Here is a 144,179-nt window from a genome sequence, read left to right as displayed (position 1 = left end):
TAATGGCTTCCTTTACTCACCTTGCCAGGAAGCCTCAGGGCTTCCAAAAGGCTCATATGTGTCTGTGATACATTATCTGGAGAAGCCATAGAGATGCCAAATTGAATAAAGACTTGTGGATTTTTACAATAAGTAAATGAAATATTGTAAGGATGCCAGTCAGCATCTCGTGGGTGGGGGAAGGGAGCCAGGAGCCCAAAGGCATTCTGTGGTTGGACCTTGCTCTCAGCACAAGGGCTGGTGACTGGTGCTGTCACTTGACTCTATAACATTTCCCTCCCTCTGAGACTTATCTGGTCCCTCTTGGTGGCACAAACTTGATTCAGAGTCCAGGGTACAGCACGCGGCCTTCCCACACAGGCTGAAGCTGCTGTACAAATCTACACGCTCCAAGTGACTTGGCAGATGTTCCCTTCATTCAGTTTCCTTCTTGGACAGAACAAGAGAGGTCCCTATCTGCTGCAATTGAGTATTTTTTATGGAAATACAATTAAAAGATGCATTTATGGAAAACACAGTATTGGAACTTCGTAACACTAACATTCTTTTTGTTCTCCCCTTCATAAAATGAGACTTCAAAGCCACATTATGTCATATTGTGGATGAAAAGGGGCTGTGTTCAGAAAGGGAATTTCGTTATTAACATCACCGTGGTTAGCCCGAGTGCCAAGATTAACAAACCAGCCTAACCCTCTGGCAATTCATTGTCATTTAATATATATTTAGAGCCCACCCTGTGTGAAGAAATGGAGAGAACACACACGTGGCCCCTTCCCAATCAGACTTTACAGCCCGAAAGGGCAAGGCCCACATCTGGCATATCCTTTCCATAAAAATATTAAAATGCCACACAGGCATGGACCAATCATTTTAGGGACCTATAAACCTTAATGTTTGATAGGTGTAAGTTCTCTGTCTCTTTTTATTCCACCCTGAAACATTTTATGGCAATTTCAAAAGAAATAACAGTATTCTTTCCCTTTCTCGGGCTTTCAGTTTTCTACTCCTCCTCAAAAGCCTCTCAACATAACAGGCCCTCTGCTAGGCACAGGAAGAGAGCTGAGAAATGTATGGAACATGCTCTCAAAATTCTTGGCCTGCAAGGGGAGACGGGGATATGGGCAGAGGCGGGGGCAGATACGGATATAATGGGGGTGTTTATGACCTAGGTCATGAAGGATGCAGCTCGGAACTTTGGACACAGTAGATAAACAGAGTGTTGTATATGGAGGGTGGAAGAGCAGAGGGAAGATTTGACAGTGAACTTTGGAAGCCGAGGAGAAAAATGGTCGATTTTGTCACTCAGAGTGATAAGTTGGAAGGTTGGGTGTGGGATGAATGAGAAGAGAGATCAGGGATCGAAGCCGCAGGAATGGCCAAGTGGAGATGGGGAAGGATGAATTCTAAGGCAGCAGGTAACTGAGTCTTTCCAAGCAGTATCCAGGCAGATCTTCAACCTCCATGTGCTCTCTTCCCTCACACTGGTCAACCTGAGAACATACCTGCGGTGGTGGACTGGTTCTCCTTCCACGATCACCCTTTTCCACTTCATGAAAGCAAGGCATCCATCTCACTACCCAGAATTTTACCATGGTGTAATGTCCCAGGGTGAAGAGACTTGGGGTGGAGAGGACGAAGATAGAAACAGTGGGACAATTCAAAATATAAACATCTATCTCATTGGGAAATACATTTCTAATTTTTTTATACTTTTTATATGTCTTTTTATATAAATTTACACTTATTAATTACCAAAACTTATAATAAGTTTCTGCTAGTTTGGTCCATTTTAAACTACTATGGATGGCAGAAATAACTCTAACCAGCATTTTAAAATCACGTGTAGACTTATGATCACATGGAATTTTTAAAAAATGTTTTAATTTTCAGTGTATACATACTTTGTAAAAAATAAGTATAATGGAGTTATCAATAACAGACTTTCAAGTATAAAAATATATTACATTAGGATAAAATTCTTGGAGGAGGTAAAACGGAAATACAAATTTAAAGAGAAAAAGGAATGATATAAAAATCTCCAATTATTAAAGAAGATACAGTTCATATATATGTGTAAGCTGGGCCTGCTGAAGCCCCCACATATATACACATTTGCTTATGGTAGAATTCCCTCCTTGTAGTTTACCGTTCTATAAATTTTGGCAAATGATTTCACCATCACAATCAAAATGCAGAATAGCTACATCACCCCAAAATTTCTCATATACTGCCTCTTTGTAGCCAGCCTATCCTTCCCCCAACCAATGGTTGATACAGTGTTAGAGTTATCTTTTCCTAAATATCATATAAATGGAATCGTACAACCCTTGGGTTCTGATTTTAACCATTTTATTGTGCTCATCAAGAGTTAATTCCTTTTTATTGCTCAGCAGTGTTCCATTGTATGGAGGGATCACAATTTGTTTATGCATTCACCGATTTGAGTTATTTCCAGGAGGGTTTTTTGTTTGTTTTTGTTTTAGCCATTGTAAATAAAGCTCCTATAAACGTTTGCATATAGGCCTCTGTATGAACTTAGGTTTTCATCTCACTTGGGTAAATACCTAGATATGGGATTGCCGAGTCATGTATCAAATACATGTTTAACTTTAAAAGAAACTGCCAGACTGTTGTACAATTTTACATGGTCGTACAATTTTATATTCCCACCAACAGTATATAAGAGTTCCAGTTGCTTCATATCCTCACTAGCACTTGATAATGTCAGATTTTTCTTAAATTTTAGCCATTCTAATGGGTGTTTAATGGTATCACACTGTAGTTTTAATTTACATTTTCTTAATGGCGTTTAGCATCTTTTCATGTGCTTATTTGCCATCCACATATCTATTTTTAATGAAGTGTCCAAATATTTTATCAAAATTTTGTGGGATTTTTTTTGTTATTATTGGGTTCTGAGAGATATATCTTTTGCCAGCTATATGATTTAGAAATATTTCTCACAGTCAGTGGCTTGTCTTTTCATCCTTTTTATAGTGTCTTTCATATAGTAAAAATTTTTAATTTTTTTATGATAAGATCTAATTTACCAATTTTTTTCTTTCTTGCATTGTGCTTTTGGTATCATATCTAAAATCACTTTACTAACCCAAGGTTACAAAGATTTTCTCCTATGTTTTGTCTTAGAAGTTTTGTAGTTTTAGATTTTAAATTTAGGTCTATGATATTTTTGAGTTAATTGTGTAAAATTTGATGTACGAGCTGAATTTCAAATTTTTTCACATAGTCATCCATTTATATCAACACCATTTATTGAAACATTTTTTAAAAAATGAATAGTGCTGAGTGTCAATCACTAGTATTTAGGTTTTATTGGCTACATTTTAAAGAGTAATAATGAGTAATAACATGCTTTTCAAATGTCAGTTTTCATAATGTGCTGGATTAGATCCTTTGAAAGTATTTGAAATTACAATGAAACATTTCAGAGGGAAGGTTGATAAGATGTAGGGGTTACATAGTTTTTCAAAATTATTTTTGGGGCAATTTGAGAAAAAATGTCTGGAGACCACTCAGATATCAACAGAAGAAACAAACAGAAAGGGAAGGATTTATTGAGGGATGTCGCAACTCTGAAGGCTAATAGTTTGACACTAGCAGAGAAAAGAGTTAGAGAAGCAAAAAAATGACAACTTTATTTCTAATTTGGGGGACACTGTTTGGGTGGCATTGTCACCAGCCAAGTTCAGAAATACCTGAGGAAGAGCAGACTGGAGTAGGAGAAAGGACATAAACTCAGTGTGAGACGTGTCGTATTTGTTGTATTTGCTTGTGGATAAAGCAAGAAGTAGGTATTTATGAAGTTTAAGTTCGTTTTGTTTTGTTTGGACTTGGGTGGAGATTTCCCTTTTAATTTTCTCTCTTCCTCCTCTCAGGTAACTCTGTGTTGGATTATTTCTTCATATACAACTTGATGTATGACTCAGGCTAGTAGTAAAGTTGGTGTAGTATGATGGAAAAGCCAAGACTTGGGAAACATGCAGCCTTGGAGTGTGAATCCCACCTCTGCTGCCATTGTCTGCGTGACCTTGGGCAAGGTACCTTCTCTGAACCTCTCGTTCTTCGGGGGTAAAATGTTGATAATATCAGCTTGAAACAGGATATTAAATGTGATGTTTTGTCTCTTGGAATTGCAATCAAGGACAAAGAATAACAAGTATCCACACTCACAGTCTAAGAGGTACTGATAAATCCAGATTTGTTTGTTTGTTTATGCCAAGTGAGTTACTAGGTCTGACAGAGGGACTATATGAATGCTAGAGCATAATTTTTTTAAAGTTATAAAACAAATAAAATACAAGATTACACACATGCAAATACAAGATTACCCACAAATGTACAACCGACACCCTGGGACTGAGAGAGAGAAGAGCTGGGGAGTGTGCCCAGGGCGATGCCTTGCAGAGAGCAGTCCACCCGATTCCCATATTCCTATTGACATGTGTGGTCCTTCTACCATGGCCCTCGGCTGCCACCAGCCCTTCACATGGCCCCATGGGCATCTCCTCTCATGTCCAGGGACTTCCGGCCTCCATTTGTCGGATCCATGCAAGTTACTCTGCACCCCCCTTACCTGTAGGCTCTCGCTTTCTGCCTTCTATGCTCTAACCAGAGGGCCACCGAAACTTTTGGATGTGCTTTCCTAGCATTTTGAGGGATGAAGCTGGGCCTGCTGAAGCCCCCACAAACCTCCCCTAGGTCTATTGGCCTCACAGAACACACACTAGACATGGACTTGCTCCCCAAGGCTGCGCTCTGGGAATCCAGTCACACAATCACCTTGCTCTGGGACCACCAAACCCAGTGGCGATATTATGTTTTCCTCCCCAGATGTGGCCCAGGAAATACAAGGATAGGCTCGGGCTCAGAGTCCTCCCTCCCCTTCAAGCACCACCACAGGCACAGTCCACTGGAACTCTTACTTCCTTTCTCTTTTCAACAACTTTTTTCCCCCAGCCTAGTGTATCTTTATCCAGTGGGGGTGGGGGGAGGGGTACTTGGTGTGGCTGATCGTTTCAAGCTCCTAAAATACCTGAACCCGAGGCTTTTGAGATTAAATGCTCAGACTTTACTGTCTTTGTTCTCCAACTCCCTTCTGACACTCCTTCCCAGCATGAGGGACAATGCCAGGCTCTGGTCGCAGCCCAACTAGCAATGACATAGTGGCGGAAAGAGGTGGGGACCCCAGTTAATACTTCACATCCTCTCACTACATTTGTTTTATATGATGTATGCTTTAGGTGTGATCTGCAGTATTCCAGTTTTCATTAAGACCCGACTGGCCCACGGTCTGATTGCAGCTGGCCCTGAGTCATTTTCCAGCTGTGGGTCTCCGAGCACATTAGGCTGGCTCGGGAGACCACGGGCATAGGCCACAAACCCCTGGTCTGAGGCAAGCTGCTCGAATCCCACTGGGAGGCCTTACTGCACAGCAGGGGAGCAGGAACAGGGAGTGAGAGCAAGAGGAGGCTGGTCTCCCATGCCCTGTCCGCATCAGGGCGGAAACCCTGCCAGGATCAACAGCGTGGCTCCTGGCAAAGCCTCTTCCAGGCTCCCTCAACACTGTGGTCACCAAAGGTCTGTTTTCTCTGAGATGTGGATTTTGAAAATGACCTCCTGAGGTCTGGCACGCAACTCGTTCTTAGAGGAAAGAGGACAGGGAGGTGACGCCTCTCTCCAAGGGGGTTATGAAAGCGGAGCAGGCTGTTGCCGCGTGGGAATGGTGTTCCAACAGCATGAGCACAGACTCAGCGTTCGCCTCCAGAAGACGACACTGCAGCCCAGGATGTGAAATCAAATCAGAGAAATGCACTCCCCGAAAGGACCTGGAGACCGCTGAATCCAAACGTTTCGTTTCATAGAGCAGGAAGCCAAAGCAGAACGCTGGTAAATGTTCAGCCACCGTGATGCCTCCCCTTCTGTTCAGTCATTTTCTCTGTGCGTTCTACCTTTTGCTGAGCTTTAAAAGACATCACGGGCAAGGTTTGCCTTGTTTTAGAAGATCAGTAAGCCACTGACCCTCACAACTCACTGGTCTCAGGTCTGGACTAGCCTGGGTAGCTTCGTGCAGTCATCCTTGGACAGTGAGGTCAAGTGTGAGTCTGAGGGCTACACCAGCCGCAGGTCAAATGGCCCATCACCCCAGCCGGGGTAGATTTGAAGTGCTTGGTACCTCAGCCAATAGTTGCCACCTGAACCAGGATGCTGGGAAGGACCTGACCAGATTTTGTGTCCCAACAGTGAGTTTCATGGTGGATAAAGACAATCCGGTTAGAGTCTCTCTTGGAAAGGTTTGCATGTGGGTCCTACTAAGGAGCAGAACTGCCAAGTGGCGGAAGCGGGAGGCCGAGGCCTCAGAGTGGGGGTGTATATGCAATGGCCACCTGTAGAAATGAGAGCAGAAGCACCCTGGTCCCACTGGGACAGAGGTGAGTGAAAACGGTGCAGCTCCCCAAGAGGTCTCACTGTGGGGTGACATAAGCCATTCCCGACGTCCTTCCTACCACATGTAGCTGAAAGGGCCCGAGCGTCTCTGTCCCTCACAACTTGAAGTAGTAACATGATTGTAATTGATATTTCCTATGGCACTGTTTGTTTGTTTTGTTTTGTTTTACTATTTATTTTAGTGGTGATACTTCTAAAAGATGCACATATTTTCCTAATTTCTAAAATGCCAGGTCCACGGTTCAGAAGTCAGTGCCTTTCTTCAAGCCGCTTGGCGCATCCTGATGTCCTCTGCCTGAGCCGCGCAATGTCAGCGCCTCACTCCGCTCTTGCCTCTGCTGAGAGAGGATCTCTCGACTCTCCTTCCTTCTTTCCTTTCCTGTTCTTGATCTGTCTTCTCTCATGGCCTCCTTTTCTAAAGAGAAAGCTGACGTTTACAGATACTTTTGACCAATTAGGAAGTGTCTCACACTTGGTGCATTTAGATCCATTCAGGAGGGCTCCAGCCAGGCCCTATGTTTTTGTTTTGCTTTTTTTTTTTTTGGTGGGGGTGGCAGGGGGATGGACGATGCTCTCTGTATTTATTTATTTTTATTACATTTATTGGGGGGGACATTGGTTAGTAAAATTATGTAAGTTTCAAGTATATAATTCTATGATATATCATCTGTATATTGCATTGTGTGTTCACCACCCAAAGTCAAGTCTCCTTCTGTCACCATATATTTGAACTCCTTTGCCCTTTCCTTCCTCCTCCTTCCCTTCTTCCCCTCTGGTAACCACTACACTGTTTTCTGTGTCTATGAATTTTTGTTTATTTGTCTTATTTGTTCATTGCTTTTAGTTTTATATCCCACATATGAGCAAAATCATATGGTTCTTAGCCTTTTCTGACTTATTTTGCTTAGCATGATGATCTCAAAATCCATCCACGTTGTCACAAATCAGGCCTCATGTTTTGCACGCATTGCCCTGGCCATCCTTTGCTGTGCCCCTCTCCATGGAGTGGAAAGTCTGCAGGGTTAAGGGAACGTGATGACCTAGAACCCTCACCCCAACTCACACGTGGTCCTCAGAATGTCCCACTGGCCCTGGACAGTTTCTAGAAGAAGCGTTAGCTTCTTCTCTGGGTCCTTTCTCCAAACGGCACTTCAAAAGCCCTGGCAGGGTGTGGGGGTCGGGGGGAGGGCAAGGGGCAGCTGTTTGTGAGGAGACTGGACAGAACATGGAAATGTGCGGACTGGGGTGTCCACACACATGCATGTACGGTCTCGGGCAGCCAGGAGTTAGCTTCCCCTCAGTGTTGATGTGCTGGCACAGAACCTTGATTGCTCTGAGAATCCAGACTCCTTTCAGGCCGTTAAGCAGCTATATTTGTCAACTTAGAATGATATAACATATTTTATTCGATAGTTTCTAGCTTGATTTATAATGTTAAAATGAGAAAATAGATTACAAGGCTTTCATTTGTACTCTTGACCCTGACCTCGTAAACATGAGGGGTGGGCCTGGACTCTTAAATCAGGCGAGGAGTTCATATTCACCCAGATTTGTCCCCTTTTCCATAAAGACTCACAAACTGTCCTGAAACAAATTAAAGGAGATACGGAATGTTTAATTGACCTTGACTTCACATCAAAAGGCGTGAGCAAACCCCAACTGGGAACCAGACTGGCAGATTTTTTTCTGCCTCTTCTGTTTTTCCAAATTAAGTTCTCAAAGTCAAGATATTCCAAGGGCAACTTTTAAAGGGCTTTTTTATACCTTGCTCATTGTGCTTATCTGAGGTGGAACTAACTCTACAAGTACTTACTCAGGGAATTCTTTACCGTGGTGTTGACATTTCAAAAGGCTTTGGTTGGTTCTAACAAGTTTCTTTGACTTCACAAAGGAGGCACAAGCATTCTGTACTGCAGAGGCTCTGGGAGCATCTCCTTGTCCTGGCCCGTGACCTCCCAGTGGAGGAAGGGAGCATACACGGTTCTCACGCCATGCATCATTGTGGACTGCATAAATCAGCGGTTTGCCAATAAGAAAAGTTACTGCCTGATGCCACTGTGGGAAAAGCGTTTCCTTGAAATAAACTCGTATTTAAGGGTAGAACGGTCAGGGAAGATTTTTTATATATTTATGAGATGGCAGTTTGTGAAAACTTATTTTTGCGCCACATAGCTCTTTTGACATGGCAATAATGTTATTAAAAGAGAAGCACTCAGACTTTTCAGTCCATTATGCCACAATCTGATTCTTTTGGGTAGCATACAGAAGCTTCTAAAATTAAAAATATATATATTTTCCTCTAACCCCGCAGGCTTCTTTATTCCCCATCTTTTTAAAGTAAGATGAGGCCACATGAGGCCAGTTTATTACAGTTAAATACTTCTCTCTATATATATTTTTGCCCATTTTTTTCAGAAAGAAAATTAAAACACCCATACATATTCCCTCTTCCTGAAATGTATATATCTCATATCTAAATTTTGAAGGTTCATTCTGGAAACAATAAACTTTATCTTGACTGGCTTTAGACAAGTGAGAGAAATTATTTTTGTAGTTCAGGGAAGCCAGTAAAAAGTCAACCTTAAAGCTGAATTCTAGCCAGTCTGGTGACTAACTGTAAAACCTCAGGAAAAGTCCTTAAACTTTCTGAGAATCAGTGACATCATCTGTAAAATGGGAGTCATGACACCTATCTTATAGATTTTTCTGAGAATTACATAATAGCAGACATGTAAAATATTTGGCACATTTACCCTGGCTCATAGCAACCACTCAATAAGTGGTGAATATATTTGTAATATTATTGCCATTGCTTTTTTAACTATCAGTTTCTGAAATTTGCTCTTGTGGAAGTATATCAATTCTGCAATTTGTCTGCCATTTCTTCCAAACAAATATCCACAGTACTTTTTTCAAAACTGATAATTCAATAAATTTTTGTCGGCTCTTGACTACCTCCTTTGATGAGTATTTTAGGAGGTCAGAGCAAATGACTTGGGGGTAGCATAAATTCCTACCCTACACCTGTCATAACTTGCTATATAAAAGTATAACTTTAATACTGAGAAAAGTATAAAAATATCATTAAAAGTTGAGAGAAACTCTTTAGCTTCTAGTGGAATACAGTATGTACGGTTCTAACACAACTGAAACATTTAACACCAGCTACTAACACCTGTGCGCTCTCCCCCAAAATAAGGGCAATATCGCCACCTACTGTTTCCATTTACAATCGCCGAAGAGAAATTGCTTTCTCTTAACATGTTATAAGTGTAGGTGAGAAAACTTTTCTCTTCTACCTTATAAAACTGATACTTCAGTTTCTATTCCAGCTTCCAGAGGTTTACTGTTTGGAAAACTCTTGTTGAGGTCTAAAGGTGGCTTGAGATTGAGTATGGGTCTTGGCTAAATTTAGTCAAATTTCTTCTCCTCCAGAATTTTGTATTTGTGTATCTGTCTTTAACCTTTCACCCTCAATTCAGTTATACTTAAAACTGACCTAATGAGTAGGATTTTGTGTGTGGTTTAGTATTTTCGCCTTGCAAATTGGACAGGCAGGGGGCACAGGGAGGTGGAAGTAGTCTGAGAAATATTGAGAAGCCAATCTTTGTGGTTGCTGCTCAAAAAAGTAGTTACCCTGGCTTGACAGAGCTGCATAAGACTCTGAAAGAGTGAATCAATTAGCTAGGTCAGCCCCGCTGTGCCCCCACACCAGATCTTCAACCTGTCCTCACCATACAGACAGTTGTCAGCAGTGTCATCTCCTGAATGTAATTTTTTCCCCTTGCCTCTACCATGATTTATTACTGCACACCAACAAATGACCAATACAAAGCTTTTTTGTTAACTGTAAAGTGATTTTGGAGACAGTTGGTCTGAAAGGCGCTTTGCAAAAGCAAGCCCTAGGTAGTACGTAAAGTTGGAGAAGAGGTATCCTTTCTGCATTCGGGTACATACTTGTCTGGCTTTTTATTTTTCCATCACCTCACTCGGCACTGGGAAACATCTTTCATCCTGGAATGGCCCTTTTCCACACTCGCTGTTAATTCAGTCTCTGGCAAACTCTTCCAGCCCCTGGGTGTGTTCCTCTGATACTAAGTAAGACTGTAAGACTCCTGTGTAATAATCTGGGAAGTGACAGTTCGTTCTGTACAGACAATAAAATAATATAAGATGCCTTTACCTCATGCGGGCATAAACTGTACACCCCCCTCACGGAGAACAAGGGCCCTTTTTTACATCCTAGACAGGAAGCGAAATGACGTAGAGCTTAGATGTGGGATGTTTCACATCTTTGGAAGTGTGTTTATCTCCACCACGGAAGATGCCAACTCCTTTCAGGGTCATTTTCCTCCTGGAATCAGAATCAAAGTGGACAGAGCCCATGACACTCTCGAGGTGGAGGCAGCTTGGTTTACTTGAGAGCAGCCCAAGGGACTTTCCAAAACGAAAGTTATTGGAGAAAGCAGGAAGGGGAACGTTTGGAAAAAATGCTGTTAACACCTGGTCCACTCATTTTTTCCTCCCCCTCTTCTGCTCATAATCACTCAAAGGCACCAAGAAGTTTAGGAACAGATAGGTGACCTCGACTTTTATAGAGTCCCCCAGGACATGAAACCAGGCTCACTGCAGCTCCTCTGTTTCTTGTTCAGTGGTCATTGTAAAGTTAAATTAGGGGAAATTGTTTTATTTTTTTTCCTTTTGACCCCATTCACCTATTTCTCCCATCTCCCACCCGATTCCTCTGGCAGCTACCAATCCGTTCTCTACATCTATGAGCTTGTTTTATTTCTGTTTGTTTCTTTGTTTGTTTTTTAGATCCACATATAAGAGAGATTATATAGTATTTGTCTTTATCCATTCATCTATTAATGGGCAGTTAGATTGTTTCCATATCCTGGCTATTGAAAATAATGCAACAGTGAACATGTGGGTACAGGTACCTTTTCAATATAGTGTTTTCATTTTCTTCAGATAAATACCCAGAAGTGAAATTGCCAGATCCTGTGGTAGTTCTATTTTCAACTTTTTGAGGAAACTACATATGTTTTTCCATAGTGGCTGCATCAGTTTACGATTCCACTATCAGTACACCAGGGTTCCCTTTTTTCTACATCCTCACTAATACTTATTTCTTGTCTTTTTGATAATAGCCATTCTAACAATTGTGAGGTAAAGAAAAACATTTTAAAGAAAAATAATCAAGCATTATGCCACCAATATTTTCTTCTTTGCATGTTTCCTTGCAGTTTTCTGTTCTATCAGTTATAGAGAGGTGTATGAAAATCTACTATGATTTTGGATTTGTCTCTTCTCCTGGGAGGTCTGTCAATTTTTACTTTATATATCACGAAAATATGTTATTAAATGCCCGCGAATTTTAAATTATTTTATCTCTCTTGAAACTGAGCATTTTGTCATTTAAAAACAACCCGCTTTATTTTTCAGTAATGCTTTGCGCCTGAAAATTTCTTTTGTCTGATGGTAATGTAGCCGCACTGATCATCTATTCTTTGGACCTTACCAGGTGTACTCTCTTCCACCCTTTTACTTTTAACCATTGTTTATCTTTATGGTTTAGGTCTGTTTCCTGTTAAACGACATATGGTTGGAGGTTTTGTGTATCTAAGCAGGCATTCTTTTTTCTCTTAATGGTAGGATGCGATTCATTTAGATTTAGCATAATTGCATCTTTATGTTTTCTATTTGTTCCTGCTCTTCTATGAAGAGGTTTTTTTTTTTTTTAATCTATTCTTGACTTTCTGGGAATTGCTTGAGTATTTTCTATACTGTTTTTCACTCTTTTAATTTGGAAACGACACAAATTTTTATTTAAATTGTTTATTTAAACTGTCTTATTTAAAAAAAAAAAGAAAGAAAGAACAAAAACAAGATACTGCTTTATTTGGTCAACACTTACTAAGATTTATCCATACAGTAGCCATTTCTTTTCTCTTAATTTATTTTTATGTCCATTATTTCTCGATTCACTTTATTTCTACCTCAAATACAATGTTTGAAATTTTCTCTCGTGAGGATTGCTGATGGAAAACTCAATTTTTATTTGTCTACAAATGTCTTTATTTCACCCTTGTCCTTAAAAGATATTTTGCTGTGTATAGAATATTAGATTAGCACTTATTTTTTCTTAACACATTAAAGATGTTCTATTATCTTCTAAATTTTTTATTATCTTCTGAATTTTATTGCTGCTTTTGAGAAGCTGGCTGTCAAGCTTCTCAAGGGAATCAATATTTCTTTCAAGGTAATCAATATTTTTCTTTCAAGGTAATCAATATTTTTCTTGCAGCTTTTAATTTTTAAAAACAATTTTTCCAGCTTTATTGAGACAATCGACAGAGCACATTATGTAAGTTTAATGTTTACGATGCGATCATTTGATATACATATATAGTGAAATAATTGCCGTAGGGTTAGTTAACACATCCATCACCTTATATAATTACCTTTTTTCTTGTTGTTGTTGTTATTGGTATGAGAACATTTAAGATCTACTCTCTTACCAGCTTTCAAGTGCATAATACAGCATTGTTAACTATGGTAACCCTGCTGTACATTAGATCCCCAGAACTCATTCATCTTGTAACTGGAAATTTGTACTTTTTGATACATATCTCATTTCTACACCCCCAGCTCCTGGTAACTGCCATTCTAGTCTCTGTTTCTATGAGTTTGACTTTTTTAGATTTCACACATAAATGACACCATACAGTATTTGTCTTCCTCTGTCTGACTAATTTCTCTTAGCATAATACCCCCAAGGTCCATCCATGTTGTTGCAAATGTTGCCGCCTTTAAAATCTTTTTTTTTTTACTTTGATTTTCTACAGCCTTACTATTAAATACTTATGAGTGAATTTCTTTTTATTTATCCTCCTCCTTATTTTTGAGCATTCTAAAATTTGTGTTCTAACCTCAGACATTGCCTTTGTCTCATGTCATTCTTTCTCCTATCTGAGAATGCCTAACAAATGTATTTTGACCTTTTCACTCTATCCTCCATCTCTCATATCTTTTTCATATTTTCCATTTCTTCATCTCTCTGTTCTCCATTCTGAATAACTTTTTCTGACCTACATTCTAGTCTTCTAATCCTCTCTTTAGCTATGTTGAATCTGTTGTTGCATCTGACTATCTAATTTTTAAAATGTTAAGTATTTTTAAGTCAAGAAGTCTTGTTTAGTTAAAAAAAAAACTCTGTTTTTAAAAGCTTTCTATTCTCATAGATATTTTCTAGATTGCCTTTTCTTTTCTTTAATAAAGTAAGCAAAAGTTTTCATATTCTGTTTCTGAAAATTCCAGTATGTGGCTTGCGTGTCTGTTCTTCTTTTGTTTCTGTAAGTACCTGCTTATGGTGAGAGTATTAGTCAGAGTTCTCCATAGAAACAACCTCTCTCTCTCTCTCTCTCTCTCTCTCTCTCTCTCTTCTCATTTCCCTACTCTTCCCTCCTTCCCCTCCCCAAAAGATTTATTATAGTAATTGGCTCATGCAGTTATGGAGGCCACAAACTCCTACAATTTGCTAAATGCAAGCTGGAGAACCAGGAAAGACAATTGTGTAATTAATTCAGTCCCAGTCCAAAGACTGAGAATCAGGAACTTCACTGTATGAGGGCAGAAGATAGACTTCCTAGCTCAAGAAGAGAGAGCAAAAATTTAACTTTCCTTCGCCTTTTTTTGTTCTATCTGGGCCCTCAAGGAGTCAGATGATGTTTGCCCACGTAAGTGGTTTAAATGCTAATCTCTTCCAGAAATATCCTCACAGACACACTCAGAAATATTTTATCAGCTATCTAGGCATCCTTTATTAGTTCTGTCAAGTTGACATATGAAAGTAACCATCACAATGAGTCCAGTTGATTTTTTTTACTTTCTTGGGAAATTATGAGAATTCAATGAAGCATGGCATAAAGCACATACCTTCAAGGAAGATCAGTGTTGCTTCTTCCCGGTATCTCAGGGCATTTCTGTTCTGGGGTAATTATCAATTAAGCCCATAGATAAAGTTTTTTGGACCACAAAGATGAAGTAAGCCTTGGTTGCAAACCCTTATAGAGATGAGCTTTTGGTTATTGGTTGCTTTTTGTTTATTCGTTTGTTTGTTTTCCTTTACTCTACTCAGCATGTTCCTCCAGAGTCAGTTTGGACAGGTTAACTTCCAGATCACCCTCACGTGACAGTGTGAACCTCTGAGGTCTCAGCATTTTCTGAGATCTTCTGCTAGACTCCTACTTTGCATGTGCCATGAACTTATTCTGTTGTCCCATGTGCCCTTACTGGTCCTGAGAACTGAAGCTCATGTTGCAGAGATACGGAAAATACTTTCTGGGCACTGTGCCTTCAAGGGTCTACTTAGCTTTCTCAGTTTCCACCTTTACTTAGTTATTGGCCCAATAACTCCTTACTGTTCAGCACTTAGATGCTTTTTTAAAAAAATATTTTTTGTATGCTTACTGCTATTTCTTTTAATTTATTTAAATTAGTGTCAAGTATACAGTACATTGGTTAGACATCTATATAATTCATAAAATGATCCCCCTAATTGCTCTCTCCTTCCCCTGACGCTCCACCTAGCCGTCATATTAATGGTAACTGCATTCCTTCTGCTGTGCTCCCCATTCCTGTGACCAACTATCAACTACTAATTTGTACTTCTTTAACCCTTCACCCCATTCTCACAGTCCCCCAAACCCCCTCCCCTCTGGCCATCAGCAGACTGTCCTCTATATTTGTGTCTGGTTTTGATTAATTTATCCTTTTTGTTCCTTAGATTCCACATAAAAGTGAAATCATATGGCATTTATCTTTCTCTGTCTGACTTATTTCACTCAGCGTAATAACCTCTAGGTCATCCATGTTGTTGCAAATGGTAGGATTTCATTTTTTTTTAATGGCCGAATAATATTCCATTGTATATATGAACCATAACTTCTTTATCCAGTCGTCTGTTGATGGGCATTTAGGTTGCTTCCATATCTTGGCTATTGTAAATTGTGCTGCCATGAATATTGGGGTGCATAGATCTTTACGAATTATTGTTTTGGTTTTCTTTGGATAAATACCCAGAAGTGCAATTGCTGGGTAGATCCATTTTTAATTTTCTGAGAAACCTCCACGCTATTTTCCATAGCAGCTGTACAAATTTGCAATCCCATCAACAGTGTATGAGGGTTCTCTTTTCTCCACATCCTCGCCAATACTTTTTACATTTTTTCTTCTATTTTTACTTTTTTTCCCCGCTAGAAAACACCCAGCCCACCTTATTGTTTGAAATGGGGACTCATTTCAGTCTGAATCTATAGTTAAGTCATAGTAAATGTAAATTTTGTAGTGCAACTTTCTCTGCCTAACAATAGATTCTAAACATTGCACTTATTTTCACTAGCAGGAAAAATCAGTTATGAATATAGCACATTCATGGGCACTTCCCTGTCTCCGCCAGTTAAGAATTCCCACTTTGTCAATTCAGTTCCAGAGCCTTTAATTTGCAGAGTTGAGACAATGGATGAGGAGGTAGAATAAAAGGCTTTGGAACATGCTTGAGTGATTTATTTTGGAACAGGCTCAAAGTACTGGAAATAGAAAAATTAAATAAATCCAGAACCTGAGAAAGGAATGAAACGATAGTGTGTAGGACTGTTTTTGGAGTCATGTTAAAAACATGGAGGAAAGAGGAAATAGAGGTTTCCCAGGTGGTTAACCTGCCTGTAAAATAGTAAGTATAAGAGATACAGAAAGATAATCCCAAGAGCTTTTATTGTGCTTTCGGAATGGAGGAGCTTTTATCAGTTTGAGAGATTTAGATTAGAAGATCGAATTTCTAATAATTTGTTAGATTTCAGAGTGATATTTCTTTGAATGAGTTCCTCTATGGAGACTGTGTTTACAAAACTGCCTAGCTCTATTCTGATTACACCATATGCCTTATAAATGCTTATTTTTAACAACTGCAGAATGTTGTGTAAAATTTAAACAGCATGAACTATCTAATCATTCCAAAATTTATTGAACATTTAAGTTGTCTCTGATTGTTGTTAAAACACTAGACTGAATATCTTTTCATTTTAAAATATTTTAGCATGCACCTACCTTTGTCAAATCTTAACAGCGTTGGTCATATTGCTTCAGATCTTTTATTTTTAAGAGAAATAAAATGTAAAGATATGGTAGAAAGCCCATTCTTGATAAAATACTCCCAGCTGCCTCTAAGAGGTAATCAGTAATGTGCATTTGGCATCATTACTGGCCGACTTTACATTTTTTCTATAGATGTATGTATCAGAAACAATCTGTATTATTATTCAGCATTTAATTTTTATTCTTAAATGTCATATGGTACTGCATGAACATTTTTTTCTTGCTGACATCATATTTTTAAAATTTAGTCATACTGATATATGTAACTCTGATTATTTTAACTGATATTTATTTTGCCTATGATTTCAAGATATTTGTCATGGGAAAGTTTTCAGGTAACCAAGTCTGTAATATTACCATCACTAGAAGTCTTCATCACCTTCACATACAGTTTTTAACTTTTTTTGACTTAGATCCTTTAGAAAAAAAACCAGGAGCCAACATTACAAGATAAACACTTTTATGTGGAGGGCCACCATTTACATTATGAAGTTGTGCTCACTCCAGTCCTATTGGTAGGTATTAATATTTTCATATTGCTTCTCAAGACATTTGTAAAAATAAATCAGGTTCACTTCAAATATATTAGCATATTTGATTATCACGTTAAGTTGTTTTCTAATTTAGTACTGGTAAATGTCACCGCAAATATCCTAATTTCCTTTAGTTTGTAGTTCTTTGAATTTGCACTGGATAAATATTTCCATTTGCTTTCTTGAATAAACTAGCATTTAAAATATTTTGAGGGATCTTTATACTGGCTCAGCCTTTTGTGATCGCTCAAAAAAATGGCCATTTCTACTTGCGATGAACATTTTTCAGTGGCCAGATAAACACTTAATCAGGACACAGGCCTCAGCTAGAGCAGCCAAGAAGTTCTTCCTGAACTTCAAAAGCAAAAATAGAGAGATAGACATTTAAGTGGAAAGCACCACAAAACTACCCTGCATTGTCACTAGTGTGGAGGTAAAGTAAACAGAACTACACGTGCAGTAAGAGTTATTGCTGGTCTGAATCATTTTAACAAAATTCATTGAGAACCATTTATGTGCAGAGAACAGTCCTAAGGTAATGGAGACGTAAAGATCTTACGCTCTTTAGTATGTGTCAGGAGAAAGGGGAGGGTTACCTGAGTAAAATAAAGACAGAAACTTCTTTCTGGTTCTTTCCCAGCCCTGTAGGACAGAAGGAAGACACAAAGGGAAAGGTAGAAAGGTATAGCACAAGACCAAGTATTTTCTCTCTAGAGGCTGGCTGCCTTCCCTGGCCCTGGTGGAGGAGGGAGCTCCCCATTGGTGGCAACTGGGTTCCAAATTGTCCTAGATCTTTGAACCCAGAACAGCAATAGGGCTGTTTTCCACAGAACTCCCATCCAGATGGGAGCAGGCTATGAAAACATTCCAGTGTGGGGCCTTTCCAGGAGCTTTGTACCCACTCAATTGGATGTCACTGAGACATGGGATGGTTTTGGTAAGGTTTGTATACTATATCTGCCAGCTCATGGACTGAGTGTAGGTATCTTTTCTGCTCACCTTTCTGCTCTGAACTTCTGGTCCTCCTCAGTAAAAGATCCTCTGAATGTCAGCTTGGTCTTCAACTTGGATTTAACATTTTTATCTATGCCTTCTCTGCCATCATCACAGATGGCTTATAGTGATGAATATACATGTGCACATATTTCTAAATATTACCAAATTTTCTTTTTTATAATCTTCACAATTATAAATAGGATTTCTAGTTCTCAAATAGACATGGAGTCATTAAAAATGTTGCTAGTTGTAATAGGGGAGGATTCTAATGAGTGAGGCACTTCCTAACACCTTCCTACTATAAATTCTTATAAAATAGCTTACAACCCTCCACCTCCATCACTGCCACTTCTCCTTTGGGTAAGCCACAAGAAGACTGCCATTCCAGTGGTGAACCGTACCCTTAACAGGAGATTTGACGACCAGACAGAGGTAATATGGGCACCACCTACTTGCTCTCCATCACAGTTCCCCATGCACATATGAATAAGAATTAAGATATATTTATCTTCTGAGTGGAGCTGACTATTTGAATTTGACTCAAGCGTAAAATGAAGAATTCTGTAACCATTCTTCCTTTTCAGTTAATAGATACTATTAATGCATATAATTATGTTTGTCATAGCCCTGCTAGGGTGTGAGAACATGATTGAAACAGTTTTTAATGAAAAAAAAAAAAAAAAAAACCCGACCTACAGCGGAGAGCAATTACAAAGAAATTTTTCAATACTCTAGCCAAGTAATGGACCTCCCTCACTGGCCTTAACTCCAATCTTTACTTGTATGCCAAGTACAGCACACACTCGACTGAATTTCCTTTGCTTCAACTTTCATTATAATTATGTTTATTAAAAAATGCAGTGCCAAATTGGCCTCCTTAGCTCTTGGCCTTGCAGTTTAAAGAGTTTGTATAGTTCCTAAGATAGTGTAAATTATCTGCCGCAAATATTCCAAACCATCTTTTGGGGGAGGGGATGTGGTTTCATTTTCCATACTCTTTAGAATTAAGACTTTTTGAAATAAGATTCTGCAGTCGATAAGCAATACTTTTTCTTTGGGGTAGGCACTAGAATTTAATTTCTCAAATTTCAACTTAGCCGTGACTCGTTCTCTGAGACCCTGCTCCTATGTTCTTATCTGGGGCAATTGTTTCCCTGCCCTCTACTTGCTTCCCAGCAGGCACATCAGGACAGTAAACCTGTCAGGCCAGGTAAGCTTCTCAGGACGACACTGCATGAAAGGCTCTGGACAAGGGGTCCGAAGACCTGGGTTCTAGTACCAGATATGCCACTTACTAAGCTCAGGCCTGGGTTAGTTATTTAGCCCCTCAAGCCTCTGTTTCTTGACCTTTAAAATAAAGATAAAAATACCCACTTTGCGCAACTCCCAAGGTGAGTGGAAATAAATAAAATCATGTGAAAGCTCTTTGTAAACACTGTTAAATATGTTTCTATATCCCAACCTTTGAGGAAGCCAGTTATGGAATAGTCTAGAGAAGGATATTGGTTAGCATTCTTTCAGTTTCAAGTATCAAAAATACCATTCAAGCAGTATTAAGGTTAACAAAAATATACTGGCTACATACACAAAAAGTGAATTGTATTTCTATACATTTGCAATGAACTATCTGAAAATAAAATTAAGAAAATAATCCCATTCACAATAGCATCATCAAGAATAAATTTAACAAAAGAAGTGTAAAACTTTGTATTTTTAAAAATTTTTTTAAACTTATTGGGATGACATTGGTTAATAAGGTTATATAAGTTTCAAGTGTACAGCTCTGTAATATATTATCTGTGTATTGTATATTGTGTGTTCACCACTGAAAGTGACCTCTTTCTATCACCATGTATTTGACCCCCTTTACCCTCTTCTACTTCTGCTCCACCCCCTTTCTCTCTGGTAACCACTATAGTGTTGTCTGTGTCTATGAGGTTTTTGTTTGTTCATTTGTTGCTTCATGTTTATATCCCACATAGGAGTAAAATTGTATGATTCTTTTTCCATCTGACTTATTTTGCTTAGCATGATATTCTCGAGATCCATCCATGTTGTCACAAATGGCAGTATTTCATCTTTTCTTATGACTGAGTAGTATTCCATTGTATAGATGTACTACATCGTCTTTATCCAACCATCCATTAAAGGGCACTTAGGTTTCCACCTGTTGGTCGCCGTGAATAATGTTGCAATGAACATAGAGGTACATGTGTCTTTTATGAGTAAATGTTTTCAAATTTTAGTCATATGGTAGCTCTAGTCTTATTTTATTTTTTTTGAGGAACCTCATACTCTTTTCCATAGTCGCTGTACCAACTTACATTTCTACCAGCAGTGTATGAGGATTCCTTTTACTCTACAACCTCTCCAACACTTGTTATAATTAGTGTAAAACTTATACTCTGAAAACAGCAACATGTCATTAAAATAAAGAGGATCTAAAAAAAAAAAGAAAAACATCTCATGTACATGGACTGGAAAACTTAACACTGTTAAGATGGCAATATTCCCCGAACTGATCTACAAATCAACACGATCTCTATTAGAATCTCAGCTGACTTTTTTGTAGAAAATGACAAACCGATTCCAAAATTTACATGGAATTATAAGTGACCCAAAATAGCCAAAACAATCTTGAAAAAGAAGACTAAACTAGGAGGGCTCACACTTCCCGATACCAAAACTTACTATGAAGTAAGAGTGATCAAGACAGCATGGTACTGATACAAGGGGAGACACACAGATCAATGGAATAAAATTGAGAGTCCAGAAATAAACCCATGTGTTTATGGTCAACTGAGTTTTAGTGGGGGAAAGGATAGTCTTTTCAACAAATAGTTCTGAGACAACTGGATGACCACATGCAAAGGAATAAAATGGATACTTACCTCATACAGTGTACAAAAATTAACTCAAAATGGATCAAAGACCTAAATATAAAAGCTAAAACTATAAAACTATGAGAGGAAATCATAGGGATAAATCTTCAGGATCTCAGAGTTAGCAATAGATTCTTAGATTTGACATCAAAAGTACAGCAACAAAATAAAAAACTGGTAAATTTGGCTTTATTAAACTTAAGAATTCATACAGATGAGCCATACAGATATTAGGTTATTGGATGTAAAACATTAGGAACTTTCTCTGGACTGTGACATCTTTAAAGAGAAGGAACTGAGCAGGAAACTCTCCCAGGTCTCATTAGTGCAAACTTTGGAGTCGGTGAGGTTGCAGTTTGAATCCTGGCTACAATGCTTTTGAGATCTTGGGCCTCTGAAAACCTGTTTCTTCTTCTGTAAAACAGGGACAATTCCTACTTAAGTTGGAGCAGTCTAAGATTCAATAATAGTGTAAAGCACCTGGCACCTAATGAGTATTCAACTCACCCAGGTCTTTTCCCTTTCCTTTCACTGTTTGCATTGCAAGAGAAGCCTTGGGGCATCCTAGATTAGCTCTTCCCCCAATTTGTTTCCCAGGAAGGGCTGGGTTACTCAGAATTGAACATCATTAAATTCCTGTGCCGGAATCCAAGTTAGCCTGAAAAAAGCTGGAAACTTTTTCTTCTCTGAGAGACACAAAAATGTGCTAAAAAGAAAATAAGAGCATCTCTTCTGTCTGGTCCTGAGGGCAAGACCCGGGCCTTCTTCCGTGCTCAAAAGAGAACACAAGTATTCAAGTCACAGACGTTACTAACGCCCGCAGCCACACGGGGGAGCCCGTCAGCGAAAACAAATTCTGCTGCTTCACGTCCAGCCGGAGGTCGCTACCAGGAGATGGCAGGTTCTGCGCAGACAGCGAAACCTGCGCTGACTGACACCCCCGGCCGCCCCGCCCCGCTTGCCAAAAGGGCGGGCACGGCTGGCCACCATCCCCCCCCCTCCCCCGCGCCCAATGGAGTCCTCACTCCGCCTTTGGGCATCTAATATAACTGAAGTCAAAATAAGGGGGAAAAAATAGATGTGTTTTTAAAAGAAAATATTTGCAAGTCACATTTTTTTCCTTCAAAACACCACCCCCTCCAAATAAATAAACAAAATGGTGAAACTGGAGAAATGGCAAACAGAAGATCGTCAGGAATGAGCGAAGTCAGAACTACAGTTATACTAACTGAGAGGAGACAAGAAAGAAAGAGAAGAAGGAAGTGTGACATAAGAAATTTCCAAACCTGTAGAGAATTTTTGTGAGGTTATTTCAGCCAAATTGATGACAATTCCTGGAAAGCAAAATCTCAACAAATTGAGAAAATGCTCCTGAGAATGGCAGCTTTGAAGCTTATTTTATACATTAGAATCAGAGGAGGAGACTTAAGGAAGGTTACATGAAATCCATTGGTGGCAGATTAAAAGGTGGAAAAAGCAAAGCAGGGAAATCTCTGGGACTGGATAAAAAGTAAAACGAAGACACGTGCTTGTTTTACATTGGTGGGTACAATATAGATGATTAATATTTACAGCTCGTAGAGATGATATGCCTGGAACAATGCAAGCATGAGGGGTTTGTGGTCTCGTGCTCTGGTGCTGTGGGCTGTGCCCTCAGGGGTCTGAAAAAGGGTTTACTCTGACATTTCAAAGGTATGTTATCTTAGATGCCAAAAGACAATAGACAGTCTCACTTCAGGTAAAGATTGACCTTTATCAAGGAAGCTACAGGCCTAGGATGTGACTACCAGCCATGACCTGCTTTTAGGAATTTTTATGTTTACACTGTTCTATGTGGTTCAGTGTCTGAGTTTGTAAGGTCTGCCATGCAAGCCTCCTATGAGCTTGTCAGGTTTAGCATGTGGCCCCTTTTCCATCCACACTTCCCCTTTTGGTCATAAATCAATCCAAAGGATGCATTAATGACCAACCTCTTGGTTGGATAATGTGATCCCACTGTGCTAAGAAAGGTCATTCCCTGGAAGTCTTAATATCATCATTTGTCTTGCTGAAATGGTGGACCACAGGGGATGGGGCAAGACCGTAAGCTTGGATAGAAGTCAAGGCCAAGTTTTTTTCAAAAAGTAAAGGCAGGTGCCTGGGAGACAGGTGTTATGGGCCTTTATTAAGAAAAAAACACTGGATCATTTATAACCTACAAGCTATCATGAGCCAAGTTTTGCTGTAAGTCTCTCTTTTTTCTATCTTCCATCTAGTATAACATTCACTTATAGTTTGAGAGCACACTATACGTCTCTTTGATTTTCACAATCTTACCATGAGATGAGTTTTCCTATTTACTATCGTTGTTGTTGTTAATTATTTTAATATGGCGCATCTACTTCCCATTGGAAGCACTCAAGTGTCATTCATTATCAATTCCTGCTAGTTGTACGATTGGGAACCATAAGATTTAATCAGGTCCAAAGCTGTAAGAACACAATGGTGTAAATTACAGTTACTATCACAAAAAAATATTTCAAGGCCAGGAAGACAGTAAGAGTTTCATAAATAAATTTCCTGTGCCTCAGCAGCCATTACAAAGCATCGTTTTTTTGTTTTTTGTTTTTTTTAATAGCCACTTCAGCTTCCATCTGGATTAATATAGTTAGGAGTCCTTGGTGGTTTAGGGGTAGGCATGTTTCCATAACTGGGTTCTAGCAATGTTACATAAAATTTCTTTCTCAATATTCTTTCGTCCACTAATCTACAACTTTTCTTGTCCTTCTTAGTTTTCTCTTTTACTCATTCAGAAATAACCAACTTATTATGACAAACTACTTCCTTTTACTTCTCTTGAAAACACACACATCCATTCCTTCCTTCTGCAATAACATTCCTTCCAAATTTCAAAAGAGAAACCATAAAAAAAGTATTTTTGATAATACAAACGTTTCCTTATGCACCTTCAGCAATTAACAGCTGAGCTATATAAGACCAAGGTTTGAGAAAAGCCCAAGAACAAGTATAACTATTATTATGACTAATATCTTTAGCAGACATGTAAAGAGAATCAAACAAATGTTTCTTTTTTTTTTAAGTATATATCAATTATGTAAGTATACGGATCTTCCCGAAGTCTTGGGATAGCTGTCTGCCTCTGATATCCATGGCTTCTCATCCTTGAGGAGTCTTTGATGTCTGCTGTAGGTGGAGGTGAGTGTCAGAGACAGGGGCAGATACCCATTTGTGGTTAGGCACCCCTTTTTTAAAAAAAATGAGAAAAGTGAATCCTCGAGTTAATACCTTTAAGTCTAGCTGCACATGGATTAAATAGTAATAAGTGATAAGACTTCTTCCAACAAGGTTGGAGAAAGTCTTTAATTGATACCTTTTCCAATGGACAAAATCTCCTAGTTGTAAGTTGTGGTCTTTGTAATCTTTGTCTTCCGGGAGCACATGGTGAAATGAATCAGTTCCTAATTTATCAACTTCTTTAAGCTGGTTAATAAGTCCTTGATAATAATGCTGAATGCCTTCTTTTAGTAAGGTTGGTTCATATGTCCCTTCATCCGGATGCATAGGGTGATCAATGACTATTTAATTAGAAGAAAGGCTATATTTGCCAAAAAGAGTAGATCTCAGGTTAAGGTGCACTCTAAGTAAAGCGTTTGGCTAAGGGAGATTAAAAGCTTTGGAAAATTTACCAAGTTGAGTTTTAACTGTACCGTTTTCACGTTCCACCAGTTCAAAGAACTAGGGGTGATAAGCACGATGGAAATGCTGTAGAAGAGGCCAAAAGTTACAGATGGACTGCATTAGTTAAGCAGTGAAATAAGTCCCTCAGCCACTATGTAACTCAGAGGGAATTCACCAACTGGGAATTTTTTTTCCCAATAATAATTTACCTATCGCTAAGGTTGTTGCTCTCCTCCAAGGGAATGCCTCAATTCAGCAAGAAAACATACAAACCATGACTAAGATATATTTGTATCCTTGAGATGGTGGCATTTGGATAAAACCCAATTGCCATACCTCAAATGGACCTAAAGGAAGTGGGAAATGTCCCTGGGATCCGTGGAGTGGTTTTCCAGGGTTATATTTTTGGACAGATAGAACATCTGCTACACACTTTATGAGCCTCGGTGGGAAAAGGTTTCCAGTAATATCGTTCACTCCATGAAATCACTTTTTTAGGACCTCAATGTGTTAGTTCATGGACATGTTGGAGTATAGCTAATTGAGCCCCTATAGGGAAGATTGGTTTCTGACTGGGTCCAAACCATATCTGTTTGTCTGGGTCAAAGTTTCCTCATTTTTATTGCCATGTCCTCTTCTTTTGAAGCTTTCCTTTGGAACTGTAAATGGAAGTCTTTTATTGAGTTAACAGGGAGAAGAAATAGTCTCAAGTCTGGATAGGTTGGCTGCTTATTGCTGCTTGTCTAGCTGCAGCGTCAGCTAAATTATTTCCATTTGCTTCCACGGTGGCAGCTTTAGAATGTCCTGGAATTTGGTAATTGCCAATGGTCTCAGTTGCAGTCTGACATCTAATGATTCTGCAACCTGTTTTCCATCCTTTATGGCCCGCCCCCGAGGAAGCCAGGAAGCCTCGCTGCTTCCACAACATCGAAAGTTGTAAACTACACCAAAGGCATAGCAACTGTCAGTGCAAATATTGCCTGGTTGTTGGCCATGGACAAGCTCCAGTTGGGTCAACTAATTCAACTTGTTGGGTAGATCTTATTCAGGTAAATAAGAACCTTACATTATGTTCACCATGGAAGTTATTGCTTATCCAATTCAGTTATGTCCCTGTTCATCTTGTAGATAAGATCCATCTGTAAATCAGATTAAGTCAGCGTTATCAACAAGAGTTTCCTGTAAACCATTCCTGGGAAAAGAAGGTGGTCAGTAAGTAAAGCATGATCATGGATGTCCAGATGACAAAGGAAAGGGTATAGCAGGGCAATTGAAGAAGAAGGAGAGGTGGGGTGTTGGCACTGGGCAGCTTCAGAAGCCTTCCTTGGTTCAGAGACAGTCTCTAAAATTCCCTGGAGAGAAGAAAGTCTCTCTGAGCTATACTTCAGAGGCTTCTATTTGCCAGTTGAAGTAAGCCTCTCATTCATTCAGTTTGATTTTAGGGTGGACTTTTTTCTATGTACACGAAACATTAATTTACGTGTCAGAAGGACTCCATTTTGGCCACTGTAAATTGATATCCCTTCTAGTTAAATCTTCCCATTCTTGTAAGCACTTGCAGTTAAAGGCTTCCTATGAATTGTACATCTGCAGGAGTATCGATGGGGACTGGGGATCTGCCAGCCTTGGAGGTATGATCTCCCATGTTAATTTTAGTTTTCCTTTGAGATCTGCAGAGTATGAACAAATTTCTAGGAATATTGTGTGGCAGGTTGAAGTGTGCTGCTTGTGGGTTAAGCTCCAAGGAGCTATCGCCTCCCAATTTTTTCCAACCCACTTAAGTGTCTCAGTTTCTCTTCCTGGCTGCCTAATACAATGGAGAGGACTTGGAGCTCTAGGTCACCAGCTTTTATGTGTGAGTCCCTGGACGAGTCAATTATTTAATTACGACTGTGTTGGAATTCCCTAGGGGCCATGTTTATCTCTGACACCTCCACATAGATCCTTAGTCACCCAAGAATATCTGAAATTCAAGCTGGAGGGAGTAAATTCCTCTTATCTTCTGAAATGAACAAGTTCAGCTCTTGTTTATCTAGCAAAAGGTTTTGTTCAGACTCTTAGAAAGCAATTCCAATGAAAAGCCAACATTAAAAAAAAAAAACACAGGCACTCATTTTTTTTTCTTCTGTCCCTTAGTTATCTCGACCCTTATCCTTAGCCTGAGTTATCTCAACCCTTAAACTTTAGTGCCTCCTCGAATCTTTATTTTTTAAGAACAAGTTAAATAAAGTCAGGGCCTCCTACCTTAAAACAAGGAGGTGAGTCCAGAACTCCAAGAAAAACTCACCAAGTTCACCCGACACAAAGCAGGATCCCGTGGGACACAGCAGGTCCCTGCTGGTAACTGGCACTGGATCCATGTCTGCAGGGTGGTTCTGGGTGAGCTTCTTTGGAATCGTGCTGACTGCACCAAGTAAATGTTGACCTAAGAAATGTCCAAACTTGTAGAGAATTTTTATAAGTTTACTTGAGCCAAACTGACAATTGCTGGAAAGCAAAATCTCAAGAGAATTGAGAAAATGATCCTGAGGATGGCAGTTTTGAAGCTTATTTTATGCATTTGAATCAGAGGAGCCATAAGGAGGGTTACATGAAGTCCACTGGTGGTAGACTAAGGGGGTGGCAAAAAGCAAAGTAAGGAAATCTCTGGAACTGAATCAAAAGTTAAACAAAGAGACACATCTTTACATCGGCGGGTACGGGATAGATAACAATTAACGTTCACAGCACATAGAGATGATATGCCTGGAACACTGCAAGCATGAGGGGTCTGTGCTCTGTGCTCTGGTGAGGTGGATTATGCCCTGAGGGATCTGGAAAAAAGGGTTTACTCTGACATTTCAAAGGTATGTTATCTTAGATGCCAAAAGACAACAGACAGGCTCACTTCAGGTAAAGATTGATCTTTGTCAAGGAAGCTACAGGCCTAGGATGTGACTACCAGCCATGACCTACTTTTACTTAGGAATTGTTATGTTCAGACTGTTCTATATGGTTACTTTTGGTCTCTGAGTTTGTAAGGCCTGCCATGCAGATCTCCCTTGAACTTGTCAGGTTTAGTATTTGGCCTCTTTTCTTGTCCATAGAAGGAAGAAAGGAAACCATGAAGGCTCCTTCTGTTGGTTTGCACCTGAGTTGGGAGTGACACGGTTAAGCAGGAATCCCCAGCTTCATTTAGGACCCTGAGATTATGTCACCTATCTCAGAAAAGAACCTCTCAAAAAGACTGCAGGTTTAACAATAAATAAGGATTTGCTACCACGTGTGTACTCTTTGACACAAAGTTTCCTCTAAACAGCAGATGCCCATGGGACCAAATTGGTCAATAATCCTCGAAGCACAAATCCACCAAAAAGCGTTTAAAGGGCAGTTACAATATAAACCGGTGCCTGAACTTGACCGAGCAGGCGGCTAATCTTAAGCAAATACTTAGACTCTCAGCTAAACACTGGCTCCCCTACGTGACTTGAGCATTTTACATACACCCAGCCCCACCGCCTCTCTGCCTCTCCCCAGGGCTGCCCCCGCTGCACTGTCCACCTAACTTTCTACTAGGGCCTGGTTTGGTGGCTCACGTAGCCTCATAGTGGCCTTTCAAGGATGTCTTAAAGGAAGGCTTCCCCGCCTCAGGTCCCCTCCTGGTTTTCTCCCTCATTTATCCCCACCCCCACCCATAGTGACCTTCCCCCAGATTCCGGGCCTCCAGCCCCACCCTCCACCCCACCTTCTTTCCCATTCCCCTCCTCCAGGTATCATCCCTGCTCCACCCCTTCCCAGTTTCTGTCTCCTCGCTCCTGTCCCCTCAGTTCCCTTCCTGAGTCCATCTCCTCTGTTCTCTCCTCACCTCCCTCTCCCACCTCTGAGCTCAGAGGCACTGGGCTCAGAAAGGGACCCAAGGCCACACCCACCTCCCCCAAGGCTCAGCCTCCTGTAAGCCAGGCCTGGTTCAGCTGGGCTTCAGTGTTGGGACAGTGAAGGTTCCCCTTGAAGCCTGGGCTCTTGGCATGTGCGTTCTTTCCAGAGGACAGCTTCCCAGTCTCAGGGCTTCCTGGGCTTCTGTCACCTGGCAGCACGCCATGCCTAATTCGTCTCTGAGGTCAAAGTGTCCTGGGCAAGTTCATCACTTAAACTCTGGAAGCTGCTTTTCTATTATGTAAAATGAGGATAATAACAGAAATTGCCTTCTTGGGGATTTGGGGATTAAGTGAAATAATACCTGGAAATAGTTGCTAGCTGTTAACTGTGAGTTCCTTCATGTCAGGCACCCAATCCCCTGCATTTCTTTGCATCTTTAGCTCATGAACTTTGTAGATACAAAAGGTATCCATGTGTAACTCTCAAGTCCCATTATAGTCAATAGTCCTGACCTATTCCTCCAGCAAGTGTGTTTTTCTAGAGATTTTTTTTTTTTTAAATCTGCTTCACTGTTCTCGGATTTTGGCATTGCTTTGCAATTACTTATTTACAACAGGGGTCTGTGAATTCTTCAAGGAAGGGGACAGTGTCACATTCCTTTTTTTCCCCTGACACCTGGCATAGTACTTGGGATGTGATAGTGCCATATATGTCTGCAACATTAATTAAATCCTATGTTGAAATAGCCTAGCTGTTCACAACTAAGATAAGCTGCTGGAGACACGAAAGTGATTAAGTCAGTTACCCAGTCTAACTGGGAAATCAAATAACAATGGGATGGTTCAAGAGAAGTGAGAGGGCTGCAGAAGGAATTTGGCAACAGGAGGTCAGAGAAGTTTCACAGAGAAGGTGACTTTTGAGCTGTGTCATAAAGAAAGAGCAGGACTTTATCAGTTGGGAAAAGTCATGAGTAATATTTATATAGCATGTTCTCATTCATAAAGTATGTATAAAGAGTGTGGGTTTGAGAGGCATTTTGGTCCTCAGTCACTTGACAAGGTATTGATAGTCAACACTCAATTGGCCTTTTCACAATAATAAAACAAATGTATTTAGTCTTTAAATCTTTCAACCCTCCCACTTAGTTTCAGAAATGTACTGATGTTATAGTATCATTGAAGAAAAAGTAGAGGTAGGAGTAGAGCGCCGTCAGCAGCAGAGTCAGGCCTGAGACACGGCTCTGTGCCTCTGGAAGGCCACGTCAGGAGGGCCCTTCAGATTTTTATAGTCAACTTCTTAACTTCTCTGAGCCAACACGGTCTTCTGTAGTAAGCAGAAAATAATATTCCTTTCACTGAACTATATTGGTGACTTTCTTCCTCATCACTTTTTTAAAAGTTCAAGGGAGAGCTCTTGTTTATCTGCTATTCCAGTACAACAAGTTCACCCAACAGAACGTGTCAGCTCTCTGTGCAACCTGAGCTCAGTGTGCAGCTTTCTGCCAGAGCTGATTTCGTGCCATGGTTTTAGAAATAGAAGAGTCATTTCGATGTTTTAAAACAGTTAAGCCTGTTGGAGATATGAGCATGACTTTTATCTGCAGACTGCTGTTTGCAAGAGAGTGGTATCTTTTGGAAACTAATGGATATATTTCCATAGATTGATATCTTTTAGTGTGTTTTCTGGGATTATGAGAAAAAAATATATTCTATGTGATTTAGGTCATTTCTAACGAGGGAAAAAATTGAAACATAGAGCATTGTTTCTCTGCATTTATTTCTTCAGCCGTGACACCTGAGAAAATTAATGGAAGTAATAAATAAATGTAGAACTGTGTCTTTTGTAGGGAACACAAAAAAATTAAATCAAGGAATTAGAAAAATGTAAAAAAAGGAAGATATTAAATATATAAATTTTGAAACTTTAAAAGCATGCTATACCTATTTGCTAAAAAATTTTAATGCATAGGAATTAACATTTAATGAAAGATGATTATAATTGACACAGCAAGAAATAGAAAACTTAAGTAAGCAGTAACCATGAAAGGAACTGAATATGATTTAAGTACTACCTTCAAAGAAGGCTCTAGTCCCAGTGATTTTGTTGGTAAATTATTTCCGTGGTTCAATAGCTAGTCGTCATGTGGGGATCCAGACCCTGTATCTTACCTTTAACTTGTATTCTAAACAGATTTTTTTTTTTTGATTCTCCCACATGCACGCCTTTGCCCAAACCTGCTCAACTTCCTGCTTTATCAATTTCAGCATCTACCCTTGGCCCAAGCCAGAACCCTTAACGTCATTCTCATCTCATCTCCCACTCTCTCCTATCCACACTGTATCTTACTGTCTTTTTTTCCCCAAACTTTTATGGAGAAATAATTGATATATTTCTGTATAAGTTTAAAGTATACAGTATGATGGTTTGATTTACATATATTGTGAAATGATGACCACAATAGGTTCAGCTCACACCCATCTTCTCATATAGATACAATAAAAAGAAAAGAAAAAAGGTAAAACATTTCTCCTTGTGATGAGAACTCTTGAGATTAATTCTCTTAACAACTTTCCCATGTACCATATATCAATGTTAGCTATAATCATCATGTTCTAAATTACATCCCTAGTCTTCATTTACCTTATAACTGGAAGCTCGTGCCTTTTGACTATCTTTCTCCAATTTTTCCTCCCACCACCATTTGCCTTTGGTAACCACAAGTCTGATCTCTCTTTCTGAGTTTTTTTTTAAACTCCACATATAATGAGATCAGAGAGTGTTTGTCTTTCTCTGACTTATTTCACTTAGCATAATGCCTTCAAGGTCCATCTGTGTTGTTGCAAATGGTAGGATTTTTTATGGCTGAATAATATTCACAAGTTTAACTTGTAAAAATTAAGTTGTGAGTGGTGTATACATACCACATACCACAACTTCTTTATTCATTCATTTATCAATGAACACTTAAATTGTTTCTATGTCTTGGCTGTTGTAAATAATGCTGCTACAAACATGGGGGTGCAGATATCTTTTCGAGTTAGTGTTTTCATTTCCTTTGGATATATTCCCAGAAATGAAATTTGTTTGATCATATGGTAGTTCTACTTTTACTTTTTTGAGGATATCCATACTATTTTCCCATTCTAGCTGTACCAATTTACAATCCCAGCAACAATACACAAAGGTTTACTTTTTTCCACATTCATGCCGGCATTTATCGGATCTCTCATCTTTTGACGATGGCCATTCTCAGGCATGAGGTATTATCTCAATTGCGGTTTTAATTTGCATTTCCCTGATGACTAGTGATGTCAAGCATCTTTTCATGTACCTGCTACCTATTTATATATCTTCTATGGAGAAATGTCTATTCTGGTCCTTTGCCCATTTTTTAATTGGGTTATTTGGTTTTTTACTCTTGAGTTGTATGAGTTCTTTATATATTTTGGGATATTAACCCTTTATCAGGTATATGGCATGCAAATATTTTCTCATTCTGAAGTTTGTCTTTTTACTTTGTTTTTGTTGTTGTTGGTTTTTTTTTTTTTGCTGCGCAAAAGCTTTTTAGTTTGATATAGTCCTACTTGTTTTTTTTTGTTGTTGTTGCTTCTGCTTTAGATATCATATCAAAAAAATTGTTTCCAAGACTGATGTGAAAAAGCTGTATTCCTGTTTTCTTCTAGGAGTTTCATGATTTCTGGCCTTATTTAAGTCTTTAATCCATTTTGATTTAATTTTTGTGAATGGTATAAATTACCGACTTTTTTATTCTTTCTCAATGTTTTCTGAATCTAAACTCTCATTTCTTCTTTCTGCTTTTTACTTGGTTCAATCCCTCCTTCCATCCCCTGTCACCTCTTCTTTAACTGTTTAAGGACCTGCTATCTGGTACTGATGCCAGTGCCTACTGCTCCCTCTCACTTTAGTCTGGGTACTAATGAATGTCTTTCCCCCAAAGAAGCTGATCCTGCACTATACATCTTAAATCTTTTGTCAGGTTACCACTGCCTGGGCATGGTATTCAGTGGTAACAGAGTGAGCTACTGAGAATTTAATGAAACGTAATTAAAAAAAATTAACCAGATTGTTTTCAATTGCTTTCGAAAAAGTATACTTTACCTGTTTTGGTGAGGGAAGACTGCTATTGCATTTCTACATGCATTTCTGAATAGTCATTGCATTTCTAGGCACTGTAGGAAAAGCAGACACTTCCATGACTGAGATCCCACTGGCTGAACCCTTCTGCGTTTTCCCGTGAGTCATGAAAACCCATTGACAAGGGAAGGGGAAGGAAAATAAAGGCCGGTTCTTGTCCTAGGGTTGGGGAGAGGCTGCCCCCTGGTGTGGGAGGGGTTTGGGATGGGCGTGAGTTCCAGAGAGGAAAGGACAAGAGGAAAAAGGACAAGAGAGGTGCTGCAAATGGAACTGCTACGGGCAAAGGAATCAGGAGTGCTCTACTTAACTCTCTCTGAATGCAGACTCTGAGTTGGGGATGGCCGTGCAGCTGCTGGGCTGGGGTTGGGTATGAGGAGAAGGATGAATACGAATAAACGTTTAGCTGCAGATATTTCAGGGCCTAGTAAAGATGTAGGTAGCCCAAGTTTGGCCTGCAGAGCTGTGCACCCTTGAATCAACTGCTGGAACCTGGGCAACCCAGCATCTGGAGCAGCAGCTGGCCATGGGGAACTGAAGACGTGAGGCACCTTCTCTAATTTCCTGGGCCACATAACCCCAGACTCCAAGGCAAACCCAAGGGAGAGGGATGGCTTTTGACAAATAATGAGGCTACTCTTGATGCCAACATATCACTTTTTTTTTTTATGATAGTTATTAACTACTGGGATTGAATATGGTTTTTTTCAGAAGCCATTGAGCAGACTACATGCAGACAGCCTAGCTGAAGAGTTAAGTCAAGCCTAGAGAAGCAAACCAGAGAGAAGGACAGGTAGGAAAAGAGCCATAATGACACCCTGCTTACGCTGACCTGAGTTCCTGAACTGACTTGTCTTCCCAGACTTCCCTTTTCTGTTAGGCTACTTAAGGTTCTATTCAGGCCACTGATGAAGATCTAATATAAATGGAAAACACTGAGGAATTGGAGAGGTCATTATTTGAATTCACAGCTGGTGTGAGAGGAGATGGTAATATGTGTACTCTGTAGAAGAAACTCATAGATAAGAAATAGGTAAAGGAGAAAACAAAGAAGGGAGGGTTATACTGAGAAGCAACATTTGTGAAGGGGAGGGATTTCACTCAGAACAGAATTGTTGGGCAGGAACAAAGTATGGTTAAACAAACCCTCCAGGTGATTCTGATGCACAGTAAAGTTTGAAAACCACTGTTCTAGTTAGTGTTTCAACACATAATACACCTGTGCTTCCTTACCATCAACTTTCTAAAAATAACCCGTGTTAAATTTATGTCAACAATGCTAAACTCAGGTGTGTATATGGTAAACAAAAGATTATCTTTGCTGATGGAAAAGCCAGAGGAATAGATTACTTGAAGGTCATGGGTTTATACCTCTGAGATTGGTACCATGTAGCTAATAGATGCTGATTATGATCAACAGATTTAAAAATTCAGACAGAGGCCGCCAAGTAAGTGTTGTTAAAGTTCCCCTCCCGTGTTCACCACGTATAAGTCAGCGTCTCTCAGAGCCCAAACAGCTGCCGAAGCGCATGGGAGGTTTGAGCTTTGAAACAACTGACGAGAGTCTGAGGAACCATTTTGAGCACTGGGGAACACCCGCGGACTGTATGGTAATGACAGATCCGAACACCAAGTGCTCCAGAGGCTTTGTGTTTGTTATCTATGCCACTGTGGAGGACGTGGGTGCAGCCATGAATGCAAGGCCGCACAAGGCAGATGGAAGAGTTGTGGAACCCAAGAGGGCTGTATCAAGAGGAGATTCTCAAAGACCTGGTGCCCATTTAACCGTGAAAAAGATTTTTATTGATAGGATTAAAGAAGACACTGAAGAGATTATTTTGAAGAGTATGGGAAGACTGAAGTGATTGAAACCATGACTGACTGAGGCAGTGGCAAGGACTCTGCTTTTGTAACCTTTGATGACGATGACTCTGTAGACAAGATTGTCATTCAGAAACACCGTACTGTGCATGGCCACAACTGTGAAGTAAGGAAAGCCCTATCTAAGCAAGAGATGGCTAGTGCGTCATCCAGCAGAAGAGGTCGAAGTGGTTCTGGAAACTTCGGTGGTGGTCGTGGAAGTGGTTTTGGTGGGAATGACAACTTTAGTCATGGAGGAAACTTCAGTGGTTGAGGTGGCTTTGGTGGCAGGCATGATGGTGGAGGATATGATGGCAGTGGTGACGGCTAGAATGGATTTGCTAATGATGAAAGCAATTTTGGAGGTGGCAGAAGCTACGATGATTTGGCAGTTACTAGAATCAATCTTCAAATTTTGGACCCATGAAAGGAGGATACTTTGGAGGCAGAAGCTCTGGCCCCTAGAGTGGTGGAGGCCAATACTTTGCCAAACCACGAAACCAAGGTGGCTATGGCAGTTCCAGCAGCAGCAGCAGTAGGGACGGCAGTGGCTGAAGGTTTTAATGACTGCCAGGAAACAAAGCTTAGCAGAAGAGGAGAGCCAGAACAGTGACAGGGAAGCTACAGGTTACAACAGATTTGTGAACTCAGCCAAGCACAGTAGTGGCAGAGCCTAGCTACTACATAGAAGACATGTTTTAGGCAATACTCATTCATGTGTATGGGCAAAAAACTTGGACTGTATTTGTGACTAGTTGTATAACAGGTTATTTCTGTTCTGTGGACAGTGTAAAGCATTTCAACAAAGGGTTTTAGTGGTGGTTTTTTTTTTTTTTTTTTGCACCTATGCTGTTGATTGCTAAATGTAATATTCTGAACATGACACTGAATAAATGTCTTTTAAAAAAATTCAGAAAGAAAAAAACTGACTTCCATTCTTCGTAATTCAGTTTTCCACAAGGAAGTACAACTGTACTTTTAGCCATCAATAGGCATCAATAGGCAAATCTTTCACAATCTATGAACCTCTTTTCTTGGAGCATAACTTTCCATCCTACTGCCACCCCGCCTTCCCAAATTGTCTTTGTCATCTTTTACATTTCTTAACTAATAACATTTCTTAGAAAGTTAAAGGAGAGTTTTCATGGAGTAAGCAAAAATGTAGGCTTAAAATAAAAATAATCTGTGGCTTCTCGGTCATTCAAATAAACTCCTATATCTCCTTGCTTTTCAAATTGTGACTACCTCTTTTAAAAATGGCTTAATTGGGGCTTAATTTTATTTAGCATATAAAAGACCAAGCATAATCATATCTTACAGTAGTCCCATATGCCTTTATGTGTACCATATGCAAATCAAAAATACTGACATCTTAATTTTAAAACTTTTTCTTAACATGTTATTAGAGATATAAGAGCTGGATATAAAATTACTCAGCAAACTGCTTCCCTTCTTTAGACTGGACAAGTTAACACTTTCAAGACAAAATCTCCAGTTTTCTACCCTAAAGACTTCAGCAATATTCTAATGAAATTCTAACAAGTACTGAGTCAGGGTCCTCTGTTTTTGCATGTTCATGGATCACTGATCCTATTCTATGGATCAAAAAAGTAAGTTTATTTTAATTTGTAACAGGTGGGCAGAATATCTTGGTAATTTGCATTCATTTCCTATAAGAGTGGAACAAAATTTGGAAATGAGTTCCTGATCTGTAAGGACAGCAGCCACAAGGCTGCAACAGCAGGAGGTGACAAATTCAGGGACCTTCACGTTTTCCTTAAAACAGTAGTTTCTAACTCTTACCTTTTCTAACAAAATTCAATGGCAGATTCAAGGGAGAAAAATGGGCTGAAGTTCTTAATACTACCATTTAAAAGCCTATCTGAAATGCCTATCACACATGTAAAACACATAAAGGGCAATGAGACATAGATCTTTAGGTATTGTAGTAGGTTACAAAAAAAAAGTATGTCAAATTGGTTAATCCAGCAACACATTTCGTGTATCTGTAATGTGAACTAGCTAAACTAAACAGTACTTCTAATGAGTATATCCTAGGACTTGTGCCATATTTACTCAGAGTTAAACTACCAACTATTTGCTCTGTCCCTACAAACATCCTGTTGCTACATAAACAGAAAAACAGAAGCGTATCAAATACCTTTTTTTATCTTTCTTCTAGGTGAATGGATAAAAAAAACCTGCTGGTTCAAAGATGAATTACATTCCTGTTTTGAAAACTGTTGCTCTGATATGCCACATTCACAGTTGCCTTTGAATTCTCTTTTAACTCTCCAAAGCAGTGAATAAACTTGCCTGAATAATATCTTATTGGAGAATAAGCAAGAAGCAAAGATCATACAATGGACACACACATTTGGTTTTTGATCTATTAAGGCAGACATTAATATGTATTTTCTACTGTATAGAGTTTAGAAATGACCAATCTAGCTCAGTTCCTCTAAGTTGTGGATCAGGTAGCAGTAAATGTGTAACAGAGCTATCCCGGGGGATGAAAGACCTGGGCTCTAGGCCAACATCCTTCCTTGATTTACCACATGACCTTGGGAAACTCTCTACATTGCTCCAAGCTTTTTCAAGAGTTAAAATAGGGATAAATAGCTGCCCTCCATCTATAACACACCTACTGTAATGTTCAAATGAGAAAGTGAAAATGCTTTGTAAAATTGTAAATAAGCTTAGCCAAAAATCTTAGGAAGAACTGAATCACATTGTCTTTAGGGACTATGAACCCATTTAATCCTCTACTTTCCTCATTCCTAAATGTCTGACTTGGCCCCAAAGGTAAATAAAAAAGCTCAGGGGTGTGAGGGCTGGGAGAAAGTGGTGAAGGGTTAAAGAAGTAAAAATTAGTAGTTGATAGGTGGTCACAGGGATGGGGAGCACGGCATAGGAAATGCAGTCAGCAGTAATGTAATGGCTCTGTGTAGAGCCAGAGGGAAGATAGAGTAATCGGGGATTGTTTCATAAACTATATAAATGTCTAACCAATGGACTGTATACTTGAAACTAAAAAACAAAACAAAATAGTCATTACTTTAAAAAATCAAAATGAGCTGCATCTTATATGGCTCAATCACACTATCAGTATTAACAGTGATTATAACAAAAGCTTAGGGATAGTGAACAATTTCAAACAACTTTGCCAAGTCATGAATATTAAGGTGAAAGCCATTTAAAAAACTCAGATACCAATAATAATTATATAAATGAAGTTAAATTACAAAGTTGACATGGATTTGTAAAACAGATAAAATATAAGAGTAGACATTAAATAGTTTTAATGAATCCACTTCCTTTATTGCAGTAACCTCTGTACAAAGCAGCAACTGCAATACTCAATGTTAAAACATTAGAAAAGCATTTGTGTGACAGTTATAGTACAGTATTATCAAAATATTACATTTTCAAACTTGGTAAACATCCACCAGCTCAAATCTTTAAATTATTTCCATAGTCTTTAAAAATACATAATATCAGAAAGCATATAAAAAGAATGTAAAAGAAAACCTAAAACAAATGAAATAATATAACAAATAAATATTTGATTTAATTCACCATTTAATAATCAGCTTAACACCATTCTCTCTAAACCCACTGAATTTTTACCTATAGGAGTAATGAACTGTCAAATGCCATTGCATAATTATTTGTTTCCAAGTTATCACCAATGATTAGAAATGAAAAACAAAAATTGGCATTAAAATAATCAAATTCAGCATAAATAAAATAAAGTAGAATAGCTTCAACACTAGATAGCATCTCTAAGAATTGTTGAACTTTATTAGAGCACTACAATAACCTTGAAAATTTTGATCTGGTGTCTAATGTTAATTAAAAGTAATGCGTTTTTTTTTTTTAAAGTGAAAAGCTTCTTACATTATTTCACAGACAATATTACCCTCCCCCCATTATGCATATTTAGATATATTTTATGTACTTTATACACATGTATGTATGATGCATGACATTTGGTTCCTGCAGTAGAGATCACAATGTTTTCCTGAATGGGAAAAACTTAAAAAAAGAAAAATAAGTGTACCTGTGCACATTTCAATATAGCAGCACTCAGTTCATGCCCTATTATTCATTTATAATGTTCAAACATGATATTGTTTACTGAATAATATGACATTTCTACTGTCTTTACCCCAAAACACTACAAAACCTGCAATAAATGGAACAATGCTATGAGTTACAACATAAGAAAAAAATTATGGAAAAAATGATTACTCCATTTTCTTAATGTTCTGAATTCAAAATTATTATCAGATCTCCATTTTTATATTAATTTAGTTCCTACTCATGCAGCAAAATACTGCACTATTGACAACAGTAATTTTATAGATTTCTATCAAGATTCATGAAAACCTGCATAAGTTTTTCACCACTGAAACTTATGCTAGTGAACCCATTGAACAGTACTTTAGATGAGAATTTCTCCATTTTCTAACTGAATGATAACTGTGTGAAGTTACATGCCCTTCAAATGAACACCTCTGTTCTCTACGAAATCTGTGTTTCAATCTGATTTTGAACTTATGTTTACTAAAGAAAAAGATTTTTAATCTAATGAATGTTGATCACTTAAAACGCAAAAAACCAGCAAAACATAAATGTCGTTATATATACATATGTGCGTCTGTGTATGCATATACATACATACACACATACAGATATGTAGATATATATCCCTTGAAATGTTTTTAGGAAATCCTTCCTTGAATAAAAAATGAAAATTTCACATTAATAACTGTATATAAAGCTTTTAGTAACAGTACATATGCACTGTCAAATTTATACTAGTAGACTACGATGTCAAAACAGACATTTCAAAAGCACAAACTGGCAGTTTTTCTTAACACAAAAGTTTTAAAGTATTAAGAATGGATTAAATTTAAATGTTCAGAATAATCTGTTCAAACCTGAGTATATTAATTAAGACTAAGTGTACTTGACAATTGAATGAATTAAACCTAAAAACATTTCACTGAGAAACCAGTGGTCCATTTAACCATTTGAGACATTATTTTAATGATTTATAAAGGATGGCATAGTGAAACTCCATGTGGTATTTACTGAAATAGTCTATGAAATGGCATAGCTTTGTCTAATTTTCCTTCAGAAAAAAATTTCTAGCATTTCTTAAAAGTCCCTCAGATTTGAGAAAAATGCAAAATTAGGACAGATCTCTCTTCTAATAAATACAAATGATCTTGAGGACTTTTGTCTAAAGAATTACAATATATGATATTTCAGCATGGTATATAGAAGTACTGGATAAATCTTCAAACTTCCCTAAGGTTTCAAGAGATAATAATCAAATAAAGATACAAATAAGAGCCACTTAGAAGTTAACAAAAAAGGGGTTTATTGGGCCTTTTTTTCCCTAGATCTACATTTAAACATACTCATACAAACCTAAACTTGGGGTCACTTTTTGGTTCCCATTTTTTTTTTTTTTGCATTTTTCATTAACTTGCCCTAATTCTCACCTTTAATTTCTAAACGTATACCTTTACAAAAATAGTAAAAAACATACAGTACTCAACACTAATTGGTCAATGGAAAAAGAAAAGTAGTGTCCATTTTAAGATGGAAGAGACTAGAAATAAAAATAGCTGAAGGCAAAGTTTGACATTCTATAAATTTATAAAAAAGGATATATGGATGAAATTTGGTTATTTTCAGAAGGCACCTCAAGGCTAAAGGCTTTTTGTACTCCTTTCATCAATCAAAAAACAACACGTTTTTATTGCTATTCAAGTAGCAAAGGAAAACTTTACTCTCATGAGCTTCAGTCCAATAACAAGGAATCATCATTCGTTAAGATTGAGATATGTTTCTGACTAATGCTGAAGTCTCCATACACACACATCAATGGGACAACTTCTCTGTGTGCTTTCAAATTAATAAAATAGTGAAAGAAAAGTCACAGTTTGCTATCGTGATGTTAATGTGTCATTGAAGATTTCAGTTACTTCACTAGGCACTGAAGTACCATCTGAAGGGCTGTCCACTGTGTAGAACATTTAGGAATAGAAGGTAAGGACACTCTGATGATTCCCACGAACCAGGAGGATAGGTGGTAGGTCCTTAGACAGAACTTCTAACCATGCCATGTAGAGAGCACTAGACACAGCACCTTTTCGTGCAACTGGGAGACTCCTGGTGTCAAAAAGAGAAAGGAAATTAAGCTATTCATTTGAGTTGAGAAGAATAGAATGTAATAAAAATTATAAATTAAGTCACAATAATAGTAACTAAAAATTACTATAGTTGCAAAATATTTTTAAGTGCAGGGAAATTCTGCATATAGTATGGCAACTACTATACTGCCATAATACTATTCCAATTTTTTAAGTTTGAACAAAATATTTAAAAATTTTTCTTCATAAGAATAGCAAATAAATTTCTATAAACCATAACACACTTGGTACTTAACATTAACCCCCAAATTTCTCCTTCTTCAGTAAGTACAAAATTCTTTTATGGGGATGTAAAGTATAGCATAGGCAATATAGTTAATAATATTGTAATAACTAAGGGATCACCTCGTCAATATAAATGTTAAACACTGTGCTGTACATCTGAAACTAGTATAAACTATTGAATGTCAACTCTAATTGAAAAATAAAAATTAAAACAAATAAAGGAACTTAAGGTTCTTAATGTATTTTTATAAAACATATATATATATACCAACATATCTCAGTTTGGTGAGAAATGTTATTATAAATCAAGAAATTTGAGTTATTTGAAATATTTAGTAGCAACTATTAAACAGGAAAAAAATTTGTTTTAGAAGAAAAGGATGCTTCCATCTGAATTTAGAAAGTGGAAACTATACATGGATAAAGAAAACTCAAACAACTCTACATGTTAATTTTTATCTTCTCAACTCTCTGGGCTTTCATTTCTATTTATAGATAATGGCAGTAGGCACCAATTGCTCTAGAGAGTGTTTCCAGATTTCTATGTTTAGCATCTTCCATTACAGATATTTGATCATCAGCAGCAAAACTTAAAATTTTCTAGTGTATTAAATAGTTGTTATTAATCACAATAACAATCTTTCGGTGTTATTTTATTTCATCATTTGGCAGGTTTCTGAAGACCAGAGCTTTCCTTACCTATTTAAGGACTTACGCTCCGGGACTGAGAAAATTTGGGTTCAGTATCAAGCTAACATGGTTTTGTGGAGGAAAAGCCAGAGCTAACATTAGCATCTACATTCAACATAAGGACAGTGAATCTGTATGTAAAGTCTGTGTGTGGGAACTTGGGGTGGATTCAGTCAGGAACCGCTAGTAACTTTTTGGGGTTATTTCCATGAAGAACCTGCTTGGGGTTCAAATTTTGACTTCGGGCTCTCATACCCCACATGTTTGATGGCTATGCTAAAAAATTTTTAAAAGGTGGGAAAAAGGATAAATTCCAGAATGAACTGTTATGATAATTACCTAAATGCATCCTAATTGCATTATTATAAAATAAATACCCAAGAAAATCTTATGTATTACTTACATGACAATGATATTAGCTGTGCTTGAATGTTCTTTTAATAACTCATTTAACCTGATCTGCCGGTATGTCTGAAACGAAGCAGGACAAAGTCATTCCTAGACCATCTGAAAATCTAGTATGGTTTATAAAACTAGAAGTAGACAAAGAGAAACCAATTTTGGTGTAACAAAAATTTGTTCTCTAATTTTAAAAAAATTAATTTTTTACACTGTCCATGTATAAATGCAACATAAAGTAGATTTAATTCACAGAACTGGTCCCCCCATAACAAATTGCAGTTCTTGATACTTATTTATGTGTTAAGTATTTAAAAAATCACATGGAAGATTAATGAAAAGGAACCAGAAGAGAAAGAATACCTTGGTCTTATAAAGTTCAAGTTCATTATCTGTTATTCGCCATGGTTCATCTTCTTTCATTTTATCTGCAATATCTTGTTCTTTATCATCTTCATGAAGTCTGTATGGCTCAATCATTTCATCAAAAGCTACAATACTTAAAAAAATGGAAAGGATACTGACAATTATCTTTATTTTGAATTACTTAACATTAAGATCTTAAATGCTAAGTTATAACTTGAAGAGTTAGTGTTTTCCATTGACTGTGCTCCCCTCTACACTCTTAACTACTCTGATCAGTATCTACCCCTGCTCCTATGACCACCCGCCTCGACCTAAGTACATTTTCACCACAGAAGCCAAAATGATCCCTTTGAGCAGTATGTCAAATCATGTCGCTCCTTTACTCAAAACACTCAAAGGCTTTCCCCATTCAAGTACCACTAAATAAAAGTAGTATAAGAAAAGGTACTAGAACATTTCAAAGAGAAGAAAGGGCAGATAGTAAACATTTAAGATGCAGAATAATGAATGTGGGCATAAACAATGGAAATTTAAAAAACCATGTGTAATTTCTGTGGAATCAATTATTTTCAGAAATTACTTATAAACAGTAGTAATTGAATTCTCTGAAAATTGAGGCTCTCTAGAACTTACTTCAATATCTGTTATAGGCATGCCAATTATCAGTGCTAGATTTAAAAAGCTGACTTCACATGTAACTAACAGAAGGCAAAACCCCCAGATAATTAAGTTGAATGATCTGTTATTGAAGTGTCTGGGTAGGTTATCTATAAAAGGATCAGAAATATATACAAAGTAACTTATTCAATAACTTACTTTTCTTTCTTTGGTTTAGTATTAATATCTCCTAGGACCATGATATCGGAGAAGTCTATCCGGAACTTGCTAAGTAAAGTAGCCATCCTAGAACAAAAATGAATAGCACTGAGACACATGAAAGCCATAAATACATATTTTAATTCTATTTAGGGTTGAATCCATATATCTAAAATGCATGATTTATAGGAAAATTCTATCAGGTGCTAAACAAAGTCCATCTAAATTAATTCACACTGTACATTTGCAAAACAGATTTCTAAATTCCCTGAGCAGAGACTTTTGTTATAGTCTTTTACTTTCTCTGAATCTCTCCTTAGTATCTAATAATGAATGGACAGAGAGTGACATTAACAATGAAATTTGAATGGCAACTAGTTTTTTTTTTAAATTAATTTTAGTCAAATTGTAGTTAAGTATATGGATTTCAGTAAAAACTTGTAAATAATTATTTGTTTAATTATTTTTGGATTAGTCTTCAGCCACGAAGAGTGAATATCTCAAGGCCCAAACTGAAGCTATGACTGATGGTATAGATTAAGTTCACAGTCTTTTTTGAGGGGGTAGGGAAGACTTGGATAGGCATGGAATAAAAGCTCCAACAAACCTCTGATTTTTCAGTAAATAAACACTTTTTGGAGGCATAGTTAGCAATAAAATCTTGTGGCTAGAAAAGTTGAACATATAAACAGAAAAAGGAATGAACAAAACAGGATTTTATTTTTAATGAGTTTTCTAAATTGAGATACTAGAAAACAGACAAGCAACAGATTTAACTTTTAAATTATTTCTACTATTTCTTGCATAATTCACTGTTTGAAATGAATAAACATCTAGCTGAATTCTGGTATAAATCTACTAAGTCCTGCTATGTGTTACAGGGCTCACAAAACTCAAATCTGAGAATAAAATACAAGCCCCAGAATGTGATGAGTGGTATCATGATTCAGGAAGGAAATATAACAACTAGTGGTGAGTGGGGAGGGGGGTGATGGGAAAGTGTTATGAAGAAGGTGACAACTGTCTTGGGCTTTAAAGAATGTAGTATATTGACAGAAAAGGGAGGCAAGCAAGGAGTTTTTTACAGTAGAGAAATGAGAGTATGCAAAGGAGTAAAAGTCTGAAAGCACATGCATGTTTAGGGCAGGTAGAGAAATGTAAACTGAAGTATAAAGCATATTTGGGGGAACAGAAGATAATAGAAATTGAACAGGAGGACATGTAAAGGGCCTTGTCATGTTTTGGCATAGACTTTCTACGGTATGTTACAGAGATGTTAAAAGTATTTTTGGCAGAGGAATCATATTATCAAGCTCTGCTTTCTAAACATGAAATTAGAAGAAACGTGCACCATATATGCCGAAAAGGTCAGAGACTAGGCATAAGGTATTCAGAGAAGCACTGAAACCAGAACTAGAATTGTGACAATACAAACAGAAATAAGAGAATGAATGAAAATGGCATCCTGCATTTCTGTTGTCCAGAACTCTACAAAATGTATCCCATATGTGAATATGTAATCTTTGTGTACTTTCTCCCCAAATTTAAAAAAAAGCTGCTTAACACTTTAATACCATAAGTATTTAATAAAGACTTTCTAAAATGTCAATATATTAAAAAATGTTATATATCGATAAAACTAAGTATAACTTAAACATAGACTAGATTAAAGAGAATGGGGTTTTATTTGTTTAACTAGAATTTTCAGCTTCAGTATAGAACAGAGCAACATGACTGACATTTTATGGATTGCCTAATTTTTATCTTATCGAATGTATATTGTATAGTAAAGTACCATTAATTAAATGCCCTTCAATTTAAAATAGACTTACGCTCTCCGGTCATGGTCTATTCTATTTATTTTTCCACCAATGAATACTCTGATCTTACAATCTTTCCACTTTTTCTTGGTCGTCAGAAGATAAGGTATCAATAAAGTCAAACCTGAATCATAAAAATATAACAAATCATTTACTTAATGCTAACTTCTCAATCAAGAACTTTTAATTTAGTCTCTAAAAACATGTTTACTACAACTCAATAGAAAACAGAATTTTTCTTTCTGGCCTTCCTTGATTTAGTCACGGTGCCATAAGGCAGGGCTGAACTAGGTGGGCGATCTAGTGGAGTCAGGACCCATGTGAGGAAGGGAGCGAAATGGGACAGTGGCCTGGCAGAGTTGGATTATTCACATACAGGAGTGGTGAGAAATGAGAATATTCATTGATGCTAATGAGAGCCAGTTTTCTCACTGAAATCAGAAACATAAAAAGAGAGAAGCTGGACTGAACTCTGCAGTGTTGGACTGGAACTGGTTTTCAATCTATATGCACATATACAAACATATATATGTGCATTTTCTAGATCTGCCCACTGAGAGGGCCTGGGGGCAGTGAAACCCTAGTAACAATGAGCATATCTTAATACCCTGATCTTTGTTTCTCAATACCACTCTCCATTAAAGGAATCAGGGCTCCTTGGATAATGAATGATTCGATAGCTGGTGTAAGTACAAAACCGAGCCTGGAACATCTTATTGTACCAGAAAATAAAGAATGATTGAGACATGACAAATGGACATAAAAGTTAGACAAAACAGGAAATCCAGGACAATTTGAATATCAAAACAAATCATGAGACTGACAAATCATACCCCACTGAATAGAATAGGAATCCATGAGTCCACTCAGAAATAATGAGAAAGCTCTTCCTTATAGTAAAATTCCAACTAATAAATGAGGAAGAAATGATAGAATTGGAAAGTCATCTTTTGGCAACCACTAACACACCACCACAACAATAATAAATTCAGGCAGAAATATCAATGGATGCCAAAGATGGTGGCAAAAGTTGCAGTAACAATGGTATATTTACATGGTCTCAAAGTAACACTCCATTCCCCAAATTATAATTATATAATTATAAAAGGGAGAAATAGTAACTCTTCAGTGTATAAACCTGGTGAAAACCACCTTACGCAAAAGTCAAAGGTAATTTTACCAATGATGAGACAAATCAACATCATGTGCCATCTGATGAGATATAGACAGAAGAGCATAGCATCACTTCTGTGATATTTCTACCCAAAATACATAACTTAAAATTAATTATGATGAAACATCAAATGACACTCCAAATTTTAAGTGACATTCTACAAAATGGTCTGTAATATTAAAAGAAAATGTTAAGGTCGTGGAGCTCAAGGAAGGACCTATCAACTCCCAAAGTGAGAGACGATGAAGAGATATGACAACTAAGTGCAACACCTGTTTCTGAAATTAATCCCGTTGCTTTGAGAATGCTGGCAAAACTGGAATGGGGTCTACTGGTGAAGAAAGAGTATACTCCAATTCTTAGTACTATTCTCACAACTCCAATAAGTTTAAAACTGTTAAAGAAAATACATTAACAGCCTTACCTCCATCATCAAAAAGCCACCAGACATCAATAGTATTCTTTCCTTGCTTTTTCTGAAACTGTGTACTAGCTTCAAGAAGCTTTTGGTCAGCTACATTTAAAGGCACAGCAGGGCCTTTGGATTCTAAAGGATTAAGCAGAAAAATAAGATGTAAGAAAACTAAATATTAAAGTCCCTTGTGCTGAATTCCTACAGTTTCCTTTAATATACTTAAATGTTTATAATGTAGATAGTTGTATATGGCATCCATCATAAGCTTTCAATTGTTTATGATTGAAACATACTTTTAAAAAGATTACAGATAAATACATCTTTACAACAGCTAAACTCATCCAAATTATCCTGCCTTACTTCCGATATTTTGAAGCATTCTGAATGAAAGAGAATCATAAGTACCAATCAAGAAAATTATAATTGACTACTGGATTTTGATTTCTGAAAGGCCGTTTTGGGTTAACTGGACAAATTAAATTTATGCCTATTCTACGAATATCTTTTGTAATCTAGTTTCTCAATAATATAAAGCTCAAAAAAATTTTTTAAATAAAATGTTGTTATCTGTAATATGATAGACAGAAGGAAGTGGAAGACATACCAATGCATTCTTACAATTATCACAATGAAACCTCTAAGGAAAAACACCCTCATCTTGACCTAAGTTTTGTCCTCTCAATATAGAACACCCAATTCTAAAGCTATATAACCACCACATCTTTCTCTCAATCATAGAAAGATGGTGAGAACTCCCTGGAAGGACACCTGTATGCTACAAGTCTATATCAAGACAGCTCCCTTTTATATTCTCTAGAATTAGCGGGGCGGGGCGGGGGTGGGACGGGGAGAGAATCAGCACAGCTCTGTGAGCAAGCGAATGACTATTATGAAACTCCTACATCAAATTTTAATAAGCAGAAATCCACAGGAGGAAATCTGATCACTTTTACAGAATGTCTATCATTCACTTTTCATGCTGCCATGATGTATGCAAACATGACAAATGATTTTGCATGATGAAATATTATGGCTACCAAACCACACTGCTCCATAACTCTCACCTCTATCTCCTTCTCATAAAATTCATGTATGTTGACATGACTGTATCTCCCAAACGCAGCAGGACTGTGAGAAATATTGTAATTTTTGAAATGAAAAATATATTAGTATCAAAATTAAGGACTTGGCTGGGTACAACTGATGGTAAAGAATGTAAGTGACACTGTAAATAAACCTATTTCAGTGTCTCTAATTATCATCTAAACCATGCAGTTTAAAGTAAAAAATTAATACTGACTTTCAGGGTGTGAATATTTCAAAAATGCTATGATAACATAAAATAATTTGTCTTTGATGTATATCACCTTTTCCTGGAATGATTTAACTCTTTAGTTGGACTAATGATAATTTTTCTAATCTGCATTTAATAAATAAGTGTAACATCACCTCACCATGAAAATAAAAACTAAGGTAAAAAAAGAAAATAATAAGGTCGGATTTAAAGAGTTAACAGTATGAAAAAAAGGATTAAAATAAAATGATGAAAAATGCCTGCCTTTTTTCAACAGTGGTTGAGTTGGAGTCTTGCCATCCTCTTCCTCATCTAGATTATGTTTAAAAAACAAAATATAAGTTAATTGCCTTTATATTATTAAATAATTAAAATATAATGTAAACGGCACATTTATAAACAAAACAACGACATGAAAAAACAGTCTGTGAATGATCATCAAGACTGAAGATAGATGTTTTCTAGAGAGGGTGTAGGATTTTAAAAAGCAAATATATTTTAGACCCCTCCAACTGAGCTACTGATCAACATTCATCCCCAAATTTTATTCCCGTACAACTGACCAAAACTTCAGTGCAATTTTAAAACTTTTTTTATATTTGAAGTCAGTTGAAAAGATGTTGAATTATGGCTTATAGAGTAGAAATATGACATGAAAAAACTGACATTGCAGATAATATGCAAATTTTAAACATGCCACTGCATCACTGTGCAAATGACTGAAAAGTAACTTTAGAAACATTTAATGGATATTTGGTATTTTTAAAAATTAATCACCACTTGCAATATTAAGAAATTTGACTAGACAGAGCCTTTTTGGTTTATATAAAATGCCAGGTTATACAGGAGTGATTTTTTTCAAATATGTAAATCTATATATGTGTATATGCATATATGTATGCATATACTGGTCCGTTTACATTTAAATATCTATAAATATTTTCCTGGGGTTAACAGTTTTCCTAACCTCAGTTTTTTTCTTAATATAAGCTTATATGATATTTTGCTTAAGGCATATAAAACTCCCAACTTGGACAGGAAAGGGTATACCGCAGTGGGCTCCAGAGTCAGACTTCCAGCGTTCCAATATTACCACTAACTCTTTTTCTGGCTGTGTGACTAACGACTCACTTTCCTCGGTTATAAAAAGGATGAACAATACCTACCTCTTAAGATTGTTATATTGCAAGTATTAATGCACTTAGTTCAGTGCTTAACACGAAGTATTCAAAGGGTGCTCTTTCTGTTCCCTTGTATACAACTGTATGCCTTAATAATCAAGACAGATATACCAAATATCTATGACTATATAACTACACCAGAATATTTGTAATTCCTAAGACTTTTAAAATTGTCTAAACTTTTCTACAGTTTCTATGCTAATTTTGAAAATAATTGGCTAAATAGAAAATAAACACAAAATAAAATTACTGCTGCTTTTAAATGCTAATTTCTTATGCCTGTTACGGGACAAGAAACATTTTGATTATTACAGTTAATTTTTTAGTATTAAATACTATTGTTCCTAAAAGTTTGATATTATCTGTCTTTGATAATAAAAACATTTAGAAATATAACTATGGACATTTTGTATTCATTTCAAAGCTCAGAAAAGTTGAGGAAATATAGACACTTAAAATGATTTAAACTAAGTTGAAAGTATTTACATTTTATAACAAAAAGATAAATAGAAATGTACTGACCCAGTTTTCTACTTTATAAAAATAATGACATTATGAGATTGTGACACACATTAGTGAGCTAATGTATGGATAACATCTACAATGTAGGAGGCACAAAGTAGATGCTTGGTAAATATTACTTCTCTTCCCCTCCCCCATCATAGTTTTATCTGTTAACTCCTAACAGATTTTATAAAGAAAATATTTGTTTTAGGCGAGAAAAAAAGACAAGAATAAAAGTAAGAGGAAATGAAAGAATGTATACCATAAACTAAAAATAAATGCAGGAACATAAGAAGAGTTATCAGACTTAGTTTATAGAGTTTTGACACAAAACAAAAAAAAATTATAATTAAGCCAGCAAAGAACTGAAAGGGAAAATGGGTCTCAACTAAGTTCTCAACTACCATTACTCTAGGCGAACAAGGTAAATAAATAAAGGAGGAAAGAAATAAAAAGAAACATTACTGCTTCTAAATAATATATAAGAGATCAATTTTTACAGAGACAGGATTTGTCCAAGGTTATCAATTTCAGAAAAAGAATTGTAATTATTCACAGGAGTCAAAAGTATGATATGGTTTGATGATTCACAGTGCAGATTTTTTCTTATTGCGTCAGCTGGGAATAGGACAGATAGATGGAGATACTAGACTGAACAGAGGTAGGAGAGTGAGGGCGGGAGAGTAAGATTTGGAAGTCATCCCTCTTTCCTTTTTATAAATGTGACATATAGATTTGTGGATGAATTTATCTGAAAGTCTCATAAGATCTGGACACCTTTTTCTGGCTTGAAGCACATGAGCCACCAGGGGTATTATGTTTGTAATTATGGCCTAATAGTTCAGCAATCAAATACAAGGAGCTTGTTTCTTCAGAGAGACTAAATTGGGAAATAAAATTGCACTTGATTTTTTCTTACATTGTTTTACCTAAACAACTTCAGACTCAGCAAATGCAAAAAATTTCTGAATATCTCAGCACATAAACAAAACCCCTGGTATTTAAATATCTTGACTTCAACCAAAAAATTATGTAAATTAATTATGTAAACTTCATTCCTTTCAAAGTTATCATATGCTATACGCACACAAACATCGCTCTAAAATTATCATGTTTCTTTCCAAGTTCAGATTTAACCTAAGCTTCAAATTAAAATGTTTTATTTAAAGCAAATATACGTTAAAAACATACACGAGCACATAATTAATTGGTGTGGTTTCTGTTCTATGACCCAGTTAAATAAGTAATCATTTTGCGCCAGTTTTGAAAGCTATAAATTTTACCTGAGCTATTAAAAATGAAAAGTCAAGTTTGAGAACAGGTTACTTTATTAGCTGTGTTATGTAATAAAAGCCATTTCTCTTCAAATTAAAACATTACCTCAATAAAATTTGTTTGAATAAAATTACCTTTATGGGTAACAGTTTTTTCACCAGATGGTTTGGAAGTATCTAAATCCGATTTCTTACTATATTCTATACTTAGTACCACATCCTTGACACCAGGAGATTTCTCTTGTGATGACAATAATTCTTCTGTAGATATGAAAATATTCAAATATTATCTAAATCTTATTTTAATCATTAAAGAAAGCATCATGGCATAATATCAATTAAATGATAATTTTAAGCAAAGTTTATTATGAAATAAGTTTACAATAAATGATTCCTTATATAGACAAATGTGACAATCTGTTCATTTCAATATCTTGAGCCACAGCTAAGTGTGACATTTGAATTAGGTGCTGGGCAATCAGTAATGAGTGAGATTCGTGGAACACAAGAATGTGGTAGGCAAGGAATAATGTATGATACGTGAATCAACTCTATTCTCAAAGTCATTTACACATATAAAAAATGTAAAATGTGAAAATTTTTCATATACATGTAAGATGACAGACAACACTGAAGGCTTGGGAGCAAAAAGTAAAGGAATTAAGTACAAATTGGCAGTTATAAAATAGTCACGGAAATGTAAAGTACAGCATTGGGAATACAGTCAATGATATTGTAATTATTATGTATGGTATCAGGGGTGTACTAACTTATCAGGGGGATTACTTCATATATAAGTGATATAAATGTCTAATCACTATGCTGCAGACCTGAAACTAATATAACATTGAATGTCAACTGTAATTGAAAAAATTTTTGAAATTCTTTAAAAAAAAAAAAACCTATGTGAGCCTAGATGCCAACAGTATGCGAAAAGGTTCACAGGCTGTATTTTCTTTTTAATCTTCGCAATGACCCTATGAAGTAATTATATTTTTAACAGATGAGGAAACTGAGGGTTGGAAGTCAGCAAATTTGCCTAGCCTCAAACTACGAAGAGAAAAAGCTGGGATTTTTAACGCAGCTCTGACTCCAAAGCCTGTACTCTTAATCCCTGTCTAAACCAAACCCCTGTCTCCAAATCCTAATGATGAATAACAAGGATTTCAAAACAATTTTCATAATGATTATAAACACATGAAAATATTTTCTCCAAGTTCCAATCACATTCAAATCTCAGTATATTATAGAACTACATAATTTATTAGCCAAATGGATATTTTTGAGTGAAAGGGAACACTACTAATAATTACACAGAGTTAAAAGGAACCCTAAACCTAAATCGCTGTTAGAGCAAGAGAGAATTAAAATAGTATTTTGTAAGGCCTACTCCAGAGTAAGAAAACGCATTTTCAGCAAGCCATACTTTTGTGTTACACGGATAAAGACCTCAAAGCACTCCTTTCAGAACTGCATAATACCCTTAAAATGGTGGGGGAGTGGGAGGATTAAAACAGTTTAAGTATATAAACAAGTGACAAAAGTTCATTATCTGCCTCAGCTATTTAGGCTTAGCTAATTTTGATCATTTGGTGAATTAATTGATAAAGGTAAAATGCATGCAGAATTTCTTAAGCTTATAATATTTTTAAATATTTTTATTTTTGAATTATAGTAGACTTACTCTGCCATCTTGACTGGAACAAGCTTTTATAATTTTTAAATTACCAGGAAATCATTAGAGGGTATGAAATTTTCCATAGTTTATTTATAAAGTTTGCAAAAGTAGTAGGTATACTTTAACTGGTTTTAATCTTTACTTTTAAAAAATTGGTTTTTTAAGTACTTTGAAAATTATATAGTTGGAGAAGAGATTAGTGGGTATTGGGTTAATGATGGGGGATAAGGGAAGAGTATAGTGAAGGCTAAAAAGGGGTAGCATAAGAGAGATCTCTGTAGTGATGGAACAGTTCCGTATCTTGACTATGGTGCTGATTACATGAATCAATATATATGATAAATGGCATGTGCATTCATGCACGCAGAAGGGTACCTAAAACTAGTGAAATATGAATAGGTATATAAATTGTCCCAACGTCAATTTCCTGATTTTGATATAGCTATAGATATGCAAGATATTATAACTGGAGGAAACCGAATAAAGGGTAAACAGGATCTCACTGTACTATTTTTGCAACTTCTTGTGAATCTATAATTATAAAATAAAAAGTCAAAATAAAAGTAAAAAAAATGACTTACAGGATCTTTTCTGGAGACCAAGTAAATGATATTACAAAGTTTAATTTTTCATTATTAATATGCTTCTATATACAAAGCATGACTTTCATAAACAAGAAAATATCTAATGATTTAGCACACATTTAAAATTTTTCTGGTATTTTATTTATCATGTCTTTTCACAAAGTTGGTCAATGTACAATCATATTTAATGTTTATTTCACTTAAAATTTATTTAAATTGAATTTTATTCTCTCCATTAATGATCACTACCCATTATTTAGGTTGGTACAAAGAAAAAACACAAACTTTGCTGGAGCCAAACAGATCTGATCTTAAACTGACATACAATAAGTACATAACACATAATAAATGATAAATATTAAAATTATTGAAGAACTGGTAAGAATTATATATTTTTCTAACAAAGTAATTAATTTATATTTTTAAAATAAAAAACTTATTTCAACCAAAATTTACCTTGTCCTTGAAGATGAGATATATCCAGACCCTCTTTTAGGCGGATAACCACTACTCCATATTGTATGTCAAAGGCATCACTAAAATAGGGAGGAAAAAAAAAAATCACAAAAATTGGCCTCTTCTTCTGGAAAATAAAGGCAATAGTAGATATGATCTTCAAAATTACTTTCAACCTGAAATATCTGATTCTTTAATATGCTTTAAAAATTCCAATGCGATCCATATACTGTTAGTTTCAAATCCTACACCATTCCCTTTCCCTGTTTCTATAATACCTCTAAACTTACATGTAGATCTTTATAGTAATGATGTTCTACCTACAGCAGCTGTTTAAAGCAGTAATTGTATTTTTATCTTATCAGAAACAAATTATGGAAAAACAACTTTCAGGAATTCTACCATACTTATTTTAAACTTATACCCTTAAAACCAAGAGAAATACTTAAAGACAAAAAAGATAGATTTTACTGAGAATGAAAGCAGATTTTAGAGTATGATCGTTTCTGAAAGGAGAAAGTATATTTTTAAGTTATTTACAATTTTTTACAAAACTTAAAAAATAGTCCTAAGATTTTGTATGCATTTGCAAACATGTGTTCATATGTCCTTTTAATTTTTTAAACAAAAATGGAAGCATCTCATATATATGTTAAAACCTCAAGGATAACTAAAAAACTAGATTTAAATTCTGGAAACTTTGTTAAGACCATAAATTCTGTACATCTAAGTTCTTCTCAAATCTACTGAAAGAATTAGAAACTGCAAAACTTCAGGTTTTTCCCCAATGTGGCAACTAGTTTAAGGTAGGATGAAATCATGCTTACAAAAAGGTAACAAGCCCAAAACCAAGAGGAGTCAAAGCAATATGATGGACCAGGAAAACTTTAATTTTACTAGAAGCATTTAAAAATTACTTGGGAAATTTTATTGATTATATACTTTACTGATTAGAAATTTAAAAAAATAAAAATAAAAGTAAAGTATGAAATCTAGTTACTTCCTCAAAGATGTTTCAAGGCAGCTATGAAAACAAAACTATCATATCTGATATAGGCAAATAATTATGTCCTTTCAAATACAGATACAACAGGAGTTCCAGTAAAGGAAATAAATAATAACACGAACAGAGTAAAATCAGAAAGACAAAGTTACAAAAGAATAAAAAGAACGCACGAGACAAACCATAAAAGGAAAGTTAAAGTGATGTAAATCAAAACTAAGCTGTCTGATAAAGATCATTGGAAATACCACTGAAAGTGAATAGTATACTCAGAACTTATACTTCAAGGGGGTAGAAAAGCAAAACATATAAGTATATCTTTTTTAAAAAATGTAAATAACTTAATGGATGAACCAAATGATTAACTGCAAAATTAATTTGAGAGGGGCACAACGTAACCTCTGAGGTTGATATCAGTAAAGCCTTACTCAGCAGGTATTATTATAATGACATAACTTAACAGGTGATGGGTCTGACAACACATGGGAATTCTGCTCAGCAACAGCTGTAGGGATGAGAAAAAGCTTCCTAACTTAAATGGGAAGCCAGAGAGAGAGAGAGAGAGAGAGAGAGAGAGAGAGAGTGTGTGTGTGTGTGTGTGTGTGTTCACATGTATAAAGAACAGTCAAAATTTTTAATTGATCATCAACTTAAAATCCAGATAACCCACGTGATTATTTTCATTATTATGTTTCTATTAGAAGAGATTACATGAGAAACAGGCTTCAAAAGTCAGTATAAACTTTCAAAATTAAAATTTTCTGAACCACATTACTGAATTATAAGGGTACTTACTGGAATAAGTTTATATACATATCCACTTCCCTCATATCTGCTTGCAACCAGTCTTTCTTAAATCCAAGGACAAGTGTGTTTGGTTTCATACGCCCAAGACCAGCAGCCTAAAACACAGGAAAAATACAACTGTAAAGATATACTATTCAACAAAATGTTTTTTAAATGATACTCCAAAATGGACACTCCAAATGGACAACGTCTAAACATTTTAAAACTATGCACCTTTACTGCCCAAACTTCTTGAGAATCCAGTACACTCACATTTATAAATTATATATACTACATTAATCATATGTTACTTATGATTAAACATATACAAAAATAAAAGATAAAATGAAACACGAAAGGTTTTAAATGTACATTTTAATACTTTAATGACATCAAAATTTTCATATTTTTAGTAAAAGATGATGGAATATACTTAATCTTTCAAAAAAATTATAATTATACAGTGGTATTCTCAGTTATATATTTTGATAACAGCCATTAAAACCCAGAAGCAAAAGTCCAAATGGAAGACATGCCTCGTTGGTTATAGTTCTGAATCACTTCAACACTAAATTTTGAATTCTTTCTACCAATTATGGAAAAGTTTCTGTTGAAATTTGGCTAATTTCCTTTCTGAATTGTCCTGTCAATCAGTTTTTCTTGCAACCTCATGAAGAGTTGCAATTCAATATGCTTAGCAAATACGCCCAAAAGCCAATGAATCACTTCTTTTATAAGATTTTAAAACACTTTAAATTCTATTCCCAAACTTGTGTACACATGTAAGTTTTTTTGTGCGTCATAAAAGAAAACATTTTGCCATTTTAACCATTTTTAAATGTGCAATTCATTGGCATTCATTACTCACGATATACAGTCAACCCTACTACCTATTTCTAAAACTTTCTCATCACTCCAAACAGAAATTCTGTAACCATTAAGTAATCACTACCCATGCTCACCTCCCTCCAGGCCCTGGTAACATCAAATCAAGTTCTATCTCTATGAACTTCCTTATCCTAGATATTTTCTTTAAGTGTAAATATCAGTGTATGTATAGTACCTGGACTGGACCACTACCAGCATCATTACATGGAAACTTGTTAGAAACGCAGATTCTCGAGCCTCAACCCAGACCCACTGAATCATTCTAGAGGTGGGGCCCAGCAGTCTGTGTTTTAACAAGTCTACCAGGTGATTCTGATGCACAATGAAGTTTAAGAACCACTGACTTAAGGAAACATTTTCTTTCATAACATTTATTAAATACATAAAGGAGTTATCAAAATGTTCCTGTAAATTGTACAAAAGCAAATAAGATTTACCCGCTAGCAACAACCTCTACTTGAAATATTTAAATATTTCACATGCAAAAGTGAATAAAAAATAAAGTAAAAAATAATCATGTATCTACCACTTAGCTTAAGAAAATAAACATAAAAACTCTCTTTGAAGTTTTGGATTCCGCTATTTAGGCACACATATGTATATATTTTAAATTTACATATTTAAAAAATTTTTAATATCTTCATGTTGCTTATATTCTTTTCTTAACTATTTTTCTTTAACACTTTTTGATGTTTATCCCCATTGATATGGACGGCTCCATTCACCACTACACAGAATTCTACTGCATGATTATACCACAATTTTCAATTCTGTGATTGATTGAAGTTTCCCCCATTTCTTTTTCACTATGGCCAATGAAGTAGGTATGAAGTTTCAGGCAGCCTTTCCACATGTGTAAAAGTTTCTCTATGGTATGTGGAATGTCCTAGGATATTCAAATTTGCAGGACATTGCCAGGTTGCTGTCCAATCTACATTACCAGGCAGTTCAAAGATTTCTAATTGCTCTATGCCATTTTTAACACTTGGTATTGGCAGGCTTAATTTTGGTCAACTTGATAGGTTTGGAATAAAACTATACTGTGGCTTTAATCTTTACTTCTGTCATTTAGGTTTCTACTTCTCGTTTCTTTCCCTCCTCACACCCCTTATTGATTTTTAGTATTTTCTTTCTATATTCTGAACCATATTCTTTTGCTGGTAATGCTATTTTCTTTTGTTCTGTGGCTTCCTTTTTCATTTTCATGTTTTCTTTAGAAGCACAAAGTGTTAAATTTTACCTAAAAAATAAGTGATCTCTTCTTCATAGTTCGATTTTTTTGTGTCTCATTAAAAAAAAATACTTTTCTAGTCCACGGTCATGAAATTATTCTATATTTTCTTCTAAAGGTTTAAAAAATTTACCTTTCACATTTAGGTGTTTAATCCAACTGGAAGCAGTTTTTGCGTAGTCTTTGTCAGGATCTGCTATATTATTTTTTTCATGTGGATAACTAATCATCCCAGCATCTTTCAATGCTACTACCTCTGTTCTATGTTAAATATCCTATAAAAGTGGCTCTATTTCTTCTCTCTGTTTTATTCTATTAATGATCTATTACTAATGTAATATCACAATGTCATAATACTATAGTTTTATGATAAGGCTTTATGATTAGGTTTTATATCTGGCAAAACAACACACTCTCACTTATTATTTTCCTGAGGATTGCCTAGAATATTCTTAACCCTGTTTGTCAAGTTTTAAGAAACACAAAACAAAGAGGGCTCAGATGACATCACTCAGAGCCTCCCACCTCTATTTTAACAAAGTAGGTCCACAATTAACACAGAGAATGGGCTTTTTTTGAAGAAAGGAGTTCCTATAAAAATCTGTTGGCAAACACTGTATCAACCTATATTTTTTTTTCTTCCCACAACCTTTAAGGCTGAGGAAACTGAGTTTCAGAGAAGCTAATTAACTTTCTCAGTCCAAAATCCAAAATATGGAAGTGGCAGTGCTAGCATTTAAACCTAGGACTGATCCCAAATCACACATTCTGGCTACTATGTCGTACACAAAACTGAAAGAGAAGTCTAAGTTTAGAACAAGTAAATACACAGTGAGAAACACAATAAATAGCTAGAATTAAAAAAAACTAAATAAGGACTGCCATTACTTAACACTCCTCAAAAAAAAAAAAAAATTAGTGCAGTGTAACAGGAAGTTGAATGGGAAACAGAAAAGAGAAGCAGGCTAATTTATAAAAAGGTTCTTCATTGTTAGCCAACAGTACATTATTTCTATAGTCCCTTTAACTCTCAAATTATACAAACATTAGCAGTCCACTTTAATAAAGATATTTAAAAAGATTTACTATTTGTATTATGAAGAATGAAACCTAGAATAAAAAAGTTTTTAAAAGCTTACGAAAAAGTAAAATGTTGTCATTTGAAAGGCATAACAAATTCACCTGCATCAAATACTGTGCACCTTCTCTCAAGTCATCTGCATGTACTGGAGCATAAAAAGCTTTCATTTTGTTTTTAATAAGCCATCGCTGATATTTAGCTTGATCAATGGACATCTCTTTCATGGCTTGTCTTCGAGGGCCCTGTAAGGTAAAAATATTAATAACAAGTTTAATTAAAAAGTAATCTAGTCCACATCTATAAAAATCTTCCTAGTATATTGGCTTAAACAAGGTGCCTAAACATTGAGAGTTGAGGAGAGAAGCATAACAATAGCATTTCATTTTCACTTTCATGAGTGAATTCTTTGCAAGTCATAAGATTATGAAAAGATAGAGCCGATATAATAGTGAAGGCACAGAGGATGCTGGTAGAAGGCAGAGGAAGAAACAGACTGAAAAATAAGTTTTTGGCACTAAGTAAATGAGAGGAAGTAGAAATTATTGAAAATAGAGAAGAGACTATGCAGAGAAAAATAAGAACTTTCTGTTTTTCTGCAGAAAGTTTCTCAGCTTGTTTTGTTTTTCCCAAATGTGTTATCAATTTTCAGTAACCTAGAAATATCACTGAAAATCAAAGTGAGCTATATAATATAAATATATTTTTTCTTCATATTTCTGTTAAATGATGAAATACAGGAAGGAAATGACTTTTTTAACTTGCAATTCTATTTGATCCTTGCAAGCAATATGTAAAATGTGTTGCATATGAATGTATAAGGCAAAAATCTAAAAATAAGTTTGAGTACATCCTAATTACACATGAATATGTAAAAGAAAAATACAATTTATCTTTCCTAGTAGGAAAATTGCCCCGTTTGTAATTTCTTGTGCACAAGACCCCAACTTGAAGACAAATTAGAAAACTCCACAGATTCCAAGTGGGATCAGATTCTTACTAAGTCCTCCTACCATCCTATGCATGCACGCATGTGCGCACGCACACACACGCACACTTCTTTGACTTTGCCACTATTCAAGCAGAAGAGCAACTCTAGCAGAGGCTGGGATGTGGAGCATAAAACGCATTTCTAGAACCAAAACAAGATGAACACGAGAGATTTGGGAGAAAAGCTAAACTGACAAATAAATCCTCCAATTTTTTATTTAGAATAGGTGATTCATCATCTAGTGACTGTTTTCAATTGCCAAGATGCCAGAAAACTACTTTTGGACAAAAGTTTAACACTATTTTTAATAATTTGCTCATGATTAAAACAGAAATGAATGGATAATTAAAAGTATTTGAATTTGAAAATTCAGCATTCACTGTGCTCTTCTTACATACCCAATACTAGATATTTACCACTATTTTTTACCTCCTCCAACCTCTTTTTTTTTTTTGTTAAGTAAATGTTCCTAGTGTTTTTAGGACTTTATGAAAAATATCAGTAAGGAAAAACACATACTGAATTTAGGCTCCTTAGTTATCAAGAAGTTATTTTGCTTAGTCAAATCATTCTATAAGGGCAATATAGTTGTCTAAAATCTACTCATAGTAATTAAGAAAAATAATTAAGGTTTCAAATTCTAATATCTTTTTAGAAATAAGGTTTTAGCAGCAAAAATATTTTGAAAAAAATAACTACCTTCAAAAAAACCCGAACAAACCCAACAGATGTTTATTTTGTCAAATTATTTCAGCTCTAGAAAGCCCCCCACATTATAAATTATATTTACAGAGTGAAAAATGTTTTAACATAGAAAACAAAACACTTACCATATGTACATGACCACAGATCATCAAGCCAACATTTTTTGTAAAATCATGAACAAGATGAAGTAAAGCTGGACGTGAGTTTGGAGCACCTGTCATAACAAGACACTGCGGCCTAATTTATGATTAAAAAGAAAAACAAAATTAGAGTTTTGGTTTTTGGTAACATGAACATGATTTTAAATTGTTTCTCTAAGAATACATTATTACCCTAGAATCTCATTTATGTAATTGTCCTCAAGACACAGGCCATAAAATTCTGATAAAAGATGACTTTTAACCAGGGTTTCTTGATACACATGAAATGCAGAAACAGAAGGTTGTTTAACAAACATTACACTAAATGTCCTTCTAAAATAAAGAGATTGTACATCAAGATTCTGGTAGGTATTACAGAAAAAAATGACCATGCTAATTAAAAATTATCTAAAAACTTCATTGTCTAAAGGTAATAAATATTTCATTTCTTTCACAGAGTTTACAAAACTTCCTGAGAGTATGGCATTGCCTTCATGTACAAAAACAGGTCACTGTCCTTCTTAGCTTGATGTAATCATAATTACTTCTACTTTGTACTCCTAGCCCTCTCTATTCTAGCTTAATTTTATTAACTGTCATCATGAGTAAAAACCACCTATGATGAAGAAAAGGCTTCTATTTGAGCTGAAAGTTTTAATTCTAATTAATTATGATGAGAGCCAAAATTGAATTAAAATGTCTTTGCAAACACAAAACAGTGACATGACTTTCATGTTAATTTTCCTTGACTAGAAATGGAAATCAATCCTGTTTGATGACAAAATGTTCAGGTATCCATTTTATAAATTCAAACAGATTAGCAACTGTTCTTTAAAACAAGAATTTATATAATTAAAATAACAAAAAGAGAATAGTCTAAAAATTCTGCCTTAACCACTAAATTAATTGTTAGAGTAGTCCCTAATTACAGTCATAAAGTAAGCATGAAAACCTGAATAAAGACTGAAAAATATACTAATATTCAGAATTTTAGCAAGCTATCTGAAAAACCTATTCTGTCTGGGTGAACTGCTGTGGAACAATCAAACATGAATTACCCTCTGTGGCCCAGACTGCTAATATAGTCCAGTCTCCCTGTCTGAGCTTTAGCGGGTTACATGGCTCCCCAGCTAAAGATTACATTTCCTAGCCTCCCTAGCAGTTAAAATGGCCCTGTGACTGATTTACAGCACAGATGGTATTCCTATTTCCAGGTCATGTCCTTTAAAAAGGAAGCTGGCCACCCTCCATACTTTCCCTTTCCTATAAGCTAGACCATGGGTGTTATAATGACTTTGACCACATGGACAAAAACACCTCCTAGGGAATGGCAGACTGAGAAAATACAAGGAATGTGAGACCTGAATGACCAAGTGCAGCAAATCTGCCTCCCTGCCATGAACTATCCATCCACCTCTGGAATATCACATAACACCAATGTACATCTTGTTTGGACACTGTATTTTTTCAGCTTTTTGCTATGGTAACTTAACCTATGACCTACTGTGGGAAATTAATTTGTAGTCCCTATCTTTACTAAATAGTAAACATAGCACAACATATATTTGATATATTTTTATCATAACAAAAACAGTACAGTGCAAAATATATTACGAATGACTGAGTAACAATGAGAGTATGAACATCTGCCTTCATTTTAACTCCTTCTTCAAAAACATCCATGATGCAATAGAATCTTTTAAGGCACAAAACCACAAAAATATGGCAAACAGGAGATAATGCAATAGCACTGAAATAATGAAAGCTAGAAAACAGATGGAAGAATAATAAAGAATTTTACAAATCAGTAAAAGGCTAAATCTTAAATAACCATTAGAGATAGTTGTGAAACTACCTGATTTTACACCTTAAAAAAAAAAAAAAATCACCAAAATCCCTAGGAGTTAGAGGCAGTAGATGTCTCTGGAAGCAGCAGGGGCAATGTGTTAAAGAAACTAAAATAAGGACCGACTTAAAGTTTGCATATAAGCAACGAGATAAACCCAAATTATTTCCGTCACCATGATGAGCAGCTGTCTCTGTCCCTCTCCAACTCTGTTAGGCCAAGGCTTACTTGCTACAGAGGGCCTCTGGTCTGGGGTACACCAGAAACAGCTGAGGGCAGAAATAGCTACTTTAAATTGGGAAATCAGAACAGTTATACTCTGTACCGTGAGATCTCTGGAGATCTCTAAGCTCCTTTCCCATTTGGCTCTCAAACTACAGTAGCCAGGAATTTATCAACAAGCAGAAGATTAAAAGAGTCTTTTCTGGGAAATCTAGTCAAATCAAAAAAAGAGAGCCTTTAAGATGACTTAACTTTCTCAAAGAACCAGCAAAGCCACATTAATCTACATTAAGGGCTTCACAGACAAGCCCCACCCACCAGCGCAGAGCTTCCCTGGCGAAGGATCACAGATAACCTAAGACAAGGCTAAATACAAGAACCTGAATTAAAGAAACAGGAAACAGTGAGAAAGACACTTCAAGGAAATAGAAACTACAAAGTGAAGGAAACAAAATCTTTCAGCAAGTTGGGTGAAGGCTGAGATAGTGGTAAAGTTAAATAAGAAAAAAAATTTTTATTGGATCCAGAGAAAACAAAAAAGCTGTACAGGAAAAAGCAATCATAATTTACCACATGGCTTAGTTCTGAATCATGTTTGAAAAGTCATAAAAATATAAATACCAAGTATGATCTAAACAAAATGATGGTGTAAAAATATTCTAGGAGGATGAGATAAAGGGAAGGGTGCACGTGTGTGGTGAGTGCATGTGGATACAAGACATCAACAGATAATGCCTAAAATTAAAAATTAAAAAGTCCAATAAGATAGGCAAGTTGAGAATATGAAGTAGATACTGAACAAAACAGCTAAGAGGTGAAAGTGGCTGCCTGTGGTATGACAGAAATAGGAATATGAGAAGTGGGGCACATACTGATTTTCATGACAAACCTATTTTTCTTCTTTAAAGTATGTTCGTGTATAATTCTGATGAAAATTTTGAAAGCCATACACAAAGCAATATACAGATGATGTATTATAGAACTGTACACTTGAAACCTATATATTAACCAATGTCATCCAAATAAATTTAATAAAATAAAAAAATAAAAGGTAATAATACTGCACCCAGAAAAAAAAGCCATATTGGAATAAAATCTATTTTTATTTATTTATTAAAAACATATTTTAAAAAATATTCTCATTACTATAATAAGCCAACGCAACAGGTGTTTGTTATTGACAAATTAACTTTGACTCTTGGATATACTCTTAGTTCTGGAATACAACTTTTTACGTAAAGGAATAATTTCTATTTTCTGCCATACTTGGCATCAACAATCTAAAATGCACTGAAATTAAAGTTTTCCTCCCAGAGCTCTCATGCCTTTTTCTTTTTCTATTTTCTCTCTACTCCAAAGCTGAAGATCTCAAGGAACTTTTCATTTTAGAAAAAAAAGAGGAGGGAGATCCAAATGAGTAACGAGAAAAATACACACAGACTTTTCTTACTGGGAGAAATTTGGTACAGCAATTCTTTTCTGGTGCTTATTCGCTCTTAAATTAAGAAATAGTTTTTAAATTGATTACTGATTAAACTATTATAAGATAAAATATGAAATCATTTATTGAGAAAAATGGTAATAAAGAGTCTTTAAGGCATTGCTTTTTTATTATTAAGACTGGTTTCCAGTTAGCCAATGCTGAGAAAGAAGAGACTAACATGAAAATATTTAGTGCCTTAATAAAGTTATGGATTTCATACTTAGTAGTTATATAACTTCAGTGGTCACAAAGGGAAAAAATGGTTCACTTTATGATACCTGCCATTTAAAAGTCTTCAAATGAGAGACCTCTAAAACTTGCATAACATTTTTCTAAGGCAGAAGATAATTTATCTCTTTCTAAAATTTAGAACTAAGAAACCTCAACCTTGCTTTTGAATAAATTGCCCAAGTCCAACCAAACAAAAAATGCTCTATGCTTTTAGAGAACTTTTCAAGAAATATCAGCATATAAAAACGTTACTGAACGATAAGTGATTTTGTCACCCAAGACAAAATGTCTTTATATTACCTTACCGCTTACCTGAAGTTTTTCACATGGTCTTCCACTCCAGAAAGACGAATCGAATGCTGCAGTGCATTCAGGTAAGTCAGGGCTTGTGTAGACGATCCCCAGTTCACATCTGTGGGAGGACAGTGTTCATGCAGCATAACACCAGTATTAGCAACCAAGCATTAACCAATTTGAGACACATGGAGAAGTAAACAATGCTTTCACATTTAAAGTCAATTGCTAAAATAAACTAACACAGTTGGAACTTTTAATAGTTCAAGTCCACAACATGACTTTAAGACAATGCTAATATGAACTATAATTGCATTTAAAGAAAAAGTACAATTTAGAAAGACTAAGATGACAGGGCTGCAGACATGCTGTGCATGCAATTCAAGAGTATTTCATAAATAAAGAAAACATTATTGTTTATATAGTCAAAAGTTTAAAGGGAAAGTGGCAGATCTCTAATTGTTAAGAAGTACTATTTACAGTACTTAACAGTTTTCTTGAACAAGCAAATTTTATTTCTTATTGAATAAACAGTCTGGATGCCAAATGATGATTTTAGACATTTGTTACTTTAGAGACTTAATAGGCACGTTAGAGAAATAATTGCTTCTAAGATGGTTAAAATAATACCTTCTTTGTTCATTTCATTTCTAAAGTCACCTTTCTATTACAAAACCTCATTGTGTCATATCATAATTACAAAATGTTTCCTCACTGTTTAAAACAAGTACATTGCAAGTACTCTTGTAATTTCTTCCTAATCTATTCTATTGGACCAAAATTTTTCAAACCTGTATCACTGGATCTTTCTTCTGTGTTACAGGTTATCATACTGAATATTGGACCAATCGTAATATAACTTAGCATCATCTTCTTATGTGACGATATACAAATACTTATCAATAAGACACATTCCAGATAATCTTTGACTATTTCCCAGTTAAAATACGTTTGTTCAATGTTTTTTGCTATATAGTAAGCTAGTAGGAAGATATTTTATCTTCTAGTATTTTCTGAATTCCATGGTATATATGACAGTAGGTACTAACACAATAGTAGTTAATATATATATATGCTCATTAGGGTAATAGCTACTACAGTACTAACAAATCTAATTCTTTCCAAGAATAATTTTAAAATATATAGAGTACAATAGAATGTTAATTATGTGAATTTATTATTTTTCTACAAATAGGATTAGTTCAGTTTAATCTATAGGTAAGAATGAAATTCCATAGACTAAAAAGTCTTGTAGTAATTGTTTCATTAAAACTACATGTATTTGGAAATGAAATACTTTTTAAGTATCAAAAGATAATGCTTAGATATGAAAAGTAACAAAGAACTTCTAGATGTTTCTAGCTTGAAATACTAAATAGAAAAGATTACTGACCTGGTTTTTTGTAGGTAACATAAATATACAGCCCAAGGACTATCACATATGTTAGCAACGCAGCCCACCAGTTAATGACAAACATCACTATGCAACAAAGAATTGCTCCAATAAGTGATATCCACATGTTGTAGTATTTGAATGCAGGACGCCATCCTAACAATAACAAATAAAATAGATAAATAAAAGTCACTCACATGTCTCACCTGCTTTAGACAATGATACATACATATGCACAACTTTGTGGCTGCTATACCGAAAAGAGCTTTAAATATTAAGTATGTGGCTAATATATAACAGTAAAGTCATAGACCATTATTGATCATGATTTAATTTCATAATTCTTGATGGCCAGGAAGAGAGCACATCGATTTACTTCCACATTATTCTATCTTACAAGTTTTGTATTCAATAAACTCTTTACCAAAAAGTATAAATCAACCTACCCTAGTGAATGCAAAAAACTAAAAAAAAATTTAATAGTTTTCAAACTGAGTCCTTGACAGTGTGGCTTTATTTTCTGATTTTTAGCATGAGACATATCCATCTTCTAATGAATACACAAAATAGTTCAAACAACATATTCTTGAGAATTGTTAAAAATTCATCTCTTACTAAAAAAAAAGAGTTGATTATAGAAACATATATAAACAATAAAGTTTATATATTTTAACTAAACTTTTAATTTTGAGATAATTGCAAATTCGCACTAAGTTGTAAGAAATAATAGAGAGATTTTGGTTACCCTTTACCTATTTCTTCCAATAACACCTACCATACTACATAAAACAATACTACTATAAAACAATACTACAATATCACAACTAAGATATTGATATTAATACAGTCAAAGAGTCCAACACAAGGGTCCCTTGAGTTGCCCTTTTATAGCTACACTTACACTTACTATATTCTTGAAGTAAAAACTAGAACTATGATGTTTGTGTCCTAAGTTCCTATACTTTATCCTGTTCTGTTCTGAGAGACTTTTAGATTCTTAAAAGGAATAGCACTTTCATTCCTTCACTTCCTTCCTTGCTGTCCAACTGCTGTCATGGTTTTTAACAGAAAGCCCATAACCAAAAGTATATGGGGTATTTTTCAGTTGATAAAGACCCCTTACATTAGAACTCCACAGAATTAACTGTGTTAAAAATATTTCTGAACAGGTTAACCATATCATAATGTTCTTATTTCTGAAATAGATATCAGCTAAATAAACAATAAAAACAAAAAAGCAAAATAATTCATAGTGTCAGTCAAAATTTGAGAGTTATGCTATCTTAAATGCTTTGAAAACAAGAAACAATTTTACAAGTAAAGTTCATGACAGAGATCTTCAAAGACTTTCTTTATTTGACTCAACTGTAAGAGCAGACTGAGCATTGAGCTAATCTCACACATAACATCTTTAAAATGTGTTAAAGTTTTATCTTCTCTAAGATCATATACTGTTACATTTATAAAACTTTTAAAACGTAAAATCACCTGGAGATTTTGCAAGTGATGCATGGAATACTGAAAAATTGATCAATGCATAGGATGCAAGGAAGAAGTTAGAGATGATTGGAGCAATAACATTCAGTTCAGCTGCAAAAAAAAAAAAAAAACAAAAACAGGAGGCATATTATTAACAGAATAGACATTTTTTTACTTTATAAAATCATAAATTATTTCTCATCTTTACATAATGGCATAATGAATACTTTTATATCCACCATATAGATTTAATAAATACATTTTGCCATATGTACTTTACTTTTCATAAATCAAATCTTATGAACACAGTTGAAACCCCCTTTCTACCGCTCCCACAGTTGGTATATTCTCTTCCCAATGATATTGTATAGTTTTACTACATATACATATAGTCCATAACCATTATGTAGTACTGTTTTGGGTGTTTTAATTAAAAGTTACATAAATAGTATCATATCATATGTATTATTCTGCAATTTTATTTTTTAGATTTTTTATATTTGAGATTCATCCATATTGATATATTAAAGACAAGTTTATTCATTTTTTTTTTACTGGTGAATATTATTATTCTGCAGTTTGATTCTTCCATTGATAGGTATTCAGGTTGCTTCCATTTTTCACTATTATAATTACTCTAAAAAGATTCACTTACATGGGCATATATGCAAGTTTCCGTAGGGTACATATCCCTAAACAGAATTGCTAGGTTGAAGGAAACTTTACTAAATATTGTCAACTTGTTCTCAAAAAGAAGCTATGCCAAAATACATTATGTGAGAGTTAGTTTTCACACCTGGTGGCATCATCGGACTTTTAATAAAAGTGGAGTGTCTTCTTTAACAGTGTAAGACCCACTAGCTCACTTGTGATCAGAGGCAAAAGTGCCAAAAATTAGATCAGTGGAGACTCTACCTTCGGGGAGAAATTGGAAGGAATCCTTTTCTTTATGCTAATATTGTATTTGTTTTAGGGACAAGAACCTAGGAATTCTTTCCAGCCCTAATGAAGACTTAGTAATGGTAATAATTTTAGCAAATATGTATTGAATGCTATTATTTGCAGTTTTTAAACACTTTCATTTGATCAGAAAGAAACTAACTTAGTATACTAGGCAAAGCAACATTTTATTTCTAATTTATTCAATATTTAGAGCTAATATTATAAATGTACCAAAATCTATGTTAGCACACCATTTATATGACTAACCAATTAAGATGAATCCAAGTGCAATTAAGAATGTTAAGATGTAGCCACGAAGAGGTTCATTATTTTTCCCATAACCTTTAGCAAACATCTGGAAAGCTGGGTAGATGTTGTCCTTACACAGAGCCTAATGAAGAAATGTAAACGATAAAATGAAATACATTGAAATTAGGCATACAGATTTGCTTATAGTTAACAACAGGTTAATCAGGAATGGGACCCACATTTCTAATTCTTTCCCCTGTCTCATATGGCTTCACCTACAAAGTGTAAGGGAGATTCAAACACTTCGAGAATCAGAACGGTAGTTGGTTTAGAATACCAGAAGTTTTTATCCACCTTACCCCACCCCCATGTTGAAATTCTTTTTATGAAGAAAGAATCAGAAAAGCCAGCATACGAAGGGAAGAAATTTGGAAGCTTGATAAGTATGACAGAGGTTATGTCCTACTTTATACCAAGTCCAAATCCTAAACTTAAAGCAGATAAAAATCCTAATTGTAGAACTTAGTCATTTTTCTTGAAACAATACTAAAAGTTGTTTTAAGAAATATATTCCACGCCTTTTCTGTACTAACTGGCTACAACTACAACATTAAGAACAAAGCTACAGAATCAATATTTCATTTATTTGATTCAGTAATAAAAAATATTTCCTATCCAGTATCAGCTACTTGTTAAATGCTCATTAAAGAGAGATGATAATATTTGTCTTATTCATCATTACACGCTGAGTAATTAACACCATGCGTGGTACATATTAGGTATTCAAATATTTGTAAAATAAAACATTTAGGTTAGCATAATGCTAATAGAAAGAAGATGCTTTAATTCTTCTGACAGGGTCTTGGACCACACACCTTATCTTTAGTAAGAAATTATAAAAATTTATACTAACAGAATATGTCAAAAAACCAAAAACTCATTGCTACTTCCAGAAAGACAATTCAAAGACTACATACTGACAATATGTAAATGCACAGATGTTTACATAAACATATTCACATTCATATGCATAAAATTAAATATACCAGTCTTGATATGTATGTGTATATATATATATATATATATATATGGGGTTGACAGAAGAAAACAATTTAAAAATATTAACAATCCTAAATTAAAATATATTACCTAACTCCTCCTTTAATAAAGCTTGTAATATGAAAATACTTACCTGAAATATTTTGGGAGCACTCACAAGGGATGCCAATGCAGAAGAAAGCGTGGCTGAAAAGATACCTGCAGAAATTAATGGTGCAAATCCCGACACCATGCTCATTACCTTAAAAAAAAAAAGTAATAAATATGAAAAAATAAGTCTTAGGAACAATTAAAAAAAAGAACACTATCCTATATATCATTACTATTCTAATGAAGGAGACTAATACTAGGGAAATTTTAACAATAATAAAAAATAGTAATAATTATTACGTGCCTTCCAAATTTCTGAAACAGATTTACTATTAACTCTTACCTTTAAAAAATCTTTTTATTTTGTAAATTTTCAAAGACACACAATGGCAGAGAAAAGAGGATACTGAACTGCCAAGTAAACATCATTCAGTTTCAACAATGACCAACTCAAGGCCAATCCCAACATTATTTTGAATCAAACTACAGATATCATTTTATGCACAAATGTTTCAGTATTTACCTCTAATGGGTAAGAACTTTTAAAAATTGTACTACAGAGTCATAGTCACAGCTTAAAAACTGAATAATTCTTTAACAGCCCAAATAGCCAAGTAGCGTTTGAATTTCCCAAACTGTCCCACTTTTGTTTTAAATAGTTTGTTCAAGTCAAGATCCACAAAAAGATTATACTTTACTTTTGGTTGATGTGTCTCTTAAAGGTCCTTTTCAGTCTACAGGTTCACCTTTTCCTTTACATTTTATTATTTTTATTTCTCCTTAAAAATACCCACTCTAGATTTTACTGACTGCATCTCCACTGTGCTATTTAATCTGTTCCTCTCACCTCTGCATTGCCAGTCAACTGGTAGGTAGGACTAGACAGTTAACTGCATTAAATAAAGTACAAGTTTCCTGGTAAGCACATTTCAAGGTGATGCAATAAACTTTCATCAGAAAGGTTGCTTCTTTTGGGGATGTTAAGATAGTAGATTGGTATTGTGATTATACTGGGGGTGGGGGAGTGTTGTTCATTTTCTTTAAAGAGTACTTACTTTTTAGAGCTAAATGTGGAAATATTTCTAGCTGAAAAATTAAAGTCTAGGATTTGCTTCTAAATAATATAGGAAGTGGGGGTTATAAATAAAATGAGATTAATCATGCACTGATAACTGATTAAGCTGGAAAATGTGTATATATTGGGTACATTATATTGCTTTCCATATCTTTGTACATGTTCAAATATTTCCTTATGATGAAGTTTTAAAAAAATGGATTGATTACCTAGATAATGAGAAGATAATTAGATACATCCAAATTGAGGAGTATAATACAAAATAACTTGCCTTAACTCTTCAAATGTCAACATTCTGAAAGATGAAAATAGGCAGACTGGGAACTCTTCTAGATAAAAGGATTTTAAAATACCATGATAACTAACTGCCATGTGTGATCCTAGACTGAATCTTAGATGTGGGAAAAATAGCTATAAGGACATTACTAGGACAAGCACAAAAATGTGAATACGGAATATATATTTAGATAACAGCATTTCACCAACATTAAATTGCTTGAGTGGGATAACCGTACTGTGCTTGTGCAGAATATTTTAAATACTTCAAACTCTCATGTTGTGATGTCTACAATTTATTCTTTTATTTTTGAGGAGAAAAATAATATAATTACATAGAAAGATGAGCAAATGGGGCAAAATATAAATAACTAGTCAATGTAAGTGAAGGGTAGGTACACAGGTATTCACTGCACTGTTCTTTCTGCATCTTTGAAATGTGTCAAAATACTAAATTGAGGTGGAAAAGCTGTTGATGGATTCAGATACTGTCACCTTAATCCATCCATTATAAATTTCACTGGTAGTGAATGATGATCATTCACTAGAGTCATTACTTCATTAGCAGAGATTTACCTTTCACTTTTATTGACCAAGAGCATGTCAATTGAGACCAAGGAGGTAAGGAAATGAGGCCTTAAACTATTTATGACTATCATATACTTGACTATAATTTAATACTTTAAATCGGATGTAAAATTACCTGGCCTAATAGGAGTATATAAACCACCTTATTTCATTTAAATGTCTCTCCCTGTATCTTTCACAAGACTTACGGTTAAAAATGAAAAATACATTTAAGTGTTTTACAAACATTAGCATGACTTCTCTGAGAATCTCAGGGAGAAAAAACTTGAAATCATGATTTTCTATTCAGCCCTTTAATAACAATTTCATAGTTACATATATGCCATGCATTTTTCAGGATCACTATTTTCCACAATTACTAGTACTAGATTATCTAGCATTGCCAACCCTATTTTTAGGAAATAAGATCGTAAAGGATATAGAAGGTGGAGCAAGATAAAAATGAGCAGACTTCATTTCTGCTGTGTACACTTTGAGGAAAAAATTACATTGTCTCTCCTCCATAAGCTCTAAATTGAGGTACATAATACACCCTGTTTAGTATCTGGAAACATTATTTGTCAAGTTTCTTGTTTTCTAGTTACATATTTACCCAATAACCTTTGCATTTCCCACCATTTTATGGTAAAATATAAGTAGCAAGGATAATGATAATAATATAAGTAACAGTAATATCAGTGTTGTCTACAATATATAGTGGAAACAAAGAAAAGAAAAAGATGGTTTTGTCTCTAAAAAAAAGGAAAAAAGACAAAAATCTAATAAAAAGTGAAAACAAGGCCAACTAAAATGATTGGTGAAATTTTGTGTGTGGGGTACATGTGTTGATAAGGTTCAAGAAAATCTTCAGAGCAAATAGATTTGGACATATAAGGAGAAAAAGGAGGTGTATTCCAAGCAGAGTGAAACAACAGATATAGAACAGAGTAGGGTCAGTGTGTGTCATGTGTACTTACACAAACACACCATGACTGGAGTCCAGTCCGAATAGAAGGCAGTGGGACATAAGTTTGGGTATGAAAGGCTTTGACTGACAGAGCAAAGATGCTCACATTTTGTTTATCAAGCAATGCCTAGTCAAAGGTTTCAGAGGACATTAAAATATAAAACTAGAATAAGAAACATAACACTCTATGTATATTATATACATAAATATAATGTATAAACTTAAAAATTTAAGACAAATAAGGTAGACCAAATCCCTTTTCCTCCTGAAATATGAAAAGTCAATTATATGCAAAACAGCAGTATAAAGTGTGGCTTTGTATAGGCTTCATGATGGAGACTCCAACTTACAGGCTCCTCAGTTATAGCCTCCATACTTCATTCTCCAAATAACAATTTATATTTTCACAAGATTTCCCCACCCCCACACTATGTATCACGTTAAAAAGATTTTTAAAAAATGTATTTACTTAAATTAGAAAAGCAGCTTTATGTATACCAAACTCCTCTTTGCTTGAACGAGTCCATACTAGACTTGGTAAAGACAACTCACTTTTCTATTTGAAGGCAACAATGCAGAAATCTGATTGGTATTTTCAGTCCCTGGGCAGAGACCAGCATTTGTGCCTTTCATACACAATATCAATGTCAGAATTGGCCCGAATCATTAGCTGGACATGAATACTTTCTTTCATTCTTACGATTTTGCCTAGTCTTGTGACTAGAAAAAACAAACTCCTATTACATAATTGGGTTCAATATTTAGAACCACTGAAAGTGTAGTCAATTGCTTGAAAACTACAACAGAAAATTAGAATAATGCCATTAAAATTTAAGTTACAAAATTTTATTATAAAATTTATGTATTCCACATTAAATTTATAGTGTTCTGAAACATATCAAATTCCCAACTATTCTGTTTATTGCTTTTACACAATACTGGAAAAACACTAGGAAGCAACATTTTAATTTTTTACATTTAATTAGTAGAACCATCTAATCTATAGATTTGCCACAGAATATTTTGTTTTAATCTGAATCTATACCTTTGTGTCTCTTCCTTCTAGCATCCTAGGACTTATCAAGCAATTTTCAAAATTATCCTCCCAATTTTAGTAATTCCTTCTCCCCTTATAAAATCTTTGCACAGTTTCTAAAAACACATAAAGTTTATAAAAATTTCATTTCACTTTTAGTACCTTATAGGACTGATATTCTCCAAATACTTGAGATTATCTTTACATAGTTCATATTTTAAAAGTTCACAAACTTTCAAGCATCCATTAAGGATTTAATTCTGTTGTTAAACGGTGGTTTAGGATGACCATATGGGCCATATCTAATAAAATAACACTATTGATACTGATCAATACTTTTCAAAAGGGTATTTATATATATATATATATATATATAGCAATTATGGAGACACCTCTAATTAGAAAACTGAACTCATTTTAATTAGTATGGATCTAAATTGTTCACAATAAAAATGAAAGACTTAGGTGTACAGAACTTGTATTATGAAACCTATACAATGCTGATGAAAGAAAAAAGCTCAAAGGGAACAGAAAAACATACTGTGTTCATGGATTGGAATACTCAACATAGTAATGGTCAATTCTCCCCAAACTGACATACAAGTTTAAGGCAGTTCCTATCAAAATCCCAGCAAGATTTTTTATAGATAAACATAAGATTAGTCTAAAATTTATATGGAAAAACTAAAACAGCTAAAACATTTTTGAAAAAGGATAAAATGGGAAAAAAATCAATCTACGTGACTTAAGACTTATGTAATTACAGAAATCGAGACGGTATGGTATTGGTGGAGGCATAGATACAAAGATCAATGAAACAGAGAATTCAGAAATAGACCCCACAAATATGACCATGTATAAGATGCTTCTGATGCTTCTTTGCTTTCTGAAACAGTATACTACATATATTATACTCTATTATAAAAAGTGTTACCCTTGGAGGCCCTTTCGCTCTTAAATGGCTTCAGATTTTACCCTTTCATCTTTTTCTGTTTGCTCAATTAATTATCTACAGTCTTTTAAAAAAGACATCTAGGTATAAAGTAACAACAGTCCTCCTTTCTAAGTTATTGCTGTAATCTGAATGGTCCGATTTGATAGCAGTCTGACCTCTAGACAAATACAGAATGTCTGTTATAATATAAATTTGATGCTCACCTGGAAGTTGTTCATTAGGCCATAGGAACAAGGATTACTTTTACAATAAGAAAAGTCAAAGTTTAATTTGCAGGCTGCAGAAGTACAGTTTGTTAGCTCTGTTACAATAGTGTCATTAACGTTCCCCGTGGCATCCCGAACAACACATGAACCTAAAGCACAAATGACAATAAGAACAAAAAATATAGCTAATATTTATATTCATTTCAAAATTACATATACCAATAAAGAAATTATGGGACTGACTGTACATACTTGCTTATAATAACATACACTGCATTTACAGTTAAGATAGCTTTACAGGGAACAGAATTTGGAAAGCATCATGGTCCCCAGTATTGGTCCCCAATATTTAAGTAGTAAAATGGAACCTTATAAGGAGTAGTATTTATACATATATACTTAACAACCTTGTAAATATAAGTTGTGAAAAATGTATATTTACAAAACTATTTCCTGGCCTCTTTGGTTAAGATGTCTTTTTAACCAAACATGAAAACATTGTGTTGAAAGAGTTCCAAGTGGCAGAAATGTTTTCTATACTCCAAATATTTTATATTTGAAACCTGTCAAAAATCAGACTTCAAGTAATATCTTCTGTGAAGGAAACCAATTTGAACATTAATGAAATATAATTCTACTTACACCTTTGTCTCAGATAAGTCCACCCTGATAATAAGAAAATATATGGTATCTGAGATTTGCTTAAAAATGACTTATGGGGCAGAGTGAATAGGTATAGATGAAACAGGATTAACCATGTACTGATAATTCTTGAAAATTTTTTTAAAGCTGGGTGAAAGTTGTTAGGCTCATCAGAAAATGCTCTCTACTTTTGTGCAAAACCAAAAACTTGTATAATAAAATTTTGAAAGTTTTCTTGAAAGCACTTCATTATTTGAAATAACTTATGATGTACAAGTAATAGTAATTAACCATTCCTTAGACTGTATTCATGTATTTTTACTTTTGAAGCACTTTAACACTATTGTCTCACCATATAGGAGGTAAAAATTATAGCTGTGACATCAAAAACTGAATACATGGAAAATTAAATTTGATAAGGAGAATATTTTAATTACTAGATCAACTACCTATAGTTCTTTATTCTTAAAATTTCTTCATCTAACTTTCAGAGCAGTGTTTGCAAAACCATGTTTCCTTAAAGGTATTTCTGAAAGCATTGGAGTGTGAAGGGAGAACTGAGCCGTGTTGAGCCCTAAAGCAGTTATGCTTTTATGTGTTTCAAAATATATTTGGGAGAAAAAGGTTCCATTGCTTCGAACTAGTTATACAACCACTGGTGTATTGACCATCTTTACTGGTTCAGCTATTGAATACCCAAGGAGAAAGGGCTACTCCTATTGCCGCAAGGGCTCATGCAGACAGAATAAAACGAGTATGAGGACCAGCAGTGTTATAGGGTCAGATAAAAAAACAGAAAAAGTTTATTTGCTCTTACAGATTATTGTCCAATCTGAAACATGATCAGTTACATCATTCTTTAAATTGAAACTAAATTTTCTTTAGTTAGCTTATGTATGATAAATACGAGCATGCTAGGAGTTTTAAGGGAACATAAAAATATTTTGCTAAGATTATATATAAATGAATTTCAAATATTTATGTATAGATTGTAAAGCTAAATGAAATTCAATTCCTTTTTTGTATTTTAATTTAGCCCATCATGACAGTATTATTAGCATTTCTAACTCTATGTTTAGTGAAATTTCAAAATTAAATTGATGCAAATTAGCAGCAGAGTCTATAAAAAAAAGTTCCATTATTATTTCCCAACAAATCGTTGAATATATAGCAAAAATAAAATTTTCTCACTGAAATACAATGGAAACCTTATACTCTGTAGTCTATGAATTTGGAGTTTGTGATTCTTTAGGTTGGCATTAAACTAAGATTTATTCTTATAGTATGCTCAAGATATTTAACTGTAAAACCTGACTTTTAGAGTTCAGACATTAAGACAATGATTAAATTTCAAAAATATATGTATTCTGGTTAAAGTACATAGTTTTATGAAAATGTACTAAATTTGAGACAATTTATCTACTACTTGTAAATTATATGCAAATTAATAGTTATTAAATTTCTTCTGGACTAGAATGTTTCAGGTAAAGAACCTACTATTATAAATAGCCTTTTAAGACTTTATTTTAAAAAAACAAACCAATATTCACTTTGCCATGAAAACAATTCTTTAAAGCAAATATGAGTTATCTTTGGTATTGAAATCTCTAAGCTTCAATTCCTTCATCTATAAAACAGGGATTTAGAGACTAGTTGACCATTTAAGACCTTTTAAGTTCTAAAATGCTATGAGCCCATGAGTATAATAAAATGGTTTAAAACCATTTTCATTCAATTTAGTAAGACTTTAGAGAAAGATTTTTCATTCAATGTAGTATGTCTTATTCATCAAAATCAGTTTTTATGGTAAAAAATGCCAGATACTGCTTAATGGCCTTGAAATAATCTTCAAATAATGAAATTACATAAAAATATTAAATAACCACCATAAACAAAGCATTTACTTTTACCTATAAAGTTTTCTATAAATATACTCAGTGAAATTTAAGAGTTTGCAGATAAGATTTCACATAAGTTTCCTATTTACTTTAATAAAAATCCTAGAGGAGTCATAGAGCATTTGGTGGTTTAGATCAGGGGTTCCCAACTCCTGGGCTGCATACTGGTACCAATCCACGGCCTGTTAGGAACCAAGCTGCACAGCAGGAGGTGAGTGGCAGATGAGCCAGTGAAGTTTCATGTGTGTTTGCAGCTGCTCCCTAGCGCTAGCATCAGTGCCTCAGCTCTACCTCAGATCATCATACATTAGATTCTCATAGGAGCACCGGTTCCTGGTTCCAAAAAGGTTGGAGGCTGTTGGCTTAGATGTCGATAAATCATTACTAGTTTACTTAAAACTTTTTTTTTAATTAAAATATGCAACTCCATGTTTTTTATTAAAATATTTCTGAATTTAAAAGTCAGAAATATGTCATGAAATAAGTATTTATAGTATGTACATCAAAAAATTTCTGAAACACATAAAGAAATGTTAGGTTCTTTACCTACAGATACTGCAATTCCCATGTAAACCACCGTAGTAATTAAAATGGCTAAGAGTGTTCCTTTGGGTATGGCTGACTGAGGATCCTAGAAGACAAAAAGATATTTTTTAAGGTCTATCTTCAAAAGTAAACATATGCATACCATTTTAAATATATAATCAATACAATACTTTTAAATATATAATCAATACAGTACTTACTGCAAGATCACCTGAGATATTTGCTCCAGCCAGAATACCAGTTGCAGCAGGAAAAAAGATAGCAAATACAGAAAAAAAGGTCTCTTCCTCTCGAAAATCTGGTCCAAAGTTCTCATTAAATATTTCAGCTGTAGAGAACGAAATGTTTTTTGGCAATTAGTGAATAGCAGATTAGACTATAATAATTTAGGTCAAGAGTAAATGCTATGTATGATCTCTGACTTTTCTTGAAGTAACTGGTAAACTTTTAAAAACTTTCTAATTCAAGTATTAGTATCTCTCTTTTTTTGTAAGGGAACAAACAGTTTACAAACAAAAATGATTTGACCTGGTCATGCCTTACTATTTTGTAGACCTTAATAATTAAGTCAAGCACCTCTAATTTGATTGTTGTCACTAGACAAAATGTAAAGCAAAGCGTGGATTAAGCCCTTCAATCTCAGAAGTCAAAAGAAATGAGAAAAGAAAATAAAAGGAATATTATGCTAAATGAACAATTTTTTCCTTCCATCGAACTTCTATATTATATATACAGCTTTCTCTATTTCATAGAGGTGACCTTTTTGATTTTTGAGGTCATTCATCAGGTTTCCAGATAATTTTAGCTAAGATAAATTAGGTAAAGGCCCTTTTCACTTCAACAATAATGAACGCTTCAACTAGTCCTACTGTTTCCATCTATTCTTACAGGTCCTGACACTAAAACAACGAATTAACTGTCATTTATCCAACCATCCTTCCTTCCTTCATTCTATCCATTAATCTTTCTTTCTTTCTTTTTTTCTTTCCTTCCTTCCCTTCCTCCCTCCTTCCCTCCCTCCCTTCTTCCCTTCCTTCTTTCCTTCCTTCCTTCCTGAAAAGGGGGTGAAAATATACAAAATTTTAAATATATAAAATATAAAATTTTATATTTTATCCTAAACATAATAGAAAGCCAACATAGGCTTAGATACATGCAAATAAAATGATGTGATTAAGGCTTTTGTGGATGCTGTGTGGGCAATGGACTAAGGCATCAACATCTGAAACAGGGAGACCTTAAAAAGTTACTTCAGTGCTTCAGTCTAGTGAGGGGAGAATAATGTACTGATTAGAGAAAGATTAGAAAGTAAGGGGGCAGGTAGAAAACACTGAGATCCTGGTTTCATCCACATACTGAAATAGGAAAGTCTGAGAAGGATTAGGTAGGACATATATCTATATATGGAGTTTAAAGGAGAGATCCAGGAATAGAAACATGTCAGTCTCTTGATAGCAACTGGAACCATGAGTATACATCACCAAAAGAAAGAATATAGTTAGACTCTGTGCAACTTTGACATTTAGAGGATAAAAGAAGAGAAGGGGTAATAGGACACTAAAACGTAGAGTAATAGACATAGTGATCATTGTGACATCAAATAAAACAAGAAAAATACTTCAAGGAGAATGGGACAACTAAGTATATGTCTGCTGCGCAATAGATCTAGCACCATGGGTCATGACTTTGACAGACAGAAGCCAGAGAAGGGTTAAAAATGAATGAAATCAAACTATTTGATGGGGAATAGGCTCTGTACAGTCTCAAATTACTTATTAATTACAAAGAAGAAAATGACAACCTCACAATAAAGAAACCTCTTAGGTACCACTTTGACCAAGTCATCAAAGTTAAAACCATCAGTGATGGGAAAATCTGACATCATGTGAAGTCTCCTAATGTGATGACGCACTGAGGAGGAAACATCATCCAGGTGGTGTTCCTGGCAAAAATGAATAACCTGTGGACTCCCATAGCTCTTTATTATACCTCTCTTTTGGCACTTTACCATGTTTTATTATCAATTTAGTTACGTATGTATCTACCCAACTAGAATATAAGCCTTACCAAGATAAGGACTATGTTGTGTTAATCTTTACATTAACCAAAGTGTCTATACAGAGTCTGCTCATGAGAATTCAGTAAAAAGGTTGTTTGAATGACCAAAAGATAAAAAAAAAAAAAATTAATGAATAACCTAAATCTATGTAAATAAATCAGGCAAACTCAACTGTCAGGACTTGTTCTTGAAAAATGTCAATATCATGAAAAACAAAAAAAAAGCCTACAGAGCTGTTTCAGATTCAGGGAGATTGAAGATTATGTAAAGGCCATTTTTTAAAAAAAGGAGAATGAAGAAATATGATGACTGAATATAACACATGATCATGAATGGGTCCCTGGAATGGGAATAAAAAAGTTGCTATAAAATTTTTTATAGGGACAACTGGAAAAATTTGTATATGAACCATATGTGCCAAAGTTAAACTTCCTGAATTGTCCTTTTCTGTAGCAGATATCTGCTTAAGTTTAAAGATAAGAAGTCATGATTTCTGCAAGTACTTTCAAAAGGTTTAGCAATCGTAGTCATAATAATTAGATATATATGGAGTGATAAAATGAATGCAGCGGAAAAAAAAGACAATAAAAAAGTGATCATTGTTGGTGAATCTATTGTGAAAAGTTTAAGAAATTTATTGTATAAATTTTTCAAATTCTCTATAAGTTTGAAATTACTTTGAAATAACAATAAATGAGAGGTATAGATTTGAGAAATTTGTCTATGAAAGGGAATTGGGAAATGAGATGGTAGCTCAAGGAGAATAAAAGAGACAGCATTTTCAGGATGGGACTTACTAGAACAAGTTCATGAACTTATATATGTGAGAGTTTTGATGCAGGAAAGAAAGTCGATTATTATAGGATAAATGGCTTTGATAAAGTAAAAGAAAGGTGATCTAGAACACAGCAGAAGCATTGGTCTTTGATGAAAGACACATCTCATACCAAAAAGAAAAAAGGAAAGAGGAAAAAATGAATACCCTCTATTAGGTAGTCATTTGACCTGACAAGTTTATCAATATTAGCCTGTTTACTACTGACACTGCTTTAGTATAAAGAATAAGAAGAGAGCCAAGCAATATCAACCACCAAAAAAGAGAAGTCACATTCCAAAGTATATTTAGATTTATTTACCTCAGATTGAGATAAACTCAGATGTACTGCTTAAATACAACATAAATTACTACACTAGCTAACTATGTAATACTTTAAGTTGCCAAGGATCTGAAAAAAAAAGCAAAATAAAAAATGTAGCCTAGAAGATGTATTTGTAGATATTTTTAAATCAATTAAAGTATAAACAAAAAATATTTAATTATCAGAAATATTTTTAGAAGTATCATCCACTATAATTTTTAATACTTCTTTTAGAAATAAAAGTGACAAAAACAAATGTTCAAAAACACATATTAAAAAACTGAAGTAAAAAATCGTTCATAATAGAAGAAATATCACAAATATAATTTATGAGAGCACAAAATACAGAAAATTATCTACCTAACCGATGCCACTTTCACTTCTGGCATGCCTAGCAGACACCACTTCTCCCAGTCCAGGAATTCAGGAATTTAAAGCCCAGTTTAGAAGTACACATGAGCACTAGTAGACAGAACAGACATCACACTATCAACCCAGGACCAGTAGGCAGAAATAATAGGTGGGTGTCAGTTAAGGTAAGTGCCTTAAAACAATTTGTATCAGAAAACTGCCCAGCCAACTAAGTCAGGGTCTGGTACAGGCCAAATCAGTACTACTCACAAATGACCCAAGAACTGTGTGCTGTCAACCTGCCAGACAGCGGAAAGATCAAGGGGTTTATACCAGAATGTAAGTCAACTAGGTCTATAGGCTCTACAGTTTAGTTCAACTTTCTTTTTTCCCCATGTATGATTTTCTGAAGGAAGAAGTACACTGATTTACATTCTATATCTTTATGAGTACTCCAGGCTAACCAACTAAGGAGAAGTAAAGCTAGGACTTTTCTTCTAGAGCTTCAAAGCAAGGAGTTTTTATCAACTGAAACAAACCTGTTACCCTAAGTGCTAAGCCTCTCTGATGCTAATGCAACTATTTTTTCCCACTTTCATTTTATTTTGTGGAGATAGGTTCAAGGTTCAGAGTTGCTCAATTAAGCAGGGAGAAGATGGAAAGTGAGGGTTCAGGGAGGGTGGGGAAGATACAGAGAGATCCTTTAGGAAATAATAAATAAGTCAATTTCACCGGTAGTGACAATTAGATGCAGAATGAAAAGGGTCACAGAAGATGAAAACTGTAGAAAAGTCTCACACAATTAATGCAAACCATAGAAAAACTTAACCTGCAATCACAAAGAAACTAATATTTCTAGTTATTTTCACAGTTTCACAGTCTCAGGTACTTTTAGACTTGTGCTGAAATACAACTAAAACAATGAAAAAGCCACATCCAACAAGTTACCTTTCAGTTATAAATTCCCAAAATTAGTAGAGAACTAAAGTACCTTTCCTCAGTAGCACTGATTTATTTTTTACATTCTATTACCTTTTGTTGTTAATAATGAAAAATGAAAGACATAAATAAGTGATTTTTTATTCCAATTGTAACACACATAAAGACAAAACTAAATTGAATTGTCAATTAGGGCAAGTCACTACACCAAACTCAATTACATTATAAAATATCTAAAATGTACTAAATTTATATACTAATAGAATTGTATTATATAATATACACATTTAAAAATATTCTATCTTTTTTACTTACACTTATAACTAAAGAAACCTTTGGGCTTCTTGCTCTCCAATGGGATAAATGTTCCTATGACGAAATCAGCAATAGCAAGTAGCAGAATCACCAAAAGAACAATCTGAGCCTGGAATTTTAAACATTAAAAATCAAAATCAAATCTCATATCTATACATTGATTCAGTTTCACTAGAATATAACTTCCATGGGGGAAGGGATTTCAGTCTTGTTTCCTCAGTACTTCAAACAACGTCAAGCACAAAGTAGGTGTAGAATAAATTTATTAAATGACCAATCTTTAAAGAACTATCCTAAAATGCTCAACGCATTGAGAAAAAAATGAGTAACAAAAGTAGGATCATGCCATATATTTCTCAAATGAATTAACGACATGCATCCCCACAAATCATAAAGCACTATAAATTCAAAACACTATAGGCTTTTCATTCTATATATCATTCTTTCCTTTCTCCTCCACTGCATAGTACAATCTTGACATGGAGAACATATTTGCAACGATCACAAGTTTTATACCAAGTCCAAACACAATGCTGAATGTGTGTCAGCTACAGGGAAATAAAAGAAAAAGTACAGAAAGAAGACAACACCCAGGACGGGGATTCAAGTAGCAATGGGACTGAGAGACAAGAACAATCTATGAGAACTACCACTTCTCCTCTTCCACCCTTTTTTCATTTTGTTTTGTTTTATTGGAACACAACGACATGTAATAATATATCAGTTGCAGGTATACAACATAATGATTTGATATTTGATTATAAGGTGAAATGATCACCACAATAAGTCTAGTCAACATCCATTACCATACAGTTATAAATTTTTTTCTGTAATGATAAATTTTAAGATTCGCTCTTTTAACAATTTTCAAATATACAATGCAGTATTATTAACTATTGGCACTATGCTGTACATTACATCCCATGATTTATTTATAACTGGACGTTTGTACCTTTTGACTACACCTTCACCCATTCTGCCCACCCCCTGCCTTTCCTCCTCTACTCTTAACTTGCCAATAAAATTGGGCAGATACTCATGAAAAACTGTCATTTGTGGAAATAAGAACAAATTATATCTAATCGTGTCCAGGTAGTATGAAATTCTATTCTTTTCAGTAAAGCAGATTTATTAAATGTTTAAGTAAATGATTTAATTTTATACTAACGAGTTAAATAACAACCATAGAAAAATAATTCTTTCATACTTTCCTAATTTTTGATCTGGTAAATATTATCATAGCTCACATATAGCAGAAATCTGTGATTTTATACAATCTACAGAAATAAACACGAAGAAACCCTAGAAGGGACTTTGAGCTGCTCAAAAGCATCTTTGTGGGTATGCATTACTCAGGAAACAGGAGCTGTACTGTAACATATTCTCTCAAAAACACAGAAATATATTTGGGTGCTCTGACTACATGTTAACACTTGACTTCAATTTTTCCCAGAAACACTGGTATTGACTTTAGTAGTCATGATTTCTGAGATTTCAATAGTAAGGGGCAAGATTAGCTTCTCTCATCCCTAACGGGCACTAACTTATTGCCTCTATATTTATTTAAATGAACTTTTAAATAAATTACAAAGCCAATAGTTTAATTTGGACTACCTAATATTGACCTGGACATTTCTATATAATGTAAATTAAGAATAGGGGACGAGAGGGGAGGTAGGGAATCAAAAATTTAGAAAATACTGTATTTAAACTGATAGGCTATCTCCAAATATTTCCCATTTGTCGATTAGAAAATAACCTTATACATAAATTTCTCTGAAAGTGGCCATTTAGGAATCTAAATATCTAAATATCAAAATCTAAAAATATTACCACGCTGTATAGCATTCCTAAAACAAAAGCTCTGTAAGTTCATATATTAAATATTTACAGATATTCCAATGATACCATTACTCACTTTTGCTTCCCACTCCATTCCAGCTACTGAGATACCTAAAAGGATCACCACTGTAATGGCTCCAATAATTCGAATATCATTGATTTCATCTATCATAAGTATGGAATGTTCCTAGAAAAAGAGAATTATAAATGTAATAAGCAATATTAGTTATTTTGGTTAAAGTCTAATTCTTTTTAAACATTTTAGAGAAAGTACATACAGTGCCTTACATGTAGAAGTTGAACAAATGCCTATTTAACTACGAACAGAGACCTAAGGAAAAGGAATGAATAACTATTATTGAGATGCCATTCAGGTATCTGATGACATCAAAAATATGATCAAACGAATAATGCTATATTTAATGCAGACACAATAAATCAAAAAGAGAATTGCTAACAAGCAAATAAAAATAATATGACTAAATAGCACTAACAGGATTTTCTTAAGTTATATAGCAGAAATATATTTTGATGTATTTATTAGTGAACTCATGCTTTAAATGGTCTTAGGTTCGCATAAAGAAGAGATGGATATACTTTCATGTAGTTGTCCAAAATACATTATTCTCATTGTATGAGCAAAAGTATTTTTGATTTAATATCAATGAAATTAAAAACATATACTAAATTAAACAATGAAAGAATACAAACTCTTAATGATTATATTACTTGCTTACTTACAGCCCTTCCTTTCCTCCATCCTTTTGGCCTACACAGATGACGTCAATGCAATGTAAGTGTCAGTCGTTTTCAAATTTTACACTTGCTAATGTACCAAACACTAGTGCAGAAGAAGAGTTACAACCTAACCTAACATGAACAACTATGAGTCAGTCGAGGTTCATTTTACAGTACTGAATCCTACTTCGCTTCTACTACTTTAATTAACTATACACATCCCAATGACTCTTTTCAAACAAGTTCTTATCTAAATTCCCAAAGAGTATTGTCAACTACTTTCTGGCCAGCTCTGCTTGGATATATCTCTAGTTCCTAAAATCAGAGGTCTAAAACTAAACTGTCCTATGTTCTCTATCTCAAGTGAATGGCATTACTTCCCATCTAAATCCTCAACTGTGTGTAAACCTGACATCCTCCTTTCTTTTTCTTTAATTTCCCACATCCCATTAATCAAGTCTACTTATTCGATGTTTTTAAAATCTCTCATATTCGCCCACGCCTTTTCAGCCCCATTCGTCATTGTTTGTTTTGTTTTGTTTTTTTACAGTAGAAAAGTAAAGTTTTATTAGAAGGAAAGGTACACTTCCAGACGTGGAAGCGGGCCTGAGCAAGAGAAGCGTGGCTCAAAAGGCCTCATCATTGTTTTAATATAAGCCATGTCTCTGCTCCCAGGACAGCTACAACAACCTTTTAAAAGGGCTTCATCTCCAGTTGTGATCCTTCAAATCCATTCTCTATACCATGGTCATTTCTTTAGGTTCCAAATCTGATCATGTTAATGGTCCCCAATTCTATTCAAGGTAAGACCTAAATTTATTAGCAAACGAAGACCCTTCCTGACTTGATTCCTCTTTCTAGTCTTAAATCTCTTGCCTTTGTGCTCTAGCCATTCAGAAATATTTAGGGTTATTTTTTTTGTTTTTTTTTTTTAAACACATAATATACTCCACTCTTTCCAGGCCTTTGTTTTGTTTTCTTCCTTGTTTCCCTCATACCACACCCCACTTCTGCTATCAGCTTATTAACATCTAAACTCCCATCCTTGACAGTCTTCTACCCATTTCTAGATGGTAAGTTAAGTGATCTCCCTTTGTGTTGCCAAGGTCTCCTAGTGTTTATGGCCACGCCACCCTGAACGTGCCTGATTTTGCCTGATCTTGGAAGCTAAGCAGGGTTGGGCGTGGTTAGTACTTGGATGGGAGACCACCTAGGAATACCAGGTGCTGTAGGCGTTAAAAAGAAAAAAAAGAAAAAAGAGAAAAACCACAAACCAAGACCTCCTAGTTATCTACTTCTGACTTTCTAAAATAATTTTCTTTGTCTATCTCATACACTAAACTTCTTGAAGGATGAATTTTGTATTCACCACTGCTTTCCTAGCATCTAAATGGTGAGCAGGATATAAGCCCTCAACAAAGATTTGGGAAACAAATGACTAGAAGAAAGGTGAATTACCTTAAGCAACTCCACCACAGTTTCTGCAAATCCAACCACATACATAGCAACTGCGACAGCATTGGCAAAAGCGAAAATGAGGCCAATTGCACCACCAAATTCTGGCCCTAGACTTCTAGATATTAAATAATATGCTCCTCCTAAAGAAAAGGAAAAAAAACAACAGAAATACAAAAGTTAGGATTTTAAATGTCCTCCTCCATAATGTGGGTGGGCCTCATTCAATCAGCTGAAGGCCTGAATATAACAAAGAAAGACCTCCCCCAAGCAAGAAGGATTTCTATTGCAGACAGCTTTGCAAGTCGAACTGCAGTTATCAGCTCTTTTCTGTGTCTCCAGACTGCAAACCCACCCTGCATATTTTGGACTTACCAGCCGCCATAATCATAAGAATCAAGTTTTTCATATCTTTACACACACACACACACACACACACACAAACACACTCACACACCCTGTGGGTTCTATTTCTCTGGAGAACACTAATACAGACATGCAACAAGGTGAACATACAAAAATCCATATATTTCCATATACCAGCAATGAACAATTAGAAACTGAAATTTTAAAAAGTAACCTACACTAGCACTCAAAAACAGGAAACACAAGTCTAAACTTAAAAAATATTTGTAAGATCTGTACACTGACAACTTAAAAAAAGTAACTAAATAGATTTACCATGTTTATGGAATGAAGACATAATTAAGATATTTATTCTCTCCAAATTGATCTCTAGATTCAACACAATTCCAATCAAAATCCCAGCTAGCTATTTCACAGAAATTAACAAGGTGATTCTAAAATTTATATGAAAGGGCAAAAGAACTAGAATAGCCAAAACAATTTTTAAAAAGCACAAAGTTGGAAAACACACTACCCAGTTTTAAGAATTGCTATAAAGCTATAGTACCAAGATAGTATGGTATTAGATTAAAGATAGATCTATAGATAATAAAAGAGCACAGAGTACAAAAATAAAACCACACATGTAGGGTCAATTAATTTTTTCCCAGCTTTATTGATAGTTAATTGACATATAACATTGTGTAAGTTTAAGATCTACAATGTGATGATTTGATACACGTATATATTGTGAAATGTTGCCAAAATAAGGTTAATACATCCTTCACCTCACACAATTACCATTTTTCTGTTGATGTTATGGTAAGAACATAATAAGATCTACTCCCTTAACAAATTTAAGTACATAATACAGTATTGTTAACTATAGTCTCTATGCTATACATTAGCTATATAAGTAGAACTTATTCTTCTCATAAGTAGAAGTTTGTACCCTTTGACCAACATATCATTTCTCTCACTCCCACGCCCCCCACCCCCCAGCCCTAGCTCCTGGTAACTACTTTCTACTGTTTTCTGAATTTAGCTTTTTTAGATTCCACATGAATGAGATTATACGGTATTTGTCTTTCTCTGATTTATTTCACTTAGCATAATACCCTCAAGTTTCATCCATGTTGTTGCAATCGCAAGACTGCTTTCTTTTTATGGCTGAATAATATTCCTATGTATGTATGTATATGTATGTACATATACATATATATCACATTTTCTTTATCCATTCATCCATTAGTGAATATTTGGGTTATTTCCTAAGTATTGTGAATGCTTCTGCAATGAACATGATGAACACAGGGTTCAAACATCTCTACCAAATAATGATTTCATTTCCTTTGGATGGATGTCCAGAAGTGGGATTGGTGGATTATATGTTAGTTTATTTTTTTTTAAAGCACATCCAGACTGTTTTCTATAGTGGCTATACCAATTTACATTCCCAACAATGTAGAAGGGTTCCATTTTTCCACATCCTCACCAGCTTTTATTCTCTCATCTTTTTTATGATAGCCAATCTAACAGGTATGAGGTGATTAACTCACTGTGGTTTTGATTTGCATTTCCCTGATGATTAGTCATGTTGAGCACCTTTTCATGAACTTGCTGTCTTCTTCGGAAAAGTATCTATTCAGGTCTTCTGCCCATTTTTGAATCAGACTGGTTTTTTGTTTTTGTTTTTTCCTATGAGTTATATGAGCTCCTTATCTATTTTGAATATTAACCCTTTATCAGATATATGATTTGCAAATATTTTTTCCCATTCTGTAGGTTGCCTTCTTTTCATTTTGTTGTTTCTTTTAAGCTTTTTAGTTTGATGTAGTACCATTTGTTAATTTCTGCTTTTGTTCTTATGCTTTTGGTCTCATAACCAAAAAGATATCACTGTCAACATCAATGGCAAGGAGCATTTTCCTTATTTTTCCTTCTAGAAATTTTATGGTTTCAGGTCTTACATTTAAGTCTGTGATCCATTTTTAGTTAATTTTTATGAGTGGCATAAGAAACAAGTCCAATTTCATTCTTTTACATGTGAATATCATTTTCTTAACATCACTTTCTACAGAGACTATCTTTTTCCCATTGAGTATTCTTGGCTCTCTTGTCATATATCTTATGATTGTATATGCATGAGTTTATTTCTGGGCTCTTGATTCTATTCCACCAGTCTATGTGTCTGTTTTCATGCCAGTACCATACTGTTTTGATAATTATAGCTTTATAATATAGTCTGAAATCAGAAAGTGTGATGCCTCCAGCTCTGTTCTTTCTCAAGATTGCTTTGACTATTCAGGGTTTTTTGTGATTCCAAATAAATTTTTTTCTATTTCTGTGAAAAATGCCATTGAAATTTCTATAGGAATTGCACTGAAACTACAGATGGCTTTGAGTAATTAGGGTCAATTAATTTTTTACAAGAGTACAAAAACAAGTACATAAAGAAAAGATAATCTTTTCAACAAATTATGTTGAAATAACTGGATATCCATATGAATCCTGATTCATATTTTATACCATATATAAAAATCAACTAAAAATGATCAATGTAACTGAAAACCTAAAGTTCTAAAACTTCTAGAGTAAGATATATTAGAAAATCTTTGGGACCTTCAGCTAGGCAAAGATTTCTTAAGTACAACACCAAAAGTGTGATCCAAAAAAGAAAAAGTGATAAATTAGATGTAATCTAAACTAAGGATTCTCTTCAAATGACACCATTAAGGGAGTCAAAGAGAAAATAGAAGTCAAAAATTATTTACAATTACCTGCCAGATTCACATTGGAGCTACTTATGGCAAATAGTATTTTACTGAACTGAAAATACAATGTTATATTTAAGTCTAATAAAACCTTAAAACACAACTGTCATAGAACTGCTTTCTATAGTTTTTTGAAACATTTCACTGAGAGGCAAAAAGTATTTATTCAGATTAATAACTATTCAGGATGTACTGATTCAGGCAGAAGAGCAAATAATGTTCTGATTAGAAGACAATGGCAATGGGTATTTGTGAGAAGGGGAAGGGGAACAATTACATCATTAGAAGGAAAGGCATTTCTATGGATACAGATAATGTAACAAACTAAACAATAAATTTGGCAATCAATGATCATCTGATTATACCAATACAGAAAGCTCTTTCTGTCATTTAGAACATGTGAAAAATGTTAGTTTTCCCTCACTTCTAATGTTTGTTTTTATCTCACAGAAGTTAAGAGATCTTCAATTATTTGAGAAAAAAAAGATATGAGTATATAAAGATAATTCTGACGTACTGCAGACATTTTTAAAAGATTCACCAGGAGAATGTGCATATAATTCAATTTCGTTAAAAAAATGCATAGTCATTTTATTTTTGCTCTCATTATCCACACAAATTATAAATGAGACTAATAGCAATGTTGCATTAAATCAGATAATGTATGTAAGACCATGATATCATGCCTACCAATCAGGTCTCAGAAAATAATTGCCACTATTACCTGAACATAAGCTCCAAGAGGATCTTGTCTAACTTTCATTGTTGCAAAGTCAGTGCCTATCACAAAGTGATCAGTTACCTGTTGACTGACTGAAATACAGTAAGAAACATCTTTCCTTACTGAAATACCACATGGTTCCCTGTGACATGTATTCTCTCTCACAGCAATGAATAATAAACCCAATTTATTCAACTACAAAAAAGAAAAAAACTTCATCTTAGTCACAGAACAGGCAGGTTTATATTGATTTTAGATTCTCAGAACTACCTGTCTGAAATTTGATATAACCTAGATTTTTATTCAAAAATGCACCGACCTCTGCTTTTGATTTAATGCTTCAAAACAAAAAGTGGTTGAGGAACTTTTTCCCTTCTATTGCTCAGTTCATATAATACAATGTGATTTAAAAAACAGAATTTTCACTTTAATCTTATAAAAAGCTTCCCATGGTTGTTTTCTATTTCATAAGTGAGTCTCTATTCACTTAATTGGAGATGGGAGAACTTTGGTCTGTGAATCTAGGACGTGAGGATCTGAGTGAAAGTGGCTGCTAGCCAGCACCATGTAAGTTGCAGAAAATGTTGCATATAGCCCAAGTGTATTCTGTAAAATCCAAGCTCTCAAGAACAGGGTGCTTTGGGATCTGCAGAATAGGAAAGAGCTTTAGGCTCTTACCAGGCTGCAATAATCTATAGAACCTGACTGCATCTATTAGGGCAGGGACTATGTCAGAGATGATGGTAGAGGGGTGACTGCAGTTACTTGGCACTGCTATTCTTATTCTGAGGAGGCAGAGAGTTGAAGGAATGATTCTCTAACTTGCCCCTAGTAATTTTAAACAGTACCCAAAAACCATTAATAATATCTAATTCAGCCTGAAAATAAGGATCTTAAATTTTCTAAGTTTTGACTCTTTTTTTCCAGAAACACTGAATGTTGTCATATTATTTTTATCCTAGACTTCATAATTGGTCATTATTACATTTGTTTACAAGTTAGCAGTTAATTTATATTTTAAAAAACTACTTCCATTGCAGATGCAAGAGGCAAAAAAGGGTACTTGCACTTTCTGTCTGTCTGATTATGAAGGCCAAGATAAAATGGGGGAATCCAGGGAAGGGCAGAGAGCGGGGACAACCTACACTTTTCTGGGTTGGTATCTGTTTAATCTCTAAAAGGTACTGTTAGAACCAATGTTAAAGTTACTTAGTAATATTAAATCTCTCTCCTATGGCAAAAAGGAAACAGCACGAGGAAAAGTATGAATTTCACATACTTCCACAGGGCTAGAAACACATTTTACGAAATGAGAAAATATCCAATATTACTACAGATAAATGTTGTAACTCAGTTAAGAATCTGGTTAAATACAAGTAAAATATCGAGCACTACCTCAAAAATAGTTCTTTAAATTAATACGGTAACTACACAAGTTTAATAGGGGGATTTTTAAACTGAAATTCCTAAGAGAGCAACTGCAACCTTTAAGCAATTTAGGTAAAATATTTCCTTATTAATTCCATTATTAATCAACTTTCAGTCCACAGAAAATCAAGATGGGCGTACAGACATCACTATTCCCATAGCATCCCTCCATTTCTCCTCTCTAAGCCTTTGGCACCCTGATCCTTTGGATAGTTCTCACTCTGTCACTCTCCTCTCTATGCCATTTCAAGGGAGGTGGTCCAAATCAAGTTCTCAGTAGTTGGGATAGAGACCCAATCCAGGCACTCTTGGTCCCACCCTACTAAAACATAAAGTAGTTTGTTGTTAAGAACAGCAAACAAAGTCACACCTATACCTTGAGTCTCTTAAGGTTTGTTTTCAACAATAACTCCCTATCTTTTTTGCTCCTTGGAAAATTTTGTTGAATAAAAATTCCTTGTTCCAGAGAGATTCCCGGTCTGGGATTTGCTGTTGTCACTCTATAGTATCATTTAATAAGTTCCTCTCACCCCTGCATATTCCACAAAAAGTTTCCTAGAACTGCAGGCATGATGTGATTCAGATTCAATTTATTGGGAAACAAAACTCTCAGGTACTCTTAATGAGTAAAGGGTTTACAAATTGGAATATTCTAATTTTCTTTCCTTTTTCACTTATTATATAGAATACTTATCTAAAGAAAAAATCGCTTATTAATTTCTTGGTTACACTAAGTTCAGATAAGGAAACTTTCATTCACGAAAGTTTTATTCAACATTAGATTCTTTCCCTTTATTTATCAATTTTTATAGCATTCCTTACCATTCTTCAAAGGTAAAAAATGAGTTTTCTTTTTTTTTTTGTGGTATCTGTGAACATATGGATTTTTATCATATCAGTTATTAGTAGTAGTAGCATTACTGTTTAAACTATCCAAACTTCATTCAGTATTAGCTTCTTCAAGTTGGCTCCTGGGTATTTTTGACATGAAACTGTTAAAAACAGCCCTTTTCACCTTCTCGACTTTCCGATGTGGGAGGATGTCTGGGCTCCTCAATGACAATTCTGACCCAGATCTGGAATAAATCTTTTCTCCAAGGTTCCAATTCCTTTGATGGAAATACACAATGTGGGCACTAGGGGTGCTCGTTGCTACTGGGTTGGTCGTTTGGTACAGGTGAATTTTGTAGACAGAGTTAAGAAATGTGTACTTTTGGGATAAAATCTATGAGTCATACTATCTGACACTTTCAATTTAGAATCGTGACTACAGGGTGCAATGTAATCTCATCAATTTTATACCTGTATCTACTTTTTCCCATACGGAAAACACTGTTTTCTCAGGAAACCAAAATAAATCCTGTTGGAGTGGTCTTCAAGTCCATGAAGCATATAACTGAGAAGACAGAAGGGGTACATTCATTGAAAGAATCTCCAGGAAATGTTCAGTGCAGATGATGCACCCCATTTCTATTCTGTAAAGGATCATCCAGGTGTCCAAAGTCACCAACTGACAAGTGAAAAATAAATGCCTTCTAGCAAAGCTTCAAAATATTTGCTTATTTCTTTAAATTAATGCTTTTCAATTTTTCTTCCTTAAGTTTCATTATTTCAGCAAACATATTTACTTTCTCATTTGTATGCATATCTGATAATAACAGGATTCAGAATTATATCATCTAATAGGTTTTTTCCCCCTATAGTTTCTTCCTTTGTGAGCTATCATTTTGAGGGAACTTAGGCAAAATTGCAAGATATGGTAATTTGTTGGGACATATCTTAATGCATTCCACATTCTCATACTTCCTTAGTATCCCAGGTCAGAAAATCAGAGACAAAGTCTCTGAGATAGATGTATTTGTGAATATATATGAAAACCACTGGTAGTACTGAAAGATGAAAATTTTTTTAGTCATAATGCAAAAAATCTACACTTCCCATAAGTTTGAATTCACATGGAAAATAGTCTAGAGTTCACATTGCCTGTGGCTTCATGTCCCTTGAGGTTCACAACTTAGATTTGAAGGGTTGAAGATAAAGAGAAATTCTTTGATGATTTCCTGATTCTCTCTACTACCAAACACCTGTGCCATTTCTCCTTCTACTTCCGCTCCACAACAGTAACAGAAAGAAAGGAAACATGGGCACCTAGTACACAAGAGGCCAAAAAGATCTTTTGGTGTTGTCTGATAACTGTAGGACATATCCACATCTTACATCTCAATACAGCTCCATCCAGGCTCATGTACACATGAAACCTCAGCAAACAGTGATGCATGTTCAGCATAGTCACAGTCATATTGATGTGAGCTACTAGCTTTCTCCCAAGGCCATAGTGATCTGAATCCTCTGGTATGTAAGAAATATAAAGATGGAAAAAATGAAAAGCTCGATCTGGTTCTCTCTCCAAATAGTGATGAAGATAAATCAGAAATTGACTATATGTCCAATGTATGTAATGTCCAATAAAAATCTGAAAATTGGTTGAGACAGATGGTACAGGTTGATTCTTCTTTCAGTTATCTGCTGTGATGACTTTACAGAAGCTGGTATACATTTTCTCTCCTTTTTCTAGGGATCTTCTCAGTATAGCTAACTGATGAGCTTTGGTTTAGAAAATGGAATTCTGTTCTTCTTATTCTCAGGGATCCCAAGGCCATTATCCTGGTCTGGGTGCTCTTCCTGGGGAGGGTAAAATCTCACAAGGCAGATCTTGTGAACTCCACTGAAAGAGACCTCACGGCACCCAGAGAAGAGAGCTAGTTGAGAGTTCTAGGTGTAACTCATAAAAGCTGTTAGATCATGGAGCAAGAACTCTGCCTGTTTCCCTCAATGGGAAGGAATGAGGTTACACCTGTACAATACCATGAAAGGCAGGATGCATGCTACTGAGTCAAAGGCTGAACCCTGGGAGGAGGCAACAAGGGGCAGCCTGGTGAGGAAGAAACCCAGTTAGAAGCTCTATTCTTGCTGTCAAATACGGTGAACATCTTCAATAACTTAAAGTGTACATGTTTGTGTGTCTTGGTCAATAGAAAATCATATATTAAAATATACTAGGTCAAAGTGCTCAGTAGCAACTTTCTTGCCTACATACACCTGATAAGTTACTTTTTAAAGGTAAAAAATAAGATTTAAATCTCATTTTTTAGTAACAGTAATCTGATGACAATGATGGAAAAAACTGAATTTACCTCCTCGGACAAATCCATTGGTAGCTATCGCTGAAGTAGACAATCCTGTGATAGTTGTCACGACAGTGGCCATTACTATTACAAGGACCGACAGACCTTTAAGGAAAAAGAACAGAGACTGAGAATACTTATACTCTTATTTAAACCTGCCATATTTAGAACTGGTTAGTCTGAGTATACTGAATTTATATTATAACTTATGAATTACCTTACTTTTATCCTATTTTATAAAAATCAAATATGAATTATAAAAAAAAAGTAACATTAAGACAACAATCTTATACAAAGGAGAACACAGCTTAGCATGATGCCAATTGCTTGTATCTCATGAGGTTTAGAGCCCAGAAATGCACACAGCTACCTTGCTTATTCATTCTCAGATGAATAAAGAAGTATGAACATCACTTACCTATTCCAGCTTGACCTACGATCCATGACAGTCTAATGAAGAGCATCACACCCCAAATGTTTAACATACAACGCACCTAGGAAAGGAAGAGGCCAAGTCACAGATGAAAAATGTTATCGAGTATAATATAGCAATAAATGCTACACTAGCCAAAAGCAGGACAACATACATTTAAAACTACAGAAAGTAATTATAACTCTTATCACACTTTTTAATATGTTTTAGTAAATTTATTGGGGTGACACTGGTTAATTATATAGGTTTTAAGTGTACAAGTCAATAATATATCATCTGTATATTGCATTGTGTTCACCATCCAAAGTCAAATCTCCTTCCGTCACCATATATTTGACCCCCTTCACCCTTATCTACAACTCACCCTCGCCTCTTTCCCTCTGGTAACCACTAAACTGTTGTCTGGTGTCTATAAGTTTCTGTTTGTCTTGCTCGTTTGTTGCTTTCAGTTTTATATCCCACATATTACTGAAATCATATGGTTCTCAACTTTTTCTGTCTGACTTATTTCACTTAGCATGATTATCTATCACCATACGCCAAAATTAATTCAAAATGGCTCAAAGACCTAAATATAAGACCTGAAATGATAAATCACATAGAAGAAAACATAGGTACTAAACTCATGGATCTTGGTTTTCAAGAAGATTTTATGAATTTGATTGACCTCAAAGGCAAGGGAAGTAAAAGCAAAAATAAATGAATGAGACTATATCAAACTAATAGTTTTTAAAGAATTTAAAGTGAGCTAATGTAAGTATAATGTAATATGTGAGTGTGTGTCTATATCCAAATATACACATACCCATCACAATTATCTGAAGCAGCAGAAGCACTAAACAAGGAAGGTATAAGGAATATTAAGACTTCAATTCTTAAAAAAATAGTTAATTTCCCCTTTATCACTGCAAGTTAAGTTTAATTTTTGCTTATTCTTTTATAATATCATGTCATGATTTCTATAAGAGATTTAAGTATTACATATTTCTCAGCACAAAATGTCAATTGTTCACATATCTTTAAAAATCCCTAGTTATTTGTGAGTTTCCCCAATTTATTTTTATTTTTATTTATTATGCTCATACAAAGAACACAGTCTTTTAAAATACTAAAATCTAAGAATAGGCAAACAACAATCAGGAGCTTCAATTCGCTATTGATTATGCAATAAAATTACTATTAAAACTGGGATTTTCCCTCTATTTCTCTCTTAAATGTCAATACAATTCCAAATAAGTCTCAATGAGAGGACACTTTAGCCTCTCTACTCTAGTCAGATCCTTAGTACCCATTTGAACACAGAAAAACAGAAGTAAATCTGTCCCTTAATCTCTTAAATTCTCTACTGAAGTGACTTCAACACTTAAAGAAAAGATTTATTCTGTTGCCTGTTAACTTCTATACATTTCTCTTCAAAAATTAATGGGGTAGCAGAAAAAAAAGTTGGCATATTTCAGCTCTATTGCCTGCTCAGCTTTCTTGATTCTGATGCTCTCATCAACTTAACAGCTTCATTTAATTACTGAAAAGTGACAATATAGGACTTATAAAAGCAATAAAATACAGTCGAGGTAATCAAGTATAATTTGATTAACTCTAAAATAAATTCTGTATGTACATACTAATACACCCTTGATCCAGCCAAACTTCACAACTCCTTTACTTTCCGCAGTATACGTGACCACAGCATCTCTGGTTGGAGTACTTTCTTCTCCATTTGCAAACCCATCCTCAAAAGGTTCCTGGTTAAAAAAAGAAATGTAAATTATGCTTAGAATTATTTAAACTTTAAAATCACCTGATAAAAATAAATATCACTAAATACACTTAATCATGTTCAGAAGGACATAGTACAATTTCCAAAAATGAAGGGTTCCTGAGTATTTTAACTGAGGAAAATGCAAAGCAAATCAAATGGAAAATTATTGAATTTTAAAAATTTCAACCTTATCATGACATTAACTCATTTTAATAACTTTATATCTTAATTACACATTGGTAGTATCTGGAGAACACAATGAATACTGTTTGCTAAATACAGGCTAGCTGGCCAAGCAATTCAGACCACATCTCTCCAGCCACAACTTCACATCGCCTAGTCGGCACCCTTTCCACATCTGACATTTCAACGTAACAATTTTAGACGCCTCTTCACCAATGAAGTTTCCCCTTATAGTCCACAACAGCAGAGTTTCCATAGAGCCCAATTCACTCCTAACTCTTCCCTTTATTCACTTCTTATTTGCATCCAGTGACTCAGTGCTCCTCATTTTCTTTGTAATTTTTCTCAGATTCAGATAGGAACTGGTTGACACAATGCATTTTCATAATTAGTGTGTTTCCTCCTTAGGTTTTTACATTTCATGTCTGAGTCTATAATCTTAAGTTTTTAGGTCTCTACCTTCTTTCTCTTCTTTTCTCCCTGGTTCTCAACTTTTATTCGGTTCCAACACATCCAAGGCATATGACAAATTTCCAAATTTGTAACAGTGACTTAAACAGGTCATAAAGGTTAGAGGGAGGTGTTGGGAGATAGAAATGTTCTAGACCTAGAATCATGTCCCTAACACTATGCCATATTTCTTCTTCTATCCATATTTTCAATAGCAGGAAATAAAAAACAGCTATATTTCAAACATCATTCTTTAAATGCAGAAGAGCTAACTAAATTATTATTTAATCCTGGAAACTGTGATCTAAATTCCCTACAGTACTTTTTAAAAAATCATTTTCAGTGGTTCATACTCTCTAGTGAATTCTGAATGTTATTATTAGAAATGAGCTGTAGTGTTTTGTATCACCACAGAGCAAAATCTGTCATAATCTAAACTCCCCTGTTTTTTTGACCAATTCCAGTTAGCCAATTAGATTAATTTCATTCTGTTTAATGCATTATTGCTATATGCTTTTTCAAAATTCTATCAACCCAGATTAGCTCTTAGAATCCACATTTACATAACTAGTGCTAATTTTTAAGCAATAGAAGAAACATTATGTTAGATGTAATAATGCCTTTAAGTATATCTTTTGAAAATTATTTTACCTAGGCTTTTTAATAATGTCAAGAGAAAAATAATCAAATTTTCAACTAATCTCCATGTTTCTATTAACAGACATAGATACTTCAACAATGTGAAATACATGAAAAATAAGTCATTCGAAGATCACTAAGAACTTAAAAACTTTAATGTTAACCACTTCTGATAGTTCACAAATTGAAAACATATCCTAAGAAAAATAAATTACAATAATTCCCTTTTCATCACACACAGTTTCAAAACTACTATCCACTGTATCAATGATTATTGTACAATACTATATATAAGAGGGATGCTCCAGGCATATGATATAAAAAAACCACTCTCAGAAAAAATTTTATTTACCCCAATGTGTTATACTTTTTAAACAGCTTTGAGATATAATTCACATACCATACAACTTACCCTTTAAAGTACAAAAATCACTGATTTTTAGGATATTCACAAAGTTATACAATTATCACCACTATCAATTTTGGAACATTTTCCTCACCCCTAAAAGAAACTTCATACACATTGGCAGTCATTCCCCATTTCCACTCTCCTCCAGCTCTCAGCACTTACTGACCTTCTGTCTCTATGGATTTTGCTATTCTGACATTTCATATAAATGGAATAATGAAATCATACAATATGTGGCCGTTGAGTCCAGCTTTTTTCAGTTAGCATAATGTTTTCGAGGTTCATCCATGTTATAGTATCAGTACTTTGTTCCTTTTTATTGCCAAATAATACTCTATTGTACAGAGATATTATATGTTTATCATTCATCAGCTGATAAACTGGGCTGATTCTACATTTTGGCTATTATGAAGAATAATGCTGTGAAAATTTATCTACAAGTTTCTGTGTGGACATATGTTTTATTTATCTTGAGTATATACCTAGGAATGGAATTGCTGGGTCATATTTTTTAAACAACTACTTCTGGTAATTTTTCTCATTTTTTCTTTTTTATCAGACTGCAGACTGTCACTCATTTCAGTCAATGTGACTACCTATTGTTATTCTTCTTCCTTGCTTGGAATCTGATATACACATGGAAACCAGTAATCATTAAACTGGTTAAAAATATATATAAATAGAAAAAAAAAACTGAGTATAGCTCAAACTGAGTATAGCTCAATCACAAGAGAAACCCACTTTGGCTTCCTTTACTTCTATTTTTGGATGTGTTCTAGGTGGTAGAGCATCAGTAATGATCCCAAATTAAAAAAAAAAAAAAAGAGACAGAAGTTCCTTAATTTTCACTTTAGGTTATTTAGTGCTCTTCAGTTAATTTATGAAAGACTTTAATTATATAATCTCCAAGTATTACCAGAAAATGTCTATAATATATGCAAAAAGACTTCTCTTTTCCCATCTCTGTTCAAAGAAAACTAAAGATGTATGTTAATAGGCTACTTTTTCCAAGGCTAAGAATTGATGTGGGTGTCTTTTTAACAATGCAGAAACATGCAGGCATCTTAAAATTTTTGCTGTGGGTGTTAATCAGAATTCCATGTCAAAGTTGCATATTTAGCAGTAACTATGTTATTGCTACTATACTACAAACAACTATATTAAAAAAAAAAGAAGGTTTTCCAGTGTATGAAATAGTATTTTAAAATATAATGGGTCCACATAAAATGAAAGTTTATCTTCCTTACCATAATCCAATGGCTTCTAATTTAAAAAGTACATTAGTAATCTCTAAAATACAATTCGAAAATTAAAATCAAATAAGTATGTTATTTATAGTTCTAGTAATGGACTTAAATATGATAAAATTGGGTTTACAATCGTATTAATTTCCAGGTGAAACCAAAGTAGAATACACATACAGGTTCTTCACACTATCCAAAAGTAGACGTTTCTATGAAACCTTTCGTAAGCTGAAATAATATAAAGCTATGACAAGTCTTGCTAATGAATTCGCACAAAATAAACTGAAATAAAGCACAGATCCTCACAGATATAATTCAAAACTTTTGGTGGCTTGATGCTGAGATGCTGAGTGTAGTTCCCAGGGAAGGAGCTTGCTGGTGTCACTCTCACTGCTTGGGGCGCAAAATGCTTCTGTACTGACTTACTGCAAAACAAATGCTGAATGCTATTTTTGCTTTTCACCTTTTTTTCATAAAAGCGAAACTTCTCCTTGGATTTTGTTCAGTTACTGAAAATAGGTACTAATGCAGGTCTTTTGTGAAAAGGAAATGGCATAGGACAAGCTTTCAAGAAGTGGACGATATCTGTATATCTGTATTTTATTTCTTTAAATACATCAGTTTAAGAAAAATATGTAAACTGTTGAGTATGGCATTTTTGTCTACACACAAAAAAACTGCCTGAAAACCTTACACTCAGGAAAATTTCACATACACAATTATGAACTATAAATAATACTGATACAAAGGTATAAAATAAAATCTTCAATTTATCTGCCCCTTTTTACAGAACTGGTAGGTTTGTGTTCTTTATTGTTTTTCATATAATGGATAAAATGTCAAAAATAATACATAAATGATTTTATGGATAATACCATATGAAATGAGGTAAACCACATTTAAATTTATTTGGGGGAAAAAAATCTTTCAAAGAGTAGCATTGTGATTCTGAGTCTACCAAGCAGAGATTGAGGGTAGGGGTGAGACTAGAATGAGGAAGAGAGGAAGAAAGAGATGAAACAATGGAAGACCCGGATAGGTATTCTCAACTAGAAGGATTTCTTAATGAGAGAAATAGGGGTACCAGTAAATTATGTCAGCCAGAAATAGAAATGATTATTTCAGTTGGACATGCTGAATTTGAGGAGCCATGAGACAATTAGAGTTCTATCAGGCAGTTAAAAAATTCATGACTGGAACTTAGGAGAGGGGCCAGGATAAAGACCTAGTAGGTGAAGCTATGGAAACAATGAAAAGAGAAACTTACAGAAAGGAAAAAAACAAAAACAAAAACAAAAAGAGTTGAACATTTTTCTGAGGATATAGAAAATATATAAGAATGAAAGGGAATTCTGGTTTCCATGGTCATTATTTCTTTGCAGAGAGTAGAGAAAAGGGAAATTTTTACACTGTAGACATCTCCTCTTTCTTGTATATTCAAGTTTCCACTTCAAGTTGATCACTCTTTTCCTTCAACCATGGTTAATTTTTTTACTGCACACAGCTCCCCCTCACACAAATGCCCAGCCAAACTTGCTGTAAATACTATAGCATATTCCTCAATGCACACCAACCTGGCTTCACTCCACCACAACACTGAAATAATTTTATAAGACATCTAAAGACTTCTCTGCTGCCAGATCCAATGTACATTTTTCAGTCCCTGTCTCACTGGATTTTTAAAACAGCATATGATACCATTAACCGCTCTCTTTTTCTTAAAACATTTCTTGAAATTTTCTCTCAGACTCCTCTATCCAACAATTAAACAGTAAGTTCCTTCAACACTTGGTCCCAGACCCATCTCCTTTTCTCACTCTATATTTTCTTTCTATGGTCCTCTCACTAGACCTGTAGCTTTAAACATTATCTAAATGGGATAACTAGTAAGTGATGGCTCTTATTCATGTCCATATCAGACCTCTCCTCTGAATTTCAGCCCTGTGTGTAAGTATTGATGTTGCCACTTGGATGTTTTATTATGTTTACTATTCTAATTCTTACTAAATGAGAAAAAGAAATTGTCAATGTGCGATAAACGGCAACTTTCCTCTAAATTAAAAAAGGGAAAGTTTCTTGTTTTTTGTTTAAAATTTTCAGTGAATACTTAACTAGCAAAAAAAGTATTTAACAAGAAAGATAGTAAGTTCTTACCTAATTAAAATCTTTTATATTGTAAATCTATTTTAGATTTATTCCTCAATGCCCATCTTACAAATTTAAAGTTTTTTGTTTCCAATACCCTAAAATTAACTCATTTTTAAACTCAGTGATTTAAATTATCTTTTACATAGCAAAGGTCGTCTTTCAATTCTACTTGACTTAAGAGAAAACATTACTTATAATACACTGACTTGGTTTAATGATAATTTTTCAGTTAAAAAAAAATGAACATAAAAATCAAGCTGTTTCTTCCCAAACACTAAAATTTTCTTCAGTATTTTAGTGACAACATATGATGAAATCAGATTTCCTTTTAAAATAATGGTTAAAGATCAAGCTTTTAGGAAAAATTATTTATTCAAGTTTAAAAAAAAAAAACAATTAAAAACCTTAACACTGCTTTAACAAGCTGTAACAAACAGAGTGCCGGCTTGCCTTCTGTGAACATCCTTATACGTCCCTAAATGTTCACACTAATGTGCTTCTCAATTGTTAAATACTTTAAGTACACATTACATTAAGCATGTTATTTCTTGGAACATCTCAGTTACTAAGTTCACAAAATTTTCATCTCAACTGTACAATGTAGCATAGGTGGTCTTCCCAATGTCACTGGCCAAGGATGTTAATACCCATGAAAGATGACTGTGCAGTGATCAAATAACTTATGATCACATGCTTTTTTCCAAAAGTTAATAAAGGTATTTATCATTGTGCAAGGAAAACTCAAGACCATTTAAACAGTGCAACTTCTAAATACAGTTAGAACACTAATAAAACATTTCTGGCAATGTTAATTACCAATCTATCCATTTTATGCTATTTTTACAGTTAAACTGTAAAAGTCTTTTTTCAGCAATTTCAGGCTATAGTGGGCAAAAGGCAAAAGTCTTTGTACAGCAATTTCAGGCCATGGTGGGCAAAAGACAACCTACACTTTTTAAAAATTTGGACAAAGGGAAAAATGTTTTTTATTTTGTTTTACTGTTGTTTTAAAGAACAATTGAGCAAAGTTATACCAAAGTCTCTCTTCAGGCCTTAAGGCTGCCACAATATTGTTCCCAGGTAGACTTAAGGATACTCAAATATGGATATCCTTAGAAGAGGAAAATGTTCTGATCCCTTTATTTAATATATTAAAAAGTCTAAAGCAACTTCTAATGTTCTGTTCCTTGAAGATTCTGAATTTGTGTAAAAAAAAAAAAGTTTCCGAGCATAAACAGCAATCACAGCCTTCCACTTATTAAACAAATATTAATCAATATTATCAAATGTCATACCAGGTACTTTCCAGCTCTCTTGGAGTTGATATTTTTATAGCAGCCACTAGAGTGAAAGGTAGGTCTTCTAACTTTAATCCAGGCCATTTTTCACTATATTAAGTAGTCTCTATTAAATTAAATACTTAGCAAGTCAAGAAAAGGTTGAATGCCTTTTCATTGATATCCCTTTTCAAGTCAGCCTCTGTGAAAATCGGGTTCCTAATCTGTATATGAAGATTTTACTGTCTTCAGTTCCATTCCCTTGGAGTTCTGAAGCTCTTTAAATAAAGATCAATTTGTAACAGAATGGCCACATAAAGCAGCTGAGGCTTCTAGCACATGTCTGTATAGCCAGCTGATAAAACTTGATTATTACACAGCAATTTAAATTTAAGTGCCAATGTCATGTTAAAAATGTGAGCGTATGACTCACTTATAGTTACATATTTCAAAAGGATCAGTAGAAACATTCCTAGGTTGCCTGGCTTCCCAATGCCTGGTCATTTTTCAACAAGAACAAGACCATATACTCAGCTGACTCTATGAGAGCAAGGGCAGCAGTTTCTCTTGCCCCAAATCATGCAGTTATTAATGTGGCAGGGCAGAGAATCTTCTAAATAGTAGAATTCCACATATTACAGTGTGCCAAGTAAGTTATTTTAGGCATCTATTTTGGGGCAAAAGGGCAAAAGATTGACGAACACCCAACTCTGAAAACTCCTCTCAATGCCCAATCAATGCTGCTCCTGTGGCACCTGTTGAGAAACTCAGATCCTATCATATTACAGGAGGACCAGAGCCCTGCCAACTCCTTCTGCAACTAGAAATCCTCCTCCTTTGTCCTCTCACTAAGATTTTATACATATATATTATATATTTTGTGTGTGTGTGTGTGTATACACACACACACACACACACAGCATTAATTTTGATCATGTTTTATGGACCCACTGTGAGTCTGTTCTGTGTAAAAGTCCATTTATCTAGAGGAACAAAATTTGTTTTTAGTATCACCTCTGCAACTAGAAAGTGGTTCTTTCTTAATAATTTTGTATTTTTCAGTTATAGTTGGCATATGTTTCAGGTGTACAACAGTTGATTAGCCATCTATATAACTCGCAAAATGATCACCCCAATAAACCTAATGCCCAACACTGTCCATAGTTATCACAATATTATTGGCTATATTCCTTATGCTATACTTTCGACCTCCATAACTATTTTGTAACTATGAATTTGTACTTCATCACTTTTCCCGTTTTCACTGACTCCCTCCACCCCCTCCCATATGGTAACCCTCAAAATTTTCTCTATATGTATGAGGGTTTTTTTTATTTTGTTCTTTAGATTCCACATATACATGCACTCATATGGCATTTGTCTTCTTCTATCTGGCTTACTCCACTCAGCACATTACCCTATAAGTCCATCATAAAATATCTTTTCCATTCCATTACTGTTAGTCTATGTCTTTTAATCTGAAGTGAGTCTCTTGTAGGCAGCATATGTAAGGGTCTTGTTTTCTTATCCATTCAGCACCCTCTCTTTTGATTGGAACATCTAATTTTTTTTCATTTGAAGTACTTATTGATAGATATGTAGTTATTGCCATTCTTTATACTTTTGATACTTATTTTTTTCTTTTTAAAGAAGTCCCTCCAACATTTTCTGTAATACTGGCTTGGTGGTGATGAACTTCTTTATTAGGTTTTTCTTGTCTGGGAAGCTTTTTAGCTGTCCTTTGGTTTTAAATAATAGCTTTGCTGGGTAAAGTAATCATGGTTGTAGGGCCTAGGTTTTCACCACTTTGAATATTCTGTGCCAAGCCCTTCTGGCCTGTAAAGTTTATTTTGAGAAATCGGCTGACAGTCTTATGGGCACACCCTTGTAGGTAACCAATTGCTTTTTTCTTGTTGCTTTTAAGATTCTCTTCAAATTTAACCTTTGGCATTTTAATTATGATGTGTCTTGGTGTGGGCCTCTTTGGGTTCATCTTGTTTGGGACTCTCAACTTCCTGGGGTTGTATGTCTACTTCCTTCACCAGCTTAGGGAAGTCATTATTTCTTCAAATAGGTTTTCAATTCCTTGCTCTCTCTTCTCCTGCGGGTATCCCTATAATGTGAATGTTGTCGTGCTTGACGTTGTCCCAGAGGCTTCTTAAACTATTTTCACTTTTTTTGGATTGTTTTTTCTTGTCACTGTTCTGATTGGAGGTCCTCCACTACCCCATCTTCTATGTCGCAGATTTGATCCTCAGTTTCATCTACTATTGATTCCAATGTACTCTTCATCTCAGATAATGTATTCTTCATTTCTGATTGGCTCCCTATTATGTTTTCCATCTCCATTTTTGTTTTTCATCTCTTGATTAAAGTTCTGAGTTCATGTACTCTTCCTCTAAGTTCCTTGAGCATCCTTATAACTGATGTTTTGAACTCTGTATCTGGTATATTGCTTGTCTCCATTTTGGTGAATTCTTTTTGGAGCTTTTTGCTGTTTATGTGGGACATACTTGTCACCCCGTTTTGGCTGCCTCTTGTTTGTATTAGGGAGGGCTCCTAAGTCTCCCAGTCTTAGTAGAGTGGATTTATGAAGTAGGTGTGCTGTGGGGGCCAGTGGCAGTCCTGGAAGGGGTCCAGCTGAAGGCTAAGTTCAGCTGCAGTCTGTGTACCTTCAGGGCCACCCAGTGTCACCAAGCAATGCACATATGACTGCCACCCGTGCTGAGCTTACAGGTGCCTCAATGAGCCAAGTAAGAAACCGAGGTTGGCTGCCACTAGTGCGGGACTTGGGGCTGCTCAGCAAGAGGTACAGGGCACACTGAAGCCAGATGCTGCTTCTTTGGATTTTGTGAGCCTCTGAGAGATTTATGTAAGTTTGTGGCAGGGGCCAAGACAGCCCTTTGTATGGAATAAATCACCAGAATTGGCTTGGGTGGGCCCACAAGTTGGGAGAGGCAGTCTCAGGGAATCTCCTGGGCTGAATGACCTGTGTTATCCGGGTTTATAGTGCCTGAGTCTATAGGGTGGGAAGAGGAAAGATTCAAAAAAGGAACAATGGCTTCTGCCTGCATCTGTCTGAGAGAAAGCTGCTCCTCCAGCCCTCACCCTGAAGCCTGACAACTCAGTGCCTCCTCTTATGTCCCTAGCACCCCTTGAGCAGCTGCCCTAGCTCTGGAGCTCAGAGCAAACGAATCTGTCAGCGAGAAGGCAAGCATAGGCCTTTTAAGAGAAAGGCCTCCGCTTCCTGCAGCCCTCCGTCGGACTCAGTTGCAACCTCTGCTGGTTTTCACAGCTAGAGGTTATGGAGACTTCTCTTCCTGGCATTGGAACCCCGGGCTGGGGAGCCCAGTGTGCAACTGGGACTCCTCACTCCTCAGGCCAGGGAGGTCGTTCTGCAGCCAAGACAGCCCTCTCAATTCTCAATTGCCATGTGCGGTTGTGGGACCGGGCCATTTCATGTCTCCCCCACCCCCTACTGTTTTGAGGTAACCTGTTTTTTGAGGTGAACTAGATGTAGGTCTTCTAAACCTCAGGTGACTCCATGTACTGGTTGCTGTATAGTTTTATAATTTTGGTGTGGTCACTAGTGGAGTTGTGCACTGCCTCTACCTTCTACACCATCTTGTGAGCTCTCCCTAGAAAGCGATTCTTAAACTAATACACTAACTCACATAGTTAATGTGAGGATTGTGTAAGATAAGATATTCATTTAGAAAAAAAAATTAACAAGGGTGACTATTTACAGAACATAAAGAAAGCTGGAAAAGAAGAAAGAGAATAGATCATTTTAGTTTTTCAATAAGACAAAGTTATATGTATTGGCTACTCATTTTCTTGCTGTCACAAAATATGGGTCAAACAAAGACTAATCCTGCCAAATGAAGACTAGGGAACTATATTGTTTCTAGCATTCTGATCTGGGAAATAAAATCTGGATCCCAATCACAATTGATGTATCTTTTTATACAGTAAACCAACCTTACTAAATAATATAAAGTGACAGAAAAAAAAAAAACAACAACATAAAAAGCAAAACATGGGGAGGACACACAGATATGTTTTAATGCATTTAACATCTGCTTATTTAGAAGAGGTGCTATGTACAGGGTAGAGGCTATGGTAGAGAATATGAAAATTTAAAAATACACAAAAATGTTTTTACTCTCATTCAAGTTATCCGACTTCAAATTATTTTGGCAGACATCATCTCAATGCTAAAAAATTCTGGTAACTACAACCACCAAAAAAGTCACAAGTCCAACATTAAGAAAGATCACGCATACACCAATATAATAATCCTTTCCAGAAGTTTAAATTCTACCCCAAATTAACACTTGCACTAAATGAAAAACAAGATGGAAAAGCTTATATAGCAGTGTAAAAAGCTACCTTAGTAAATATACTTTATTTCCATCTGTTTCTGAGCAATTCCCTTACTCTTTCCTATAACTACACAAACACTTAGAAACAGGAAAAGGGATGATTTTTTTCCCCATGACTTTTAAAGAGTTCAATTCTGGATTAAAAAATTGGTCTGTAGGGTAGGAAATAATTTGAAAGTGATGTGAACCCTGGCATAGAATCCGACCCAATTCAAGTTTATTCAAGGTTACCCATTATCTATGGGATAAACTAAGAATTCTCAGTATGTGAGACCCTCATAATTTGTCTGGCTTACTTGATTAACAGCTACCATTTACTGGAAGCCTACTGTGTGTCAGACATTTCCCTAAAGGCTTACATGTCCTCTTTCCCTGAATTGGCACATCTGTGAGAGGTAGGTATTATTATCGCCACTTAACAAATAAGGAAACAGTCTTTTGATAGGTTAACTTACCCCAAATTATGCAGCTATTAATGCAGTAGTGCGGAGACTCTTCTAAAAGGTAGAATTCCACATGTTACAGTGCGCCAGGCTAAATTATTTTAGTTATCTATTTTGAGACAAGAGGGCAAAAGATTGACAAATCGCCCAATTCAGGAAACTGTGCTGCTATTCTCACTCTCCACCTTGCTTGTCTTTCTCTCTTTCGTTTCCAAATCTACAGAAGCTAAGGGCTTCTGACGTGGTCCTCATAAAAACAACAGAAGTTCTGCGCTGCATGGCACCACAGGGGATTTTTTAAAAAAATCTCTGCTTTGTAGAAATTCCTCCAGGGTCTACAGTGTCTATGGAACTCTCTGCCCTACAGGATAATTACAGACAGCTGCACTGGACCCCCAATGGAGGAGAAGGAATTGCTGGTGTCTGGACATAACCCTTCTGGAAGGCATGTTAAATGTTTAGGTATGAAACTGTGCACTAGATAATGTTATTTAACTTTGAAAATTTATTTGGAGGCTCTTATAGTAGAGAGGGTAGGTAAAATAGGCTAATCATTCAGTTTCTATGTTACCTAGGATTTTCTTTTTCCAATTAAAAACCCACATTAGCTGTTCAAGCTAGTAATTCCTTTTAATCAAATGTTCCAGGTCATACTAGGCTCTTTCTTTCCTTATATGCTTTACCACTGCAACCTCTTAACCACTGGGCCCATGGACACATCCACCACACCGTTTCAAGAAGGCTTACAAAATAAAATTATCCACATGAAATTCTTGAGATTTGTCATCAATGTTTTATTAACTACACATAGTAAGATTTAACCTGACTGATTAAAGAAAAAGTAAATATTAGAAGTGAAGTTTCTGTATTTTTCCAATTATAGACCACTTTCCTATTTCTATTAACTTTCCTTGAAGTTTTTTATATACCCTCAAACTCCTATCCTTTAAGTACGAAAATTACTAAAAGAGCTCCAACTAAAATATTTAAGTAGATAATATTGCTTTATTGCTGAAATATTGGTTTTAAAGTATTTTCTCCCGAGGGACTTTTGCTTGCTGCTTCCTCTGTCTATAACACAGAGAAAGCTGGGCTCCTTCTCGTCCTTTAGGTCTTAGCTTAATGTAGCCTCCTCCTTCCCAGTCCACCCGACATATAATTTCTTCTCATCTGTGCCCCCCACTTTTATTTTCTTCATATCATATATCGCACTCTGTAATTATCTTTTATATTTACTTAGTTTTTGTAATCTATGCACCTACCTCCACTCCTTCAATATGTATTAAAATAGAAGGCCCACTGGGACAAAAATCTTTCCTGTCATTTTTATCAAAGACATAGTGAATAAATATTGAGCTTTTATAGGCAATCTGTTTTCCAAATACTGTCCAAAAATAGAAATGAAATTTAAAGTGTCTGCTCCTGAGTCAGATCTAGGTTTAAATTTCAGCTCTGCTACTCATCAGCTATGTGAACTCTGGCAAGTTATTTAATCCCTCTGGCCCTCAGTTTCCACGTCTGTAAAATGGAGATAATATTACCTACCCCATACTGTTTGAGAAGATGAACTGAGAAAATACGATGATTAAATAGAATGCAGAAATTCTGATACACTGCTGGTGGAAATATAAATTGGTAAACAACTTTGGGCATTATCTTCTAAAGTGGAAAACATGAATACTCTTCAACCCAGCAATTCTACTCTTAGATATATCCCTACACATATACATATTTACATGAAAGTAGGACATTAGTATAACAATGTTCATATTAGCATTGTTAAAAATTGTCAAAAACTAGACACAATCCAAACATCCATAACTGCATCTCATACAATGAAATAAAAATGGAATAGCAATAAAAATGAATTATAAATACAAATATAACAGTGAACAAAAGATGGCAGATAAAAACATACTGTATGTACAATTCCATTTATATAAAATTGTAAAGCAGGCAAAACTAGACTACAGTTGACTCTTGAACAATGCAGATATTAGGGGGCATGAACAATCTCTAGGTCAAAAATATACATTTAACTTTTGATTCCTCAAAAACTTAACTACTAATAGGCTACTACTGAGTGGAAACCTTACCAATCACAGTTGATTAACATGTATTTTGCATGTTATATATATTATATGCTATATTCTTAAAATAAAGTAGGCTAGAGAAAAGAATATTATTAAGAAAATCATAAGGAAGAGAAAGTATATTTATAGTATATATTGAAAAAAAACACAAGTATAAGTGGACTGGCAGAATTCAAACCTGCATTGTTCAAGGGTCAACAGTAATATTCTTCAGGAATACATAAAAGTAACAAAAACCATTAAAAAAAATCAAGACCAAGGCTCAAGGAAATTACCATCATTAAGTCAACACAATGTCTACTTTGAGGGCGGAGAGATCAGAACGGAGTGCACAGAGGATTTCTGGGATGCCAGCAATGTTCTATTTCCTGATCTGGGTAGTAGTAATCACTGGGTTAAGTTATGTGTTTTGTTTGCCTCTGCTATATTCCGCAATAAAGACTTTTAAAAGAGTAAACAAAAACAATGACCTTTACATACAAACATGGCATCACAGTGTGCCTGGTGAGAAAGGATTTATCACCTACACCATCAGCAAGTCAATTGGGTGTAGTGTAAAGAACATGGCTTTGATGATCTAACATCACACTACTAGAAATGTTGTGTGTCTTCTCTAGAACTAAAAACGTGCTTAGTAAGTGATAGTTTCCTCCCTTCCCTACTTTCTTAGTAGCAACTGACTTTATAGGAGAGCTAGCTGGAATTCATGTCAGACTGCATGGTCTGAGAACAGAAGCAAAACTTATGGGCCCAGCTTTAATTAAGCAAATTAAATCACTGTTATTGACAGCCAGAGGAGTGGAGATCTTTATTTCAGAGCACTGTACAAGAATTTATTGCCTTGTTTACAAGCAGCTTATTACTGATTTAAATAAACCCAAAATTACACTTCAAAAATGTTAAAGTTCACCAAAAAATGCTATTTAAATCCTAAAAACTAACCTCTGAACTAACATATTACTAAAGATACCTTAGAGATAAAAATTTCTCACATAGTTTAATAGCACTTGCTTAATACTAAAGAAAGCCAATTTATTACTTTAATACCATAAAACAGCCAAATTAGTAACTAAAAATGAGGCATATATATATATATGCAAATCCAGAAGCCAAAGTGGCTGGGTTTATTCTAACAATTTTTTCATCAAGTACTAGCCAATTATATCATCCCAAAGCTACCAACATTTCCTATCCGTGCTGTCGGTGATTGGTGTATTCAGTAGAATGCTCCCCATACAGACTACTCTCTCAAAACAAAGTATTGTTTTACAGGAATCCAATCTGCTCTGGTTAACAATGGTCTATTAATATCTAGTGGCATTAATACAAAGCTCAAAACTCAAGTGCCACAGATAAAAGTGGATGGTGTAGCCATGTGACTTTACAATGAACCAAGTCAGAACTGCTGATTGCAGTCAAAGAATTCAGTCCTCTACTTAGCACCTAGCCCATTATGTTCTTTACTAATCATTCAAGATGGAGTTACTATAAAATGCATTAAGAATAGCATAATTAGCATAACTTGCTAATGTCAACAAAGTAATAGCTTAAAATTTTTAATCCAAATTACCAGAAAACTTATGCTTTCCAGTATCAATAATATAATGATGTTACCTACGTTTCAAATTGTTTTATTTTTAAATTAAGAAGAACCAAAAGTTAGTTGTCAAGAATACAAATACATGGCAAGTGGCATCATAAATGGGTAGAATATTATAAAAGCAATATACATGGTGAATCATGTGATAACAAAAATTATATTTAGTGTATGACACGCACTAGATATTTCATGTACTTCTCACATGAATATGATTATTTCTCACTATGAAGTCTCATTTTCTATTGAAGGAAACTGAGGATCAGAGGTGGCAAGTCCTTTTTCTGTAGGTCACACAAATATTAAGTGGAAAGGCCAAGATTTAAATTCCTGACTGACAGCTAAAATATATATGATTAGAAAAGAACCTATGACAACTGGGAAAAAACCAAAGACCAGAAAGGAAATATTCTCAATAGAGCTGCTCTGGGTGAGATCTCTGATTCTGCTTGCTGCGTTTTTTAACTGAGTCTCTCAAATGTGTGTAACTTGGAAAGCTTAAAGTGAAGCCATATTAGCCTGAAATATCAGAGCAGAAAGCCCAAAAGTCAGCAAAGTGATCGGAAACTAAGTGAGAATCTCTAGGAAAAAGTGGTGAGAAGCAAGGGTAAGCAATATATCTCAGCCGACAACAAAATTACACAGGTGTAGGGGAAACCACCCTCTTCCCCTAGGAGCCAGGCTAAAAAAGGGAGTTGGAAACCATAAAACAGAACAGAGATATCGGCTACTACATAGGGAGTAGAGGACCCAGTTTGAACCTAGGCAAGAACATGTTACAACAAAAATAATCCTTAGAAGAATATAAATAACTCAAAGTTGCTAAAATGTACTGACATTTCCAGTTTTCAACCAAAAATATTACTAAACAGGAAAATATAAGCCGTAATCAAAACAACAACAAAAAACAATCATTGGAAATTAACTGCAAATAGAAAGACTTCAGAATAGGTATAATAGACATATTCAAAAATTAAAGGTAAATATGGTACCAGTGAAAAACAGAGAGGGAATCTCAACAGAGATATGGAAGCTCTATTTTTTAAAATTAAAAATTTTAGACCTGAAAAATCACAATAATTGAAATTAAAAATTCACTACATGGGCTCAAGAGCAGAATGGAAATGGCAGAAGGAAGAAGCAGTGAAAAAGCATTAACTTACAGATACAAGAAACTTAACAGACCTAAAAAGGATATACACAAAGAGAACAGGTACAGACTGCTGAAAATCAGAGAAAGAGAAAATCTTGAAAATAACCAGAGAAAAACAACATATCATATACAGATGAGCAATTAAGGTTAACGGCTCTCTTCTTTCAGAAACAATGGTGGCCAGAAGACACTGGAAATGCATACTCAAAGGCCTGAAAAAAGAAAACCCTGTCAACCAAGAAATCTACATCCAGCAAAACTATCCTTCAAACGCGAAGTGAAATTAAAGACATCTTCAGATAATCAAAAAGTGAGACTTTTGTTGCCAGCTGCCTTGCACTTCAAGTAGTGCTCACGAAAGGGAAACAGTATTAAATGGCAACACATATCTACAAGAAATAATAAAAATAAATATGAGTATAAAATATTATTATGCATTTTTTTTCTTTTAAAGCCACATGACTATTGAAAGCAAAACTACAACACTGTATTGTTGGGTTTATAATTTATATGACAAGGAAAAGAAAGTATTTTAAGGTTCCTATATTTTAGCTGAAATATTTCAAAATTCTAAGTAGAGCAACCACTAAAACAATAATGAAAAGAGATATATAGCTAGAAAGTCAACAGAAGAATTAAAATGGAATATTAAAAAAAAATAAGAGGAACAAAAACCAGACAGAAAAACAGAAAACAAATAGCAAAATACCAGGCCTGACTACAATCAAATCACAATAAATGTAAATGGACCAAATAGTTTATAAAAAGAAAATTAGAGTTGTGGTATATGTATCACATGGTATCATGTGGTATGTATCATAAGGTACATGTATGAGTAATGCTTAAGTGAATGCTTTCACTTAAGTAGAAGATTACTAAGTGTGACATAGGAAGCTTTCATTAGCTATATACTAACAATTAGTTATTTAATGCTAGGTGAGAAAAATATCACATAAAATTGCAATTTAGAAATATACATAAAATGCAAAAATGTTAAGGATTTAAAGTCTAACTTTCTCTATTTTCCAACCTTTCTATATTTTTCTCTCTTCATAATGAAATAATAATATTTTAAATAAAGTACTATGAAACCCTTGAGAGTAAATTTTTTAAATGTTGGTTTTGGAAATTAAGATTTAAACCACTGTTATTTTGTGTCAGCAGTATGCTAGATGGAGATGCTACGACAACCAAAACTCAGGACCTCTCTTTGCATCTACTCTAAAGGGCTAGTCTAGGCTATTTTCTGAGAACTTTGTTTGCTTCCTTGTCATGATTTTCTTAATTTCTGTCTCTATAACATGCTGGCTATCTCTGAATTCATCTTTGCCAGTGTTCATTTTCCCTTTTAACCTGCCCTGGTTCTGAAAACCAGATAGCTATATTTGTTATAACTATGTATAAAGTGTCACTATACAGTCCCCAAGTGCAGATGTGGTGAATCTTTCAAATGAAAGCCTTTTTCTTGTCATTGTTGTTGCTTTGCTTAATTACTGGATCAGCTTTGTTTCTGATCAGCAAATCTACCAAATAATTGAGATTAAAATAGGTGAGACAGTAATTTCTCCAAGCCTAAAAGCCAAATTTATTATTTCCAAAATTTATAGGTAAACCAATATAGAGAGTAATTTATCATAAAGCTTAATTTCTAAAATATTAAAGCCTGATTGTTTATATCTGAAACCATTCGTTCTATAAAAAGAAGTAATATCTAGACCCAAATATTCCATGCGAATTTATCAGGATTCAAATTTAACAGTACTGTTATGTTTGAATTCTCGACAAGACTTTAACAGGCCACTAAATAAGCAACATATGTTTGTCCTAATACCTCACATGCAAGCTTTCATTAACATGCCTAGGTTTAAATACAGCATCTATCACTTACTGGCTACGAGTCTTGGGCAAGTTGTATTAGCCTCTGAATTTGTCTATCTGTAAACTACCTGGTTTGGAAGGTTATTGTGCCAGGACAAGAGAACTCCTGAAGCATGGCAGATGTTTGATAATTGGCGACTTAATGCAATTCAGTATATCTAATGGTTATCCATTCAGTTATCTAATGGTCAAAGCCAGATCTTTTATAGCTAGCACCTGTCTGTATAAGGGCATTTCAAAGTTGAGAATCAGCACATCGAAGAAAGTTAACTATGTACTACTGTCACGGGGACAACCAAAGTATTAAGACCCTCATGATCTGTGACACTAGTTCTCAAACCTGGCTTTTCAAAAAATACATATATATTCTTCGGAGAGAGGAGTCTGTCATTTTTCTCCAGGTGATTCTTTTAGAAATCTGGGAATCACTGGTCCAGAAGAAAGATCCAGCTTCACCAAGTTATTAGTTATGTGGCATTAGGCAAATTACAATCTTGGAAAATGAGACTGTTACTCCAATACCTTCTGAAAACCCACCTCCTCCAAAGACAGATCTGAAGACCAAATACAGATATGTAGCTTACGAGTGCTTTGGAAACTCTAACACTTTATATAATGTTAAAAAATTCTATATAGCCTTTCCAATTAAAAACCCAGATCTCAACTCTTGGATAGAAAAAGATAAATTCCACTGATTCAACAAACATGTCATTGAGGGCCTAATATGTTCTAGACACCTTTGAGGAAGAATCCCATGCAAAACAAGATGAAAATTTGACTATTAATTTTAAATTAGTGGTAACTATTCAATATTGAAAAAAAGAAGGAAGAAAAGAGGAATGAAGGAAGGAAAAAAGTTCCTTTAAATATCACTCCCTTGGCAGTACTGTATAATAGATCTGATGATGGAAATATTCTATATCTCCACTGTCTATTATGGTAGCCATTAGCCAAATGTGGGTACAGAGCATTTAAAATGTGGCTCAAGTAACTGAAGAATCTAATATTTAATTTTAATTTAAACTGAGTTTAACAGCCACATGTGACTGACTAATGGTTACAGTACTGAAAAGCTCAACCCTAGAATATTTAAAAATTTAGGTTGCGCTTTTGGGAGATATGGATAGGAAAAGGCAGAGGAAATGGGGGGAAAAACAGTAAGATTCCATTTATAAGAAGCTTTCTTACATTTAATTTATTTTTGAAAATTCTTCTACTAGGAAAAGCTATATCCATACAATGAAACTGAAGAGTCCAAATCTTTTCTACTTTATCTTCAATGGACTAAAAAACAACTATCACAGATACTTAAAAAAAAAAAAAAAGTCACCAAAGCAACAAGAACTTATACAATATCAAACTGTAGGATATTGGAGGTAACATCAACTGGGAGTCAGAACATTTGCTGCAAGTTCCAAGTTCCCTGGTTCTGCCAGTTACAGGTCCAATGACTTTATACAGGTTACTTATCTCTTTTATGCCTCATTCTTCAAAAGTGCAAATTGGGGCAATTTACTGGTCAATTGTCTAGAGAGTCTAGATAACAAATACAAGGTACTTAAAAGAGTTTAAGATTCTTTTGTACCACATTAATTTATAAAGAACTAGTTCTATTATTCAACATATACTGATTGAAGGTCTGCTGTCAGGCCCATATACAAGGTACTAGGGACATAATGCTAAATAACCACAGACATAGTCTGCTTCCCATGGAGCTTGAAGTCAACTCAAGATAACTCAAATAACCATGTTAATAAATATGCTATCACTGACTGAAATAAGGGCTTTGAGCAAAAGTGGGTTGTCCTAGACTGGAGGACAATAAGGTTTCCCCTGACGAAATAAGATTAAAGTGAAATCTTTAAACTGAAAAAGCTAACTAGATTTATGGGTAAGAAGGGAGGAAGAAGAGTTCATGGATAGTATCATGTACAAAGACTCTATGTGCCACTGAGTCATTTTAACAATGAAAAGGAGGTAAGCCAGAGCTAGACAATGCAGGGCTAGTTTTAAGCCAAGAGATGACACAATCAATTTTGTTTTGAGAAGATAGTTCTGGGCACAATAGTAATGGGAGGGCATAATGAATTTGGGAAATCAAGTTAGAAGGTTACTGTAGAGGGACAGACTGCAGTTGGGTCTATGATGGTAGTAATCAAAATAAAAAGAACATCTAGAAAATAAGGGTGATAGAACTCAGTGATGAACTGGATGTGGAGGAATGAAATAAAGTGTCAAGGATGATTCACAGATTTCTCACTTGTGCAATATTCTGAATAGTGGTAGCAATTCAGAGACATGGGACACTGGAAGAAGGCCTGGGCTGTTTTGTTTTTGGAGAGGGACTCAATCATAAGTCTGAGTCTGGGTACCTTTGAGACATAAAGGAAAAATTTCAGCAAGCACTAGATATCCAGAACTCAGAAAAAGGGTCTGGGAGGAGACAAAATTTTGAGAATCATTATAATGTCTATAGATAATATAGTATAAAGAAAGAAGACAGGGGAAGAAGACAGAATCAAGTTTTGAGAATAGTTGGTTTAGAGATAAAGGAAACTACAAAAGACACTGGGCTGAAAAAACCAGAGAGAGAGAAGAAAAATAAAAAGAGTGGTATTATGGAAGCCAAGGAAGTGACAAGACTTCAAAAGAATATCAAATGTTGCTAGAAGGTTGCATGCTGCTAGGGGAAAAAAAAAAAAGTGCCCTGGGATTGGTGATAAGGATGGAAGTGACTTCAACAAGAACTATTTAGGTGAAATTATGGAATAGAAGTCATACAACAGCAGATGGTCACAGGTCCTTTAAATCTTCCTCCACTGGAGTGATCGAGCCCACCCTACCAAGCCACCTACCTGCAAAAAAGCTCCAAAATGACTTGCATATTAAACTATATTAGAAGCTACACTAATGAACTGATTCACATCAACCCAAAAAAGAACCATGCCATAAGTTTTAGAATTCTTAACCAAAATGAATATCTAATTTGTAAATATTCAGGAACAGTATAGTGAGCATTTACAGCAGAGACATTTCTGAGCCCAACGGTAGTACAAACACAGCAGCCATAATTAGCTTCTGCAGAGAGACAACATTCCACTAGCTATTTTTGCTCTTCAGATTTTCCCCTTCTAATCAGAAATCCCCAAGTTCTTTATCAGCTCCACATTCTTCATAACAGCTTTAACAGCACCGGTACAGGTTCCAGGGAAAAAATCAAAGAATAATAAAGCCACTGGCAGATGACAGCTTTCTTATTTTAAATAGGAAACCATTGATTATGTTTTTTACTTCAGTATTTTAAGTAGTTGTCCTTGATGTCCATCTCTTAACTCTTTTACTTTGTGGAATCAACCCACTAGTTTCCCCACCCCTTTGTACTCTATTTGAAAAACTACTGGTTTTCATGGCTTTACCCTAAAATTTGTAGCATTAAAGCACATTTTTGCTGCAATTTAAAACCCATTTAAGTCCTTTTCTTTCACTAACCAGTAGCTGCAATTTCATGTGTTTGCCCCATTGTAGAACTAATTTATAGAATGAAACCCAATCAGTGATACTTTAAAAACATAAGTCAGATCATGTCAAGTCTGCTCAAAACCCTCCATGGCTTCCTACCTCACTCAGAGTAAAATCTTAAGTCTTTATCATGATTTACAAGGTTCTACACTATTTGTTCCTCACTACTAATCTGACTTCTCCTATCACTCCCTCACTTGTCACTCCAGTCATGCTGGCCTTATTTCTCAGTCGCACCAAGCACTCTCCCATCTCAGGGTCTTGGTGTTTGCAGGACCTCTACCTAGAGTGTTCTTCCCCCTAGGTATGTGCATGGGGTGATCTCTTACTCCCTTCTAGTGTCTGCTCATATGTATCAGAGAAGCTTTCTCTAACTACTCTAAAACAGAACCAACCCAGCCATCACTATCTATCCATCTTCAACTTTCTTCATAGCAATTACACCTGACCTATTTGTTTATTGTCTCCTGCCTCTAGAATGAAAGCTCCATAATTCTGTCAGGTTCACTGTTAGGCTCAATAATGATCTGCTGAATAACCAAATTCCTATTCATTTCATTTCAGCATAGAACCAATTTGATTAGTACTACAGACTTTCCAAACACAAATATGAAACATGTAATTAAAAATTAATGAAAACAAACACAGTACATAAGAACCAAGAAATAAATGCTATTTTGGTCCCTTAGATTCCAGTTTCACAGGACTGGGAATATGAGCATGAACACAAATATATATAGAGAAGACATCAATTATGATAGCAGTATACAGACTGTTTGTCGCATTTTAAATCCCAAAACTTCTCTTTCCTTCTACCCAGGCAGTCAGTTGGTATATACTTATGGAATGCATCCAGTATTACCGATAAACTGGACTCCAGCTCTGGCGGCATGGGTATAGCATGTTGGACCCTCTGACAAAATTGTGAAATAGTCCAAGTTTGACTTTGCCACATGCAAATATTTTTTATCAGGGTCCCACCTTTACTCAATCCTGGAACTACTCTACTTTCTAACCCCAGGGATGTGACTCATTCTTGTCCCTCCAGGATGACCATTAAGGACTCAAGCTATGCACTTTAGTGATTAGTAGTATGGAATTTCTTGTCCAAGAATCAACACAGTCCATTAGGAGAAGCAGCTACAGGAGTTAGAGGAAATAAGATACTTATTTAATGTTTTAACTGGAAGTCTTTGTTAAGTGGGGGGAACTGCCCATCCTGATACAGCTAATGAACAAAACTATTCTCTGTATGAACATGAATGAAACACAAGTTCAGATTCAATAAAAGAGACAGTCATAGCATACATCATCACAAGAATTCCTCCTCGTTTCTCTGTTATGTAACCATTCCACACTCAGGAGATCATGGTAGAGAGGTGATGGTGATAATCACCAATGTGTCCCCTCAACATCCCTGCCTTTTCAGCGCAGGTCTGGGAGATGTAAGAGGTAATAAGAAAGAGGAGATACTATGTCCTGGCAATAGAGTCAGAAAAACCGGGGTATGAATTCCACCTGTACCACTTTCTATGACAGTGGCATTAAGCAATTTCTTCACCTGCTATAAGCCCAACTTTATCATGAGCAAAATGCATTTAAGACTTAGTTCTTATGAATTAAATTAAAAAAAAAAAAAATCCAACAAGCTCAGTGAGACATAAAGGACACGATATAGTTGCTCCCTATACCGCTCCCTTTTTATTAATAATAAAAGGCTAAAATAGAGAGGCCATATACAAAGACTTGACATACCACCAGCAAAAGGCTCCCAAGCCTTAGCCTAAGGACAACTGTGCAAAGGTAATGTTAGATTTTAAAACTATTTTAAAATTCCTGTAGGCGCTATTATGAACTACCACTATACTTTTCCACATTTGATAATAATGCTTTCCATCACACATGTTGAAGTTGTCTATTAAATACTTATTTCTTTGTAGGGATGGGAATCACTACTTTGGTTTTATTTTTCTTTTTAGTACTTAAAAAACAAATCAATTCTTGGCATCACCTTTGAAGAGTTTCTGCCTTCTTTAAAACTCTTCTCTCAGCTTCCTTGATATTGCTCTCCTGGCTATTTCTCATCAGGCCAGCAGCTCCTTCGTATTTCTTCTGCTAGTGCCGCCTCAATCTCTAACAGACCTTTACAGATCTAGGCCCAATCCCAGATCCTCTTTCTGTTATCTACCCACTCTCCTTAAAGACACTATATATACACACACACTATTTTTATACTTTTTAATATGTATACGTTTTACATACATACAAAATGTGTTCTGTCCCTCCCCCTCCCCACCCCGCCCCACAATAACTCTTGGACTAAGATAGTTTACAGGCTACTCAAACAGTATTCTTTCTTTCCCCTTCCAAATCTATCCTTTCTCCAGTCTTTCCCATCTCAGGTAATAGTACCACCATCTATTCAGTTGCTCAAGTCCAAAACCTGGGAATCAGCTTCTCTTTCACTCCCACATCCAGTCCACTTACATTCACTTCATTCTACCACCAACCCTTAGTATCTGTTACCTAAACTACAGTAATAGCTTGGGTCTCCCTGCTTCCGTTCTTGCGCCTGCCAATCCATTCTCCACCCAGCTGCCAGCGACATTAAAACAAAACAGATCATGTTGCTACCTCGCACAAAATCCTGCAATCACCTCAGACTACATTTGTAGTAAAATCTTACACTGGCCTCCTTGTAATTCTTTGGGCATACCATTCTCTCACTTCACTATCTTTACTTATGCAGTTCCTTTGACCTGGAATGTTGTCTTCAGGTTTCAGTAGCTTCAATGTCACACCTCTTATAAAGGCCTCCCCAACCCCAATTAAATTTAGGTCCTATTATAGCCTCACTAGCATCCTATACTTTCCTTGCATAGCATTGGAGAAAAAAAGTTTGTAACTACGTTATTTCTATAACTGTTTGGTGAATGTACGTCTAAATTGAGTGACTGTTTTGCTCATCGGGGAATCATCCCATAGTGCCACAGCCATGCATCCAACACCTAAGAAACTACTCTAACCAATGAAATATATAATAAACAGCAAACTCATGACTCTTGGCCTTAGAATGGCTACATTATACAGCAAGATGTACTGTAGACATTTAACGATTCCCCTTCAGTTGGATTTTTAGGGAAAATAAAGTCACAGTGCCGGGCAATGAAAGGAATTCAAGTAGAAGGAAGTTAATACAGTTCCTGGAGTGCTTGTCTTTTACTTCTTTTGTTCTTCCACAGTTCATTGCTAGCACAGAGTAAGATCCATGGTAGATACTTGAGCACTTAGTGACCAAAGTACACTGTATGACAATCAAAGTGCTGGAATTAAATGTTATAAAATTCTAAATATTATGGTTCACTGAAGGCTAGAAGCATTAGAAGAGGTTTTAAGGAGATAGAAATCAATCTAGACAGGGTGAGGAATAACTTAGGGGGATCTGGCCAACCCATGCTATCACCTCTCCTGCTCTACTTTAACAGCGGTATATCTATGTAGCCAGATTTGTATTGTACTCCATAACATGAAATATTTAATTCATTTGCTAAATTCTAAACAAAATTATCTTTAATGTGAGGTTCTATGCTTAGTTAACCTAATAACCCTTTTTTGGCCATAAAGAACCCAAGTGGTAGAGGATAAAAAGCTTCCAAGATCTCATTATACTACCTGTCCCATAAATGAAACTCTGAACATAACATTTTATAAACATTCATTTAACAATGTAGGAAGAGATTAACTAGGTACTTAGAGTTTAACTAGGTACTTTCTGAAGGGCCAATATAAGATCGAAATAACTACCTTAGCCATTATTTTCCAGGCACTGAATATGGGCCTTTATGAGCATTTTTTTTCCTACTCTTCAAAATAACCCTGAAAGCTGAGACTGACAAGTTGGGTGACTTCAACTACTATAGAGCTAACAATACCGGTGCTCTTTTTTAGACACTGTAAACTAACCGAAGATGCCAAAACAAACAAGCAAATAAAATAAAATAAAATAAAATAAAATAAAATAAAATAAAATAAAATAAAAAACCTGAAGTTTTTTGTTACTGAATTTAAAATAACAAAAACTTTCCTAGGAAGCATACGAGTTTAAGAAATATGATATCTTTCAATTTAAAAAGCCTTACTAAAACTCATAGGTAAATATAGAGTGCTTTACTGCTAAACTACTTGGCTTTGTTGAAATAAATATAAAATGTATCCGTGTAATAGCTCCAATAACAAATATTCTCTAAAAAAAGGAAAATTACCAGCTACATATCTACTTTACAAAGATTTTGAGTTTTGAAAAGAATAATAGATTTGAGAGAAACTACAGAATTATGAATGAAAGTAGTGTTTTAAAAATTGTTTTTCTTCTGATATGACAAAATACCACAATGGAATAACAGGAGTAGTATTATCCAAAACTAAATGATGTCAAGCTTTTAAACAATCAATAAGCTGTAAGGGTTAGGACCTATGTAATTATTTCAAACTGTATGAATGTTACATTCAAACATTGGGACAAACAAGTACAGTCTTGTATAAAATGACTGTATGAGTTAAACTAATCATATCCAAAATAAATTACATACTTTCATAAACTTTTCCTCGCTATGATTATTTCCACCTGTATGGTACCAACTCTTTGCATTCACAAAATTCCATCATGTAGTCATTACACACTGTAAAAGCAGACTTCAAGTAATCCTAACTGATAAAAAAGTTAAATATTAACTGAATCTCAAAAGCATCTATGTTATCACAAAATAACGATTTTGTAACCTAAAGAAACAGAAATCAATAGAATTTAGAGGGTTGGCTTTCTGTTCACAGAGTATAATAACTACTTATGCAAGACCCCAGAAAGACTTTCTGGACTTCCTCCACAGAAAAAAAAACAATTCTCCTATTTTTCCCTCCCTCTTTCCTCACTCTCAAGACTCTGCACTCCCCACCCGCCTATTTCTGTAAACCCAAAAGATTTACATTAAAAGATGGATTTATGCCATTATCAGTAACAGCAAGTCCCAAGATTTATGATCTTTGTATATTCAAGATTGCAGGAATTAAGCTTTAATAATTCATAAACCACAAACACACCCTGTTAAAAATTTTCTTTCGACACTAAAGTTCTCCACTCTTGGGACCCTTAATGGGTGTACATAAGTCAAATATTACAACCTTTAAAAAAGACACAGATGGTAGGTGTTCGCTACCCTCTCCGAGAGAAGTACTCACCTAAACTTCTGCACGGTCCCTTCCCGGGGCCCACAAGCATGACTGTCATTCAAAGGATTGGTAAATGTTAAGCGTGGGTGAGAAAGCATACATGAGATATATAACTGGATGAGGAAGGTTGTTAAATGCAGCCTCTCCTGTATCACGTAACTAGCCTAACCCGCTGCAAACTTTTAAGAGATTAAGTTACATTCCTCTGCAATTCCACTCTTGACAGCTGAATCCAGAGATGCCAGCGGGTCGTGCATGTCCATTCCAACCACCTCACCCGTGGAGAGCCGGCGGCCACATGCCGCGGTCAGCGCGGACCAGTGGTTGGGGAAGGAGGGAGGGCTGGCGAGAGGGCCGCAGGGAGAGGGCTGGGAGAGCTCACCTTTTCCAGCTCATCGTGGAGCTCCGCTAGGCTGGGCCGGAGCAACTTCTCGCCCAGCTGCGCTGCCGTGTGTCGGTAGTGGTCAATCCTGGGCACGGCGTCCATGGTGTTGTGCCCGAAGGTGCGCAGGTAGTAGGTGTTGGTGTGGGTGTCATAGTAGTAGTGTTGGTGGTGCCCACTGCCGCCGCCGCCGCCCGAGTGCAAGCTGCTGCCCTCGCTCAGCACCGTGTCCCCGCCGTTCTGGAAGCTCACATTGGGCCCGTCACCTCCGACCCCCGCCGCATCCGACAGGCTCTCGTCCGCCGACGAGGAGGCAGCCGGGTCCACGAAGTTCACACGGAAGCGGCCCTTGGCTTCCTCGCTGCCTTTCGCCGGCCCGCTTTCGCCGCTGGCTTTCCCATCCGTGGGGGTCTCCTTCCTCCCCGCCTCAACACCCGCCGCCGCCGCCGCAGCCGCAGCCCGCCCCGCGTTCTCAGAAACCAGATCCACCTGGAAGCGGCTCTGGCTCGGGGTGGGCCCCAGGGGTCTGCCCAGCCCGTCCCCTGCCGCCGCGGCGCCCTCACCGCGGACCCCGCCGCCGCCCTGGCTAGCGGACGCAGCATCCTCCGGCACCGAGGACACCGCCGTGCCTGGCAGGTCAACCCCGGCGGCGGCCAGCGCGGCGGCTGGCGGCGTTTCCCCGACCCCGGCCAGCCTCGGGGAGCCGGAGGAGGGCGCCGTAGGCCCCGGCTCCATCGCCGCCCGACCCCCGACAGACCGTGAGAGCCTGGCGGACGTAGCGGGCTGCAAGCCCTCCGCGCCCCTGGCCGGCAGTGGCCGCAGCCGCAACGTCAGCGGAGAGAGTCGCTCTCCCAGCCGCCCGCTCTCCGCCGCTAGCCCAGGCCGGCACAAACGCTGCCGGCAGCAGAGTCAGCGCGCGAGTGCAGCGGGAGCGGGGCGGGCCCGGCTGTTTAAAGCCTCGGCGGGGCCACGGCGGTGGCGGCTCCTGCTGCAGCACGCGGGAGGCGGGGCCCGAGGCTCCTCCGCCCCTCAGCCCGCCCACCCGTGGTCCTGCGGTGGCGCTCGGCGGACGCTCCGAGGCGCCCCGGCCCCTCTGGGGTCCTTGGCGACCCTACGCGCGAGCGGCCCGCGCAAGGATTGCGTCCAGCCAGTCTGCGCGCGGCCTCGGACAGCGCGAGCAGCGGGACAAGGGAGCGAGCGCGGCCACGCGCCGCCTGACCGCCGTCGCCGGGAAGATCTCCGCGCCGCTACCTCCTCTTCCGTCGCCCTCCTCCCACCCCACCTCTTTCCCCCGCCCGGCTCTGCAGTGATGAGGGGCAGGCCCCCAGCCGCCTCCCTCTCTCCCCGCCCCTGAAGCTGCGCGTCTTTGGGCCGGCAACTCAGGCCACAGCAGCCGCGTCTGCGGATGACTCCCGGCACGGCTGGCGACTGGGCGCGCGGGACCTGCTTCGGCGCGCGCCGATTGTTGATGCTCCCGCGGCAGTTGCCACCACAGCGGCGGCTCTGGGGGATTTCAGCCACTGGCTTTTTTTTTTTTTTAAGTTCTGGACTCGCAACACTTGGGCTGAGCTGGCGAGATCTCGCGAGATGCTGCAAGGCGACAGGGCCGCTTCCCCTCAGGCGCGTGGTACCCGCGGCGGTGCTGTAGCCGCCTGCTGCGCCCGGCTCCTCCGGGTGGTCCCGGGGGCTTTCTTGTCCGGCCTTCTGGTGCTTCCGGAGTTGCGGGCGAGGTGTGCCCCTCGGTGAGGCCTGCTCCGAGCTCCTGCTCGCCGCGACTCCCCGCACCCATTACAGGCCTGAGCCTAGGGGAAACCAGGATTTCCTCTGTGCCGCGTTTGAGGCGGTAAATTCACCCGCCTGGCAGCGTTAGATTTGCATAACCAGAGACTAATCCCAGTCGTGATGCAGTGGGTGTGTCTACACGTCCATTGACACATTTATTTTAAAAGCTGTGATGTTTGAAGGTGAGAAAGGAGCGTAGTTGTGATACCTTATTGTTTCAGGACGATTTTTAACTATAGGCATTTCCAAAATGATAGGAAGTTCTGAAATGGATCTAATGAGAGCAGTAATAATCCGGGAAGTTTCAGCATGGTTTAGGTTGTGAAGAATTCCTCTGTTTTCATTAAAACAGGTACTCCTTTGCAAGTCTATTAGTGTAAAACGTAGGGGGAAGCAATTATTCTGCAACTTTCTTAGCAGCAAAATCCATTTTTAACCTAAATTTTACCCACAGCCCTACATGAAAACAGATAACAATGAATGGCTTCTTCTATCACTTGCCTCTTATGAATGTATTTACATTTATGTATTTTTAAATTGTATTTACATGGATAAACATCCTTTGCTGAACCCTGGAAATAAGATCAGGCAGCCCCAGAGTTTGCAGAACTGTTTTGAAATACAGTACTGTGAAGAAAGCTACAACCAGGTCTCAAAAAATTGTCATGATCTTATTTGTCCTGCCCAGCTTTTCATCTCAGTTTATTATCTCTATTGCAAAGATGAAGAGAAGAAGGGACCACTCTTGGATCATGTAGCCACAGTTTTTAAATCCCCTCTTGAGCTGTAGTAATACTAAGAAAACCAGAAGTGGCCAGAAAAATCAGGTGGTTCTTTAAGCAGTTCTATTTCTACTAAGGGATTTCGGCCTTAGTAGCTGATCTGTGTGGTGCCTCTTAGCTCCAACGCTAATTAGGTGGCTGTTGGAATTCAACATTCATTGAACTGAACAAATCATAAGCACCCACTATGAGATGCTCTGTGTTCTCTGGATGTAGCAGTGAGCAAAACAATCCCTTCTCTCATGGAGTTTGCAGTCTAGGGAGAGAGGGGAGGGGAAGGAGAGGGAGAGGCAATAAACAAGATAAATAGATAAAATACATAGCAAGCTAGGGGAGTATAAAACATACATGGAATTATAGAGCATGCTTGGAATGCTAAGGAAAGGAATAGGATATGTGAGATGGAGGTGATAAAATTTTTTGTAGAATAGCCTCACTGAGAAGCTGACATTTGAGTGAGGAAATGAGTGATACAACTGTTTGGGAAAATATTGCAAGCAGAGGAAAAACAAAAGCCCAAAAGTGAGAGTGTGTCTGACATGTTCACAGAATTGCATGTAGGCCAATGTGGCTGAAGCTGCTTAAGGGATGAGAAAATTAAAGATAATCAGGTCAGAGAATTTACATGTTGGGGGCATGGCAGACCAAAATGTGTAGGACCTCTTCGGCTATTGAACTTTGACTTTGAGTGGGCTTCCATAACAAAATTCCATAGACTGGGTGACTTAAACAACAGAAATGTATTTTTTTATAGTTCTAGAGCCCAGAAAGTCAGAGTGCCAGCATGGTCAGGTTCTGATGAGGAGAGGTCCCTTCCTGATTTGCAGACCTCTATCTTCTCTTTGTGTCCTCACATGGTGAAGAGAATTCTAGTGTCTCTTTTTCTTATAAGGACACCAGTTCTGTCCATTCAGGTCTCCACGCTTATGACCTTATTCAATCTTAATCACCTTAAGGACACTATTTCCAATACAGTCACATAGGTTAGGGCTTCAACATATGGATGGGGGGTATGAGGGCAGGGACACCATTCTGTCCCCAACAGATGGCAAGTTATTGCAGGGTCTGTGTAGAGGAGTGACATGGTTTGATGTATATTTAAATGACCAGTCTAGCTGCCTTTTAAATATACAAGGGGTAAGTGGTGGGGTCAAGGAAAGAAGCAAGGAGAGGTGTTAAGAAGTAACACAAAAATTCAGGAAGTGATGATGTGGCTTTGACCATGATGGGTAGCAGTGGAAAATGGTGAGAAAGTGATTGAATTCTGAGGCAGCAATAGAATTTGCTAGTGGATAATGGAATATAAAAGAGAATCCATGAGTTTTTGAGCAAATGAAAGAATGGCGTTGCTGTTTTCTTAGAAGATGTGATGGTGAATGAAGCAGCCTTGGTGAGAGGAAAATCAAGAGCTCAGTCTGAGATGTTTGTTGGAGGAAACAAATATATAGTGATAATAAATAGTGTAAGTGCAAAGTGAAAAGTTCAGGACAAAGGAACGTTGTACAATGAGAATGCAAAATAGAGGGACTAGACTTAGGGAGGAAATGACTTTTTCAGCTGAAGTCTGAAGGATGATTAAGATTAAACTATAACTTAACAGGGGTTTCAAAAAAAGGAAATATTGTGTGCAAAAGCCCTCATGGAATGAGAAGCTGTCTTAAGAAGCTTGGAGCCAGTTTGATCAAATAATGATTTAAGGGCAAGAGTAATGAGATGAGTCTGTCTATACTAAAAGCCCTATAAAACCATTAATGGGTTTCCAAGGAGATAGGTACATGATCAGATTTACATTTATTAAAAGTCTCTCTAGATATTTTGTGGGGGGCAAATTGGAGAGTAGCCCCATTGCCTAGTGGCTACCATATTGAACAGCATAAGTATAGAATTCAAAAGAAAGCCTAGAGCCCAGCCTTGTGTAATTCCAACATTTAATGACTAAAGAAAAGGAGGAGAGGCCTGAGGGTTGAGAAGACCAGATGAAGGCATTTTCAAAGTAGGATTAGCTATGTTAATTGAACCAAGAGGTGGAAAAAAATGAGAGGTGAATATAGAATATTGAACTTAGTGATATTTATTAACCTATATACTGGGAGAGTAATGGGAGAGAGAACAAAGATTCCAGAAGGTATTATCAAAATAGACAAGTGAAACTAATTGAAACACTGTCAGGAGAGGTCTCCTTTTTACTCAGCAAGCGTTTGGTTATTAGATTTACCATGTGTCAATTCAGAGACTAACTTTGAGAATAGACTCATTGTCAGTGCCATAATGAAGTACCTAAGTCGTTTTGCTCATTTTCCAAAAAGTCAGCTTTTGACAATATAGGTTCCAATGTTCTTAGTACTATGTGTTGAATATATTTAGAATTTTATAACTAGAAGGGACTTAGGTTATTCCAAGCCTTTCACTTCACAAATGTTCAAAGGAGATATAAATTACGTTAGACCTACAACTTTTCGTGTCTGTAGCATTGGAACATGTGAGAACGACGTAGAGCCTTTAAAATCAGCTCCATTTTTTTTTTTTTACAGTGAATTTTAGTTAGATTTTCTATGCTCATATTCTACCTGGTTATGGTTTTCCTATTTTTACTAGCATACAGATTAGGTCAATGGTATTTCATTGAGAAGTAAAGTAATTATCTTATCAAGGAAAAAAAAGGTTGACGAGAGAAAAACTTATGCTGTGTCATAATTTTGTTTTCTTACCAAGTCCCAATCACATTCTACTTTAATTAAAAATATTATAAATATTTTAAAGTCAGTCATAGAATTAATCAAAATCTGATTGTGCTTTTTCTCTAATATTTAAAATCATATTTTAAAAGAAACAGCCCAAGGTTTTATTGAATTTAAATCTTATGTTTTGCTAATCCAAGCAATGAGTTCATGATGAATGCATTTAAAATAAATGTAATCTCTGTCTTTTCTCATTTCCCACTTCCACCTATGAATTTATATTATAAAGCTAATCAAGGAAGTCTCTTCCTCTCACATTTTGTATTGGAAAAGTTATTTTCCATCTGCACTGATTTACTTTTATACTTCTAATTCTGCAGTCCGTGAACATTTGCAAACTCCAAAATTGTTATCAAATATTAATATATGAAGTAAATACTTTTTACAAAATAGTAAAATCATGGTCTCCATAGCCAGACTGCCTAGATTTGAATCTCGGCTTCATTAGTTACTGGTCATGTGAACTTGAGCAAGTCTGACCTCTGTGCCTCAGTTTCCTCATTTGAAAAATAGTGATAATGGTAGCTACCTCATAGAGTTATGAGGATTACATGAATTACTTATCAGTAAAGTGCTTAGAACAGTACCTGATACATGGTAAGCCCTAATGTATATAATCATTAAGTGTTTAAATTTTTTAATATTTTATTTAAAAAAGTGCTAAGACAAAACTTTAAAATTGTATCTTTTTTTGCAACTGTCCTGTTTAGTCTTTGAATTTTGCTTTTTGTTTTGTTTTGTTTTTTTTGAGAGACAGTTCAGTGATTTTTTGAGTAGCACGTAAGCTATTTTTCTTTGGTTACAAATTTTGAACTTTTAAAACAGTTGTTAATATCATTATTTTGCTGCCACTTATTTGGAAGATAGAACGACAGCCTAGACTGAGGATTTCTTTCTTATTCACTTTAAATCCATTTTTCCTCCTACCGGGCTCTTTAGAACTAATGATTTGTTATTAAAACCATTACATACTAAATTATGTTATATACTAAAAAGTGACTTTAGGAATATTTTGTCTGCATTCACTGTACTGCATTAAAAATAGAGATTTAAAACATATACACCCCAACACTTACAAAACACATACCTTAATAATTAAATTACCCCTCATTTATGGAGTAAATATTGTAATGTATCCAATAACTAAACTCCATACCTGTATTTTCTTCACAATTAATGAAAAATATCTATTTTTTAAATCTTCTATTATGTTCCTTCGTGATTAACTCATGTTTTCACTTTCAAAAATTACAAATATAATTGAGATGTTTTTATAATTGTTTAAGATGACTGAAATTCGAAAAATCATAAACATGGAAGGAATCCTAAAGGATTATGTAGTAAGCCCCTACTTTAAAAAATAGAGTAATTATTATATCTTTACAAAACATGTTTTCCTTTAGTAACATTCTAATGGTTACAAGTTCTTACAGCCATAGTATCAGACGTGTTAAAAATACTCAAAGAACAGGACATTCTTCTCAATGGCTAAACTAAATTATTCTTCTAACAATTTAAGTTTCTGCTTTTTGTCTTATTCTTCAGAGGTTATGGTAACCCATAAAATGTAAGGTTATTTTTGGTTTTATTTCCTAAATGGTTTCCTCTTACATGTCATTATAGAGCCCAGTTTCTAAGTATGTAATTATTTTTATTACTTTCCTCTGGACCCTTTCCAAGTAATTTAATCTTCTTTTAAATGTGGGCCAAAACTATTAGGTTCAATATTATAGTTAAAGAAACAACAACTGATGATTATAAAAGTAAAGACAGATTTTTACCATTGAAGTAATTGTTTTTACTTTAAACTGGGCTTCCATATCTGACTTCAGATATGGCCCTGGGTGTCAACTCTTCTGATGAGTCAAAAAAAATTTTTTTTTTTTTTAAGAAATTCGAACTAAAAATCCACCTCTATTTCAACCCATTTCTAAAGACATAAAATTACTAGACTATAAACCAAAATTTTGGTTTTATAAGAGCGATGAATCTGATATCGATATTATTTTTCAAATTATAAAAGTGATACACATTTAATAGATAAGTCATAGGGAAAAAAATCAAAGGGAAGTAGTACTTATTATACCATACCCTAAAATAACATTTACTTTTTGGTTTATGATAATACAAAATGACTTATTGTTTTGTAATTTTTAAAATATCAATGACATGAACATCTTTCTGTATATATAAAAATGTTTTGAAACTGCATGATTCCTAATGGCTGCATAATATTGCATCATTTGGATTTATCATAATTTACTGAATCTAGCACGTATTTTTGAATGTTTCATTTATTTCCTTTATAGTTATAGTAAGCAATACTGCATTGAATATCTTTGTGCATATACCTTTCTTCATAATCTATTATTTCCTTAGTATAAATTCCTAGAAGTGAAATTGCAGGATATGTGCATTTTTAAAATGTTTGGCGTACGTTGTAAAATTTATTTTCAGAAAGGTTATATCAGTTTATTCTATCAGCATTGTATTTGAATGCCTATCTTACACCCCTCTCACAAATTTTAAGAAAGATCCTTATCTTTGTCAATCTGATTAGCAAAAGATGGTTTAATTTTCAGATTATTGACTGCTAGTGAGGGTGAACCTTTTAACATTTATAAATCATTTACATATCATTATTTCTGAATTGCTTTTTGATAGCTATAGCAAACATTTGCTGTATCCTGAAAGTCTGGCTTCCATTCTGCCTTGTTTTGGTAATAGCATACAAATGATTTTTTTGTTTGTTTTGGTGTTTTTTGGTGGAGTGTGGGAATGACCTGTCTGCGCAGTTGCGGAAAGACATAGAAGGACTTGCCTGACCCCAGCCAAATTGTGAGCACATGAACAAATGTGCCAGTCTGGCTTTCCTAAGAGTTTTGAATTTTGAATGGTATAAAGTCAGAAAATAAGTCCAGTTGCTGGGACTAATAGCTGCTCATACCTCACTAGAAAATTGCCTTGCCTCAGGCAGCCCAAAGCAACTAGCTAAAGAGACAATATAAGGCCTTTGCCTCCATTCAGGAATACTCCAAAGAGCACCCTAGGCTTCAGCTACATTCTCATTGCGGGTCTGCTCTCTGCCCAGTTCTTGCCTTCCTCGTTTCCTTATAGGTGTGTATGTCTGTCCTGAGAGCACTCCTCAGCAAACCTTCATATGCCATCCTCCACCTCAGTCTGTTTCCAGGAAACTGTCTATTTATTCCAGTGGTAACACTCGAGGAAAATTTTAAGTAGTTCCTGCTACCAGCACCCTCTGGAACTACTTCTCGTGTCCTTTTTGCATCTGGTTCTTTTTTTAACTTTCCTATATTCTTTCAGTAATTTATTCTGTTAACCAGAGTTGGTTCCTATGACTTGCAGCCAAGAATCAGTATTAATATGATGTTCTTTGCCATTTTTCTGAAGTCTTTTACTTAGAAATTTTTAGCTTTTTTATGTATCACAGACTTAAACTAAATTGGTTTTCTTCACTTTGTCAGTTTCATGGTAGTTTTGTTCATCATAGTGTTGGAGTTCAATTATTTTTAACATGTATTGCCATCAAGTATCTCAATCTTTTTCTTCATTATTTTTACCTTTGATATAATGCTTAGAGAGGCCTTTGTCATCACAAGATGATGTATATAAAATTAATATGTATATATGTTTCAGTTAAAGGTTTTATTTTTAATCCTCTAATTCTTATGACATTTATTTTTGCTTTGGTATGAGGCAAGATTTAACTTTTTTTTCAGATAATTTAACTGAATATTTAGGCTTTTATGTTAAAATCTACTTTAACAGTATCCTCAAATATTAATGTTAAAATAAGGTAGACATTTATCTTTTACTCAGATAACAGCCCAGAAATGATACTTCTCAAGCTGGCCAAGCAGCTCTGCCATTCTCATCAGGAGACTCTCATCTCCAGGTCAGAAGCAGTTGCTTCATTTCTTGCTATTTTCCAGTCAGTGGGAAGGGGGAACTAGAGAGTGTAAAAAAACAATTTCTTAACACCACACATACACATACACACACACACACACACTCATTGGTCAAAATGTAGGCACTTGGCTATGTGTAACAGGTTGAAAAATATAATCTTTTACTGGGCAGTCACGTGGATAGTCAAAACCCATGGGGTTCTGGAATTCCCTATGATAATGAGTCCTGCCAATGGATAGAAACCTGCATTTTAAAGGGATATAAAACATTCTAATATTAGCCTTAAAATGGTAATTATGTTGAACATGGAACAGAAAATGAACCTAAAATATTAAGTGTAAATTAACACATAGCTATCATTTAAAGGGGCGCACCCCTTTCAAAATGGTGTGTGTGTGTGTGTGTGTGTGTACCACAGCCATTCAAAGGTTCTGTTTCTCCTCTCCATCACCACCACCATATGATTTGGATGTGGAGCATGAGTTGAGATTTTTTTTTTTAAGTAGATGATTTTAAGCCTCTTGACATGCTTCATGTACTTCTTTTGTTCAGCTCTCAGATTCTTTCTGCGCAGGCTAGGTGAATATGAACAATGATGATAGGAAGGGTATATTCATATGCTTCTTTAAGAGGATTTGTAATTTATGAACAATGATGATAGGAAGGGTATATTCATATGCTTCTTTATGAAGTAAATTAATTTATGAAGTAAATTAATCAGGAAATATAATATTCTTGAAAAGGAATGGTCTATATCTGATTTAGGAATATAGAATCTGTTCTCAATATTGGTACTGGTTTTTATTGTGATGGTTTGGACACAGTTTCATATTCAGTCTCTCTGTATATTATTCTGGTGTTATAAATGCCTAACCTTAGAATTCATCCTGCAAGCATAAGGATGACTCCTTGGAAATTTGCATAAAGATAGCCTTTGGAATCATAGGATATTGGTCTCTGGGAACCATGGTTTTGAAGCAGAATGGTGTTGGGTATTTGTTTTATTTTTGTAGTGTTAATTATGCATGACATACACGGAAGTGTTTAAAACATATATGTACATTCTGAAATATCTGTACAGATCAGCATCTAGGTCGTGAAACATAACCTTGCCAGGCCTGAGAAGCCCCCAGAGTGCCCCTTCCGGCTCACAGCCCTTTTATCCCACTCTCGGTTTGTGATAGTCATTTCCTTGGTTTTACTGTCTGTATATATACCCCTAAACATAATATAAATGGATTTATACTGTATGTTTCTTTTGTGTCTTTTTTCTTTTCACAATATGTTTGTGCAGTTGATCCATATTGTTTTATGTGTCATAGTGCATTTATTTTCACATTATAGTATTACCTTGTATTGATATACCACAATTGATGTGGCCATTTTACTGTTGGTAAATATTTTGGTGGCTTCCAGTTTTTTCTTTCTTTTGCTATTCTGAGCATGTTTGCTGTGAACATTTCATTACAGATCATAGAGAATATGTATGTAAATTCCTATCGGGTATATATTTAGGAGGGTATTGCTGGTTCGTAGAGTATGTTCTTCATCCTTGTTAGATGATGACAAATGGTAGAAGGTGACAACCATAGATGACAGTTTTCTGGTGGTTGTATCAAGAATGGTATTATTTTTAAAGTTCTTTACCATGTCTTAAAATATTTGCTAAAAGTGTCATGAGAGAGGAAAACAAATTTAGTAAGCTATGGTATTGTATTTTGTTATAAAATAATTTTTAAATAATCTAGAAAAGATAGACATCCATTCTTCTCCAGTCTTTGGGTTAAAAAGGTATTTCAATGTAGATGAGATATATTAATATATAATATAATACAGAAAACATTACATATTATATACTATATATAGAATATATGTTATATGTTACAAATTATGTAATATTAATAACACATAATATAGATAATATATTTTATATTAATATATAATTATACAAATCTATATTAATATATTTATAAAATAATACAAATAGAGATAATATATGTGATATATATCAAATATATAATATAATAGATGTAGAATATAAATATATAATACATTGATATATATGGTAAAATAAAATTTTAGATCAGGCAAAAAGGTATAAAGTGAAAAACAAAGTCTCTATTCCTCTCCCTAAAGTTCTGCCTTAAATGACTGCCTAATTAACAGTTTTTGTATCCTTCATAAATAGATCATAATGCATATGGTATTTTTTCACTTTGTTTAACAGCATATATGATTCTTCGCAATGCTAAATAATATCGACTTAATTGGGTATATAATAATTTACTTAATCAGGCAGGTTAATTGATGTATATTTAGGTCATCTCCAGGTTTTTATTATTACCAATGATGGATCAGTAAATACATTATAACATACATGTTGTAATTTTTGAGAATGTATTCATTAGATAAATTCCAAGCTATGGAATTATAGTTCAGAGTGATGAGCATTTTAAATTCTGATAGATATTTTAAAATTGCCCTCCAAAATATTGTATCAGTTTGCATTTCTATTAACTGCTATTTGCCAACACTGTGTATTATCAGAATATTTTATGTTTACCATTCTGCTGGCTGAAAAATATAATTTGTTTTAGTTTGCATTTATTTAATTGTGAGTGAAGTTGATCATGATTCCATTTTCCCATTAACTGCTTGTTAATACCCTTTGCCTATTTTCTATTGGGTAATTGAATTTTTCTTGATGACTTTTAATACTCATTATAAATTAATTAACTTTTTGTCTATTATGTGCTGCAAATATTTTGCCTATTTTCTTGTTAAGTTTTATACTTTGTTTATAACTTTTGTGCATACGTTTTAATAGTCTTTATGATATTCGTGTTGTATATAACTTTCAGATTGCTTAGAAGACTCTCATGTTGCCATTTGTTTTGTAAATTTATAAAGACAGTTAAATTTAGTTCATATATATAGCTCAGCCTCTTTTTTTTTTTTGCAAATAAGTCTGTGAGAAGATTCTAGAAGGAACTGCTGTAGTTCGAAGTATACGATGAATCTAATGAAATTTGGCTATCAAAACAAAACAAAAATGTGTTTAAACATTTAAATTCTACCTCCTTTTTTCTTCAGTTGTCCTAAAAGTCAATGGATGAGAAAGTGCTATTAGTAAAGAACATTATATTACTAGACTTAAAGTATGTTCTCTAAGAAGGTAGAGAATACTTTTTCTCCTACCTACCTTCAAATGACAGGTTCCCATCTGTATCAAAATTTGTCAGAAGTTCCAGTATTTCTTATAACAGTTTATTCATGGTTAAATTTTGGCTTGTCATGAATGAATGAAATTGATTTATATGGCCTTTCTCCATAGTCTAAATTTGCCATAGAAAACCTGTAATAGATAATTTAATAGAAAAGTTGAAGTATAATAGATTTACAAAGATTATCAAAACACTGAAGGACATAAAAATGTGTATTTGAATATATGAAAATAATCCATGTGAACCTAGCTCATACTATTTCTCCGCTAAAGTGACTTCTTGTTTCACCGATATTAAGTAAAGAGACTGGATAAGTCTAAATACTAACACTTATAAGTAGTGGAGAACTAATCATGCAAAACTTTTTTAGTTTATATTTTTGTTTCTTGTATGTCTTAAAGCTGTTTAGAAATTGCTGAGTAAAATTAGTTAGTGTAACATCAAACCATTAGTTTTTTGCTCAGTAGGCTAGGCACTCAAAGCCACCAGATAAGGCTTAGTTGAAAACATAAGATTCCACATTGTCCTTCAAACTAATCTTACTTTCTCCAGAGTTCTTTAGCTCAGGCCTATATGATAGCAGCATCCAGCCAGTTTAGACTGGACCTCAAGCTTTTTGTTTGGGGGGTTAAGATACTTTTACATTGGACAGAGGGAATTCTAACTATCCCATATCTGATGTTCAAAGATGATCCAGATTTTCTAAAAGAGTCCCAATTTTACAAAGCTTATGATTTTCAATAAATAAAGGCTAGTATATAGCCTTGTAAAACTTTATCTTATGAAAAAGTATTTTTAATTGTTTTAATTTTTACTTAAACACTGACCCAATTATAATGCTTTAAAAGAACTGCTTAGCTGACTCTACTTCTAGAAATTAAATAAAACTATAATACCAGTTAGGTCATCATTGAAAAAAAGTCTCTAAAATATTTAAAGTTCTCTAAAATGTGTATTTCTCATTAAATTCTAGGATAACTTAAAAACAACACTTACAGTATAGTATTAAAAGTTGAATTAAGCATGGTATAGTGTTGTACCTCCACTAAAGAAAATGTAAAAGTCAGTAAAGATGTTAGAAGGTGAATGTAGAATAAGTTATCAATTGCCTAGACCCGTCTAAATAGCAGAAATTTAAAAATAGCTGAAAATAATGTTTTTATACATTTATTTATTTTAATTAGTTTCAAGTATACAGTACATTGATTAGACATCTATATAGTTTGTAAAACGATCCCCCTAATTGCTCCCACCCTCCCCTGGCCCTCCACCTACCAACATATTAATGGTAACTGCATTCCCTATGCCGTGCTCCCCATCTCCGTGACCAACTATCAACTACTAATTTGTACCTCTTTAACCCTTTACCCTGTTCTTCCAGTCCTCCAACACCCCCACCCCTCTGTCCATCATATTTGTCCACTATATTTGTGAATCTGTTTTTGATTCGTTTGTTCTTTTTGTGCCTTAGATTCCACATATAAGTGAAAATATTTTTTTAAATGTTAGGATTTTAAACTGCCTTTAGAAATAGTCATGAGATATTATATATTCTTTTCTCTACTCTTTAAGAGAATACTGAAAATACACTTTCTTGGCTCAGATCAATTTTTGGAGTGAATTAGCTATCATAACATGCTGAAAGGTGGTAGCTGTAGATACAAGTTTATATTTATTGAGAGATAATTCTCCATGTGTCTGTTATGTTTCTGTATGTCTTGCAAGCAGAGACATTGACTTCTTTTGTTCCAGACTATCTTTTCTTGAAAGTATAGCTAACAGTATTGGAAGACTGAGATAATGTTTCCCTGGAAGCAAAGAGTAGTTATGATCTCACTGTTCGTTATAGAAGGTTCAGATTCCCTAAGCTCAGGTTCCCTTAACTACAACCTTATAACCACTGTTGTGCATGTGTTACCTGGCTCTCTTCACATTGCCGTGTAGGAACTGAGTCTTAGTGAACTGGTGCTAATGCTGACATTCTGTTGACTGATATTGCCATCAGTAATAAAGTCCTTTGTTTCTGACCCTGAAGTTTCATGTCTTCTACCAGCATCTATGTAACTATAGCAAGTTAACATGTTAACTTGCAAGTAGGGTAAAATTCTTAGAACTTTTACAGGCTTTGACAAGATGATAAAAAGCAGAGATCAGCACATTTTTGTTCTGTAAAGGGCTAGATAGACAATATATGATCTTTATCACATATGTTTCTTTGATGTATGGGTGTGACCCTTTAAAACATAAGAACCGTTCTTAGCTTGCAGGCTATACCAAAACAATCTTTGGCTTGGATCTGATCTGTAGGCCATAGGTTGCTGATGTGGAGCCCTGATAGGCCCTTGATATAGAAGGTGAAATCAAATGGCTATTTTGTTTCACTAGCAAGTTGCCCAGAACTTTTCTCAAAATCATTATGTCTTGCTTTTCACACAGGGTTTTCTCATGACTAATAATAAAATGAAGCACATCTATTTGGAAGGAAATAAAATATCACTATCTGGAAAATTAATTAGATAATAAAAAGAAAAAGCAATGTCTTCCTAAGTGGTTTTCTAGAAAATTTTCATCTTCACTCTCTCTTTTGTAAATCAGTTGATCAGAGAGCCAGATAGCTCTAATTCATTTACTACTAATAGTAGGTGACAGGCAACATGTTCCTTCTATAACACACTGCTCACAAAAATTTACATTGAGTTTTTGAGGAGGATTTATTCAAAAACTATAATGTATTCCTCTAAAAACAGTCATGCTTTTACTCATGAAGTTCTTCTTAAGTTTTGTGTAAACAGAAATTCTCAAAGAATAGTAAACTTGGGTCTAGATTGTCATCTAGTATTTTAATCAACTTTCCTTCTAGAATGACTTAAAAAGCTGTTTGAAAAAATGCATGAGGGCATCTCAAAGTTAGCAAAATAAGAATTAGCAGGCCAGGATCTGGGGAAGGGTGGAGACCTAGGGAAATAGCTCAGCTATTGGGACTGCTTTCCCCTAGGGACAGAAATGAAGAGGCTGGCTCATGGTTTTTAAGCCTAAAATAAGCAGCTGTGCAGCGATGAGAATCCAGGGCCCACCAAGCAGGGATTGTGGTGAACTCTTTGTCCAATAAGGTTAGCACTCTGACAGTTAGAAGAAAGAGAACTAGGAGAAGATGAGCATTTTCAGGGATTACCACCAGCTTTAAATCATCTATCTCTGTTTTAAGGTGATCCTGGGTTGCTGGTACTTCCATAAACTTGAAGTATTTTATTATAAATCCCCTCTTGAGGAAGATAATAGCTTTTTAGCCTTAAATTATTTCTACAATTTTGCATGAAAAGGCAAGACAAAATGGACAATGTATACATATATATGTATATATATATAAAAGCAACGGAAACCGTAGAAACAGACACATGGGACTTAGACATAATGCAGTTACCAGACATACTTTATTTATCAGATTATACTTACTATTTTTCAGGAAGATAAAAGATTGAAAAATTTGTTGTTAAAATTTAAAAAGAAACAAGTAGAAATTTTAGAATTAAAAATATAACAAATTAAGAACTCAATGGACAGATACATCATAGAGAGAACTTGTGAGGTGGAATATAGATCACAAAATATGTAGAATGAAGCATGGAGAACTTAGATAAAGTTGAAGAAAAAATTAGCAAAATTGAAGAAAGTATCCAAACTAAAACTTAGAGAGAAAAGGATGGGAAATAGGTAAGAAAGTATAAGGAACTTAGAAAATCTAGTGAGAAGGTCTAAGTTTCTTGGAGAGTCTCAGAAGACAAGGAGAGGAAAAGTGGGACAAAAGAAATATTTGAGGAGATAATGACTGAGAACTTTCCAAAGTTAATAAAGACATAAAACCCCACTTTCCAGGTGCCTAAGAATATAGGGAAGGTAAACAAAAACAGACCTCTACAGCAAAACAAATAAAAAGTTTAAATGCTGAAAGCCAAAAACAAGAAAATTTTAGAGCAGTCAGGAGAAAAAAACTAATTCACAAAGGCGCAACAATTGGTCTGAGAGCTGAATTCTTTTTGTTTTCCATTGTAGTAAAATATAACATACAATTTACCATTTTAACCATTTTTAGGTGTACAATTCAGTGTCATCAAGTACATTCACAGTGTTGTACAACTATCATCACTATTTCCAGAACTCTTCATCATCCCAAACCAAAATTCCATACTGTCATTAAACGATAACTCCATTCTGTTCTCCTACTTTCTGTCTTTATGAATTTGCCTATTATAGATATTTCCTATAAATAGAATTATACTATATTAGTCTTTTTGTGACTGGCTTATTTGTTCATAATATTTTCAAGTTTCATCCATGTAGCATATCAGAACTTTATTTTTATGACTGAATAATGTTTAATCATATGTATATGCCATATTTTGTTTATCTATTTTTTTGCTGGATACATAGATTGTTTTTATCTTTTGGCTATTATGAACAGCGTTACTCTGAATATTGGTGTGTAAGTATCTGTTTGGATTCCTGTTTTTGATTATATGGATATATACATAGGAGTGGAATTGCTGGGTCAAGTGGTAATTCTATGTTTATTCTTTTGAAGAACCACCCAACTGTTTTCCAGAGCTGACTCCTAATAAAAATAAGCCAGAAAACAATGAAATGCTATTTTCAAAATGCTAATGGAAAATAACTGCCAAACTATTAGAATTATATATCTAATGAAAATATCCTTTCAAAATGACATTTTCAGACAAACAAAAATTAAGGGAATTCATCACTACTAGACTTTAGCTAAAGGAATTAGTAAGGGAAATTTTTTAGAAAGATGTGAAATAATCTCAGAAGGTTGAAGATGTGAGAAGGAAAGAATAACATAGTGGTAAATATGGTGGGTGGAGGGAGAATATAAAATAATATTGACAGTATAAAGCAATAATAATAATATCTTGGATTTAAATATACATATAATTTAATAAAATACTTGACAAGCATGACATAAATTAAAAAGGTTTAAAGTGAGGTAAGGTTTTCTGAGGACTTTAACTGGTCTGGGAAGAAGGTAAATCTATTGAATAATATTAGACTTTGATAAGACAGTGATATGTGTCGCAATCTTTAGGACAGGTATTAAGAGGATTGTAAATACTATATATCTCCAAGTTAACACAGAGTGAAAAATGCAATAAAATAATCCAAACGAAAAGAAAGTTAAAAGGTGAGATGAAATAAAAAGTACTTCATAAAATGGTAGATTTAAACACAAATGTATCAATAATTACATTAAATGTAAAAGAACTAAATGCTTTGTTAAAAGACAAACTTGATGTGCTGTTTACCAGTATTATATTTAAAATGTGAGGATGCAAAAAAAGATTAAAAGTAAAAGGATAGAAAAAAATGTGAACACTTACCAAAGGGATGTTAAGGCAGTGATATTAATATTAGAGAAAGCAAACTTTAAGGTAAAAATTATTATTAGAAATAAAATGTGTGCTTCATAATAATAAATATTTTAATCCACCATGAAGATATAAAATCTTTTTTATTTATATCTAATTATATAGCATCAAAATATATAAATTTATGTAACATTAAATTCAAAATCATAGAAGATTTTAACACATATTTCGGTAACAGAGCAAGCAGATTTAAAAATGTGTGCGGTTAGAATCACCAAGAGTATAGAAGATGTGAACAAGATTAACAAATGACTTAATGACATATATATAGATCACAACAACCATTGATGAGAAAACTCCAGAGCCAGGCTTCTACTAAACATTTCAGGATGTAATATGCCAATATTATACAAGCTGTTTCAGAGAAGAGAAGAGGAAACATCAACTTGCTCTCTGAGGCCAGAATTATTGTAGTATTCACACCTGATAAGGATATAATCAAAAAGGAAATTAAAAGCCAATTGCATGCATGCTTAATATATCAATATTAATGCAAAAGATTATGCATGATGACAAAATTGGGTTTGTTTCATGAATTAAACATTGAATTAATATTAGGAATCAGTCTAACAAAATTAACAGATTAAAGGAGAATAATTGTATAATAATCTCAAAACGTGGAAAAGGTATTTGATAAACTTTAATATTTATTTAAGAATAAAACACTGTAAACTAGAAATAGAAGGAATTTCTTTCACATGATAAAACATTTGTAATAAACCTATATAAAACATTATGCTTAAATATGTACTTATATTCATACTTAAAGTCATGAAAGCTTTCCTTTTGAGATAGGAAACAAGAATATCACTACCTTTATTCAACATTGTATTAGAAGTTCTAGCCAGTGCAGTAAAATAATAAATTAAACGAATGTGATTGTAGAAAGCCCAAGAGGATCTACAGATATGTTAGAATCAAAAGGTGATTTTAGCATGTTTTCTAGATATATAAAAATCAATTGTATTTTTATATACTGGCAAAAATCAAGACACATTTTAAAAAAAAATAATATAATTTAAAACAGCATTAAAAAGTTTTATGGACTAGATCTAACTAAAGATATGCAAGCCCCCAACCCTATGCAGAAAACTGTAACATTTTATTAAGAGACATTAAAGAAGACCAAAGAAATGGATATACCATGTCCATAGATTGGAAGACTACAGTGTTATAAAAAGGATAATTCCTCCGGAATAGGTCTATTGATTCAATATAATTCCAGTAAGAATCCTACCAGCTTTGTTTTAGGAGAGACTTTGTGGGAAGCAGCACAAATGACAAGTTGATTCTAAAATATATACGGACGGAAATGCAAAGGTTAAGAATAGCCAAAATACACATGAAGAGGAACAAGGTGGAAGGACTTATTTGATAGATATTTGACTTATTAGAAAGCATTGTAGTTAAGACTATGATGTATTGATACATAATAGACCTATGAAATAGAATGAGGTCCCAGAAACCCACCCACATGTGTATACTTGATTTAGAAAAGACATGAAACTACAATATAATAGAGAAAGAAGTGTCCTTTCTTCAGTCATGCACCACTTAACAATGGAGATAGATTCTGAAAAATGCATCATTAAGTGATTTTCTCATTATGGAAACATCATAGAGTGTACTTATACAAACCTAGATGGTATAGCTCACAACATACATAGGCTATACTGTAGAGCCTATTGCTCCTAGGCTACAACCCTATACAGCATATTACTGTGCAAAACAACGTGAGATTAAACCAAGCCCAGAGAAGATGATATAATCAAGCGATGAGAGATGAGGCCATTGCTGGTGTAGAATGGCATAC

At 35.2% G+C, this 144,179-nt stretch overlaps 1 protein-coding gene and 2 pseudogenes across 1 annotated transcript; 2 read left to right on the top strand and 1 right to left on the bottom strand.

Annotated features, from left to right (window-relative positions):
* Nucleotides 1-34,128: 34,128 nt before the first annotated feature.
* LOC120590763 (heterogeneous nuclear ribonucleoprotein A1-like) lies at nt 34,129-35,239 on the top strand (annotated as a pseudogene).
* A 2,636-nt stretch (nt 35,240-37,875) lies between these two features.
* Nucleotides 37,876-125,395, bottom strand: SLC12A2 (solute carrier family 12 member 2). Its single transcript, XM_039848603.1, has 27 exons — nt 124,473-125,395; nt 97,310-97,429; nt 95,673-95,748; nt 95,264-95,359; nt 86,805-86,944; nt 84,685-84,795; nt 82,767-82,875; nt 78,164-78,291; nt 77,964-78,048; nt 74,875-75,026; nt 69,839-69,946; nt 68,665-68,788; nt 67,465-67,566; nt 65,977-66,132; nt 64,602-64,701; nt 60,493-60,604; nt 58,776-58,916; nt 55,484-55,590; nt 53,686-53,765; nt 51,103-51,228; nt 48,273-48,320; nt 46,724-46,846; nt 45,138-45,249; nt 43,306-43,392; nt 42,487-42,622; nt 42,128-42,195; nt 37,876-40,768 (listed from the first exon to the last, which is right to left on the bottom strand). The coding sequence occupies exons 1-27, from the start codon at nt 125,205-125,207 to the stop codon at nt 40,633-40,635; spliced, it is 3,618 nt and encodes a 1,205-aa protein (XP_039704537.1). The 5' UTR covers nt 125,208-125,395; the 3' UTR covers nt 37,876-40,632.
* On the top strand, nt 86,463-86,581 carry LOC120591001 (uncharacterized; annotated as a pseudogene).
* Nucleotides 125,396-144,179: the final 18,784 nt, after the last annotated feature.

Source organism: Pteropus medius, unplaced genomic scaffold, assembly GCF_902729225.1.
Source record: "Pteropus medius unplaced genomic scaffold, Ma_sr-lr_union100, whole genome shotgun sequence".
Classification (NCBI taxonomy): Eukaryota; Metazoa; Chordata; class Mammalia; order Chiroptera; family Pteropodidae; genus Pteropus; species Pteropus medius.
The sequence above is the reverse complement of the archived record's forward strand: the minus strand, read 5'-3'. Positions and strand labels throughout refer to the sequence as shown.

Excerpts from the sequence above, each read along its gene's own strand:
- SLC12A2 (XM_039848603.1), bottom strand. The coding sequence starts at position 125,207 with ATGGAGCCGGGGCCTACGGCGCCCTCCTCCGGCTCCCCGAGGCTGGCC. Across the intron at positions 95,749-97,309 it reads GCTGGATCAAGGGTGTATTA|GTGCGTTGTATGTTAAACAT; the intron begins GTATGTACATAC and ends TTCCTTTCCTAG. Across the intron at positions 48,321-51,102 it reads AAAAACTGTTACCCATAAAG|ATGAGGAAGAGGATGGCAAG; the intron begins GTAATTTTATTC and ends AACATAATCTAG.